This window comes from Lepus europaeus, chromosome 4 (genome assembly GCF_033115175.1).
Source record: "Lepus europaeus isolate LE1 chromosome 4, mLepTim1.pri, whole genome shotgun sequence".
Classification (NCBI taxonomy): Eukaryota; Metazoa; Chordata; class Mammalia; order Lagomorpha; family Leporidae; genus Lepus; species Lepus europaeus.
The window spans coordinates 47990202-48115380 of NC_084830.1; the positions used below are offsets into that span (position 1 = coordinate 47990202).

General features: G+C 45.1%; 1 protein-coding gene and 1 pseudogene across 3 annotated transcripts; both read left to right on the plus strand.

Moving 5' to 3' along the window:
* Positions 1-14175: 14175 nt before the first annotated feature.
* LOC133758168 (large ribosomal subunit protein eL6-like) lies at positions 14176-81265 on the plus strand (annotated as a pseudogene).
* A 15741-nt stretch (positions 81266-97006) lies between these two features.
* Positions 97007-115615, plus strand: TP53INP1 (tumor protein p53 inducible nuclear protein 1). Of its 3 annotated transcripts, XM_062188223.1 has the most exons (5): positions 97007-97248; positions 105847-106108; positions 106682-107042; positions 109252-109289; positions 110941-111031. In XM_062188223.1, the coding sequence occupies exons 2-4, from the start codon at positions 105997-105999 to the stop codon at positions 109268-109270; spliced, it is 492 nt and encodes a 163-aa protein (XP_062044207.1). In that variant the 5' UTR covers positions 97007-97248; positions 105847-105996; the 3' UTR covers positions 109271-109289; positions 110941-111031. The 3 variants fall into 3 exon arrangements, with proteins under 3 accessions (XP_062044207.1, XP_062044205.1, XP_062044206.1); XM_062188221.1 differs by lacking the exon at positions 109252-109289 and having other exon boundaries at positions 110941-115615; XM_062188222.1 differs by lacking the exons at positions 97007-97248; positions 109252-109289 and adding an exon at positions 98873-99033 and having other exon boundaries at positions 110941-115615.
* The last annotated feature ends 9564 nt before the right edge of the window (positions 115616-125179 follow it).

Here is a 125179-nt window from a genome sequence, read left to right on the forward strand (position 1 = left end):
TAAAAACTGTGCATGAATGAAAGATACCTATCTTTTAATTCAATTTTCCATAAACTTTCTGAAATGCCCTCATACATCTAATCATATTTGAAAATCTTTATGCTTTGGATACAGCCCCTCTGTGATGTTGCCTCTATTTACCTTTTATCCTCAACTCGCCATTCGCACTTGTGACTCCAGCTAAAAAATAAACCAAACCAACTCTCTTAGTTTTTTTATTCATTTGGATAGCCCTTCTCAAAACCAGCAGAAACACTTGGAGGTCATCTTTACTTCTCTTTCCTGTAGCTACTGTAAGCTCACTGGTTAGATTCTATTATGTTTCTTTTGCACGTATATATCCATATCCATGACAGCTAGCATGTGCAAAACTACCTGGATTTAGATCCTGGCTCCACCTCCTGGTTTTATCATTTTGTGATTTTGCATGAATTACCTACATTTTTCTGTGCCTCAGTTCTGTCACCTGTAAAATGGAAATTATAATAGAACCTACCTCATAAGGCTATTGTGAGAACTAAATGAATTAATACATTTAAGGTACCCGAGAAAGTACTTGGGCCCATAATAAACACTCAACACAAATTGGCTATGAAGGGAAAATATTATGAAAAGTTTCAAATGGACCAAGAGGATTGCGGAGTGCTAACCAGTTTTGTATCTATGAAGCAGATTTACTTGTGCCTATTTGTGTCTGATACTTTGTTTTTTGTTTTTATAAGATTTATTTATTTTACTTGAGTTACACAGGGCGGGGGGGGGGGGGTCTTCCATCCGCTGGTTCACTCCCCAGATGGCCACAACGGCCGGAGCTGAGCTGATCCGAAGCCAGGATCCAGGAGCTTCTTCCAGGTCTCCCACATGGGTGCAGAGGCCCAAGGACTTGGGCCATCTTCTGCTGCTTTCCCAGGCCATAGCAGAGAGCTGGATCAGGAGTGGAACAGCCAGGTCTCGAACTGGTGTCCGTACGGGATGCCAGCGCTGCAGGCGGCGGGCTTTACCTGTTATGCCACAGTGAAGGCCCCTGCGTCTAGTACTTTGAATACTCTTGAACTGATTGCAACTTCTGGTTGCCTCATTAATTGATTAGTTAAATACAGTGTTAAAACTATTCTTTTTTAAGTGGCAGAGAGACAGAGCTCTCATCCACTGGTTCACTTCCCAAATGCTCACAATGGCTAGGACTGGGCCATGCCAAGGTGGAGAGCTGGTAACTCAATCCAGATCTCCCATGTGAATGACAGGAACTCAGTTCTTTGAGCCATCATTGCTGTGTTCCAGAGTGTGCATTAGCAGGAAATTGGAGTCAGGAGTTGGAATCAGAAAGCTAACCCAGGTACTCTGTTGTGGAATGCAGGCATATTAACTGCTACACTACACACCCACCCCAAATGAAATTCTTGACATGTCCATTTTATATCTGTATAAAAGTCATTTATATAATTTATTTAAAAGTTCTTTTTTTTTTACAGCTACTATCAGCTATTATTAACCTTACTTCCTTTACCTCGCTTCATTTTTTATGATGATCCCTTTTCATTGTTTCCTTATTAGTCTTTAGGTCAGTGAATCTATACTGAAAATTAAGCCATTTCTAGTTATCACAAATGCATGTTAAAGGTATTATGAGCATGCAGATGTATAAGCCTACAGACAGAATTACAATTAATGTCACAGAGAAATTCAGAAGTTTTAAAACTATGCTATAGATGACATTGTCTGTAGCCAATATTATTTGAACATCTATGATTGCTAATTTTTAAATCAATTTTTGTGGGCCAACACCATGGTGCAGTAGGTTAATCATCCACTGGCAGCGCTGGCATCCCATATGGGCACCAGTGCAAGTCCCAGCTGGTCCACTTCCCATCCAGCTTCCTGATGATGGTCTGGGAAAGCAGTGGAAGATAACTCAAGTGCTTGGACCCCTGCACCCGCATAAGAGACCCTGAAGAAGCTCCTGGCTCCTGGCTTCAGATCGGCCCAGCTCTGGCCATTGCGGCCACTTGAGGAGTGAACAGCGGATGGAAGACCTGTCTCTCTGTCTTTCCCTCTCTCTGTCTGTAACTCTGCCTCTTGAGTAAATAAATAAATCTTTTTTTAAAATTTTAAAATAAAATTAATTTTTGTGTGCATGCTACTATAGCATTTTAAAAATGATTATAAGCACATGAGAATTTCTTAGTCTACTTTCCTTGTATCAAACCAATTTTTAAATTTTATTTATTTATTTTAAGATTTATTTATTTGTTTGAAAGGTAGAGAGAGAGAGATCTTCCATCTGTTGGTTCAGTTCCCATATTGGCTGCAGCACCTGAGGCTGGACCAGGTGGAAGCCAGAAGCCAAGAACTTCATCCAGGTCTCCCATGTCGGTGTAGGGGCCCAAGCACTTAGGTCATCTTCTGCTTCCTTCTCAGATGTATTAGCAGGGAGCTGGATCAGAACTGGAGCATCTGGGACTCGACCCAGAACTCATACGAGATGCAGGCATCACAGGCAGCACCTTAACCCACTATGCCACAACACCAGCACCTAAAAACAATTTTTTTCTTAAAGATTTTATCTATTTATTTGAGAGGTACAGACAGAGGGAAAGACAGAGAGAAAGGTCCACTGATTCATTCCCCAAATTGCCACAATGACCAGAGCTGAGCTCCGATCCAAAGCTAGGAGCCAGGAGCTTCTTCCAGGTCTCCCATGGGGCTGCAGGGGCCTAAACACTTGGGCCATCTGCTACTGCTTTCCCAGGCCATTGCAGAGAGCTGGATCAGAAGAGGAGCAGCCAGCACATGAACCATCGCCCATATGGGATGGCCACGCCACAGGTGGAAGCTTGCCTACTATGCCCCTGTGGCGGCCCCCACCAACTTTTTTTTAAAGATTTATCTATTGGGGCCGGCACTGTGGTGCAGCAGGTTAAAGCACCAGCTTGCAGTGCCTGCATTCCATGTGGGCATCAGTTCGAGTCCTGGCTGCTCCTCTTCAGATCCAGCTCCCTGCTAATATGCCTGGGAAAGCAGCAGAAGATGGCCCAGGTCCTTAAGACTCTGTACCCATCTTTAAAAAAAATTTATTTATTGTATTTGAAAGGCAGATGCAGAGAGAGAGAGAGAGACAGAGACAGATCTTCCATCTGCAGGCCCACTCCCCAAATGGCCACATGGCTGGAGCTGGTCTGATCCAAAGCCAGGAGCCAGGAACCTCCACTGGGTCTGCTACATGTGTGCGGGGCCCAAACACTTGGGCCATCTTCCACTGCCTTCCGAGGTGCATCAGCAGAGAGTTGGATCACGCATGGAACAGCCAGGACACGAACCAGCACCCATTTATGGGTTGTGGCACTGCAGATGGCAGCATAACCCACCACACCACAGTGTTGTCCTCACATGTCCGCTCTTATGTGACACCTTGTATATCTAAAGAGTCTAAAAGAATCTGTGAACTCTGGCTACTTCCTCCCTTTCCAAGTCCCTCAAGGATCAACTGACTTCTCCTCAGTCTATTTTATTTCCTTACTTGTTTTCTGTTATATATGCATATATACAAACACATATATACACACATGTATGCTCAATAAAAAAATCGAAAATGCACACAAAAGTATAAAAATCATGCAGAGATGTGTAACTCATGATTATTGTTCACTTTTGGAATTTGTTCCATCCATTTTTCTATGCATAGGCTATTTACTTATTTTTTGCCTATTGCTTAAACAATGTTATTTGATTCACCTAACATTGTCATAAACATTTTCTTATGCTATTATTCACTCATTTAAAAATATTTATGAGTCTCCTATGTGCCTACAGTGGGTCAGTTGCTAGGATGCTAGGATGAACAAATAGACATGCTCTGTGTTCTCAGAGCTTATTTTCTAGTGGTGGAGAAAGACATTAAACAAATAAAGATCATCACAGATAAATATACAATTACAAACTGTGATAACTAACATGTACTAATAAAGATATATGTTTAGTAAGAATAACAGATAGAAACAAGGTAGACATTTATTTCTGTCTCAAGTAGTGCCTTTTTTATACTATTGATATCATCCTCATTTTATAAAAAAGGAAAACAAGATATAAAAAGTTAATTTGCACCAGATTAACAGAGACAGGATTAGTACCTAGGGAGGATTTTCCAAAATCTACCTACTTCATCTCTATATTTTATTGCCAGGCAAAGAGTAAGAAGAATGTTCCACACAGGGAACTGTGTGTGCAAAAGCCCTAGATCAGTAAAGAGTAGAGAGAGCTGTGTAGCTGACACTTGAGGAAAGTGGATCACATTAAACTAGAAAGGTAAGTAGGAGCTAAATGATGTAGGGCTTTTTAGGCCAAGTTGAGATTGGGGATTTGATCTTAAATGCATTAGGAAACCACCGGAAGGATTAAAACAGGGGCTTGACATAATCTGACTTAGATTTGAAAAGACAGCACTAGTTTCCACTTTGATAATATCTTGGAATCAAGGAGATTGGTTAAGAGCTTACCGTTAGAGACCAGGTCCGACTTGGACAGATTTAACAGTGTAAATGAAAAACACTGGGTGGATTTCAGACATGTGGTAAAGGTAGCATCAGCAGAACTCACTGATGCACAGTATAGACCATGGAAAAGATGCACCTTTTGTTCATGTAGCCACTCTCTCCTTATCAAGAAGTCTGGCAATCTAGAGGTACATTAGGTCATGAACCTTATCATGGTATACCACTTCCGTCACCTGTGATTGCTCTGGTACAGTGCATATTTCCCTGATCCAGCCAGTGAGACTTGAGGAAAGGTCTTCTATAGGGCTCCTGAGAAAGTTGTTTCACTAATAAGACACAAAGTGTAATATGCCACAAAGGAAATATTCTTGCCAAAAAGGTTTAAGGTAAAGATAATTAAGGTTTCAATTATCTGATTTTAAAATTTCAAGAGGAACAAGATAAATGATACCATAAGGAAACAGATGAGAAAAATTCAAAAGAAAACCCAACATTATTGGCCGGCGCCGTGGCTTAACAGGCTAATCCTCTGCCTTGCGGCGCCGGCACACCGGGTTCTAGTCTCGGTTGGGGCGCTGGATTCTATCCTGGTTGCCCCTCTTCCAGGCCAGCTCTCTGCTATGGCCCGGGAAGGCAGTGGAGGATGGCCCAAATCCTTGGGCCCTGCACCTGCATGGGAGACCAGGAGAGGCACCTGGCTCCTGGCTTCGGACCAATGAGATGCGCTGGCCACAGCGGCCATTGGAGGGTGAACCAGCGGCAAAAAGGAAGACCTTTCTCTCTGTCTCTCTCTCTCACTATCCACTCTGCCTGTAAAAAAAAAAAATATATATATATATATATATATATATATATATACACACACACACACACAAATAAATATTTAAAAAAAAAAGAAAACCCAACATCACTTCTGAGATTAGATTATAAAAGCTCTGTACCTTCTGTCTTGTGTCTCTCTGAAGTCAGTTGCCAGATCATGTAAGAAAGATTAATTGAATGTGACATAAATCAGTTTTTTGTTTAGTTTTCTTTTGGTTTTATCTTTCCTTGTGGAGTCTTTCCCATGTAGAAATTTTGTACTATAGTTTTATATAGTCAGTCTCACCAATATTTACTTTTATGGCTTTGAGATATTGTATCTGTTACAAAGACCTTCCTTATTTTAAATTTACTGAAAAGAATTATTCTCCCTTATTTTCTGCTGGTGCTTTGGGTTTCTCCCATAGAATTTCTGTTGTTTCCTTTCTTAAAATATTTATCTTTTGGGTTTTTTTTTTTGGAGGGTAAATATTATAAAAGTGTGGATCCAGCTTTTTCTTTATATTTACTAGTTGTCTACTAATATTCTAGTATCACTTTTTCAATTATGGAGACTTTACAATATCTTTTCATGTCTATCTGGTCCTTCTTCATCACTCTTTTCCTTTCCTAGAATTTTCCTGGCAATTGTTGTTTATTTTTCCATTTGACTTTTAGGACCAATTTTTCCATTAAAAAGTTTCTAAAGATATTTTTAATTAGAATTATATTAAGTTTATACCTAACTTATGGAAAATTGGTATTTTTATTGAGCTTTCATAAACATTTTTTAAAAGCATCATAGTTTATCTTATTGATAGATGTAACATGTTAATTTAAATATGGCCTCATTCAAACCTTGTATTTTCATCAGTTAAATAATTCTCAGATGAATTATTGTACTCACACAGCACTTCTGACACCAAGTATAGAGGTCCCCCACACTAAGAAATTCTCAATGTCCAGAGTTAATACAGATGCCACAGGTGAAGGACTCAGTTCAGATCCCAATAGTAAGGGTCCTCAAGTTTCCCACACTTCTGTCTGACTTGGATACAAATCACAGATTCCAGGACCCTCCTCCTCAGGTTTGATTATTTGATATAAAGGCTCACAGAACTCAGGGCAACACTTACTACAATTGAGGGGCTATGAGGAAGGATGTAGACAAATAGGTGTTGTGTGAGGTTTGTGAAAAGGGGTGTGGAGCTTCCATGCACAACACTGTCCCTGCATGTGATGTGTTGACCAGCACCGCAGCTCTCCAAACCCCATAGTTTAGGGATTGTTGTGGAGGCTTGATCATATAGACATGATCTGTTATTAACTCTATCTCCAGCTCCTCTCCCCTCTCCCCTCTCCAGAGGATGGGGTACTGGTGGGAGAGGGGAGGCCATAAGACTGGAAATTCCAAGCTTCTAATCAAGGCTTGTAGTTATCAGTCCTCATCTTGAAGGTACCCAGGAACCCACCAAGAGTTACTCATAATAACAAAAGATTCCATCACCCAGGAATTCCAAGAGATTTGGGAGCTCTATGTCAGTAACCAAGGTCAAAGACCAAATACCATAACAAATATGTGATGAAAGATATCACTGTTTTCACTCAGGAAATTGGGAAGGTTTTAGGAGTTCTGTGTCAGGAACTGGGGGCAGAAACCAAGCATATATTTCTTATTATGCCACAAGTATGGTTGGATCTTCTTATTATGTCACAAGTATAGTTGAGTCTTCTTCCATATCTGTTATTATTACCTTACAGTTTACTCCTAAAAATAGAATCACTAGTCAAAGGCTGTAAATCTTTGAGAGCTGTTGCCAAATTTCCTATCAAATAAATTATGAACTCCCACAGATTGTGGATAAAAGTATTAGATTTGTTAAAATTTTAAGTCTTGCTACTGTAATAGACAAAAAGTGACAATTGTCACGTGATGATTAGTAAAATAAAACATTTTTAAATACTTGTTTATTTTATTTGAAAAAACAAAAAGGGAAAGATCTCTAGTTTGGTAGAAATTTATAGGGAAATGTTTCCCTAGTTTACTGCCCAAAAGCCCATAGCAGCCGGGGCTAGCCCAGGTCAAAACCAGGACCCAAAAACATAATCCAGGTCTCCTAGGAGTCAGTATTTGAGTACTTGGATCCCTGTCACCCATGTGGGAGATGCTAGTTGAATTCCTGGCTCCTAGTTTCAGCCTGGCGCAGCCCTGACTACTGAGGACATTTGGGAACTGAAACAGCAGATGAGAACATTCTCTGTCTCTGTCTCTCTCGCTCTCTCTCTGCCTTTCCAATAAACTAAAGTAAGTAAATACATAAATGTTTTTTAAAATAAAAAATACATTTTTAAAAAAGTTTTCAGCTTTTTGTGTTGTAAAATCTGTATGACTTTTCCTTCACAAGTTTGTGCACTTTGTGTTTAGAAAGAACCTCCCCATACAAAAGTCAAGGGTGGAGGGAAGCCAACAAGAATATGGAGAAAGCAGTAAGTGGGCTATTGAGGTTGACCCTCAAAACAGCCAGTTTGTTGCCTCATATGACTGCTCTGTCTTAATGACGAAGAGAAGATGTCTCTGACCTCCTGCTAAAGCTGAGAGGTTTTTGAGAGTGTTGGTGGCTTGTGGGAAGCTGTCCTGTGCCCATGCTCCCACCTGATCCTTCTGGCAACCAGCAGCACCTGCCAACAGGGGAAAGGCTCACCCGAGTTAGAAATGTAGTCTGTGGTCTTGGGACACTTTTTCTGAGTAAAACCAACTGATGCTGTTGTGGCTTGGACTGGGAGAGTGGCAGTGGAGATGAAAAGAGGTGGATAAATCAGTATGTAACTTGAAGGTTGATTGGGGAGGTAGTAAATAAAAGGGAAATAAGTGGTGGTTCCTGGAAGTTTGATGTACTCAGTGAGAGGCTGGGGATGTCTTTTCCTGAGCTGTGAATTGAGGATATTTTGGTGCCTGCTTTCTGGATGATGCTCACTGACATGTGACTCCCTCTGGCAGGATACTTTAACATCCCTGGCCCCTCTGCTGCTGCCCTGGGTCTTTAATTCGTTGACTTGCAGCATTCTAATGTGCCTGCCTACTTCCTAGGAATGTTCTTTCCATGTTTACAAAGTGTTCTTGAACTTGTATCTTGTTCCCTTTGATGACTCCTCCTAAGAACCACTGAGGGCCAGGTTTTTATTACCTGGTCGGTGGAGTACTTCAGAAGGAGTGTGTCAGGCACTGGAGGATCATAAACACTCCTCTGTGCTTTCTGCTTTATCAGATTGCTGTAGTGAGGGCCCTTGAGTGTTTCCTGAGGGCTGGTGCTGCCTAACTCCCCTGTAGCGTTCATTTCAACATAGGGGTCATCAAAGGAGAACCTGGTTTATGAGTTGTGGCCTGAAATAGCCAGTTTGGATCTAATCAGTAAAACCAGTCATTGAGATTTTTTTTTCAAATGTTGTTGATGTGGTTACTGTGCAGAACAGTGCCTAGTGAAGCTTCTGGTTCTCCTTGAACTCCACAAACAGGTTTAGGGAACACTATCATTTCAAAACATCAAAGCATTGTCAGCAGTCTACTACAGGGGAAGAAATAAAAACTATTACCTCCCCAGTACAACCAGTTTGTTACCTGCATATGACTGCTCCCTCTTAATGACCGAGATGTCTCTGACCTCCTGCCTAAAGCATACATACTGAGCTGGTTTTCTGATAGTGATGGTGGATTGTGTGCAGCTGTGCTATGCACACGCTCCCACCTGATCCTGGCAACCAGCAGCACCTGCCAACATGGGAAAGGCTCACTGGAGTTAAAAATGTAGTCTTGGTGTTGGAACAGATTTTCTGGGCAAAACCAACTGATCCTCTTAGGGAGATAAACAATCTGGGTCTTTCAAAAAATCACATTCTATCTGATCCACGATTCTATTGCATAACCAAAGGTCACACCTGTTTGTCACTAAGGATATTTCCATCTGACAAACAAAATACTGTTGGATTATGCTGTTCCTTCTTCCAGGAATGTCCTTGTGTGCTGTATCTTCATGGAGGCCATTTGGCAATGATCCGAAATCCCTGGCCTTTGGCCAGCCACCTATGGCCTCGTCAGACTCCCAAGGGAACTACATAGAGGAATAGTTCTGGCAAACAAACACACTGTTTTTTGCACTATTTTCATAAACTCCACTGCTGAGCTTGTCTGGATCACTTCAAAGGCAAACAAACACATACAATGACAACCGCAACAAAAATGACCTCAAAGTGACTAAGCCATAACTCAAAGTTTTCCTAAGACCTGAGTGTCCAGGAGGAGAGCCTCAAGTTTGCCCTAGTCACCGAAAGTTCTAAAGCCCTTTCCTCCCACATGAACTTCTGTTAATCTCATGATCCCCTGTTTCAATGCCTCTTCCTTTCTGAATATTCCTTGACTCCAGATCCAACCAGAAAAATGAGCTGTTCCTTCCTTGCTGGCCCTATAGCAATCTGTGTTTCTCTTTGATCATGTTATCGGCCTTTATTATGGCAATCTGTTCACATGGCCCTCTTCCCCGTCTGCCACAGATAGACCCTGTCTTATTTTTATCTCCAGCACCTGGTCAAGTGCCTGGTATTAGGAAGTGTTCAATAAATTATTCTGAGAGTCAAGTTTTTTGCCACTACAAACAAGGCACCTGGTGGTACATTTTGTGCATTGCACAAATATGACTGGCCACCAGAGAGGCTAGTGTGGGCTGATGCAGCCTGGGGTTTGGTTGTCTCTGCCCAGAGGAAGAGGAGCCTTCCTCTTCACACAGAGGCACGAACTTGCAAGGCTGCATCAGTCTAGGGAGTGCATCTCATTTACACCATGACACCGTTGATGTTTCCATTCTTACCAACTGGAGGAGCAAAGCAAACCCAGCAGCTTTAGGAATGGCAAACTGTTAAAAAAGTACAAAGTTGAAAAGAATATTTCCACTTGTGGAAAGTTTTCACTACTAATTCAATAGTTGAGTCTTAAAGTTATATGATTTGAGGAAGCGTGTTGTCGGTTATAGGTAAGAGGAACTTGAGTGTATTGTGCTGTTAATATACACTTATCTTGTCACTATTTTATAAAAATACAGAATTATGTAACTTTAGAAATGAAATAGTTAGTGACCTGTTGATTTAAAAATATTTTTTGAGCATTAAGTACTGGTTATATGCATAGTATGGACCAGGCACTAGAAAATGAAATAAAATTGGCTAACATCAAATACTTCTTCAGTGGCAAGTGTTTTATTTGCCAAAAGAGCACCTATCATACTATTCTGTCAGGAACCAGAAACAGCAAAGTGGTCACTCTATTAGTGTAATTACCATTTTATCTATTTTGCTATTTGGTTCCACATGTGATCTTATATTGCCAATTTTTCAATGCAGAAATTATCGCTTCTGTTCCCAGCTATCTACCACAAATAAACAATCACCATTCTGGGAAGTCACCACTAAATGTTCCATAGATTTAATGCACAAAATTATACATATGAATGAAAAAGATTGATAGTGACTCCTAAGCAAGACACAGACAAGACCTGTCATGATTGTCACATAGTTATGTTGGGTTGTTTCTAATCATAATTTAAAAACAGTTTGACATATTTGAGTGTGCACACATATATGCATATATGTATATATGCACAGGTTCTTCAACAAGTTCATGGAATATGTATATTATGAAAAATTGCATGAATTTCAAAAACTTTTGCAGCAAAAGAAACTTACCTTTAATTCCATTTTTCCATGAACTTTCTGAAGTGTACTGGTATGTGTGTGTATATGTATGTATATTTAATGTCATATCATATGCTAATGTCACATCCATATGATGCTGTGAGAAAGAAAAGTAGAGTTACAGCTATGTACCAGAAACTGCAAATACCTTGTCTATGCCATAGGCCCTAAGTTAAGTGCCCAGTGAGTATGGCCTATATGTGAACATCACCTCACCAACCAGTGGGTGTGTTCTAAAGAGGAATGGTTAGGAACTCCGAGCTTATTATGTCAATTCCCCTCCTCTTTTTTCTTGCCTTCTTTCTTCATCTCATGTTCCTTCTTTTCCTTGGTCTTCTTTCAGGGACCATCTTGTTTTGCCATCTTCATCTGTACCAAGAATCTGTACCAAGATCACTCCAGTAGAACCTGTATTTAATGGATATATCTATACTTGGATTTAAAAATGTTTTAAATTTATTTTATTTTATTTATTTGAAAAGCAGAGTGACAGAGAGAGAGAGAGAGAGAGAGAGAGATCGATCTTCCATCCACTGGTTCACTCCCCAAATGGCTGCCATGGCTAGGGCTGGGCCAGGCCAAAAGCATGAACCTGAAACTCCATATGGATCTCCCATGTGGGTGGCAAGGGCCTAAGCACTTGGGCATCTTCCACTGCTTTCAGAGGCACATTAGTAGGGAACTGGATAGGAAGGAGGGAGCTGGAACTTGAACCAGCGTCTATATGGGATGCTGGTGTCACAGGCAGTGGCTTTATCCATTGTGCCGCAACACCTGCCCCTATACTTGTATTTTTATCTCAGTGTCTGGGATATATGCCTCCCCTTTCTAACCCCCAGAGGCTGATTTTCAGGAGTTTTAATTTTTTTAATTTATTGCACTTAGTTGAAAGGCAAGGAAGAAGAGAGAAAGAGAGACAGACTCCTCCTATCCACTAGTTTCTTCCCTAGATGCCCATAACAACCCAGGCTGGGCCAGGCCAAAGTTGGAAGCCAGGAACTCAGTACAGATCTCCCACATTGGGTGGCCCAGACTCAACACTTGAACCATCACTGCTGCCTCCCAGAGTATGCATTATCAGGAAGATAGAAATAGAAGTGGAGTTGGGACTGAAACCCAGCACTCCAGTGTAGAATGTGGGCATCCCAAGCAGCATCTTAACCTTTGTTCCATATGCCTGCTCCTTACCACCTAGGTATTTTCTTATCAGTTCACACACTACAGATTGAGAGCACCTTGAGGAAAGGGAGCAAGTCTCAATGCTTATTGGTAGCAGGTGGAGCTGCCGCGTGCAGTGCTGGCATCCCATATGGGTGCCGGCTCTAGTCCCGGCTGCTCCACTTCCGATCCCACTCTCTGCTATGACCTGGGAAAGCAGTGGAAGATGGCCCACATCCTTGGGTCCCTGTACCCACGTGGCAGACCCGGAGGAAGTTCCTGGCTCCTGGCTTCAGATTGGCACAGCTCTGGCCATTGCGGCCATCTGGGGAGTGAACCAGTGGATGGAAGACCTCTCTCTCTGCCTCTCCTTTTCTCTGTGTGTAACTCTGACTTTCAAATAAATAAATCTTTTAAAAAAAGAATTTGATAGGGCTAGGCAGCAAACTATTGGCTTGCTAAATACCTGATGTTTGGTAGAAAGCCTTTACAGAATTGTAGAAAAACCTTATTTGCTTCTTCAGGTCATATTTACTCTCCTATTCTCCATCCTGTTTTCCACTTGGAAGGTTGACCTATATGGAACATGTGGATGGATGCTCATGACTTCTGGCTTCTAGTTGTGTTCACTGAGAAGTCAAATGGAGGAAGGAAAGAAGAGAGGGAAGTGAGGTTTCTAATTCCCTTGTTAGGTTCCTGTTTGTCTCTAGCTGGCCATGTGCCTCAACTGAATGTCATTGCTCCTCTCTCATACAGAGCGACAACTCTGTATGACTCTACATCACACAGTGAGTCTTCCCCTACACACTTTCTTTCTCTGTTTTCCCATTCCTTTGGGCTTAGAGCTCAGTAAGAAGTACCAGATACTTGTACACATTAACATTTTAAATAGTCCCTTTGTATATAAAGCTCTTCTGAGTGTTCCATTTGTTTCTGGGACTGTGATCAAGGCTTAGCCTGTGACATCCAAGTTTAAACTCCTCACTAGTTAGCACCCAAGTCCCTGTCCCTCACTTAGCAGAAACCAGAAGAGAACTTCAAAGAATTAACTTCAAATACTGAGTTTCTATCCATACCTGATGTCTTCAGCTTTTTCTAACTCATTCTCTTTTTCCTACCATGAACTTAGAAGAAACAGAATGGTTAAATAACTGTAAAACACTTGAAAACATAATTATAATAATTACAAGCATCCTTTAATAAATCCCACCATTTGAACACTTTTAGTCACTTTGTGATTTTTTTTGCATATGACACAGCTGACTTTATTGGATAACTGCACAGTTTTTTAATGTATAACAATTTATTTTTCTCATAAATACTTTAGGAATATAGTGATTCTTCCCACCCTCCCACCCCTCTTTATCCTCCCTCTTCTATTCCCATTCTTATTTTTTACTAAGATCTATTTTCAGTTAACTTTATACACATAGATTAACTCTGTACTAAGTAAAGAGCTCCACAAATTGTATGAAAAAAATACGGTTCCTCAACAGTCAAGACAAGGGCTGTTCAAAGTGATTGCATCTCAAAATGTTAATTTCACTTCTATAGATTACTTTTTAGGTGCTCTACTAGTTATCACAGATCAGGGAGAACATATGATATTTGTCCTTTTTGGGACTAGCTTATTTTACTAAGTATGATGTTGTCCAGTTTCATCCATTTTGTTGCAAATGACAGGATTTCATTTTTTCCTGCTGTGTAGTATTCCATGGTGTACATATCCCATACTTTCTTTATGCAGTCTTCAGTTGGCAGACATTTGGGTTGATTTTATTTATTAGTTATTGTGAATTAAGCTAACTGCACATTTTAACAAGCATAGTCCAGGCCCACAGACTCAAATATCCTTACCAAGGACAAGTCCAAGATTTCCCATCCCATCTAAGCTTCTCAAGGTCCTTTATTATGGATAGAGTGAAATTCAGTGAACCCAAAACAGTGAAGCAATTGGAAAGGGGAAACCAGAGAATCCTCAAGGGAAATGGTCCTGCTGGTGATCACAGCCACAGGGAGAAGGCCAGTATTTGGCTTCAGTCTTCAGAACATTGTTCTTGGTCAGGGGCTCACTGTGGACTTGCTGCAGCATCTCAAGACCTTTGGCCTGAAGGTCAGAATCATTGATCCTCAGGCAGCTCATCATATATGTCAGCCCTCACAGGTCCAGTGATGACTATGTGAGTGTAGCTTGAGGCTACGTAGTACCTGTCCCACTGAATGAGGGTGTTATTGTACACACCAATGCACTGAAAGCACTTGTCATCTTGGCCAAATATTTGCTCCACTTCTTCATCTTCAACAAGAAGATAAACTGGATCACCAAAGTTTGTAGGCACCATCTACCATAGCATCTTTTTTTTTTTTTTAATTTTTTTTTTTTTTTTTACAGGCAGAGTTAGAGAGAGACAGAGAGAAAAGTCTTCCTTTTTCTGTTGGTTCACCCCCAAGTGGCCGCTACAGCCGGCGTTTTGCGCTGATCCGAAGCCAGGAGCCAGGTGCTTCTTCCTGATCTTCCATGTAGGTGCAGGGCCCAAGCACTTAGGCCATCCTCCACTGCCTTCCCGGGCCACAGCAGAGAGCTGGCCTGGAAGAGGAACAACCGGGACAGGATCCGGCGCCCCGACCGGGACTAGAACCTGGGGTGCCAGCGCCGCAGGCGGAGGATTAGCCTAGTGAGCCGCGGCGCCGGCCTACCATAGCATCTTGAAGGGAGTGCTCCATCCCTTGTTCCCCATTGCTCCCACCTACTTAGAACAGAATAGATGTGGGCAATGGGTTGAAGCAAAACTTGGAAAAGTCCACTTTATGATTTTTATATATTCGTCTATATAAAGCATAATTAATTGGGGGAAGACCTAAACATTTGGTCCACTAGGCAATGAAATGAAGATGTGCATGATTTAGTTAATTTGAAATATTAGGGAAAGTGGTAAACAATAAAAATAGTGAGTACCTGGAATAACATTTGCGGGCCTGACCAGGAATGTCTAATGATTTCCTAAACTCTAAGGCCTGTGCACATGCCATCCTTCTGCCTGGAATATTGTGCCTCCACCCACTTTAGAATTGGGTAATTCCTATGTATCCCTCAGCATTCTGCTTACATGTCACACCTCAGGGTGTGGCCCCCAATTATGCCTTATATAGGTGAATATGTAAAAATTGATTCTCATTCTGTCTCTCTTACACACACACACACACACACTCTCTCTCTCCCTTTCACTCTCCCCTATCTGCCTTTCAAATAAATATAAATGAGTAAATAAATATAAAAAAAGAATTTTTAACATGAAAACAAATTTGGCCTGCTACAGATATTAGAAGTACCCCCTGTGGCATTTACTAAGAGGTTTTATCTGTGTGTAACATTATCAGATTCTTTTATCATCATCTGTCTTTCATCTTTCCATTGATACCTCAAGTGATACATGGACTAGGGAGCAGGGGAGAGTGTTTTGTTAGCCTATAGTCAGGCAAAAGACAAGTAATCAATTAAAAGAGAATCTTTTTTTCTCCTTGAGATTTATTTATTTATTTTGAAAGAGTTATAGAGAGAGGGAGAGAAAAAGAGAGATACTCCATCCTCTGGTTCACTCCCCAGATAGCTGCAAGGGCCAGCACTGGGCCAGGCCAAAGCCGGGAGCCAGGAGTTTCATCCGGGTCTCCAACATGGGTGGCAGAGGCCCAAGCACTTGGGCCATCTTCTGCTGCTTTTACCAGGTTAATTAGCAGGGAGCTGGATCATAAATGGAGCAGCCAGGACATGAACCAGTGTCCATATGGGATTCTGGCATTACAGGTAGCAGCTTTATCAGCTGCTATGCCACAATACTGGCCCCTAAAAGAGAATCTTTGCAGCATAACACACTAAAAAGCATTAAGAGCCCTTACTTACCTAAGGCTTTTATAAATCAGCAAGAAGACAAACACCCAAATGGATCAAAGGAAATGCAGAGGCCATATAAACATATGAAAAGTTGCTCAATTTTGCTAGTAGCCTGAGAAATGAAAATTAAAGCAGCAACAAAATTGAATTTTTGCCTCTCTGCTTGGTAAAAGTTAAAAAGATTGATGATTTCCAGACTGAGGAAGGTGTGGACAGTCAGATGCTCAGATTTTTCAGAGTAGGACAGTATATGTTCAAATTCAAAACAGACAGAAAAGACAGCTCTCATAGTAACAAATATTAATATGGCTCTAAAATTTTAATATAGGAAAGGCACAGAGATACCCATCTGTTTAAACAAAACCAAGAATTTGATATACCATTTTATTATTTAAAAAATTTTGAAGACTTATTTATTTTGAAAGTCAAAGTGACAGAGAGAGATCTCCCCAGAAGGCTGCAATGTCCAGCAGTGGACTAGGCAGAAGCCAGGAGCTCCATCTGGTCTCCTACATGGGTAGCAAGGGCCCAAACACTTGGGCCATCTTCCACTGCTTTTCCCTGGCCATTAGCAGGGAACTGGATCAGAAATGGAGTAGCCTGGACATGAACCTGTGCCCTTATGGGATGCCGGCAGCACAAGTGGCAGCTTTACCTGCTATGCAACAATGCTGGCCCCAGGAATTTGGTATTTCTTTTTTTAAAAAAAATTATTTATATAAGGTGAACAATTTCATGTATTTCATATATACAGATTTAGGAGCATAGTGAGACTTCCCACCCTACCCTACAATGAAATAAAATCAGCACATGAAAGAGTTATCTGTACCCCCATGTTTATTCCAGCTCAATTCACAATAGCTAAGATATGGAATCAACCCAGATGCCTATCAACTGATGACTGAATTAAGAATATGTATGTATGTATGTATGTATGTATGTATACACACACACACACACACACACTATGGGATACTACTCAGCCCTTAAAAAGAAAAAATTCTGTCTTTTGCAACAAAATGGATGCAACTAGAAACCATTATACTTAGTGAAATAAGCCAATCCCAAAAACTTAAATGTCATGTTTTCCTTGATCTGTGGTAACTAAGGGTACAAAAAAATGTAATGTATCTGAGTAAAATTGACATTTTGATATTTGATTATTGTTTATAGCCCTTGTCTCTAACTCTTGAGGACCAGTGTTTTTTTCTTCTTAGTATTTGTTGAATTCTTAGTGGAGAGTTGAGCTTATGATTATAAAATAATTTGAAAGTATAATATTCCTTATACTTATGAGTTTATAGAGTAAGATTCCTGCTCTCTGCAGAATTAGTTATTAATTAAACATCACAGTCAATATTTATCAGATGTCACCTAGAAGCAAGGGGCAGTGTCTGACTCACTAAAATTCTCTTTTTGGAGATATATCATGAATATTTAAGAAAATAACTTTCAACCTCTATAGCACTCCTGCCCTAAACAATTTCTAATCTCTGTAAAACTGTATGCCTCGGGGCCAGTGCTGTGGCATAGCGGGAAGAGCCGCTGCCTGCAATGCTGGCATCCCATATGGGCACTGGTTCGAGTCCTGGCTGCTCCACTTCCAATCCAGCTCTCTGCTATGGCCTGGGAAAACAGTAGAAGATGGCCCAAGCCCTCGGGCCCCTGCACCTGCATAGGAGACCCGGAAGAAGCTCCTGGCTCCTGGCTTCGGATCGGCGCAGCTCTGGCTGTTGCGGATAGAAGACCTCTCTCTCTCTCTCTCGCTCTCTCTCTCTGCCTCTCCTTCTCTCTCTGTGTAACTCTAACTTTCAAATACATAAATAAATCTTAAAAAAAAAAAAAAAAGTGGAGGCTTCATCCAACTGCCATATCTCAAAGTGGGCTTATGGGAAGCAATTCAGTTGAACTAGCTGAGGCCACCCCATGTTTCTAGGACAGTTAAATTTCACTCTCTGCTCTCACAAGTCCTAATTGTTTCTGTCTCTTGTAAGAAGGGGAAAGTGCTACTTTAAGCAGGGACTTCCCAAAGCCATTTTCTCTTATTAAGGGCGTGGCATCTTCCTTTCCAGGGAAAAGACCTGATGGGCCTCTTTGAAGATGACTCACCCCATCTGGAAGAAGAGTTCTTTCTACTGCACTGCATTGCTCTGCATAACACAGTGAGAAGTAGCTAAGCTTTTCCTTGGGAAAGGGAGGTGAAAGGCAGGATAACAGGTGAGATTTGAGAGTGAAAGGGGGTATCTCCCCAGAAAGGTCGTGAGCATGCCTCTGACACTTGCTGCTAGGACTCTGGGGGTCCTTAAATGCTACACTGGAGGTCTTCCGATGCATCACAACCCTTCACAGTCCAGCCTCCTGCTCCCTGAGGGCCGGCTTCAGTTATGGAGTTGAGATCCACTCTACAGGGCTGAGGCAGGTGATGGACAAGATGGTTCTTCCCCACAGAGGGCTCCTTTAACGCAGGATCTGAGTCTGCCCCCTCCCTTTGTCTTCACAGGGTCTACTCCCCCAGGAAGCCTTCCCCTTCCTCTCCCTTTCAGCATTTGCTGCATGGAGAACCCCACTACAGAGCTAGAGATGCCTCATTTGAAACTGCTGAAGTTTAACATACTGGGATTTTTTAAGACTCTGAAAGATCCCATTTCTCATTTTAATTTCAAGTTTGGGAATTAACACTAAATAATTGCCTGTTGTTCTCTGCCAGATGATCACTGTTTACCTTTAGATGATGACTGGTTTATCTTTTTTTTTTTCCTTCTTCTCAATTTTATTTAAAAGGCAGGGAGAGAGGGGCCAGCATTGTGGCGTAGATGGTAAAGCCACCACCTGCAACACTGGTATCCCACATGGGCAACAGTTCGTGTCCCAGCTGCTCCACTCCCATCCATCTCCTTGCTAATGCACCTAGGAAAGCAGCAAGAGATGGCCCAAGTGCTATGGCCCCTACACCCACTGGGAGACCCGGCTGAAACCCCCAGCTCCTGGCTTTGGCCAACAGGAATGGGCTTTGTTGTGGCCATTTGGAGCGTGAACCAACAGATGGAAGATTCTGTCTCTCTGTCTCTTCCTCTCTCTATGTAACTCTGACTTTCAAATAAATTAAAATAAACGTTTAAAGCAGGAAGAGACAAACATACAGATAAAAGATCTTGCAGTTGCTAGTACACTCCCCAGGTGCTTGCAACAGCCAGGGCTGGGCCACGCTGAAGCCAGGAGCCCAGAACTCGATCCCTGTCTTCTACATGGGCGGCAGAGACCTAAGCACTTGAGCCATACCTGGCTGCCTCCCAGGGTGCACATTAGCAGGAAGCTGGAATTGAAACAGAACCTTGACCCAGACACTCCTTTATTAGGTGCTGGGGTCCCAAGAGGTGTAACTTTGTCTTCAAAAACAATCACAGATTTCCTCAGGAAAGTACTTCTTTTTAGTTGTTGTTAAAGAAAAATGAAAGAAAAAAAAAAAAATCCCACAGCTGTTGCTATGGCACTTTCTAACTTCTGTGAGTGCCAGATTTCTAATTTAGAATTAGAAAGGATCTTGACATTTATTCTGATTACAGCCCCTCACGTGCATCATAGTGCATGCCCACAGAACCCTGAATATTGTGATCTGGGTCTGCAGTACAAACAATAAGCAAACAGCAAAAAGCAGCCCTGCCCTTAGTAAAAGCCATTAACATTCCAAATGATTGTAACTTGTGTTTGCATTATTTAGGATCACTTGAATACCAGGTGGTAACACCCTGCTAGATAACAGCATTTTAGTTGTTAGAATGGAAGATAAAGTTCAATTTGAGAAATCTAATTTTCTTAATCAGATGTAATTTTCTTTTCATGATTTTCTTTTTTCTTTAAGATTTATTTATTTATTTATTTATTTGAAGGCAGAATTACAGAGAGGCGGGGGGGGGGGGGCGGGGGGGTCTTTCACTCACCAGTTGGCTGCAATGGCCAGAGCTGCGCCAATCCGAAGCCAGGAGCCAAGAGCTTCTTCCAGGTCTCCGACACTGATGCAGGGACCCAAAGACTTGGGCCATCTTCCACTGCTTTCGTAGGCCATAGCAGAGAGCTGGATCAGGAGTAGAGCAGCTGGGTCCCGAACTGCCTGCCATATGGGATGCCAGCACTACAGGTGGCAGCTTTACCTGCTATGCCACAGTGCCGGCCCCCATGATTTTCAATCTAATTGTGCTTCTTAGAGGTACAGTTCAGTTTTTCAGAAAAGCAACATCCTCACACTGGTCTACTTGGCCCTCCCAATCTATGTACTGGGGCATTTTCAATCATGCTAATTTAATGAAGTATATGGCGGGTGGGGGGGGGGGCATCTATATTTTGTTAAGAAGAGAAAAGGTCGGCCGGTGCTGCAGCTCACTAGGCTAATCCGCCTGTGGCGCCGGCACCCCGGGTTCTAGTCCCGGTTGGGGCGCCAGATTCTGTCCCGGTTGCTCCTCTTCCAGGCCAGCTCTCTGCTGTGGCCTGGGAAGGCAGTGGAGGATGGCCCAAGTGCTTGGGCCCTGCACCTGCATGGGAGACCAGGAGGAAGCACCTGGCTCCTGGCTTCGGATCAACGCAGCACGCTGGCCATAGCGGCCATTTGAGGGGTGAACCAATGGAAGGAAGACCTGTCTCTCTCTCTCTCTCTAACTCTGCCTGTCAAAAAAAAAAAAACAAAAAACAAAGAAGAAGAAAAAAGGTCACTTTTTAAAAATGTGCCACATGTTAAAGAAACAAATAATTACTAGCTTAATAAGCTTTGAAATGTATTAAGGAAGAAGACATTCAAAGACTTTTTTTTAACAGGTGAATATATTTGTCAATTCTCTTTATTCTCTAAGCACTCCTTTCTCTGTCCTCTTTTGTGCTCTCTGCTGAAATTACATCTTCACTTGGCTGTTTCTCCTTTATAAAAGGAGAAGCTCAACTTCCCACCAAGGCTGCTTGATCTACTTTCTGTCCCAGTTGGCCTGGAGCAAATGAGATTTTAGTGAGATTCTTCAGCCTCTTGGAAGACCCCAGCCCTTTCTCTTCTATGATCCACTGACCCAGTAGTTCCCAGAACAAAATGGCTTATGATCTAAACCCAATTACCTGGTTTTCTCAACACCATGGAAGAGCCAATTCATCTACACAAAGGTCGGGTTCAACTATAAATTATGTACACATGGTTGAGCATCTCTTCTGTGCCACTAAAATGGATGCAGAATGTTTCCAAATCCAAGTGCTATTGATTTCTGTATGGATATATGCATGCATTATGTGTTGTCTGACAGTGATAGCGTCAGGGTCCACAAGCATGGAGTTCTGGATATTTCCACATGTATAAATATAAATGTCTGAATGTTAGGGTAGCACATATCATAAAAATGGAAATCTGTTTTCCAATTTAAATCTCAAAACAGTTTATATAGGTGTTAACCAGTAATGTTGTTTTTAGGACTAGCTCAGGATAAATGGAGTTACTTCTTGAGGAGCCTGTGATCTAGACAATATGCAGCAAAATTAACTAAGAAAAACCTAGGCTTCTCTCTGTAGGGGAGAAACCAACCTCAGAATCTGCCCTTTGTTGCGCCCACCCAAGCTAGGATTAGTCCAAGTTTTTTTTTTTTTTTTTTTTTTAAACAGAGTGGATAAGATTTAATGATGATCCTGTTGAATTTACTATGTATTATTAAATAATGTACTTTCCCAATATTAACTAAATATTCTTGACTGATGGTAAGGGAGAGAAGGAAAAGAAAACAGAGCTGGAAGGCCATCCAGCTCAGCCCCACGTTAATAAAGGTTTGTGAGCCTGGGCTTTTGACATTGCCTCCAAGGAGGTTACAAAGATTCTGTGGGATTGAAGGAAGATACCTCCCACCCAACTTAAAATTGAGATCTATGACTATACTACATTGTTAAAGTATGCCATGGGTTTTATTTATTTATTTTTAAAGATTTATTTTACTTGAAAGTCAGAGTTACACAGAGAGAGAAGGAGAGGTAAAGGTAGAGGCAGAGGCAGAGGCAGAGAGAAGTCTTCCATCCATTGGTTCACCCCCCAATTGGCTGCGATGGCAGAGCTGCACTGATCCAGCTTCCTCTGGGTCTCCCACATAGGTGCAGGGGCCCAGAGACTTGGACCATCATCTATTGCTTTCCCAGGCCATAGCAGAGAGCTGGATCGGAAGTGGAGCAGCCAATATGGGCGCCCATATGGGAGGCCAGCACTGCAGGCTGCGGCTTTACCCACTATGCCATAGTGCCAGCCCTGGTTTTGTTTTTAAAAAGAGTATTGATTTATTTGAAAGCCAGAGCTTTGGAGGGAAGGGGGAGTGGAGAAAAAGAAAAAGAGAGACAGAGATCGTCCATCCAGTGGTTCACTCCCCAAATGACTGCAACAACCAGGGCTGACCAAGAGCCAGGAACTCCATTCTGGTCTCTCACATAGGTAGAAGGGGCCCAAGCACTTGGGTTATTATCCACTGTCTTCCTAGGAGCAGTAAGCAAGAAGTTGGATGGAAAGCAAACAATGGCACTCTGATATAGGATGCTGATATCACAGGTAGCTTTACCTGCTGTCACAAGCAGTAGCTTAACCCGCTATGCCAAAATGTAGGCTCCATACTATGGATTTTAAAAATCAAAGTTTTGGGGCCAGTATTGTGGCATAGGAAGTTTAGCCGCCACCTGCAATGCCAGCATCCCATATAGGCACCTGTTTGATTCCCAGCTGCTCCCTGCTAATGGCCCAGAAAAAGCAGAGGAAGAAGTGCTTGGGCCCCTGCTACCCAAGTGGGAGACCTGGAAGAAGCTCTTGGTTCCTGGCTTCTGCCTGGCCTGGGCTGGGCTGTCGCAGCCATCTGGGGAGTGAACCAGTGGATGGAAGATGTGTGTGTGTGTGTGTGTGTCTTCCTCTCTCTCTGTAACTCTGCTTTTCAAATAAATAAATAAATAAATAAATAAATTCTTTTTTAAAAAAAATCAAATTTTTGACTATCCTCTGGCACCACTACTTCATGTTTAATTTTTTTTTGTATTAAAGGCATTAATTTTTTAAAATGTAAACATATCAATCACAATTTTCTAAACCTTACTTTAGCATTTTAAAAATGTTAATGTATGAGAAATCTCCAAAAAATGGATGCAGCTTGGGTCTCAGCCCTTGAGAAACCATGAAGTCATTTGGTCAGAGTGCAAATATTTCCATGAGATTACGGGAGCATTTTTATATAAGCCTAAGGAACTATGGTCTTTAAAAAAAATGGAAACAAGGAAATGGTAGACAAGAATGATTTGTATATTGCAAATAAACACTCAGTGCCTACTTTTTTGCCTCTCTATTAAATATTTTGGACTCTTAAAAGTTTTTCGGTCTTACTATTTTTACATGTTAATGCAAGTTAAAAACAGACAATATATGCACCTTAAATCATGATTTCTTAAGATTATTGTTTTTTTAAAGATTTATTTATTTATTTGAAAGGCAAAGAGGCAGAGAGACAGAGAAATCTCCGTCTGTTGGTTCACTCTCCAAATGGCCACAATAGCTGGGGTTGTGCCAAGCCAAAACCAGGAGCCAGGAGCTTCTTGGGGGTCTCACATGTAGGTGCAGGGTCCAAGCACTCAGACCATCCTCTGCTGCTTTCCCAGACACATTACCAGGGAGCTGGATTGGAAGAGGAGCAGCCAGGACTCAAACCGGCACTCATGTGGGATGCCGGCACTATAGGCGGCGGCTTTACCTGCTACGTCACAGCTCCAGCCCCAGGATTAGTCTTTCAAGTCACTAGTTTTCCTTGGTAAACTTTCAGAACATGTGTGTAAAGTTGAGAATGCTCAACTAGTGTACATTGCAGGATGATGAACACGTATTTATGGACACTGAGGCCTGGATTCCTAACCTAAAACCTGATATGTGGAGAATCTTTGAAAGATGAGTGTTACAGAGATGGCTCAAAGGGAAAAGAAGAGACAACTAAAACAATAGGGAGGTCAACTCTCTTGAGTCAGAAGGGGGAAGGTCAGTTCTGGGTAGCATGTCAACAGAGGTCAGTATTTGAATTATAAATATCTTGAAAGGGAACTTCTTCCTTTTGTTTGCCAGTTCCTGAAACTGCATTGTTCCCTGGGGAAGCATTCACAATTGCTTCAGCAAACCCAACAGATTGGTAGAGATAGTCATTCTGTACCCCTTAACAGGTTGAAATAGGAAGCCAGCTGTCCAACTGGAATAGGAATTGGTCCGACTAAAGCTGTTTGGAGAATGAAGAGGAGAAAGATACAAAGGGATCCAAAAGTAAAAGAAGGGCTTGAGGCCAAAGTCCATTTCTGCCACAGGGTTTTACTCAAGTGCTTAAATTAAAGGCACAATGAAAGGAGAAAGGTTCATACTATCAGACCTATCCTGAGGAGCCCAGTGTTCTAAAGGCTAAAATTCAGTCCATTGAGTAATGATGTCACAGTTGTAACTTTCCATGATTCTACAAATGGCAGGTGGGAGGAAGAAAAAAAAATCAACAGCAGTATTCTAAGCAGGGGTAAAACAGACATAGGTAAATAATGACTTACTTCATAGTCACAGAAATATACTTCAAAAGAAATCCTGTGAATGGTCCTTGATGTATTTCAATCTCTATGTCACATCTCAAGATGTCTAGCTTGGTGGGAAGCTCTCTTAGAATGAATACGTGGGGCCAGTGCTGTGGTGTGGTGGGTTAAACCTCTGCCTGTTGCATTGGCATCCCATATGGGCATCAGTTCAAGTCCGGGCTGCTCCACTTCTGATCCAGCTCTCTGCTATGGCTGGAAGGGCAGTGGAAGATGGCCCAAGTGCCCTGTGCTCGCATGGGAGATCTGAAAGAAGCTCCTAGCTTCAGATCAGCTCAGCTCCAGCCATTGCAGCCATTTGGGGAGTGAACCAACAGATGGACGACTTCTGTTTCTCTCTCTGCCTCTCTGTAACTCTTCCTTTCAAATAAATAAATAAATAAATCTTTTTTTTAAAAAGGATTGAATATGTACTCTGCATACAGAATCTCAACTATTCCCCCACACAAACACTGAAATGGGGATTATTACATTTGAAAAGAAAGCTGACTTCATGTAAAGTCATTGGCCCATAATGGACATGTGAGATCATTGGCCCAAAATTGGGTGGGTTGAGTGAGAAAGTTTAAATTTAGATCCATATGACTAAAATTCTTGCTGTTTCTACACTGTCATCCTGTGTCAATTTTAATGTGACTTTACTGCTTACAAATTAGCCTGATTCCCCCTTTCCTTAAGGATAACCACCCTTCAATCTTGGAATCATATTTGACCCTTGTAGTCAACCATTTTACCAACAATCGTTGAACATCTGCTGAGAGCTAGGCATTGGGGTTAAAGAAAGGCAATTCCTACCATCAGTTCATTCTTGGAAACAGCTGCAAAACGGTACTTTAAAAAAATATATTTATTTATTTATTTATTTGAAAGGCAGAATTACAGAGAGGCAGAGGCAGAGTGAGAGAAAGAGGTCTTCCATCCACTGTTCCACACCACAGATGGCCGCAATGGCCGGAGCTGTGCCGATCTAAAGCCAGGAGCCAGGAGCCTCCTCTGGGTCTCCCACACGGGTGCAGGGACCCAAGGACTTGGGCCATCTTCTACTGCTTTACCAGGCCACAGCATAGAGCTGGATTGGAAGTGGAGCAGCCAGAACTCGAACCGGCGCCCATATGGGATACTGACACTGCAGGCGGCAGCTTTGCCCGCTATGCCACAGTGCCGGCCCTGAAGGGTACATTTATCATGTATCTATTTTTTTTTTCTGTGTCCTCCTGGTATAGGCCCTCACTACCTATTGTTTGCCTTAAAACTGGTATCTGTATGGGTGCTGTGGCTCAGCGGATTAACACCCTGACCTGAAGCGTCGGCATCCCTTATGGGCGCCAGTTCTGGTCCTGGCTGCTCCTCTTCCAATCCAGCTCTCTCCTATGGCCTGGGAAAGCAGTGGAGGATGGCCCAAGTCCTTGGGCCCCTGCATCTGCATGGGAGACCTGGAAGAGGCTCCTGGCTCCTGGCTTTGGATCAGCGCAGTTCCTGCTGTTGCAGCCAATTGGGGAGTGAACCACTGGATGGAAGACCCCCCCCCCCCCCCGCCTCTCGTTCTCTGTGTAACTCTGACTTTCAAATAAATAAATAAATCGTCTTTAAGAAAAAAAAACTGGTATCTGTTATTGGTCAGGGGCACAAAATAACTACTTACAAAGTTACAGACAGGGTTAGAATTTTTAAAAGTAATAGTGGAACTCAGAATAGCAACAGTAGGAAGCCACGATCGTGCCTAGGGCCACAGTATCCTGGGAGTCCATAACAGGCAGGAGTCTTGCAGGAGCTGCCACCCCCTCAGAGCTGGAATTGTGGAGTGGGACAGCAGGAAACCGACTTCCCATTTATCCTGTCTTCTGATCTGCTAGAACCTCTGTTTAAGTCCCCATTGGAGGTTAGGGGGTTGTTGCCTCAGTGCCGGTGGGATAATGGAATCTCGTTTGCTCTCTGCCGTTGTACAGAGAGCGTTTTTGAGAAGCTCTGTAAATGGATAACCTTTTTAATGCTATGAGTGGGCTGAAGCTAAATGCCACTTTTTTTCACAGATGAATTATTGAGCACCCTGGACAAATCCAAAGCTTTTTGATGTATAAAACTTTATAAATGGTACTATTCCATCAGTAGGCAGTGTGTGACACACTCGTTGGGATGGGGGAGTGTGCTTTGTGCCCAGGTCTTTGGATTGAATCCGTCACAGTGTGCTGGTTAGGAATCATGCTCCAATAAAGGAACATCAAGATTTTTTTTTTTTTAAAGAACCTCTGTTTAATTCAGTTAGAAGTGAGAGAGCCGGGGCCAGTGCTGTGGCACAGTGAGTTAAACCACAGTCTGCAGTGCCAGCATTCCGTATGAGAGTCCCAGCTGCTCCACTTGTGATCCAGCTCCCTGCCAATGCACCTAGGAAAGCAGTGGAAGATGGTCCAAGTCCTTTGACCTCTGAACGTACGTGGGAGATCTGGAAAAAGTTCCTGGCTCCTGGCTTCAGAGTGGCCCAGCCCTGGCTGTTGAAGCCATTTGGGGAGTGAACCTGTGGATAGAAGATCTCTCTCTCTCTCTCTCTCTGTCTCTCTCTCTCTCTCTGTCTCTCTCTCTCTCACCTTCTCTCTCTGTGTAACTCTGCCTTTCCAATAAATAAATCTAAAAAAAAAAAAAAGAAGAAGAAGAAGAAGAAGAAGTAGCAACAGCCAGGGACCAGACCCAGATCTACAGGGTCCAGACTCCCTATGAAAGGAAGTGGGGATCAAGTAGGGGTAACAGGATCATCAGCTATCCCTCTGTATACACCCACTAAATGTGTAGTCCGCATCAGGTATGCTGTCTACAATGGTGAGCAGAGCGCATCTCCTTTCCTTCATGGAACTACATTTGGGTGGAGGCTGATGAAAGAAACCAAATAGAACACTACAAGTCCAACACAAACATATGATCCTAGTCAGTGCTGTGGAATTGTAAACTTAAAAATGGTTAAAAATCACAAATTCTATGATATGTCTGTTTTACAGCATTAAAAAAAAATCAGTGGCACACTTGGTTAATCCTCTGCCTGCGGTGCTGGCATCCCATATGGGCGCCAGTTCTAGTCCCGGCTGCTCTACTTCTGATCTAGCTCTCTGCTGTGGCCTGGGAAAGCAGAAGATGGCCCAGGTGCTTGGGCCCCTGCACCTGCATGGGAGACCAGGAGGAGGCACCTGGCTCCTGGCTTCAGATCGGCGCAGCTCCAGCTATTGCAGCCATTTGGGGAGTGAACCAGCGGAGGGAGGGTCTTTCTCTCTGTCTCTTTCTCTCACTGTCTTTAACACTACCTGTCAAATAAATAAATAAAATCTTTTAAGAAATCAATGGCTAGGGAATTTGGAAGAAAGCAAGAGAGTGTGGCATGATGGAAGCCAAGGAGAAAAAAATGTTTGCAGAGAGAGAAAGTAGTTCAGAATGGAAAGAAAGAAAGATAAATAATGACTTTCATAAGAACTGGCCAATGGAAAGAAGGTAGGAGATGCTAGACACAATGGTTGAAGACTAAGTGGCTGAGTTTGACCTTGAAGAGGAAGAATGAGATGAGGTAGGGCTGAAGGAGCCCACAAATTGCAATTTTTCTTTTGTAAGATGAGGCAGTTGAATATGTTTAATGTGAATGGAAAAGATTTTTTTAATGTGCTTTCTCTCTCTTTTTTTAAAGATTTATTTATTTATTTGAAAGTCAGAGTTACAGAGAGAGAGAAGGAGAGGCAGAAAGAGAGAGAGAGAGAGGTCTTCCATTCGCTGGTTCACTCCCCTGCTGGCTACAATGGCCGGAGCTGTGCCAATCTGAAGCCAGGAGCCAGGAGCTTCTTTCGGGTCTCCCATGCGGGTGCAGGGACCCAAGGACTTTGACCATCCCCTACTGCTTTCCAAGACCATAGCAGAGAGCTGGATTGGAAGTGAAGCAGCACCCATATGGGATGCTGGCACTGCAGGCAGCAGCCTTATCCACAGTGCCATAGTGCCAGCCCTGAAAGATTTTAATTTCAAAAGAGTGGTTGGGATGAGTATTTGGTGCAGCAGTTAAGACACTGATTGGGATGCTCATATCCCACATCTGAGCGTGTGGGTTCGAGTCTCCACTCCAGCTCCTGACGCCAGCTTCTTACTAACACGTACCCTGGGAAGCAGCAAGTGATGGCTCAAGTGGTTGACTCCCTGTCACTCACATGGGAGACCCATATTGAGTTCCCAGCTCCTGGCTTCAGCCTGGCCCAGGCTCAGCTGTTGCAGGCATTTAGGGAGTAAACCAGCTTACATAACATCCCTCTCCCTTACCCTCTCCCTCTTTCCCTCCTTCTGTCCCTCTTTCTCTCCCTCTCTCTTTTTCTATATCAAATTAAAAAGGGGGGCATTATAGATGAGTAAAGGGATGCTCAAGAGTAAGGTGTTGGAGGCAGGGAAGCAGAAGGCAGAAATTGGCCCAAGGCAGCAGGAGGAATCCACTACTAAAACAAGAGAGAGAGGAAAAGTGAGGGCAGTGGGAAGTGGAGGGGATTCATTTCTCTTTGTAGAGTGGGTGGTGAGGGGCTGCAGAGGGTGGGAGGGTAGGGTGAATGGGAAGGTTTGAAATCATCAGGTGGAAATGTGAACAGAAGAGCAGAGATGGTTTGTCAGCCAACTCAGAGCTCTTTGACTATGGACTAGCAGTTTGCTCTAGAGTGTGAATTTCTCCATCACCACTCAGTTACCAGAGTCGGACATGGAGAAAGCACAGAAGGAGACTCATCCAGGGTTAGGGTCCTCTTGGATGGAACAAAACAAAAGTGTAGGAGAGTTTAAGGTTGAAGAGGCAGAAGCCCTGGGGAGTGTTTCCTTACCGAGAAGCTGTTCCAGGGGACCTAGGTTCTGGAGGTGAGGGAAGAGTGACCATCTGAGTCAGGGTTTAGGAAGTGCAGAGCATTGCCATGTGTACACACAGATGCCAGGAAAGCCATGAGTCCAACCATGTCCCTCCCTCTGAATCTATTCTTTTAGTTAGTCTGAGCTTTCAGTTCAGAAACCTTCCCCAGTGGGTTCCTAGCTGAGTATAGCCTAAGCCTGCATTAAAAGCCTTCTCTAGTAGGGCCCTAAAACAGTGCTTACAGACATATCTCAATGACATACCTCAAAGTGTCCATCTCCTGCTCCTCTCAGTGTACCTACCCAGTACTGAGCGGAACTGGACCACAGATATATCAATTGCTTTCCACCTCTGGGACATTGCTTATGTAGTTAGCTCCCCCAGGGTTACCCTTTCCATGACATAACTTACTCCTTTATCAGTGATCTAATGATACTTAGTGCACATCTTCATTACAGCCCTTGTCACATTTTATTGTAATTTTTTGTGTAACATTTGGAGGGTATCTGTTGTGATCATCTGCCAGACATTCCTTCCTCCATGTTCTCTCCCTTTGTTTGGTAACAGTCTATCCTGCAGTTAGAGAATTGCCCCTCCTTCACTCACTGTAGATTTGTTGTGGCTCCCAAATATGGCTCCAGACTTCCATGGCTGTAATTATGGGCACCTAACTGAAGCTAGGTCAATCAGCATCTTTCCATGCACATGGAAATTGGGGAGAAAAAAAAAGAATCTCTTTGGGTTCACTAGCTAAGATGAATTAAGCCAGAAGTTGTATGGAGTGGGTATGTTTAGCCTAGTGGTTAACACTCCAGTTAAGATGTCCACACCCCACAGTGGAGTACTAGGGTTTTATTCCTGGCTCCTGATTCCAGACCCTAGGAGTAAGCAGTGATGGTTCAAGTGATTGAGCCCCAGCCACTCATATGAAAGACCTGAATTGAGTTCCTAGCTTCTGCCCCAGTCTAGACCTGGCTGTTGTAGGCATTTGGGAAGTCAACCAGGGTACAGGGACTTTCTCTGTCTCTCTAGCTCTCTCTCTCTCAGAAGTTTCCTATGGCCAATTTCAACACCATGACTTCTAACCACTACCACATTGTAATGGGGAAGAAAGAAGAGACCCAAGCAGGGATTATATTGTTTGAGTTCCCAGATCTACTTATGCCTGTGGCAGCCTCCTCTTGTCAGTTGTATGAACCAACCAAGTGCCTCTTTTGCTTAAGCCAGCATGAGAAGGTTTTGTTAACTTGACCCCAAAAGGCTTTGGATGAATACATGTATTGTATCCCTTATTGGTCTCTAAGACTTCTACTACATGCAGACTTTGCATCCCAGCAACTAGCATAATGGGTGCTGTATAACATTAAATAACCGTTGGAATACTAACAATCACTCCAGAGCAGATTTAAATTTCATAAAAAGATTTATTCAAATTTATCCCAATAGTTTATCCAAACTATTAGGATCGTTCCCAGCACCACAAAGTAAATGCTTGTGACTCCCAGTGGCGCTTTATAGACTCTGCTTCGTGTTTTAGTTATTTGTGCTGTTGTCCTTCTCTCCCTGCCAGATGAATAGTAAGCTGGATACAAGGCTTACGTCTGCATGACAGGTGCTCAATAAAAGTTAATTATTCTAAATTGGACTCCTGTGTGCCAGTTGTGCTGAGGAAAGAAAAAAGAGATGAGACTCCATTTCTAATCTTGAGGCACCCTCAGCATATGTTCAACAAATGATGTTGTGACTTGCCTTGGCCTGAACAGAAAATGAATAATAGAGAAGAAAGAAAGAAACATATATCCTTTATGGAGAAACGGAGCGGAACAGGATCAGGAACATTTTATTAATAGATTAGGAGCCAAATATCCTGGAAATAGAAAACCGCTCATAAACAAAGTCAGACACAATGTTTCACTGAACATAATTTAACAATCTTGGGGTCATTAAGTCCTTTTTTCAATCGTCTCGAAACTTCTTTCCAACTAAATAGGGGTAAATTAATCTGATCCTCTGTGTGTGTCCAACCCTGGTGGAACACAATGGCAGCTTCTCCAGAGAACACGTGATGAGGTCTACAGCATTCCAAAGTGGTTCCAGCTCTGAAATTTGGGATCTTCAGATGTTCTGGGGAATACCTGATTGATGGACAGTGAATGACTCAAAATTTTTCCCCTAGTGTGTGATTATATGCAGCTTCCTCACATTGTTTCCTCTTTAAGCATACCACAAAAACTTAGGAGTCCAAATTGAAGCAGAAATTTGTGCAAGAGACCAGGAATCTCAGTCTAATCTTTGGACAGCCTTGGGAGAATCAGGCAAGAGGCATTGGGGCAAATATGTCAGAAGTGATTATGTCTTCTCAGCAATGTTGGCCTTGTTCAGTGTCCTCAGTCACCTGATAGCTTTCCTGTTGCAGTTAAGATAGGCCATTGGTTGGCTTCTTGCTGAAACATGGCCTTACAAGGTGGTAGTGATGAAGCTCTGGGGAAACTGAGTCATATGCTCCTGAAAGCACTTCCCAGAGGGTCAGAAATTTAGTCCTTCTGGGACTGACACTGAAGTACAGCAGGTTAAACTGCTGCCTGCAACACCAGCATCACATACGGGTGCCAGTTCAACCATGGCAGCTCCACTTCTGATCCAGCTCCCTGATTATGTGCCTGGAAAAGCAGCAGAGGATGGTCCAAGTGCTTGGGTCCCTGCACCCACGTTTGATACGTGGGAGACCTGGATGAATCTCCTGGCTCCTGGCTTTGGCCTAGCCCAATCCCAGCCAATGCGGCCATTTGGGGAATGAAACAGTGGATGAAGATTCTATCTCTCTCTGACTCTCTCTCTCTCTGTGTGTCTTCCTCTCTATAAGTCTGACTTTCAAATGAAATGAATAAATCTTTTTTAAAAATTCAGTCCTTCTATCCTAAAGAAATAAGTCAAAAACTTTATGCACAAAAAGATAAGGATTTTTTTTTGTTATGTTATACTCTTTTACATAGCTTGAATTTTTCATAATACATATGTTTTATTTTTAGAGTAAAATACGCATTTTAAAATTATTGCAGCAAGTAATTCATCTGGGACACCAATTTTTGGTTCTGTGAAGGTAGAAGGCAATTTTTTTTTTCTTTTCCTTTGCCACTGTATCACTATCATAGAATTTAAGACATTGAAGATGCTGAATAAATATTTCTGAATGAACGTCCAAATAAACTTCTTGACTCTTGTCAATATATTCTAATTTAAAAAGTGGTCTTGATCATAAAATAAGAGAGAGATGGGTCTTTGGCACGGTGATTTAAACCACTGCTTTGGTTAACCACATCCTACATCAAAGTGCCTAGGTTAAAATTCCAGCTCTGATTCCAATCCAGCTTCCTGCAGATGCATACCCTGGGAGGCAGCAGGTGATGGCTTAAATACTTGGGGCCCTGACACCCAGGTGTGAGACCTGATGGAATTCCAGGCACCTAACTTTGGCCTGGCCCAGCCTTGGCTGTTATGGGCATTTGCAGATGGACAATATTTCTCTGTCACCCCCTCTCTCTGTTGCTATGCCATTCAAATAAATGAAACTTTTCAAAAATGTATATAAATCAGGGAAAGGCTAACTTATAGAATATCAGAGTCTTCAGAGACAAGGTAGTCTAGAGTTTTCCAACTCTCATATAGTGTTCATTAGTGATTTCTAAAATCAAAGTAGTGAGTCATGATGAACATTTTTTTTTTAAATAAGTAGAATGGAATTTGGAAGAAAAATACTGAAATACATGCCATGGCTTGAGTATGACTTAACTGTGTGCCCCAGAGGTTAGTGTGCCAGTGTGCAAGTATTGACATGGTGGAGCCTTCAGAGGTGGGGCCTACCAGAAGGTGGTCAGGTCATGGGATCCCTGCTGCTGGAATGGATTACTGCTGGTCTTAGAGAGTGGATTAGTTCTCCTGAGGATGGGCTGTTATAAAACAAATTTGATGTCTTGCTTCTGTTTGCTTCCTGTGTCACCCTATGCATGATCTCTTCTGTATCTGCTCCCACCATGATGATACCACCCTCCATAAGGCCCTAACCCAAGCCAGGTAGATGCTGGTGCCATGCTCTTGAAGTTCCAGAACTGTGAGCTGAATAAACTCCTTTGTGTAAAGCACCCAGCTTCTGGTGTTTTGTTATAGCAACACAAAACAGACCAAGACAGTACATTTAATAAGGGTACATATTTATACACCATGTGGTGATATAATGTGTGTCTTAACTGTGGGTTGTAGTCAGAAAGTTTGAGAGCCACTGATCTAGTCTCATTTACACACACACATACACACACACACACCTCTACCCTGCTCTCACCATAACAAACCACTTTCAGTTCCTCAGAACACCATACTGTTTTATAATCAACAGGACCAGCTAATTATTATCCCCTCTAATTAGAATGAACTTACTTTTTTCTCCCTGTAGCCTCCCAACTTACTCTTTTTTTTTATTAAACTTTTATTTAATGAATATAAATTTCCAAAGTATAGCTTATGGGTTACAATGGCTTTCCCCCTCCCATAACTTCCCTCCCGCCCGCAACCCTCCCCTTTCCCACTCCCTTTCCCCTTCCATTCATGTAAAGATTCATTTTCAATTCTCTTTATATACGGAAGATCAGTTTAGTATATATTAGGTAAAGATTTCAACATTTTGCCCATATAGCAACATAAAGTGAAAAAACTACCATTGGGTTACTAATTATAGCATTAAATAGCCAATGTACAGCACATTAAAGATAGAGATCCTACATAATTTTTTTCAAATTAATTAATTTTCTATGCCATTTCCTTTTTAACACCAGGTTGTTTTTTTTTTTTTCATTACCAATTCTGTTTATATACAGAAGATCAATTCAGTATATAATTAGTAAAGACCTCATCAGTTTGTGCCCACACAGAAACACAAAGTATAAAAATACTGTTTCAGTACTAGTTATAGCATCACTTCGCTTTAGACGACACATTAAGGACAGATCCCACATGGGGTGTAAGTACACAGTGACTCCTGTTGCTGATTTAACAATTTGACACTCTTGTTCATGGCGTCAGTAATCTCCCTAGGCTCTAGTCATGAGTTGCCAGGGCTATGGAAGCCTTTAGAGTTCGCTGACTTTGATCTTATTCCGATAGGGTCACAGTCAAAGTGGAAGTTCTCTCCTCCCTTCGGAGAAGGGTACCTCCTTCTTTGATGGCCCATTCTTTCCACTGGGATCTCACTCACAGAGATCTTTCATTTAGGTCTTTTTTTTTTTCCATGATATCTTGGCTTTCCATGCCTACTATACTCTCATGGGCTCTTCAGCCAGATCCGTATGCCTTGAGGGCTGATTCTGAGGCCAGAGTGTTGTTTAGGACATCTGCCGTTCTATGAGTCTGCTGTGTATCCCGCTTCCCATGTTGGATCTTTCTCTCCCTTTTTGATTCTATCAGTTGGTATTAGCAGATACTTGTCTTGTTTGTGTGATCCCTTTGACTCTTAGACCTATCAGAGCTATCAATTGTGAGCTGAAATTGATCACTTGGACTAGTGCGATGGCATTGGTACATGCCATCTTCCAACTTACTCTTAAAACTGATACTCAAGTATTTTGCCTGTGAACCCTCCCGTGACCCATCTAAGCAGAGCTAGACTCCCTCCTGTGTGCTTGTACCTCCCCTTGCACTTGACTGCACTGGATAGTGATCACTTCCAAAGGTGTCCATGTCTTCTGACATGGACTCCTCACAGCAGGAATTGTGTGGTCCTCACTTCAGTGTTACCCAAATAATGCTCATATTACTAATTTCATGACCACCACACAGTTACAGGAAAAAGCTTTTATAAAGAATGAAGCAGCCCTTTATGTAATGAAATAATCTAAAATCAAATTTCAACAGGAGGCTGGCGCCGTGGCTCACTAGGCTAATCCTTCGCCTAGAACCAGCACACCAGGTTCTAGTCCCGGTCTGGGTGCCAGATTCTGTCCTGGTTGCCCTTCTTCCAGTCCAGCTCTCTGCTGTGGCCCGGGAGTTCAGTGGAGGATGGCCCAAGTCCTTGGGCCCTGCACCCCATGGGAGACCAGGAAAAGCACCTGGCTCCTGGCTTCAGATCAGCGCGGTGCGCTGCAGCGGCCATTGAGGGGTGAACCAACGGCAAAGGAAGACCTTTCTCTCTGTCTCCCTCTCTCGCTGTCCACTCTGCCTGTCAAAAAATAAAAATAAATAAATAAATCTTAAAAAAAAATTTTCAACAGGAAGTGAAAAACAAAGTTCAGTGTGGTGTACATGATATGCTAGCATTATATGTGTGTGCATGCATGTGTGTGTTTGTGTGATTGCAGGAAAATATCTTTTGAAAAATACAAAGGAAACTGGTTACCATGGTTGCCACCTGGGGCCAAGAATAGAGGGGAGACTAATATATCAGTGGGTGCCTCTTGATGTTTGTGGCGTGGCAATGGCTTATGTATCACTAAAACTGATTAAGTAAATAGTCCTCTAAAATACATATTTTTAAAGATTTATTTATCTGAGAGGCAGAGATATATAGAGAGAGGGATAGACAGATCTTCCATCTGCTGATTCACTCCCCAAATGGCCACAATGGAGAGGGCTGGGCCAGGTCAAAGTCAGGAGCCTGAAGCTTCATCTAGGTCGCCCATATGGTTGGCAGGAGCCCAGGCACTTGGGCCATTTTCTGCTGCTTTCCGAGGTGTATGTAAAAGGCAGTATGGCAGGTGGTAGCTTAACCAATTGCATCACAACGCCTGCCACTCCAGAATATTTTTTACATGCAACAAAAATAAGAAAGAAAAAAATTGTGGCTTCCAGATCTCCCATAATATAGAAAGGTGTACTTGTTTTTGCTTGACAGATTAAATAGAAAAGAGAGCCTTTATTGTCTGTGAAACTTAAAGGTAAACCTAATGTCTCTCTGACTGCAAAAAGAAGTTACATCTCCCTCCAACTAGAGCAGCACAGGTGCAAGAGGGAGAGTGGGGTGGAAAGAATTTCCATTTCCAAAAAAGAAGCAAACCTTCAATCTGTGTGGAATACTGCAAGTCCTTAGGGAGCCTTGACTAATGAATAATCAGCAGTTGTCAAAGAAGGCAATTGTAACAAAGGACAATCTAGGCTAATTTTCTGTTTGGAGAACAAGGTTGTTCTTCTGCCAGACCTCTGGCTGGGCTCTTCAAATTCTCCATCTCATTAAAATATTCTTTAAATAAGCCTAATTGTCAGAATTAAAAGAACTGCTTATTACAAACCTGGGTTCCTATGGCAACAGTAAAATAAATGCCAAAGTGTCTGAAGCATTGAGAAAAATAAAATACACTAATAATAGGTAGTCCTGTGAATCCTTTTAACAAGACAACTAATTGAGAGCTGGGCATTTCTACATGTTGGAACTAGAATGGCTGCAGAGATCTTCAGACTTCTGAAAGCCCAACAAAACATACGTATTCTTGTTAAAGTCACTGAAATGATTTTGAGTTGAAAATACATTCATTTTAGGAATATCATTGTAATGTTCTAAGCATATCTGTTAGTGAACGAAAAGTTCATTTACCTTTACATTATGTACTCAAAATCTGTCCATTGTTCTCTCTTGCTCTTGCTGTCACTTTGCTTCAGTGCCCACCATAACCCTGGCAGGATGAGCTTGGCTCCAGGCCAGCACCTGCCCTGTGCCTGCCCCAACCAACCATTTTCGAAAACAGAGAACTTGCTCTCTTTTACTGTCTTTGTCATGTACTGCCTCAAAGTGACAGATGAACTACAAATAAGAGGCCCTGAGATAGGCCCTTTTTGATTCAGGTTTCCTGACCTCAAGTTCTTTTCCAAAGTCTTGATTTCTTGACTTACTATAAAGCACATGACATTGCCCTCTGTACTGTTTCCTGGGGCTGCCTTCACAAAGCCCCAGACTAGAGGCTTAAACAGAAACTTATTCTCACACAGACTTGGAAATCCAGGAACGAGGTGTCAGCAAGGTCGATGTCTCTGAAGCCTCTCCCCTTGGCTTACAGATCACCTTCTTCTGGTGTCTCCATATATTCTTCCCCGTGTACATCTGTGTCCTAATCTCAGCTTCTTATGACAATAGCAGTCACATTGGAGTAAGGCCCTCCCTAATGACTTCCTTTTAACTTAGTCACTCCTTTAAAGATCCTTTCTCCAAATACGAGGGTACTTCAAAAAGTTTGTGGAAATGGAATTAAAAGATAATTTATTTTGCCGGCGCCGTGGCTTAACAGGCTAATCCTCCGCCTTGTGGCACCGGCACACCAGGTTCTAGTCCCAGTTGGGGTGCCGAATTCTATCCCGGTTGCCCCTCTTCCAGGCCAGCTCTCTGCTATGGCCTGGGAAGGCAGTGGAGGATGGCCCAAGTGCTTGGGCCCTGCACCCGCATGGGAGACCAGGAGAAGCACCTGGCTCCTGGCTTCGGATCAGCTCGGTGCGCCGGCCGCAGCGGCCATTGGAGGGTGAACCAACAGCAAAAAGGAAGACCTTTCTCTCTGTCTCTCTCTCTCACTATCCACTCTGCCTGTAAAAAAATAAAAGAAAAAAAAAGAAAAAGAAAAATGGAAGGCACAGTTTAGATGTTCCCCAAGGCCCACCACCCATATTCATACAGCAACAACTTAAGCCATCTGATTTCCTTGAAACACGAGCTCTAATTGAAGCAACACACACACAAAACCCCCAAGTTTAAAAAAAAAAAAAAGATTTTTTTTGGCACAAAAAGTTTTTGAAATTCATGAGTAGTCTTTTCACAGTATGCATTTCCCATGAACTTTTTGAAGATTCCTCATATACTTACATCCCAGTTACTGGGGTAAGGACTTCAGCATAAGAATTTTGGGGAGATACAGTTTAGCCCCCTTAATGTTCTTTCTACTTCCTTTGCAGGGTAGCAACCCCACACATTGTATATAGCACCCCGGAGTCCAGGGGAACACAGGCTCCATTATCACAACTTCATTGAAAGAGCTGAATTAGATATACTCTTCAATGGTCTGATTCTAGTCAGTTAAGAGACAAGAAAGACTATCCCCAGATAAAGAAATGAAGAATTCCCATTCAAAGTTTCCATTTTAGTCAGTCTGGAGATTCCTCAGAAACCTGAACATAACCCTACCATTCAACCCAGCCATCCCACTCCTTGGAATTTACCCAAAGGAAATTAAATTGGCAAACAAAAAAGCCATCTGCACATTAATGTTTATTGCAGCTCAATTCACAATAGCTAAGACCTGGAACCAACCCAAATGCCCATCAACAGTAGACTGGATAAAGAAACTATGGGACATGTACTCTATGGAATACTATACAGCAGTCAAAAACAATGAAACCCAATCATTTGCAACAAGATGGAGCAATCTGGAAAGCATCATGCTAAGTGAATTAAGCCAGTCCCAAAGAAACAAATATCATTTGTTTCCCCTGATTGGCGACAACTAACTGAGCACCAAAGGGTAACCTGTGGAAGTGTAATGGACACTATGAGAAATAGTGACTTGATCAGCTATGGCGCTGACTGTTGATGTACAATGTAACACTTTATCCATTTTAGTATTTGTTTTGTAAACTCTGTAATTAACACACAACTATTCTGAGGTGTCTAAATCTTAACTGAAAAGTGATCCCGGTTAAATATAAGAATGAGAAAAGGAGAGGGAGGAGATGTATAATAGGGGACATGCTCAATTGGATTGCCCCAAATGATGGAGTTAGAAAAGTGCCAGGGGATTCCAATACATTCCCATCAAGGTGGCATGTACCAATGCCATCTCACCAGCCCAGGTGATCAATTTCAGTTCACACCTGATCACACTGATAGGCCTAAGAGTCAAAGGGATCACACAAGCAAGATTAATGTCTGCTAATACTAAAAAAAAAGGGAGAGAAGGATCCAACATGGGAAGGGGGAGACACAGCAGACTCATAGAATGACAGATGTCCTAAATAGCACTCTGGCCTCAGAATCAGCCCTTAAGGCAATTGGATCTGGCTGAAGAACCTATGAGAGTATTTTAGGCATGGAAAGCCAAGACACACTGGGGAAAAAAAAAATATGAAGAAGAAGACCTAAATGAAGGATCTCAGCGAGTGTGATCCCAGTGGAAAGAACGGGGCCATCAAAGTAGGAGGTGCCTTTCTCTGAAGGGAGGAGAGAACTTCCACTTTGACTATGGCCTTGTTGGAATGGGATAGAAGACGGCGAACCCTAAAGGCTTCCATAGCCTCGGCAACTCATGGCTAGAGCCTAGGGAGATTACTGACGCCATAAACAAGAGTGTTAAATTGTTAAAACAACATCAGGAGTCACTGTGTACTTACGTCCCATGTGGGATCTGTCCTTAATAGGTTGTTGAAGGTGAAGTAATGATACAGCTAGTACTGAAACAATATTCTTACACTTTGTGGTTATGTGTGGGTGCAAACTGATGAAATCTTTACTTAGTATATACTGAAGCAATCTTCTGTATATAAAGATAATTGAACATGAAAAAAAAAAACCTTGGTTTTTTTTTAAATTGGAAATTACATAGAAAAATAATCTTTTTTTTAAAAATTATTTTGCAGAATCTCGGTCATTAATGTGATATACACTGTTATTTAATGCTATAACTAGTACTCCAACAGTATTTTTTTCACTTTGTGTTGCTATGGGAGGGCAAACTGTTGAAATCTATATATATACTAAACTGATTTTCTATATATAAAGAGAATTGAAAATGAATCTTGATGGGAATGGAAGGGGAGAGCGAGTGGGAAAGGGGAGGGTTGCGGGGCGGGGGGGAGTTGTGGGGGGGAAGCCTTTGTAATCCATAAGCTGTACTTTGGAAATTTATATTCATTAAATAAAAAAATAAAAAAAGAAATTAAAAAAAAAGAAATTAAAAAAAAACAAAGTTTCCATTTTAATACATAAATCAGTTAAGTATGTGGAAATAAACAATAGCAATAAGAGACTCGGGTATAAGTTTTGGGGGGCATGATTAACTTGAGAGTATCAAGGAGAGTATGTTGGAGAAAGTGTGAGATTCTTGACTTGTTCCTGGGCACAGGAGGGGCAGATGGAGAGAAAAAGAGGGCAGCATTTATTTCATCTACCTTGTGGTGCCTAGTTCTCAGGTTTGTGTCAGGGGACCCTTGAGGTTTGGGATTGTATTGTTGAATCCACAGTGCCTGGCCCAACATCAGTTGAATTTAGTGTGATGCCCTATTTCGGCCATTTAGGAAGAAACAATTCAGAGGAAGTTATTAATGTAGCTTGGAACGTTGAAGGGAAGTCAGGGCCGGAGCTCCAGATGTGAGAGTAGCTGAAACTGAAGTGGTGGATGAGCTCAAAGGCAAAGGTGTACTGAGCAGATCACTGCCCTGTTTATGCATAAAACCCTTGAACAGTTTCCCAGTGCTTTTAAAATAAAATCTGGGTTCTCTTTTTTAAAGTTTCATTTCATTTTTTAAAGATTTATTTATTTATTTGAAAGGCAGAGTTACAGGCTGGCACTGCAGCTCACTTGGTTAATCCTCCGCCTGCGGCGCCGGCACACCGGGTTCTAGTCCCTGTCAGGGCACCAGATTCTGTCCCAGTTGTTCCTCTTCCAATCCAGCTCTCTGCTGTGGCCTGGGAAGGCAGTGGAGAATGGCCCAAATGCTTGGGCCCTGCACCCGCATGGAAGACCAGGAAGAAGCACCTGACTCCTGGCTTCGGATTGGCACAGCATGCCAGCTGTAGCAGCCATCTGGGGGGTGAACCAATAAAAGGAAGATCTTTCTCTGTGTCTCTCTCTTTAATTAAAAAAAGAAAGAAAGAAAGAAAAAGTTATAGAAAGATAGAAAGAGATCTTGCACCCCGGTTCACTCTCCAAATCTCTGCAACACTAGATCTGAGCCAGGCCAAAGTAGGAGCCTGGAACTCCATCTGGATCTCCCATGTGATTGTCAGGGGCTCAGGCACTTGAGCCATCTTCTGATGCTTTCCAGGCACATTAGCAGGGAGCTGGATCAGAAGCAGAGCAGCCAGGACTTGATTAGGTGCTCATATGGGAATCTGGCATCCTCAGGTGGCAACTTAACCTTCTGTGTTACAATGCCAGCCCCAAGTTTTATTTCATTTTTAATTGTGGTATAACACTAAATATACCCTCTTAACTATTGTTAAGTATATAATTCAGTAGTGTTAGGTATATTCATGTTGTTGTACAACAGATCTCTAGAACTTTTTCATTTTGTAAAACAGAAATTCTGTGTCTATTGACTACTGATTTCTCCTCCTCCTTCAGACCAGCCCTTAGCAAGCACCTTTCTCCTTCCTGTGTCTGATTTTGACTATTTCAGGTACCTCATATGAGTGGAATCACAGAATTTGTTGTTTATGAATGGTTTTTATCTCTTAGCATCATGTCTTCAAGGATCATTCATGTCGTAGCATGCGACAGTATCTCTTTCTTTTCTTTTTTTTAAGATTTATTTATTTATTTATTTGAAAGAGTTACAGAGAGGCAGAAGCAGAGAAAGAGAGAGAGAGGTCTTCCATCCACTGGTTCACTCCACATATGGCTGCAAGACCAGAGCTAGGCCAATCCAAAGCTAGGAGCCAGGAGCTTCCTCCGGGTCCCCCACATGGGTGCAGGGGCCCAAGGACTTGGGCCATCTTCTACTGCTTTCCCAGGCCATAGCAGAGAGCTGGATCGGAAGTGGAGCAGCCGGGACTGGAACTGGTGCCCAAATGGGATGCCGGCACTGCAGGAGGTGGCCCTACCCGCTGTGCCACAGTGCTGGCTCCAGGATCTCTTTCTTAAGGTGAACATAATATTCTACTATAGACATTTTCTTTATTAATTCATGTGTTGATGGGCATTTAGATCATTTCTACTTCTTGGCTATTGTAAATAATGCTGGACTGAACATGGGTGTGCAAATATCTCTGAGATCACACTTTGGATTCTTTGGATATATACCCTTAAGGGAGATTGTTAGATCATATGGTAGTGCTATTTTTAACTTTCTTGAGGAACTTTCATACTATCTTCCATAGCAACTACAGCATATTACCTAAAGCTCATTATCTTGTACATGGCCTATAAGACCTCTGATGACCTCTGGTCTCTGGTGAGCATCTCCCCACCACTCATTAGGTTTCTACCATACTGTTTAGTTTTGGTTCTTGAAATATATCAAGCCCTGTTGCCTTTGGGCTTTTATACTTAGCCTCCCCTCTGCCTAGAATGCTAGTGATCCTATTAGTCAGCTATTGCTGCAAAACAACCAACCATAAAACCCCAGAGGGCTGGCCGGCACTGTGGCTTAACAGGCTAATCCTCCGCCTTATGGCGCCGGCACACCGGGGTCTAGTCCCGGTTGGGGCGCCGGATTCTATCCCGGTTGCCCCTCTTCCAGGCCAGCTCTCTGCTATGGCCCGGGAGTGCAGTGGAGGATGGCCCAAGTCCTTGGGCCCTGCACCCGCATGGGAGACCAGGAAAAGCACCTTGCTCCTGGCTTCGGATCAGCGTGATGAGCCGGCCGCAGCGGCCATTGGAGGGTGAACCAATGGCAAAAAGGAAGACCTTTCTCTCTGTCTCTCTTTCTCACTATCCACTCTGTCTGTCCAAAAAAAAAAAAAAAACCAACCCAGAGAGCTATGACAGTGTTTACTTCCTGCTCCTGTTTCTGTGGGTCAGCTGGAATTTGACTGATCCAGGTGGTGCTCAGCTCCATTCTGTGGGTTACATGTGGCTCTTTCCTGTGTACCTGCTGTTCTACCAGGGCTATCTGGTGAATGTTTTCTGTCAGTAGAAGTTGGAAGCTCTAAGAGAAGCAAGTAGAACCACACACTGCTTCTTCTGGGCTAGGGTCAGTTTGCACAGTGCCTCTTCTACTCACCTGCCTTTGGCTGAAACAGATGACCAAGCCCAGTATCAGTGGGGCAGGGAAGCTTACCCCTCTTACGGAGGGCAGCAAGGGGGAAAGAGTGAGAGAGTGGATGATCACAGTGTGATCTCCATGTTCTCCTTCCAGGCCCCACTCCTCCAACTCTGCCTCCCTAGTCCTGTTCATTATAAATATCTCAATTCCAACATTCATCATAAATATCTCAGACATCACTTCCCCAAGAGGCTTTTGTGAACCCTCCCTTTCCCATGCTGGTATGACCCCCACTGTTTGCTTCAACTTTCATTTTTCCCTTTGTGAAACGCATCACACATGGAGTTGTTTAATTTCTCTATCTCTCCCAGTATCAATGAACTGTTGCTGTATAAAAATAGTGACTTTATTACAATATTCTGCAACTGTGTCTTTTTCCTCTGTATTCTGTGGGTTGGATGGGCATTACTGCTTTTCTTGCATGGGCTGATTCAAGCAATTGCAGTCAGATGATGTCAGGAACAGCTGTGTGAGCCAAGGAGACCTCACTCAAATGACTGGCACTTGGTACAGATTGATGGCTGGGTGTGTTGGTTTGCTTCCCTGTGCCCAGTTATGATCCAGGAGACTAAACCAACATCCCTACATGGTGATCTCAAGGCAACATTCCAAGGGAATATAAGTAGAAACTGCAAGGCTTCTTACAGCAGAGACTTGAGAATTATACAACATCACTTCTGCCACATTGTCTTGGTCCAATCAAATCACATGGGCAGTCTCAATTTAGTGAGTGAAGAAAAAGGTTGTGTCCCTTGATGGGAAGGGTAGCGAGTCACACTGTGAAGGGCATGCTTACAGCTACCAGCTCAACTGTGTCTTCTCCAGATCCATAGGTTGAGGTCCTAACACTCATGGCCTCAGAATGTGACTGTCTTTGGAGATGGGGCCTTTAAATCTTTTATTTATTTTTATTTTATTAGAAAATCAGAAAGACAAAACAGAGAAATCTTGCATCTGCAGGTTCACTCCCCAAATGCCTGCATCAGCCAGGGCTGGGCCAGGAGGCAGCCAGGAGCCTGGAACCCCATCCAGGTCTCCCACGTGGATGGCAGGGACCCAAGTGTCAGAGCTATTTTCTGATACCTCCAAGGATGCACACCAGCAGAAGCTGGGTAAGAAGCAGAGTAGCCAGGACTGGAACTAGATATTCTGAGGCAGCTCAGAGATAGGGTCTTTAAGAGATAATTCAATTAAAAAGGAGCTCATTGGGATAGACTGTAATTCAATGTGACTGGTGTCATTATAAGAAGAGATTAGACGTTGACATGGAGAGAAGAAGACAGCCATGGATAAGTCAAGGAAAGTGGCTTTAGAAGAAACAAACCCTGCAGACAACTTGATCTTGGACTTCTGGCCTCCAGAATTGTGGAAAAATGAGCTTCTGTTGCTTAACTCACCCTTTTTGTGGTCTTTTGTTATGACAACCTTAGAAAAGCAATGCACATACAGAAAAGGGAGGAATGGTTGTAGCCCACTTTGTAAACAATCTACCAACCCTCCACTCCAACCTTAATGGCTCCTGTGGCTTGGAGTTCTGTTGTTCTTGCACATCATCAGCCTTTAGTAAATATTGCCTTTATTGGGGCTGTTTTTCAAGGCAGGAGAAGAAAGAGAAGCCAGAGAAGATGGTGAAGGATCAGAGAATTATGAGCATTCAGAAGAATGTGTCACAGAAGCCAAAGGAAGAGAGACTCTTGGGAAGAGATCTTCAGAGATCTCAGGGGGGATGGGATTTGGAAACTGGTCATTGGATTTGACAGTTGTTAACTGAGAGGGGTGGTGCAGGATTGCTTGGAGAGGAGAAAAGAGTGCCGGCCAAGAAGAACTTCAGAGTCTTACCGTGTATTTCTACTACTTGAAGTATTTTACCATAAAAATACACCTACTTATAGATATTGTTAAACAGATAATATTTTTGAAAAAAGAATGTCGCCATCCTCTCAGAGCCCTCCAACCCTACCTCCTAAAAGTACTCACTTCTGAAAGTTCAGAGCACACCTGGCACAAACTCTTTGCAGGGTGTCTTAGTCTGTTTTCTGTTACTATAACACAACATCTGAAATTGGGTGATTTATAAAGAAAAAAGGTTTATTTTGGCTTGCAGTTCTGAAGGCTGGGAAGTCCAAGACTAGGCAGCTGTGAAAAGGCAACGGGATGTGTACAGAAGACAGAAAAGGGAGCTGACCTGTGATAGCTCACCCATTCTTGAGACAAGTATAAATCCATTCCTGAGCACTCTGCCCCCATGACCCCAACACCTCCCATGGGCCCTCCTCCCAACACTGCCACATCGAGGAGTTCAACCTCAACATCAAGGGACAAACCACATTCAAAATATATCAGAAGGAAATTTTATTTTAAAAATGCAATAAATTTTACATCAATAACAGTGTTTCTGAAAAACTGAAATGCATAAACCCCTCATGCTCACATGCATGCAAAAGGACAATATGTATAAGGATGTTTAATGAAGCTTTATTTTAGGAAAATTTGGAAATCATCTCAGTTCCTCTGATCAAGGATAGTTAAATAAACCGTGCTTACAATCACACAATGGAATCTCATGCTACTGCTTGGGGGAAAAAAAGAAGAAGAAGAAGAATGAGGAAGCTTTTCTTGTACTAATATGAAAGATTTCCAAGACAGATTAAGGGAAAACAGTGAGGTACAGAGCAATTGTATGGTCCTTTTATGTAAGCAAGGAAACAAAAGAACACACACACACTTGCCTCTATTTGCATAAAGAAATCAGAGAGATATGAAACAGACAGAGTTACTCAGAAAGAAGTTATTCACAAAGTTATTCAGAAGAAGAGTGTGGATTGGGACAGGGATGGGATTATTCTAGAGTTTGTTTTCATGTATATACACAATCGCGTTATATCCTTATGGCAAGTCTGATGAAGATTAGATTATATCACTTGCCTCTTTTACCAGGGTACCCAACTGATGAACATGAAGCTTTATTCTAGCCCAGCTCTGCCTAACTCCCTAGTCCTTGAGCAAACACAGGCCCTTGGTCTTAAATTTGTAACCTGAAATAAATGGCATCAAAGGCAGAATAATCCAAAGTCATAGCCAAACATTATTCCAGGTGTTCATTAAATACAAGTAACTAGAGACTGGGAGGTATTATTATTATTATTATTATTAAGTGAACTGGTTTTACTGCCAGTTTGTGTGTGTTTATTTGTTCCTTTGTTGACTTCCTGGATTTTCAGATGTCTGTTTTGGAAGAAATAAATAAAGAAGAGGATAGAAAAATGATCTGGTTTATGTGGTACACTTAATTCCCTTAGACAAGGAATTTTTTGTTGAGGCATTGGAGTTTTAGAGTTAACTGCTGTTTAGCTCCAGGACATGTTGTTCCAGTAAGTGACAGGAGGTATAGGGAGGGGAATAAAAGGTGAAGAAAAGTTCCTGCATGGATAAGACCTCTGCTGCCACTGCTGCCGAGTCTTCAGGATAGAAGGAGCAACCACCCACTGGAGCATGAACTGGGAAATTGGAAGTTACCCGTCTGTGAAAGGGCTTTGGCACCCAGCTAAGTTACACTGGTTCAGGCTTACTCTGCATATTCCACATCTTTTCTTCGCCACTTGTGACCCTTTTCCCCTGTCATGAGGAAATTTCTCTTAAGCCAGATTTATTTTCTAAATGGAAATTTCCAAGCCTTGAATGAAGTAGTGGTTGCTCTGATCAGACCAGATCCTAAAATTCTCCAACCTCATTTTCATGGCTGTTTCTTACACATAAGACCTGAGTTCCAGCTAGAGCTCCTAGGATAGTAAGGATTGCTGTGGTCTGAGAAAAGTTCTCAGCTGTGGTCTGAGAAAAATTCACATGGTGGGACTGTTTTGTTTTTTTTTTTTTTTAAGATTTATTTATTTATTTGTAAGTCAGTTACACAGAGAGAGAGAGAGAAAGAGAGAGAGGTCTTCTATCTGCTGGTTTACTACTCAGATGGATGCAATGGCCGGAACTGCCCTGATCCAAAGCCAGGAGCCAGTAGCTTTCTCCGGGTTTCCCACGAGAGTGCAGGGGCCCAAGTACTTGGGCCATCTTCTGCTGCTTTCCCAGGCCATAGCAGAGAGCTGGATCAGAAGTGGGGCAGCTGGGACTCGAACCAGCACCCATATGGGATGCTGGCACTGCAAGCGGCAGCTTTACCTGCTGCACCACAGCACTGGCCCCATCGTGGAACCTTAATTCCTCAGTGCTTCACTGTTGGGAGGCAGAGCCCAGTGTGGGGCTTGGGGGTGGGGATTGTGTTTGGATCGTGGAGGCAGATCCTCCTATATGGAGCAATGCCTTTATTTTATGAGAGAGTGCTTGCCCTGTGGGACTATTTTACCATGATAGCGGGTTGTTATAAGGTAAGGCTGCCCCTTGTGTTTTGCCTCTTTTGTGCACATTTGTGTCCCTCCTACTTTCTGCCATGAGTTGATGCAGCACAAGGCCCTCACCAGAAGCTGATGATGCCAGTGCCATTCTCTTGACTTCCCAGCCCCCAGAAACTATGAGCTAAATAAACTACTATTCCTTTTAAACTGCCCAGTCTTAGGTATTTTGTTATAGCAACATAAAATGGACTAAGGTAAGCATTTTTAAAAAAGAAAAAGTTTTAGTGAAATAAGGATAATTTTAAGAACCCACAGTGGGAAATGGAGCACCCTCCTCTTGGGCTATTCTATGTTGATTTCAGCTGTAAGTGGCACTGTTTGCTATGGTATCAACTTGACTCACAAGTCTCTTCAAGCTGGTAAAAATGGAGAAACAAAAAGTAGTCGTTTCTCCCCCAAACTGGACACTCCTGAGCCCATCACAGTGACTTAAAATGCCTGTACCACACAAAATCGCTGCCCGAATTTGAAACCAACTTACAAATGTTTTTCCATGTCCTTGTAGCGCCACGGTCTCTTGGTGTTGCTTGCATGGCTGGACCAGGCATTAGCCTCTTTTGTTTTTGTTTTGTTTGTTTTTAAAGATTATTTATTTGAAAGGCAGAGTTACACACAGAGACAGAGACAGAGACAAAAAGATCTTCGATCTGCTGGTTCACTCCCCAAATGGCCACAATGGCCAGAACTCAACCTATCTGAAGCCAGGAGCTAGGAGCTTCTTCTGGATCTCCCAAGTGGGTGTAGAGGCCCAAGCACTTGGGCCATCTTCCACTGCCTTAGCCACTACACCACAGCGCCAGCCCCATGCGTCTTTTGTTTCGGAGACCAGCCCTCTCCTGGGCCCCTCACAACTCATAGAATTTGAAGCTAATTTTAGCCAGGACATTGATGAAGTATTGCAAACTCACATTTTCCCTCTAAAGCCTTGAGGAGAAGTAAAGCCATAGTGATAGGCAGTACTCAAGAGAATTAGCCCTCCTGTGGCAGTGGAATAAGCATCCCAAATCTCCTAGTCACTGTTAGCATCAAAGCAAGAACCTGAATGTGTAAGCTGGTAGAAAAGCTCATGGGGTGGGTACAGGTGTCTCACCAAAGGACCTTCAACTTACTTGTTTGATTCATTCACATTTATTGAGCCAGATAATGGATGAGGCACTGGGATTACAAAAGGTAACAAGATAGTTAAAAAAAAAAAAAAAAAAAAAAAAACAACTCCAAGTTGCTTATAACCCAGCTATTTTTATCTCTGCCTTGCCACTCTTATCAACGTGAAACATCTCCCTCTTGTCTGATCTTCATTCACAGGGGGCAGTACTGTAAGCAGCTGAGCTTCTCTGCTCTATGAAAATGCCAGTAATCACCGGGAAAATCCACTACCATATCAGCCTCTGGCTGAAGGAATTAGTAAACTGTAAAAATAATTATCATTGTATGGCTAGAAATGATTTTCTTACCTGTAAAAACAACTCATTTGAGCCTTACACTACATCTGAGCTGAGTATTAAAAATTACTATTCCATTAATTTCTTTTTTATAACATTTTTATTGAGATATGATTCAATGTCATTCAACTCATTTAAAACATAGAGTGCAATGTTTTCTAGTATATTCACAAGAGTATTTTTAGTATAAATATCATCATAATCAATTTTAGGACACTTTTATCAACCCAGTAAGAAACCCTGTGATCTACCTTCTGTCTTGCTGGAGTTAGCCACTCTACATTTCATATAAATGTAATCATATAATACACAGTCTTTTGTGTCCGGTTTATTTCATTTAACATAATGTCTTTTTTTAAATTTTTTTATTTATTTTTTTATTTTTATTTTTTTTGACAGGCAGAGTGGACAGTGAGAGAGAGAGAGAGAAAGGTCTTCCTTTTGCCGTTGGTTCACCCTCCAATGGCTGCCGCGGTAGGCGCGCTGCAGCCGGTGCACCGCGCTGATCCGATGGCAGGAGCCAGGTGCTTCTCCTGGTCTCCCATGGGGTGCAGGGCCCAAGGACTTGGGCCATCCTCCACTGCACTCCCTGGCCACAGCAGAGAGCTGGCCTGGAAGAGGGGCAACCGGGACAGGATCGGTGCCCCGACCGGGACTAGACCCTGGTGTGCCGGCGCCGCTAGGCGGAGGATTAGCCTAGTGAGCCGCGGTGCCGGCCAACATAATGTCTTTAGGGCTCATCTATGCTGTAGTGTGTGCCAGTACTGCGTTCCTTCTATGACTGAATAATATTCCATTGTGGGGCTTATATTGGCATTTTGCTTATTCATTCATCAATAGCTGGTATATTGCACTTTACAAGTAAAGAAACTAAACCAAGAAATCGTTGGATTGGGACTATTTGAAGCCAGGTCTCCTGACTGTTGACCAGTGTTCTTTCCATTAAATCCTTTAGGTCCCGTAACTTACCAGTACATACTCATTTCTACTTTCAAAACACAATGGTTTTGCAATAGGGAATTGAACTAAGAAGTGCAAATGCAGTGCAGATGAGGCTGCCTTCTCATCCTTTGCTGTTGCTATGTGAGAGTTTTCTCCATTGCCAAGGAAAATAACAAGTTACAGGGTGAAAAAGAATTCCATAAAAATGATTTTTTGTAAGACATAACCCTCCCTGCTGCCCCTGACTCGTGGACTGATTCTGTGTCTCTCTTTTGTAATGTTTGCTATGTGAAAGTCATAGTTCATTAGAATGGGCCTCTGGAGTTGAGAGAAAGCTCCTGCTAATGGAAGTAGTACATCAGAGATCAACAGCCATCACAGTTCAGCTTCAGTTGCCCAAGCATAGGCTCCAGGATCCACAGGCCCTTTGAAAATGTTAGGAAATTAATCAAGATGAGGACCTTGGATGCAGGGAAGTGGGGTGAGGAGGTTACCAGTAAGGATAATACAGTTGAATAAATTAACTTGGAAGGATCAAAAATTACATGCTAACCTAGTGAACTGGGCTGAAGGAGGAGGCTAATGTACACAAGACATTGTCAGAGGTTGTGCAAAATGTTAGGATGAGGTTGCAACCTGAGTTTTTTGCAGTTCATCTCTTGCTTCCTTTTTTTGTCTCTAGTGTTCCTTTATTCATAGGAGGGAGTAGGGCTTCTTTTGAAATGCTACTTATTCCTTTTTATGTATTTGAAAGGCAGAATAAGAGAGGAGAGAGACAGACAGACAGACAGACAGACAGAGAGATCTTCCATCTGCTGGCTCACTCCCCAAATACCTACAACAGTTGAAGCCAGGAGCCAAGAACTCCATGCCGTGGCAGGGAGTTAAGTACTTGAGCTATCATCTCCTGCATCCCAGGTGCATTAGAAGGAAGCTGGATCAGAAGGTGGAGGAGGGACTAGATCCCAGGCTCTCTGATGTGGCATGCTGGAGTCCTAAACAGTGGTGTAACCCGCTGCACCACAACATCTGCACCAAGGAATGAAGCTTCTTATTCCAAGGCCTCAGTTACCTGACCAGCCTAAAACTGAGCAGCCCTCCATCCAGGACTGTGCCTGTCGATAATGGTTGCTTCTTATCCATATTTAAATGTATTAAGATGTCATTCTAAGCATGTTCTGATTCCACTGTATGTGAGCTCCTATTCTAATATAACACTCTCTTGTAGCTGGCCACATACAGAGTACCACAAATAAGTACTTGTATACAATGGGCCTCCTATAGGGGAGGGAACTTCAAAGGAAGAGAGAGGAGAAAGATACAGATACAGATGGAGACAGAGGGTGTGTGCGTGTGTGTGTGTGTATGTATGTGTTCCCACCATAATTTCTGAAAGGACTAGAAACAAGAGAAAACTGAACCCCAGATTTGGGAACAGGTGGGTGACCATGGGCACCTGTAAGAGGACAAACCAAGAAGTCAATAAAAGTCCCAGAATGCTGCGTTCAAGGGGCTGGCACTGTGGCATAGTAGGTTAAGCCTCCACCTCTGGTGCCAGCATCCCACATGGGCACTGGTTCAACTCCCAGCTGCTCCACTTCTGATCCAGCTCCCTGCTAATGCACCTAGAAAAGGCAACAGAGGATGACCCAAGTCCTTGGGCCCATGCATCCACATGAGAGACTGGGAAGAAGCTCCTGGCTCCTGGCTCCTGGCTTTGGATTGGCCCAGCTCTGGCCATTGTGGCCGTCTGGAGAGTGAACCAGTGGATGGAAGATATCTCTCTCTCTCTCTCTGTCTCTCTGTCTCTCTGTTTGTAACTCTGTCTCTCAAATAAATAAATAAACCTTAAAAAAAATACACTACATAGAACACAATAGTATGATTGCATTGGTTTAGAATTTTAGAAGTGTATATTTCCAGGAATATGTTCAAATTTAGAAAAGCCACTAAGAAAGATGCAGAATGATAATCATTAAATTCTGGGTAGTTGTTAACTTCTGGGTCACAGAGCAGTGCATTCAGAGAGAGCCAATGATGTTAAGAGGTTTACTTCTGGATGGGGCCGGCGCCGTGGCTCACTTGGTTAGTCCTCCACCTGTGGCACTGGCATCCCATATGGGCTCTGGGTTCTAGTCCCAGCTGCTCCTCTTCTAGTCCAGCTCTGCCGTGGCTCGGGAGGGCAGTGGAGGATGGCCCAAGTGCTTGGGCCCCTGGACCCACGTGGCAGACCAGGAAGAAGCACCTGGCTCCTGGCTTCAGATCAGCGCAGCGCCAGCCATGGCAGCCATTTGGGGAGTAAACCAACGGAAGGAAGACCTTTCTCTCTGTCTCTCTCTCACTGTCTATAACTCTACCTGTCAAATAAAAAAAAAAAAAGAGTTTTGCTTCTGGATCCAGCATTCTGGCATAATGGGTAAAGCTGCAACCTGCAGTGCCAGCATCCCATATAGGCACTGATTCGAGTCCTGGCAGCTCCACTGCTGATCCAGCTCTCTGCTATGGCCTAGGAAAGCAGTAGAAGAAGGCCCAAGTGCTTGGGCCTCTGCACCCAGGTGGGGGACCCAGAAGAAGCTCCTGGTTCCTGGCTTCCAGTTGACTTAGCTGTGGCCGTTGCAGCCATCTGGGGAGTGAACCAGTGGATGGAAGACCTCTCTCTCGACCTCTCTCTCTCTCTACCTCTGCCTCTCTGTAACTTTGCCTTTCAAAAATGAATATATAAATCTTTTAAAAAAAAGTTTCACTTCTGAAGCTGGGTATGGCTTCAGCAGTGTTAGCACCCTCTGTTCATAACAATGATCTTTTTTCATGTCTCAAATTAATGAGGTATAAAGTAAATATTGATAGATATAACCCCGCCACACACGCAAGAATTCTTGTAGGTCCTCAATTTTTTTAACTATAAGAGTACTTCAAAAAGTTCATGGAAATGGAATTAAAAGAGAAGTTAAGTTTGATGCAAAATAATTTGAAATCCACTTCAAAAAAGTTCATAGGAATGTGTATTATGAAAAGACTATACATGGATTTCAAAAAATGTTATCACCAAAATAAATTTATCTTTTAATTTCATTTTCCATGGACCTTTTGAAGTATTTTTAATATTGTAATCATATATACATATTGTAAAAATTACATTAATTAATTTTTTTAAAAAATTAATTTATATTTATTTGAAAGATAGTGTTACAGAGAAGCAGAGGCAGAGAGAGGTCTTCCATCTGTTGGTTCACTCCTCAAATGGCCTCAACGGCCAGAGCTGTGCCAATCTGAAACCAGGAGCCAAGAGCCTCCTCCAGGTCTCCCACATGGGTGCAGGGGCCCAAGGACTTGAGCCATTTTCTACAGCTTGCCCAGGCCATAGCAGAGAGCTGAATCAGAAGTGGAGCAGCCAGGACTCAAGCTGGTGCCCATATGGGATGCTGGCACTGCAGATGGCAGCTTTACCTGCTATGCCACAGTTAAAATTGTCATTTTAGCCATTATTCTTTCAATGCTAACTGGCTCATATGTTGGCTCACATATGACAGGTGAAAGGAATCAGCATACTGTGAAAACCAAGTTGACTCCCATGCAGTTTTTTCCAGTGTGTTTATGTATTAACGTGAGCAGGGCGAGCTTTCTCTCAAAGAAAAAGCCTTCATCATCTTTGAGGATCCCAAAGAAAATACTGAAAACCCTGCAGAAGTGCCTTCTTTTAGTGCACACAGTAGCTGATTTAGTAGCTTCAAAAACCCCTGCATTTTTCACTATGTTAAGCTATCTGGGGAAATTGAGAGTTCAGATGAGAAATCATGAAGACATTTTCCTTGTATTTAAATAAAATAATTTAAGGAAGCTACTTTTAGATTGTGTTTTCAATTTAGATGAAATCTCTAAGGAGGAAACAAGTGCACCAAGATATAAGGCTACAGACGGAGGCCTGGCTGTGTGGTAGGCTGAACCAACAGTGGAGAGAGAACTGTGTCAGAATATTTATCAAGATTCAGCTTACAAATTTCTTAAGATTATGAGTGGTCTGCCCCAGCTCTATTTTTCCCATAAGTCCTGTTATGCATGACTTCTGAACATGAAGTTTTATAAAGATAGAGAATTTGGGGCCAGAGTTGTGGCGTAGCCAGTAAAACCACCACCTGAGAAGCTGACATCCCATATGGGCACCAGTTCATGTCCTGGCTGTTCCACTTCTGATCCAGCTCCCTGCTAATGGCCTGGAAAAAGCAACAGACGATGATGGCCCAAGTACTTGGGCCCATGCTACCCATATGAGAGACCCCAGTGAAGCTGTTGGCTTCAGCATGGTTCAGTGCTAGCCGTTGTAACCATCTAGGGATTGAACCAGTGTATGGAAAATCTCTCTCTCTGTCTTTCCCTCCCACTCTGTAACTCTGAGTTTCAAATAAATAAATCTTTTAAAAATAATTTTAAAAAACTGTATTAAAATACATTTTATATTCATTACTGAATGTTCTACATATTTAATCAGCTTATGAAGAGCCCTGGCAGCTCTGCCAAGAGTTGGATCACTGGAAATGGACCTGCCCTGGAATCGAAGGATGCCCAGGTCAGAGCCACAGATCTTATTGGCTCCAAGCTGAAAAGCCCTTCACTCAGCCCAACTTCCAAAGTGACCACTGCAGCTGAGGGGATGGTCAAGTAGGGTCAGCAACATTGCAGGCAGAACTGTAAATTTCTTGTTAGAGATGCCACCTGCCTTTACCTGGCCAGCTCTCCTCCCAGGCCAGCCAAGTAATGAAAGTCAACAGAGTGCCTTCCCCTAGGAGGTTCACACATCCCTTAGGATATACCCCATGTGAAGAGATAGATAGGTCTGGGCCTCTTAACTTACAAGGCCTAAAACCCAACAGATTATTATCAAGCCCCTTCTATCAGGTTCTATTTGCCTCTCAATCAGAAAAATTACTTGTAGCTTAGACAGCACCTTTCTTAGCTCCTCTAATAATGACTCTGTCCTTTGTTCTAGACCCTGTCTAGTGCACTTGAGCCTCATTCCTTTGTAATCATAACCTCTACTCTACCACCAATGGCTCTACTCCCAACCTGTGTGTACTGATGGTCCTCTTCCCCACTTAATGCTGTATAATTGTTCAGACCTGGTTAAGGCCACTCTTAGGATCATTGGTTACTATCCTCACCCTGTCTTTTATGACCTTGTCTAAATATGATCAGAGTCGGGGAACTTGGAAGGCTTCCATAGCCTTGGCAACTCATGACGACAGCCTAGGGTGGTTACTGGCGCCATAAACTAGAGTGTCAATTTGTTGGGTCAACAACAGGAGCCACTGTGCGCTTGCTCCTGATGTGGGATCTCTGTCCTTGATGTACTGTACATTTTGATTTAATGCTATAACTAGTACTCAAATAGTATGTTTCACTTTGTGTTTCTATGTGGGTGCAAACTGTTGAAGTATTTATACTAAATTGATCTTCTGTATATAAATAGAATTGAAAATGAATCTTGATGTGAATGGAAGGGGAGAGGGAGCGGGAGAGGGGAGGGTTGCCGGTGGGAGGGAAGTTATGGGAAGGGGAAGCCATTGTAATCCATAAGCTGTATACTGGAAATTTATATTCATTAAATAAAAGTTAAAAAAAACTGTATTAAAATACATTTTATATTCATTACTGAATGTTCTACATATTTAATCTTTAAAACATTTTACGGCCGGTGCCGCAGCTCAATAGGCTAATCCTCCGTTTGTGGCACCAGATTCTAGTCCCGGTCGGGGCGCCGGATTCTGTCCCGGTTGCTCCTCTTCCAGTCCAGCTCTCTGCTGTGGTCCCGGAGTGCAGTGGAGGATGGCCCAAGTCCTTGGGCCCTGCACCCGCATGGGAGACCAGGAGAAGCACCTGGCTCCTGGCTTCGGATCAGTGCGGTGTGCCAGCCACAGCGGCCATTGGAGGGTGAACCAACGGCAAAAAGGAAGACCTTTCTCTCTGTCTCTCTCTCTCACTGTCTAACTCTGCCTGTCAAAAAAAAATTTTTTTAAAGGTTGCAAAAGAGAAATATTATAAGTAAGAGAATTATATATTATTTTCTTCTCTACTTTCTGGACTTGTGTTAACCTGGGGTTAGGTAAATCAAAATGGCTTAAACTATGAGGAAAATATATCATCTTATACAACATAGATTTCAGACATAGAATAGCATAGCTAGAGTGGCATAATCATATCATCAAGGACTAAAGCACTTTCTATCTTTTCTGCCATTTCTCAGGACCTTGGCTTGTGTCCTCATGGTCACAGGATGGTGGACATAACACTAAAGATGACATTGTCATACAACTCTGTTCAAAGGCAAAAATAAGTTTTAGCTTTACTCTCTTTTTTGTTAGTAAGTAAAGCTTTTCTAGAAGTCACCCTGCACATTTCTCTTCAGCTTGCTTTGGCTAGGGATGTTTCACTTGGCTACACCCTATCTGCAAGAGAGGTTGGGTAAATGAATGTCTAGCATTTTCAACCTTTCCAGAGAGAAGCAGCTCTACCAATAATAAAAACACAATGGGAATAGCTCCCGGGTTAGCAACCAGCACCATCGCCTGAGGTAATAGGTAACCAGACAGGTCTGTCTGCTGGCAGAACCTGTGACTTTAACCTCTGCTCCATGATGTCACCTTTAAGATTCATCTAGCACTTAAATTACTTTTCCATCACAAACACTGTCATATGACCACACTCCCGAACTCACCCTGTACCTTCTGACCTCCCATCTTTGCACATGCAGTTCCCTCAGCTTGGAATTCTGTCCCCTCCACCACTGCTTTTAGACATAGCATCCGCTCTTACAGATGCCGCTCAGACACTGTTTTCCTGATAAAGCCTTCCACAGAACTCTTCTCTCTGGTCTGCCCACACAAGGGAGTTCAGGAACTCAGGAAGCCTGCTGAATTGTGTTAAACTGTTTTGCCTTCTGAGCTGCCCAAGGAAATGTAATAGAAATCAAATTGCTCTTCATGTAGAGTTGTATTGAGAATTTAAGTGAAATAATATTACAAAAAAATAGGTACCGAAAAGCTTTACATTTTTTTCCTGTTTTACATTGTGCTTTCACTATGAGAAATGTTCTTGCCCAAACCATGTAGGTAATTTACTTAAAAGCAGTAATTTTCCTTTCCCAAATTGAATAACTGTTTCAACACCCTCAGATTCTTTAACTGTTAATCATTTGTCTCCATGGATTTTTAAACTGCCTCTCAAAATCATCAAAACGTTAATAATTGTTGAATCTAGGTGATGGGTACATGAGGATTCAGTATACTACTCTATTTTTAGCTGTATTTAATAAAATTAAAAATGAATTAGGATAGGACCTTCAGTTTCCAATTCCACACATAAGGAGTTAGGAATTCACCATTCTGTTCTAATAACAGGTAAAAATGTTGAAATATCAGCAACTCTTGCATCTGGAAGAAAGATGGGGACATAGAGCAAACTGCTGTCCCCGTGGTTGGAGAGGCAGACAAGTGAGTTCAGGGAGTCATGCCTTACCAGAGCAGACTCATGACCAGAAACCACTGCAGGAAGCAGTGTCAGAATAGAAAAATCTGAACCAGAGTTGGTGAATCGCTGGCGGCTCAGTGTTGAGAGTTAAAAATTCTAGAGTCCTTGGAAGGGAAAGGGGGGGGAGGGGCAGTGGTACCGTATGCATCTGTGAGTTTTGCTTCCAGAAACTCAGCCAAGAAATTCTCACAGTAACTACTGGAGAAAAGTCCCCTCGTGTTTGCATGGGGGTAGGGGTAAGGGGACAGGGTGCAAAATGAGCCTCTTTTTGAGATACAGCAAAGTACCCTGATCTCTGTAACACCTCTGCCCTCCAGAAAAACTGGTCCACCAGAATCCAGTCCTCTGGGATGCTATCACAGTGTAGCTGACCTGGGGAAGGGAAATACCCAGTTCCAAGCCACTCTATCTGTTCTGTCCCAACTAGGGAGTGAGAGGGGAAACCAAGAAATACTTGTGAACACCTTACCACCACATTGCTAAAGGCCTGTTTATGGCAGTTTCTTTTGCCTGATGCATCACATCTAGCCACTGAGAAAAAATTACAAGGCATACCAAAAGGAAAAATCCACAATAGATAGAAAAAGCATCAATTCCAGACATGGCAGATGTTAGAATTATCATACTGGGAATTTAAAACAATTAATATTGGACTCCAGGGATTCTAACAGATAGTGTGCAATAACAGGTGGGCTAGAGCCGCCACTTGAAGCGCCAGCATCCCATAGGGGTACCAGTTCAAGTCCTGGCTACTCCACTTCCCAATCCAGCTCTCTGCTATGGCCTGGGAAACAGTGGAAGATCACCCAAGTTCTTGGGCCTTTGCACCTGCATGGGAGACCTGGAGGAAGCTCCTGGCTCCTGGCTTCTGTTTGGTGCAGCTCCAGCCTTTGTGGCCATCTGGGGAGTGAGCCAGCAGATGGAAGACCTCTCTCTGTCTGTCTCTCTCTCTCTCTCTGCCTCTCTGCAACTCCGCCCTTCAAGCAAATAATAAATCATAAGGAAGCATCAAAACAGAAATGCTACTGATCAAAAACACTGTTACAGAAATGAAAAATGCCTTTGATGAACTTCGTAGGCTGGCCATTGGCTGAGTAAGAAATCTCTGAGTTTGAGGATATCTCAGTGGAAACCTCCAAAACTAAAAAGCAAAAAAAAAAAAAAAAATTCAAGGACTGTGGGACAGATTCCAAAGGTACAATAGGAATACCAGAGGAGAAGAAAAAAAAAGAACAGAAGAAATATTTGAAACAATACTGACTCAAAATTTCCCCCAAATTAATGTCAGACAGCAAACAATACACTAGGAAGATCAAAGAACACCAAGCAGGAAATGCACCAAAAATAAGGGGCCAGCATTGTGACACAGCAGGTGGAGCTGCTGCTTGTGACTCCAGCATCAGTTCAAATCCCAGCTGCTCCATTTCTGATGCAACTTCCTGCTAATACTCCTGGGAAGGCAGTGGAAGACGGCCCAAATATTTTGGCCCCTGGTCATCTATGTAAGAAACTGGAATGGAGTTCCTAGCTCCTGACTTTGGCCTGGCCCAGCCCTGGCTGTTTGAAGTTATTTGGGGAGTGAACCAGCAGATATAAATGATGTGGGATAAATAGGCAGATAGTTTAGATAAGCTGGAATTCTTGAACCCTGCAATGTAATGCTTTCTATTTAACTGTCAGTTTGATATACCCACTTCCCAAGGATGCACCTTTTGCATCCTGGACCAGGGTACATGCTAAGACCCCACTCCATTTGCATATCCAATTGGGGTATCACCCTCTTCCTTAGACAAAGAGGTGGAAGGTAGGGGAGAGCTGTCTTCTGCCACAGACTGCCTAGAGGTACTGCTTCCGATTTCTTTCTACACTATGGAACGCACTTAGACGTACCACTCTCATGTGCACTCTTCCACCCTGGAGCACAGACAGACCTTCCCCTCTCTCAGACAGACCTTGCCAATGATAGGAAACATTCTCTGATTTTCTTTTCTCTATAGTTTATGGGCAATTCTTTGGTCCACAAATGTTGGGTATTTCTCAGCATGAGGCAGCCCGAATTCATGCACAAATGTATGTTTAGTCCCTAACTGCCAAATAAACTCCGTTCCTATTTGCATGCAATACCAGTCTCTGCTTAGCATTTCCATGTCTTTGGAAGACAAGAATCTGAATCAAAAATTGATATATTCGGCCGGCGCCGTGACTTAACAGGCTAATCCTCCGCCTTGTGGTGCCGGCACACCAGGTTCTAGTCACGGTTGGGGCGCCGGATTCTATCCCTGTTGCCCCTCTTCCAGGCCAGCTCTCTGCTATGGCCCGGGAAGGCAGTGGAGGATGGCCCAAGTGCTTGGGCCCTGCACCCGCATGGGAGACCAGGAGAAGCACCTGGCTCCTGGCTTCGGATCAGCGCGGTGCGCCTGCTGCAGTGGCCATTGGAGGGTGAACCAACGGCAAAAAGGAAGACCTTTCTCTCTGTCTCTCTCTCTCACTATCCATTCTGCCTGTCAAAAAAAAAATTGATATATTCATTACCCTCAACATAAAGCCTGTCTGCCTTTGTGTGTGTGTGTCTGTGTCTGTGTGTGTCTGTCTCTCTGTGTGTGTATGTGTGTTTCTCCCTCTCTCTGTCAATCTACCTTCCAAATAAATAAATAGTTTTTGAAAAGAACTGAATAATAAAGAATCAAAATATTATTTTGGGGGTGAGTGTTTGGCACAGCGGTTAAGATCACTTGGGATGCCCACATCTCTTATCAAAAGTGTCTGGTTTCAGTCCTGACTCCGTTCCTTATTCCAGCTTCCTGCCCGAGTGCACTCAAAAACTTTGGTCCCTGCCACCCATGTGGGAGACCTGGATTCAATTCCAGGCTCCTGGCTTCAGCCTGGCCCAGCCTCACGGCCAGGCTCATTCACGGGGGAATGAACCAATAAATAGAAGATCTCTATCTGTCTCTCTCTCTGCCTTCCCAATACATTTTTAAATGGTTAATTTTTAAAAGACATTCCCAGACTAAAAAGACTGAGAGAATTTATCACCACCAGACTTGACTTGCAAGAAAAATTAGAGTGAGTTCTTCAAACTGAAAGAAAGAGATACTAATGAATAAGAAGAAAATGTTGGAAGGTTGAAAACTCACTGATAAAGGTAATTATACAAATTCAGAAGGCTCTAGTGTTGTATACATGATGCATAAACCATTATTTTTTAAAGACTTATTTAATTGCAAGTCAGAGTTACACAGAGAGAGGAGAGGCGGCGGCGGGGTGGGGGGTCCTCCATCCGATGGCTTACTCCCCAATTGGCCTCAACGGCCAGAGCTGCACCCACCTAAAGCCAGGAGTCAGGAGCCTCTTTCAGGTCTCCCATGCGGGTACAGGGGCCAAGGACTCGGGCCTCTACTGCTTTCCCAGGCTATAATAGAAAGCTAGATTGGAAGTGGAACAGCCAGGACTCAAACTGGTGCCCATATAGGATGCTGGCACTGCAGGCGGTGGCTTTACCTGCTACACCACAGCACAGGCCCCCATTTCTCTATTTAAAAAGAGAGAGAGAGAGTGACTTGGCCCCAGGATGCCCACATCCCGTATCTTAATACCTGAATTCAAGGCCTGGCTGTTGCTGATTCCAGCTTCCTCCTAATGTGCACTCTTGGAAACAGCAAGTGATGGCTCAAGTACTTAGGTCTCTGCCATCCACTTGGGAGACCTAGATTGAGTTCTGGGCTCCTGGTTTTGGCCTAGCCCAGCCCAACTGTTTAAGGGTATTTGGGGAGTAAAACAGTAGATGGAAGACAATTTAAAGTTCATAATAAATACAATTAAATAAGTATATATACATATGTCTGCCTTTCAAATAAATACTTTTTTAAGTTTTTTGGTTTTTTGTTTTTTGGGTTTTTTTTTTTTTTTTACCAGAAGAGGGGTAGTTGTTGTGGCAAACTGGTTAAGCCACTGCTTGGGATGATCACATTCCATATCAGAGTGCCAGTTTGAGCCCTGGCTTCTCCATTTCCTATCCAGCTTCCTGCTAATTACCTGGGAAAGCAGTTGATGATGATGACCTAAGTACATGGGTTCCTGCCAGCCATGTGGAAGACCCAGATGGAGTTCCTAGCTCTAGCTTTGGCCTGGTCCAGCCTGGGCTTTTGCAGCCACTGGGGAGTGAACCAGTGCATGGAAGATATTTCTCTATGTGTATGTATCTCTCTCTCTCTCTCTCTCTCTCTCTCTCTCTCTCTCTCTCATGCTGCCTTTCAAATTTAAAAAAAAAAATGTGGGGCTAGCATTGTGGTGTAGCTGGTAAAGCCACTACCTGCAATTCTGGCATCCCATATGGGTGCCAGTTTGTGTCCCAGCTGCTCTATTTCCAATCCAGCTCTCTGCTAATGACCTGGGGAAAGAAGATGACCCAAGAGTTGGGCCCCTGCTACCCGTGTGGGAGACCTGAAAGAAGCTCCTGGCTTCTGGCTTTGGCCTTGCCCAGGCCTGGCTTTTGCAACCATCCGGGGAGTGAACCAGTGAATGGGAACTCTCTCTCTGTCTCTCCCCTCTCTCTCTGTAACTCTGACTTTCAAATAAATTTTTTTAAATGTGAAATGTTTGAGGAGGTAAATATACTTACCGATTGGAATTTATACAATGTATACATATATCAAAATATTACATAGTATCCTATAAATTAAATAGTTTTAAAGACTATAGCAAGGCTTTGGCTATATATTTTGGGAAAAAGTATAGCAAACATTCATGTGTTACACAGAATTCAGGGTATCAGTCATAAAATTGGCAGGTCCTTTGACAAGGTTTTCTTCTGTGTTTTCCATCCATTCAGTGAGTCATAGGAGACTATGTTCCTTTTAGCAGTGTAGTGTATGAACACTTACCAGCTCATTCCTGAGGAGTTCTTAATTGTTGGTGTGCACATATTTCCTTCCCATTGGGCACTTCTGAAGCTGTGTTTGCTGTTCCCCCAGTAGGCTCCACATGGAACAGTTTTACATTTGGTCAAATAAGATAGAGAACTTTCATTAAAAATAATAACTTTGGCTCAACTAACACCATATTTTGGCAGCAACAGTTAACCAGGAGCAAAACTAACCAAAACTACTTGAGATAACAGTGTTACTGTTTTTTGTTTTTGTTTTTGTTCTTAATTTGTATGTATTGGAAAGGCAGGAAGATAGAGGGAGACAGACCCAGAGAAACCATCCTCTTCTGGCTTACTCCCCAAATGCCTATAATAGCCAGGGCTAGACCAGGCCAAAAGCAGGAACTCAATTCAGGTCAGCTACTTAAGTGACTGAGACCCGAGCACTTGAGCCATCCCATGCTCCCTCCAAAGGTGTGCATTAGCAAGAAGGTAGAGTCAGAAGTGGAGCCAGGACTGAAACCCTGACTGTCTGACATGGAGTGCGAGCACCCCGAACGGCTTCTTACCCAGTACGCCAAATGTCCACCCCCACTTTTGCTGTTTTAGGTGATCTCTTTCTTTCTTTTTTGCCAAATTCTCTTTGTTTTTTAAAGCTCAATTTAATTTCTGCCTCTTCTGTGAACCTTCAAGATTAAAGTTTGTGTTACAATGAAAGGATCCTTGTCACAATCTTAGCCAGTCTTTATGAAACTCCCACTATATGGAGGCAACAGACTGAAGAGCAATTAGCTGCCTGCTCATCAAATTCATCTGGGAGGAATATTAAAAGCAGATTCCCAGGGCTGGCGCCACGGCTCACTAGGCTAATCCTCCACCTTGCGGTGCCGGCACACCGGGTTCTAGTCCCGGTCGGGGCACCGGATTCTGTCCCGGTTGCCCCTCTTCCAGGCCAGCTCTCTGCTGTGGCCAGGGAGTGCAGTGGAGGATGGCCCAAGTGCTTGGACCCTGCACCCCGTGGGAGACCAGGATAAAGCACCTGGCTCCTGCCATCGGATCAGCGCGGTGCGCTGGCCGCAGCGCACCAGCCGCGGCGGCCATTGGAGGGTGAACCAACGGCAAAAAGGAAGATCTTTCTCTCTGTCTCTCTCTCTCACTGTCCACTCTGCCCTGTCAAAAAAAAAAAAAAAAAAAAAACAGATTCCCAGGCTCCTCCCCTAGAGATCGTGATGTGGTAAGTCTGAGGTGGGCCCTTGAACAGGTACTGAAGTGATCCGTGGGGGCCAGCGCTGTGACATAGCAGGTAAAGCTGCCACCTGCAGTGCCGGCATCCCACATGGATGCCAGTTCAAGTCCCAGCTACCCCACTTCCAGTCCAGCTCTCTGCTATGCCCTGGGAAAGCAGTGGAAGGTAGCCCAAGTCCTTGGCCCTGTGCACCCATGTAAGAGATCTGGAAGAAATTCCTGGCTCCTAGCTTTGGATCGGCTTGGCTCCAACCATTGTGGCCATTTAGGGAGTGAAACAGCAAATGGAAGACACCTCTCTCTCTCTTTCTCTCTCTCTCTCTCTCTCTTTCTCTCTCTCTCTCTGCCTCTGCTTCTCTGTAACTCTTCCTTTCTTTTTCTTTCTTTCTTTTTTTTTTTTTTTTTTTTTGACAGAGAGAGAGAGACAGACAGAGAGAAAGGTCTTCCTTTTTCCGTTGGTTCACCCCCAAAATGGTTGACATGGCCGGCGCGCTGCGCCGATCTGAAGCCAGGAGCCAGGTGCTTCTTCCTGGTCTCCCATGTGGGTGCAGGGCCCAAGCACTTGGGCCATCCTCCACTGCACTCCCGGGCCACAGCAGAGAGCTGGACTGGAAGAGGAGCAACCGGGACAGAATCTGGTGCCCCAACCGGGACTAGAACCCGGGGTGCTGGTGCTGCAGGCATAGGATTAACCAAGTGAGCCGCAGCACCGGCCAACTCTTCCTTTCAAATAAATAAATAAATAAATCTTTAAAACAAAACAAAGCGCTCCCTGGTGGTTCTCCCACCTAGACAAGTTTGGGAAACCAAGCAAAATGAGTAAAAACATGATCTCTGAATACCCCTTGCCACCCGGATGTAGACTGCATATATTTGAATCCTGATTTCCTGTGCAATCTTATAAAAGTTACCTAATATCCATAAACCTCAGGTTTCTCATTTATAAATAACAACCATACCAACTTCATAGTATTATTGTAAGGTTTAAATGAGATAATACCAGTGCAAGATTTGGGGGACCTGAAAATAAAGACAAAAAAATCTTAAATTTGCAAATTCAATGAAAATATAAGATCATGGGAACACATGCACTGTCGAGGTCCTGAAATGTCTTAGCTTTGTGGAAAAATCCTCCTCTGGCTAGCTGTTGTTTTATCATTGATTTATTATTAGGCATCATGTATTTTGTTCCAGTTAGCTCTTGCAACAAACCAGTGCAAAAAGTGTTATGAATACCACTTTACAGTAAAAGAATCAAAACAAAGGCTTAGGGAGATGGATGTCTGCCCAGGACTACCACAAACCATGGTGATACAAACCCAGGTCTACCACATTCCAGAGCCGACTAGTGTCATCAGGACCACGTGCTACACATGCGTTCTCTGCTTTTATTAATCTTCTTTTTAGGGAAATGATATTGTTGAAATTAGAGATATAAAGAGTCATAAATTGGTTAGCTCTTTTGTTTTATGATGAGTCACCATGGAGCTAGTTTGCAGCCAGAATCTCCAAGGTCTCTGCTTCATGCAGACACTAGCAATGAATTGCTTAACAAAAGTCACCAAGAGATTGAGCAAATGTGATGCCAGTGTGTTTGTGGATAATGGAAGGGTGCCTGACTGATCATCAGCCCAGTCAGGGAGCCAAACCACAGGTCAGAAGACAGCTCAGTAAGCCTGGGATCAGAAATAGGAGTTGCCATGATGAGATTTTTTGTCAAGCTAGGCTAACCAAGCAAATGACTGTTTCTTCATGGGACATACATCTGCCCACCCAACAGGGGTGGAGTGGGGAATCAGAACATCGGGTCTCTCAAGAAAGTACTAGATAGGAGCAGGCATCATGGCACGGCAGGTTAAACTGCTGCTTGGGACGCCCACATCAGAGTCCCTGGGATTGAGTCCCACCTCCCTTCCCATACAGATTCCTGCCAATGTGCCTGAGAGGTGGTAGATGATGGCCCAAGTGCTTGGGTTTATACCACCCACACGGGAGACCTGGATGGGGTTCCTGGTTTCTGGCTTCAACTTTGCACAGCCATGGCTATTACAGGCATCTGGGAAGTGAATCAAACATCTCTCTCTCTCTCTCTCTCTCTCTCTCTCTCTCTCTCACCTTTGCACAGCCGTGGCTATTACAGGCATCTGGGAAGTGAATCAAACATCTCTCTCTCTCTCTCTCTCTCTCTCTCTCTCTCTCTCTCTGTTTCTCCCTCTGTAAGTGTGTGTGTCTCTTTCTCTGACACTCTACCTTTCAAATAAGTAAATATATAAGTAAATAAACCTTAAAAAAATAGAAAGAACTGGTTTAAAGGCAACAAATTTCTCTCTCTCCAGTCCTCATTTTAAAACAAATCTCCAAAATATAGTTGGTAGAAGTATTTTGCTTATCATACCTAAAAATTCAGCCAGGTTTAGGAAATATATTGACTCATATAACTAAAAAAAAATCTAAGGGTATACATACTTTACTGCGGCCAAATTGAGGCTCAAATTATTTGCTTCCTTTGTTGTGTTGCTTAAGTCTCAGGCCCACATGGAGGTTACATGGCAATAGTTAACTGCCACCATCAAGTCTCAAGTTCAAGTACAATATGAAATTTTAAAAACTAGAGCCTCTTTGAGGTGGCTTCAGTTTAACTGGCTTTGATTACTTACTCGGCTTCCAGTGAATCATGAGGCAAGAGGAATGGTGTACACTGATGAGCATCGGCCTGGGTCATGTGCCGGGCCTCTTGAGCACAAGTGGAGCCTGAGACACTTCATGGGTTGTTGAGAGGTAGATGCCCAGACAAGTAAAAGGCACTCTTGCTGGGGCGGGGGGGTGGAAGTAAATGTCCACCAAACAATGGCTTCATGCCTGATTTAAAGTACAGTGACAGTGTTATGTTTCTTCCAGTGCCACAGTCTAGTCACACCTTCCTCAGGTATGAGGGTTTAGATAATAATTTGGGTGTCCCTCAAAGACCCCCATGTTGATCCCCAGGCTTCTATTTAATGGGTTAAGGATAGAACTTGATCAATGATGGTATCTGAAAGTGGAGCCGCGGGAAGTGATTGTGTTGGATTAGGTTGCTTGGGTGGCGCCCTGTGATCGAATCTTGATGGCTTTATAAGGAGAGATCACATGAAAGAGTAGTGCTTGCCATCTGTCTCTGCCCCTGGCCCCCATGTGCTCATTCCTCCACACACCCACCAGCATTGCTGGCTTTCACTGCATCAGACACCAGACTGATGAGGCCCCTGCCCGTGGACTGTGAACCTCCAAAACTGTAAGCCAGAGTAAGTCTTCTTGTGCAAGTTGCTTCTCTCAGGTGTGTTAGTTATAGTAATGAAAAACTGACTAATACATCAGGATGCACCCTGGTCAGCTCCTTTGAGCTTGGGTGTCCCCCACAAACCACGTCATACAGTGGGTAACTCCTGCAGCGGACTAAACTCATTCAATATGGGTGGTTCAATTCCTCCACCCATCATAAAAGAATATGCTCTTTTAATATTACATGTAAGTATAGATATATGAAGGAAAAATATTTATCCACAGTCTCATCATGTAAGCATAGCTACTGTTTCTGAGCATTTCATTCTACTTTGTCCTCTGTGAATAAAGTTTGGATTTTTGTCACAGTCTTGTTTTATGCTGTGGCACTTCTGCACAGATTTCTTCCATGGTTTTCCTTACAATTCTATCACAAATGTTTTTCCATATTATTACATAGACTTTATGGATATCATTTCTTTTCATAAATATATTTTAAAAGATGACAAATACACATTTATGGCAAAAAATGAAAGTAATAGAAGTTTGCAAAACTAAAATATGAAAGTGCTGAAATATCTGTCTTTTATAATACCCTGAGAAGAGATTTTTAAAGATACAAACAAAGAAAAGAAAGAGATAAAGAGAGAAGGGAGGGAGGGAGCACAGGAAGGAGGGAGAGAAGGAAGAAAAGGAAGAAGAATTTTAAAGATAGATGGGAGGGTATGAAAGACAACACAACCATCCTTGAAAATAAGGAAGGAAATGAGCATTGTAGTACAGCAGGTTAAGCCACCAACTCTTGTGACACTAGGGACACTGGTATCTCATTACAGAATGCCACTTTGATTCCCCTCTGCTAATGTGCCCAGGGAAGGCATCAGAGGATGGTCCAAGTATGTGGGCCCCTGCCACCCATGTAGGAGGCCCAGATGAAGTTCCTGGCTCCTGGCTTCAGTCTGGTCCAGCCCTAGCTGTTGTGGCCATATTGGGAGTGAACCAGCACTTGGAAGATTTGCTCTCTCTCTTTCTTTCTCTCTCTCTTTCTGTGTGTGTGTGTGACCCCTCCCTCTTCCTTCTCTCTGTGTCACTCTGCCTTTCAAATAAATAAATCTTTAAAAAGAAAGAAAAAGAAAATAAGGAAGGGCTCTCTCCACAGAGGTAGAGCAGCTTCCCCGAGGAAGTGAGGAAATAGAGGAGACCACAAGGTGAGTAGGAGGCCCCTTCTCACAACCTCCGTGTGGGTCCCAGTGCAGCAGGGCCATATGGGGAGCCCAGGGTGCAGGCAGAGGTGTAACCCAGGCGGCAGAAGCTGGGGTCAGCCAGCCTCTGAGAAAGGACAACACTGTCAAAGAGACAAAGATCTCAACAAAAGGAGGAACTTGGACCTTTTATCCACTGGTTCACTCCCCATGTGGCCACCACGGCCAGGGCTGGGCCAGGCCATAGCCAGGTTCCCGGAATTCAGGGGTCCAGGTGCTTATATCATCTTCTGCTGCTTTCCCAGGCACATTATCAGTGCACTAGATCAGAGGTGGAGCACTAGCACTAGAATCAGCACCCATATGGAATGCCAGCCTCACAGGCAGTGGCTTAACCAGCTGCCTGCACGCCAGCCCCCAACATAAGAATTTTGGAGGAACATTAACATTCAGTCTATAATAACCCTTAAAATAAACCTCCTATTGAAACATGGATTTATAGGTAATAAATCAAGGTCTATAATGTCTATTGTGGAAAAGTATCACTGTCTTGGTAAATTTTCTGCTGTATAACAGAATATCTGAGGCTGGGTAATTTATAATTAAAGGAGATTTATTTGGCTCACAGTTCTGGAGGCTGGGAAGTTCAAGAGCATAGCACCAGCATCCAGCCAGGGCCTCCTTGCTGTGTACTGATGATGGAAGGGCAAGGGAATGTTTGAGAGACAGAAAAATTGGGCCAAACTCATCTCCTTATCTGGAGCCCGTAGTAATTAACCCACTCTTAAGATAACAGCTTTAATCCATTCATGAGAGCACTGCCCTCATTACCTGATCACCTCTTAAAAGTCCCACCTCTTAATGCTATTACAGAGGCAATCAAATTTGAACAATCAATTTCACAGAAGACAAGACATAGCAGTTATCTTCTTTATTCCCTTTAGTTCAACCTAATTGTGATCCTCCCTCTCCTAATCCCACCTCCCCCCAACACACACACACACACACACACACACACTGGGCTGAGAGGATATCCCTGCACAAGCATTGCTTGTCATTCTGGTTATTTACTGTCTGTCTTCCCACTCTACCCCATCACATAAACATGACCAAGGCAGAAGCTTGGTCCATTTGTTACCTGCTGTGCTTAAATGAGCAACTAATATGGCAGTTCCCAAACATTCTCAGCGCCCTTGCAGTTTTACTGAATGTTTTAGTGCCCCTAGGCCAGAAGAAATATTTTGTTTTACTAAGTATGTAGGCCTAAACAATAACTTTTTAAAACTTAACAATTTAGTAACTGCGAAATGAAGCACACAAATTAAAAAACTTTTTTTTTTGTATTTCATTAATAACAACCACGGTTACTCATCACTGAGATGTGTTCCTGTTGGGCACTGTAAACAACTCACATCTTCGAATTAGATTATATTAGGCATTACCACCTTGTTTCCTGGTCCACACTGATTTTTCCGCTGTTTGCTTTTCTATCACAGCAGCTGTTGGAAGGCCAGCTTTGTTGGGCAACATCTAAGGAGAAATGAGGTGTGGTGTAATGTCAAAACTATGACCCACTTGGAGCCAGGAGCTCATGTTGTGTCCAAAGATGTTTTCCTTGAAAATGTACAATATCCTTGGAAGTCCCTATGAGTTGGCTACAGACTGCTAGGTGCAGATTTGGGGAACCTAGCACATGGCAGGTCCTGTAGAAATGCAGATTATGTGAACAATTGGAGGTTCCCTATTCCTGTCATTCTGGAATGCAGGAAGCTTGTGTAGAACCAGGAAAGCAAGAGAAGAGCCTCTAACCCTGGGCTGTCCAATACAGTAGCCCCTGGCCACCTGTGGCTTTTTCACAATGGAAATATGACCCAAATGAATGGAGATGTGCTGTAACACTTATGGGGCCATAACAATTCCATCTGTTAGATGAGGCTGGCACGGTGGCATAGTGGGTAAAGCCACCTCCTGCAGTGCTGGCATCCCATATGGGTGCTGGTTTGAGTCCCAACTGCTCTACTTCTGATCCAGCTCCCTGCTATGGCCTGGGAAATCAATAGAAGATGGCCCAAGTCCTTGAACCCCTGCACCAACATAGGAAGCTCAGAAGAAGCTCCTGGCTCCTGGCTTCAGATCTGCCCAGCTCTAGCCATTGTGGTCATTTGGGGAGTGAACCAGCAGATGGAAGACCTCTCTTGCTTTCTCTTCATCTGTGTCCGCCTCTGCCTCTCTGTCACTCTGCATTTCAAATAAATAAATAAATAAATAAATCTTTAAAGAAATAATAGTATGGGGGTGCCAGTGCTGTGGCGCAGCAGGTTAACACCCTGGCCTGAAGTGCTGGCATCCCATATGGCCACTGGTTTGAAAGCCAGCGGCTCCACTTCTGATCCAGCTCTCTGCTGTGGCCTGGGAAAGCAGTGGAAGATGGCACAAGTCCTCAGGCCCCTGCACCCGCATGGGAGACCTGGAAGAAGCTCTTGGCTCCTGGCTTCAGATCGGCACAGCTCTGGCCGTTGCAGCCAACTGGGGAGTGAACCATCAGATGGAAGACCTCTCTTTCTCTCTCTGCTTCTCCTCTCTCTGTGTAACTCTGACTTTTGAATAAATGAATAAATCATTTTTAAAAAAAGAAAGACATAATAGCATAAAAAAGTAAACTATCTCAATAGCATCTTTTTTTAATATTGATTTATTTACTTATTTGAAATTCAGAGTGACAGAGAGGAGAGAGATGGAGAGACAAAGAGATACCTTCCTTCTACTAGTTCACTACCCAAATGGTGGCAACAGATGGGCTGGTCCAGGCCAAAGCCAGGAGCCAGGAGCTTCATCTTAGTCTCCCATGTGGATGGCAGGGACCCAAGTCCTAGGGGATCATCTACTGCTTTCCCAGGCACATTAGTAGGAAGCCATATCAGAAGCAGAGCAGCCAAAACTTGATATAGGATGCCGACATCCCAGCCTGCAGCCTAACCCACTAAATCACAATTCTTGCCCCATCAATAATATCTTTGATTGCATTTCAAAATATCATTTTTAAAAATATTTATTTGAAAGGCAGAGTTACATAAAAAGAGGGGGAGAGAGGAAAAGAGAAAGAGATCTTCCATCTGCTGATTATTCCCTAAATAGCTACAACATCTCGCCTGAGCCAGGCTGAAGCCAGGAACCTAGAATTCCATCCAGGTCTCCCACATGGGTGTCAGGGGCTCAAGTACTTGAGCCACCTTCTGCTTCTTTCCCAGGCACATCAGCAGGGAGCTGGATTGGAAGCAGAGCAGTTGTTTCTCCAACCGGCACTCCAATATGAGATGCCAGCTTCATGCACTGTACCACAATGCCAGTCCCAAAAATAATATTTTAGACAGAAATAAAATATATTATTATTTTTTTAAAATGTATTTCTTTATTTGAAAGGCAGAATTACAGAGAGAGATCAAGAGAAATCTTCCATCTGTTGGTTCACTCCCTAAATGGCCATAATAGTGGGAGCTGTGCCAGGCTGAAGCCAGGAGTCAGGAGCTTCTTGGGGATCTCCCATGTGGGTGCTGGAACCCAAGCACTTGGGCCATCCTTTGCTGCTTTCCCAGACACATTAACAAGGAGCTGGATTGGAAGAGGAGTAGCCAGGACTGAATCCAGTGCCCATATGGGATGCTGGTACTGCAGGTGCCAGCCTCACAAAATATATTATTACAACTAGTTCCACTTGTGTTCTTTGATAATTTTTAATGTGGCTACTAGATTCTAATTTTAATAGGGTAATCCTTAAAACGTTTATTTATTTGTTTTGAAATGCAGAGAGAAAGATCTTCTGTCTGCTGGTTCACTCCCCAAATGACCCCAAAAACCAAGGAGGCTGAGCCAGGAGACTGAAACTCAAACCTGCTATCCTGCATGGGTGGCAGGGACCCAACTGCTTGAGTCATCACCTGATATCTCTCAGGATTCACTTTAGCAGGAAGCTGCATCAGAAGCAGAGCCAATACTCAAACCAGGCAGTCCAGTGCATCCCAAGCCACTGTGCCAAACACCTTCTCCTTAAAAGTATATATATTTAAATTCAGAGGGGGCAGAGAGAGAGAGAAAGTGAGAGAGAGAGCGGTCTCCCATCTGCTGGTTCACTCTCCAAATGCTTGCAACAGTCAGGGCTAGGCCAGGCTGAAGCTAGGAGCCAGGCACTCAATCCATGTCTCCCACCTGGGTGGCAGAGACCCAACCTCTTGAGTCATCACCCCTGCCCAGGTCCCACAGTTCCTGGCCTCTTCTGCTCTCTGCCTTTCTCAGAGAGACTCTGCCCCTTGCTGCACCCACAGGCTCACCCACCTCCACCTATCCTGGGACACACAATATTATCTGTTACTTTAATGGTTTCAGGCTTTTATAAAACACTAGAAGAGCCACTGGCTTCAGGCACCTCTGCTCCTGTGGGCTCCCAATCCTAAATGTACCCCTCAGGCCACAGACACAAGAAAGCCGTGGCTCAACAGGCTAATCCACCACCTAGCGGCGCTGGCACACCGGGTTCTAGTCCCGGTCGGGGAGCTGGATTCTGTCCCGGTTGCCCCTCTTCCAGGCCAGCTCTCTGTTGTGGCCAGGGAGTGCAGTGGAGGATGGCCTGAGTCCTTGGGCCCTGCACCCCATGGGAGACCAGGAGAAGCACCTGGCTCCTGGCTTCGGATCAGCGCGGTGTGCCGGCCGCAGCACACCGGCCGCGGCAGCCATTAGAGGGTGAACCAACAGCAAAGGAAGATCTTTCTCTCTGTCTCTCTCTCACTGTCCACTCTGCCTGTCAAAAAAAAAAAAAAGAAAAAGAAAAGAAAAGAAAGCAGAGCCACCTGCTTGAAATGGCAGAGGAAAAGGGAAGACATTATAGAAAAGAACATAAACAGGTATTTATTTCATGATGTTGTCACAGAACAACTTGGCGAGTGTATTAGCAACGGAGATCAAGAAAAGACTAAACTTTAACATATTTTCCTTTTTTAAAAATTTTATTTAAGATATACAAATTTCATATACAGATTCAGGGACACAGTGATACTTCCCACTCCACCCTCTCTCCTGCCCGCCCCCACATCCTCTTCCCTCTCCTATTCCCACTGTTAGTTTTTACAAAGATCTATTTTTAATTTACTTTATTATTTTCTTAAATATTTATTTATTTGAGAGTCAAGGTTAGAGACAGAGAGAGAGGTCCTCCAGCCGCTGGCTCACTCCCCAAATGGCTGCAATGCCTGGAGCTGGACAGATCCGAAACCAGGAGCCAGGATCCTCTCCTGGGTCTCCCAGGTGGGTGCAGGGGCCTAAACACTTGGGCAATCCTCCACTACTTTCCCAGGCACATCAACAGAAAACTAGAACGGAAGCAGAATAGGCAGTACACGAACCAGCATCCATATGGGATGCCAGCAGGCAGAGGCCCAACCTACTATGCCACAGCACCACCCCCCTCAGTTCACTTTATACTTAGAAGATTAACCCTATACTAGATAAAGAGTTCAACAAATAGTATGAAGAAAAAAATTAAAAAAAAAAAACATTATTCCGCAACAGTTGAGACAAGGGCTATAAACAGTCATCAAATCTCAAAATGTCAATTTTACTCCTATACATTACCTTTTAGGTACTCTGTTAGTTACCACAGATTAGGAAAAACAAATGATATCTGTCTTTTGGGGACTGGCTTATTTCACTAAGTATAATGGTTTCCAGTTGCATCCATTTTGTTGCAAAAGATAGGATTTCATTTTTTTTTTTTACCACTGAGTAATATTCCATAGTGTATATATACTATAATTTTTTTATCCAGTCATCCATTGATGGATTCTGGGTTGATTCCATATCTTAGCTATTGTGAATTGAGCTGCAATAAAAATGGGGGGTTAGCTCACTCTTTCATATGCTGATTTCATTTCATTTGGGTTAATTCTCAGGTGTGGGATGGCTAGGTTGTATGATAGATCTATATTCAGATTTCTGAAGCCTCTCCATACTGTATTCCACAGTGGCTGTACCAGTTTACTTTCCCACCAACAGTGGATTAGCATGCCTTTTCCCCCACATCCTTATCAGCATTTATTGTTTGTTGACTTCTGTATGAGAGCCATTCTAACTGGGATGACATGAAACCTCTTATGGTTTTGATTTACATTTTCCTGATGGCTAGTGATCCTGAGCATTTTTTCATGTGTCTGTTGGCCATTTGAAATTTCCTCTTTTGAAAAATGCCTGTTCAAGTCCTTTACCCATTGCTTAACAAAATTGTTTGTTTTATTGTTGTAGAGTTTCTTGAGCTTTCTATAGATTCTGGGTATTAATCCTTAATCAGTTTCATAGTTTGCAAATATTTTCTCCCATTCTGTTGGTTGCCTCTTGACTTTGCTGAGTGTTTCTTTTGTAGTGCAAAAGTTTCTCAACTTGATATAATCTCATTTTTCAATTTTGACTTTGATTGCCTGTGTTTCTGGGGTCTTTTCCAAGAACTCTTTGCATATGCCAATGTCTTACAGAGTTTCCCCAATGTTCTCTAGCAATTTGATGGTACTGGGTCATAGACTTAGAGCCTTGATCCATTTTGAGTGGATTTTTGTGTAAAGTGTAATATAGGGGTCTTGTTTCATACTTCTGCATGTGGAGATCTAGTTTTCGCAGCACCATTTGTTGAAGAGACTGTCCTTGTTCCAGGGATTGCTTTTAGTTCCTTTGTCAAAGATAAATTGTTTGTTGATATGTGGATTGATTTCTTTCTTTTTTTTTTTAAAGATTTATTTTATTTATTCAAACGTTTCAGAAAGAGGTAGAGACAGAGAGAGAGGTCCTACATTCGCTGGTTCACTCCCCAGATAGCCACAGTGGCTGGGTTTCCCACGTGGGTTTTTGCAGGGGCCCAAGGATTTAGGCCATCTTCTACTGCTTTCCCAGGCCACAGCAGAGAGCTGGATTGGAAGGGGAGCAGCCGGAACTAGAACCGGCACTCATATTGGATGCTGGCGCTTCAGGCCAGGGCTTTAACCCAATGCGCCACAGCACCGGCCCTACGTGGATGGATTTCTAGAGTTTCTAATCTGTTCCATTGGTCTAAATGTCTATTTTTTTGCTAGTACTAGGCTGTTTTGAATATAACTGCCCTGTAGTATGTCTTGAAGTCTGGTATTATGATGCCTCCAGCTTTCTATTTGTTGTATAAGATTGCTTTAGCTATTTAGGGTCTCTCGTGTTTCCATATTTTTTAACAAGCACTTAAATAGCAAGTATTGGGACCAGGTACTATTCAAAGCTGTTTACAAATATTAACTCATTTACTTCTCATAACAACCTTATAAATTAGGCCCTATCGGCCGGCGCCGTGGCTCAACAGGCTAATCCTCCGCCTTGCGGCGCCGGCACACCGGGTTCTAGTCCCGGTCGGGGCACCGATCCTGTCCCGGTTGCCCCTCTTCCAGGCCAGCTCTCTGCTGTGGCCAGGGAGTGCAGTGGAGGATGGCCCAAGTGCTTGGGTCCTGCACCCCATGGGAGACCAGGAGAAGCACCTGGCTCCTGCCATCGGAACAGCGCGGTGCGCCGGCCGCAGCGCGCTACCGCGGCGGCCATTAGAGGGTGAACCAACGGCAAAAGGAAGACCTTTCTCTCTGTCTCTCTCTCTCTCTCACTGTCCACTCTGCCTGTCAAAAATAAAAAAAAAAATAAATAAAAATAAAAAAAAAAAATAAAATAAATTAGGCCCTATCATTATCCCCATTATTCAGACAAGGGGAAAAAAACTGAGACAACAAGGAATTAAGTAATTTGCTCAAGGTCACACAGCCAGCAAGTGCCAGGCTAGAGAGTTGAACCCAGACAGTTTGTTTTTAGACATTATAGTCCTAATTACATGGTAATTACTGAGGACTCTTCTTACGAATTTTTGGGGCTAGCATTGTGGCTCAGTGTGACACCAGCACCCCTATGGGTACAAGTTCAGATCCTGGCTGCTCCATTTGGGATAACTTCAGGGGCAAGCACTGTGGCATGGCCTGTTAAGCCACCACCTATGACACTTATACAGGCAGGCAGATAGGATAAAACTGATAGATTTGTAAGCTGGAGACCATGCCCTCCACCACACCCCCTGCGTGATCTCATGCCTCTACCTGATCTCACCTGAATGCCCACCTGCCCATCAGACTGTGTAACCACTCCCCTTTGGAAAGCATATAAAAGGCGAGGAGCACCCAAAAGTCGTTCTCTGCCTTCACTTTGCTATCTGTGCTAAGCTACCTAAGGCTGCTCATAACCATACAGTTGATCCACGTGGCTTACTCCTTGCCTGCTCTCTGCTTACTATGGACCCAATTTAGCTTCTAGATCTCTCTTTCTAAATAAATAAAGCCCTCACTTCCCTGTGCATTTCTCTCACTGAGTAAAATCCTTAAAACTTACCATGTTGTCTGGTCTGTTTGAGCCAGTATTCAGAATCCTTCTCCAAATAAATGGTAAGAACCCACAGGCTTATTAATATTGAAAATTATTATTAATAAGCTGGTCAATATCAACACTAGCATCCCATATGAGCACTGGTCCAAGTCCTAGTCACTCCACTTCTAACCCAGCTCTCTGCTAACACACCTGGAAAAGCAATGGAGGATGACACAAGTACTTGGACCCCTGCACTCATATGAGAGACCCAGATGAAGACTCCTGGCTACAGCCTAGCCCAACCCTGGCCATTGTGGCCATTTGAGGAGTGAGACAGTGGATGTAAGAGTGCTCTCTCCATCTCTCCTTCTCTCTCTCTCTGTAACTCTGCCTTTCAAAACAAATAACTCTTTAAAACAAATTCTTACCAAAAAATAAATTTACATTATATATTAAAAAAAAAACCTCTTTGAACTTTTCAGAAAGCAGTTTTGTAGGAGGGCTTTGTCCCTGCCTCTATCAGAACTACTGTTTTCTTTATTTAGCATTTTTCAAGTGGCTGCAATTTGATAGGTAAAAGAAGCAAGGTGGAGGTGACACTGCCAGAAAATAAATAATGCAGCTGGTTGGTTTCACAATCAACCACACTATTCTTCAATTTGTAACTGAGTCAGAATTTTTAAAAATAGAGTTATGCAAGTTCTATTTCCCATCTTACAAGAAGACTGATGAAAAAGCTCCAAAAGTAGACACTAAGAAGAAACTTCAGGGCCAGCTAATGCACTGGGGAAAACAGTGGAAGATGACCCACGTACCTGGGCCCCTGCCACCTATGTGGGAGACCCAGATGGAGTTCCAGGCTCCAGGATATAACCTGGCCCAGCCTTGAATGTTGTGGCCGTTGAGGAGTGAATCAGTGGGCAGGAGGTCTCTTTTCTCTGTCCCTCCATCTCTCTCTGTAACTCTGCCTTTCAAATAAATAAATAAATCTTAGAAGAAAGAGGAGGAGGAGGAGAAAAAAGAGGAGGAGAGGAGCAGGAGAAGGAGAGGGAGAAAGAGAGGAAGAAACCTCAAGTCAAGAAGTTTAATGCCAGCAGCAAGGTTCAAAAGAGTAAACTTAAGGCTGAAAATACCACGAAGGGGACGCCCCAGTTCAGCCGAAACCCCGTCCTCACGAGAGGACTGGGCAGATTTTCCCAAGCTACTGTGTATTCCTGAAAAGCCACGTACACAAGGAGGTACTCAGCTGCTAACCCCAGGACTGAAAAGAAGGAGAAGCTTCTTGCAGCAGTCACAAAACCAGCTGGTGGTGACAAGAATGGTGGCACCAGGGTGGGTAAGCTTTGCAAAATGCCTAGCTGTTATCCCTTGAAGATGTGCCCCAAAAGCCCCTCAGTCAACACATGAGCAAACTGGGGGCCAGCGTCACTGCTGGGACCATGCTGAGCATCCCTGCTGCTCACTACAGGGACAAGAGGGTGGTTTTCCTGGAGCAGCTGAGCAGTGGGCTTGCTACTTGTGACTGGACCCTAAACCCGATATTTGTCACCTCCACAAAAACTGATACCAGCAGTGTGAAAATCCCAAAACATCTCACTGATGCTTATTTCAGGAAGTATCAGGGTGGTGTTGTGGCATACCAGGTTAAGCCTCCACCTGCAACACTGGCATCCCATATGGGCTGTGGTTCGAGTCCCAGCTGCTCCACTTGTGATACAGCTCCCTACTAATACACCTGGGAGAGCAGCAGAAGATGACTCAAGTGCTTGGGCCCCTGCACGTATGTCGGAGACCTGGAAGAAGCTTCTGACTCCTGGTTTTGGAAGATTTATTTATTTGAAAGGCAGAGTTATAGAGAAAGGAGAGACAGAGAGAGACAGCTCTTTCATCCACTGATCACTCCCCAAATGGCCGCAATGGTCAGAGCTAGGGCCAGGCCAAAGCCAGGAGCTAGGAGCATCTTCAGGGTCCCCAAAGTGGGCGCAGAGCCCCAAGTACTAGGGCCATCTTCCATTGCTTACCCACGCACATTAGCAGGGAGCTGAATTGGAAGTGGAGCAGCCAAAACTCAAACCAGTGCCCATATGGGATGCCAGGGCTGCAGACGGACGGCAGCTTTACCACTACACAGTGCTGGCTGCAATAAATAAATATTTAAATAAATAAGCAAGCAGCAGCATCTGTGAAAGCCCAGTTAGCAGGAAGTTGAGAGCTTCTGCATGGAGAAAGAAAAATATGAGATTCTGTGGACTCAAATTTTACCAAACATCAAAGCTATCCCTCAGCTCCAGGGCTACCTGAAATCTGGTTTTGCTCTAACAAATGGATAATTTTTTTTAGATTTATTTGAAAGGCAGAGTTACAGAGAGGCAGAGGCAGAGGTAGAGAGATCTTCCATCCACTGAATCACTCCCCAAATGGCCGCAACAGCTGGAGCTGCGCTGATCCGAAGCCAGGAGCCAGGAGCTTCTTCCAAACCTCCCATGTGGTTGCAGGAGCCTAAGCACTTGGGCCATCTTCTACTGCTTTCCCAGGCTACAGCAGAGAGCCAGATTGGAAGTGGAGCATTTGGGACTTGAACCGGCGCCCATATGGGATGCCAGCACTGCAGGTGACAGCTTTACCCACTATGCCACAGTGCCGGCCACAACCACTACATTTAAAAAAAAAAAAAAAAAACAGTCATGTATCACCTGACAATAGAACGCTCTGAGAGATGCTCCATTAGATGAGCTCATTACTGTGTGAACTTCACAGAGTGTGCTTAGGCTGAGAGAGGCTGGTTCAGTTACTTGCTGTGGCCTTTAGATGAAACAGAGAGGCTGGGCCACACAAGGTGTTGAGGTTGCTGCCAGTGTGGCATGGCACGTTGTTTTACAGTAAGTTTTTCTATTTGTAAGTAGAAGTATGTTCTAAAATACCAATAAAGGGGAGCCCAGAAGAGGTTAATATTCTGTATTCTGCTGGCTTTGAGTCCCAGCTCCAGCTCTTGACTCCAACTTCCTGCTAATGCTGGGAAGCAGCAGCAATGGCCCAAGTCACTGGGTCCTTGCCACCCACTTGGGAGACCTGGATCAGGTTCCTGGCCCCAGGCTTTGGCCATGGCTCAGCCTTGGCCTTTGTAGGCATTTAGGAAGCAGCAGATGAAAGTGCTCTCCCCTTCCCTTTATCCCCTTCCCTCTCAAATAAAGTTTAAAGTAAAATAATGATAAAAATTATAGTAAATGCATAAGTCAGTAACATTCATTATTATTCTCAAGTATTATGTACTGTACATAAGTGATGTGCTGTATTTTATACAACTGGCAATGTAGTAGTTTGTTTATACCAGCATCATCACAAATATGTGAATAATGCATTATGTTGCTAGGTGATAGGGGTTTTTCATCTCCATTATAATCTTATGGGACCCCCATTGTATATATAGTCCATCAGAGAAGGAAACATTGTTATGCAGCATATAACTATGAATGTGAACTGTACATACAGAAGACCCTGGAAACATAAGGTATGGTTCTCTGTCGTCTGCATTCCTGAGAAGCCTCCAAACAGAGGCATTCCTACCAGGCTGACCCTGACACCACAGTAAGAGCCTCCAAGCTAGGCTTTGCCAAAGAGGTGGCTGGTGGAGTAACCCAAGATGGAAGGAGAACTCTGATCCATCGCAGGTGCTCTAAGCAAAGGCTGGGAGAGGCACAGTTGTACAAAGCCATTCACAGCAGTAGGTTACATAACAAATGTTGTTTGGAACTATCAGCTTCCTCCTATCAATTCCATTAGCTACTTCTTGACTTTCATTCCTTTAGGGTCAGGGCCATCTTAACTCCAGCACTGGGTTCTCCAAAAACTTGGCTAACAGCTAAGTCCACCTTGGAATTCCTTATCAGCCTTTTGACCAGGGAGGGGCCACCAAAGGCCCAGCTGCATGGCCAGCCTTCACCTTGTGGCTGGGGCTCATTTTTGCTGTGAAACTTTTGGATTCCAATCTGTCAAGACTTTATTATTTAATCTTACAAAACAGTTTTTTCAGATTTTAGTCAGACACAGAAACTCTTCAAGGGTAGAACTTTCTGAAATATCTTTTGTTCTCCCAGGACTTGGCATAGAGTGCCTGGCACTGAACTCTGCAGGGGTGTTTTGCAGGAAGGGAGTGTGGCCCATCTTCCTGGGGTGGGGGTGGGGGGCTCCAGGGACATTTTGCCGTGTTTCCCTCCCACTAAGAATATATGGTATACACAATTTAAAGTTCTGCCTTTTTTCCAGAGCCATTTTCCTCTATTACCATAAATTCTCCTTTTGTTAAATGTGGGTGTGGTTGATTAATAGAATATAACATCAATAATCCTACTTATATGGATTTGCCAAAATTCTCTAAGCCAGTCTCTTGATATTCGATATTTGGCTCATTTTTCTAGTATTGACCCTTGTAAACAAAACTGTGGTGAGCTCAGCACTTTCAGTTGCATTTTGGCATTATCTCCTAGGATTCCCTGAACTGGAATTACTGGGTTAAAGGGCATGAATAGCTTTTTTGCTAATTTGAGAACACGTCATCTTGTGGTTTTAATCTGTATTGCTTTCCTTGTTAATGGTGCCAAACATTTTTCTTTATCTTTGTTTACTAGTCGTAGTTCCTCCTTTGTGAGCCGTCTGTTCATGTTCTTTGTCCATTTCCTATTAGGGTCTTAGTAATTTTTTTTTTTTTTTTTTTTTTTTTTTTGGACAGGCAGATTGGATAGTGAGAGAGAGACAGAGAGGAAGGTCTTCCTTTTTGCCATTGGTTCACCCTCCAATGGGCACTGCAGCAGGCGCACCGCGCTGATCCGAAGCCAGGAGCCAGGTGCTTCTCCTGGTCTCCCATGCGGGTGCAGGGCCCAAGCACTTGGGCCATCCTCCACTGCCTTCCCGGGCCATAGCAGAGAGCTGGCCTGGAAGAGGGGCAACCGGGATAGAATCTGGTGCCCCAACCGGGACTAGAACCCAGTGTGCTGGCGCCGCAAGACGGAGGATTAGCCTGTTAAGCCACGGCGCCGGCTGGGTCTTAGTAATTTTATTATCAGTTTGTGTGAGTTTCTTGGTGATGTGATTTTCTTTTCCACTCTAACCCTTGTCATATTTACTGAAAACAAGTTCCCTCTCTCTGTGGCCTGGGTTTAAATGTTAAAGTGTTTATTACTGTATATTTTTTCTAATTTTTCATAACTTAATAATTATTTTCCTTTGTATTTTTATTCTTTAGACATTTTGAAAAAGAGACCACACCTTCCAGTTCTTTTTCACTCCATTTCCTCCAAAATCCACCATGGTCTAGCTGCTGATCCTATGAAACTGCAAGTTGCTGTCCCTAAAATAATCAATATGCTTGTACCACTTTGCTTTTTTTTTTTTTTTTTTTTTTTTTTGACAGGCAGAGTTAGAGAGAGAGAGAGAGAGAGAGAGAGAGAGAGAGAAAGATCTTCCTTTTCCGTTGGTTCACCCCTCAAATGGCCACTTACAGCTGGTGCGCTGTGCTGATCCGAAGCCACGAGCCAGGTGCTTCCTCCTGGTCTCCCACTCGGGTGCAAGGCCCAAACACTTGGGCCACCCTCCACTGCCCTCCCGGGCCACAGCAGAGAGCTGGCCTGGAAGAGGAGCAACCAGGACAGAATCCGGTGCCCCAACCAGGACTAGAACCTGGGATGCTGGTGCTGCAGACGGAGGATTAGCCTAGTGAGCCTCGGCGCCAGCACCACTTTTCCAACCCAGCAGCCCAGCCTGACCCTTGGAAACAGGTGAAAGGCATAGAGTGCCTCTCTGCTTGCTCAGCATGGAAGTGAATAGAACTTGAAGTGAGTCTGTTTCTGATGGAAGCAGTGCGAGAAGGAGGGATTTCCCCCACACCAAGAGGAGATGCCCGGGCCTGGGGAGAGGAAGGGGAAGTCTCTCTGGGTCCCACCAGCCCCAGGAGCCTGTACCCCACTTTCTATATCACATTAGGGAGACAGGGTCCTGCAGCTGGGGTCCCTGGGTCACAGAACAGCACAAGGGACTGAAGGGCCCTGCAAAGACACCAGAATTTTAGCACAGCCTAGGGTACTTAGTCCCAAGAAGAACTTAGCTTGAATATCCTACAAGCCTAACAAGTGAAAATGGGTGCATGGTAAGATGATGAAATGGAGTATTTACTGAACTGCTGGGCTTGCCCAGCGTGTCTCCTACCTGTCTGGGAAGCAGGTCGCCACCAAGCTCCCCAGGCCACTGCCCTGCCCTCCCAGGCGTCCTCTGCTCTCTTGCTGTTGCCTTTCAGCTCCCCTGACCTGCTGCTGGCTTCTTTGTTTCTGTTTTGCTTTGTTCTTTTCATCAACCCCCATATCGTCCCTCCTGGTTCTTTGGACTTTGCGTTTCCTGCACCTGGCTCTGCTGGCAACTTGGGTTTTGAAATCCTCCATTGTCTAGTTAGAAATTCTGCTACAGCCCTGGTCCCAGTACACCCCTCCCATGCTGGGCCCGTCCTTTGGGGAGGAAAGGAACACAAGCACAGAAGGCATCGTTCTCTCTTCTCTGCCTGGCAAAACTACTCATCCTTCAGGACTCTGCTCATTTATTATTTGTGTGTTTACATGATACTCTTTCACCTTGATTAAGAACACCTTAGGGGCAGGAATCCTGTCTCATTCACTCGACACAATGTCCCCTGTAGAACAGGGCCTCTAACTAGCTGTTAAATGCCATTTCCCAGGCTGTCAGGCACCATGCTAGCCATCTTTTTCTATCAGTTACTTGCATTTGACTGCAAGTAACAGAGAACCTTTCAACAGTGGCTTGAGTAGAGATTCCTTTTCCTTACAGAAAAAAGAAGGCTGGAGGAAAGGAAACCCAGGCCATCAAAGAACTAGCCTCTTCCTTTCCCTCCCTTCAGTGTTGATGAGTTGGTTATCAGGTGGCTCTTGTCACTTTCAGCACTGCATACATGTTCTAGGCAGCAAGAAGGAAGAAAGGCAAAGGACCGACTCTGTCCCTTTTCAGCAGGAAAGCACAGGTTTCCCCAGAAGACTTCTGCTGACATTTCATTGGCCAGAATTAGGTCACATGACCACTCCTAGCTGCAAGGGAAGCAGAGAAGGGGAAGAAGAGGGAGAAACAGGAGGAACATACATATGAATAAGAAGATTCCTGAGCTCCATGGCAAACATACTAAATCAGAAATGCTTGGGGGGCCGGCATTGTGGCCTAGTGGGTAAAGCCACCTGCTGCAGTGCTGGCATCCCATGTGGGCACCGGTTCAAGTCCCAGCTGCTCCACTTCCAATCCAGCTCTCTGCCATGGCCTGGGAAAGCAGTAGAAGACAGCCCAAGTCCTTGGGCCCCTGCACCTGCGTGGGAGACCCAGAAGAAGCTCCTGGCTCCTGGCTTCGGATTGGTACAGCTCCAGCTGTTGCGGCCAATTGGGGAGTGAACCAGCGGATGGAAAACCTCTTTTTCTCTATCTGCCTCTCCTTCTCTCTGTGTGTGTAACTCTGACTTTCAAATAAATAAATCTTTAAAAAAAAAAATGCTTGGGACCGGTGCTGTGGCATAGAGGGTAGAGCCACTGCCTGCAGTGCCAGCATCCCATATGGATGCCAGATTGATTCCCAGCTGCTCCACTTCCAGTCCAGCTCTCTGCTATGGCCTGGGAAAGCAGTGGAAGATGGCCCAAGTCTTGGGCCCCTGCATCCGCATGGGAGACCTGGAAGAGGATCAGCTCAGCTCTGGCCGTTGCGGCCAATTAGGGAGTGAACCAGCGGATGGAAAACCTCTCTCTCTCTCTCTCTCTCTCTCTCTCTCTCTCTGCCTCTCCTTTTCTCTGTGTGTAACTCTTTCAAATAAATGAATAAATCTTTTAAAAAAAAAAAAAAGAACAGACAGAAGTAATATTGTATTAAAAAAAAAAAGTTCTTGTTGAATGAATGGGAAACTGGATGGAACTAACGAAGGAGGGAATCTGTATGAGGTAGGCCTAGAGTTCAGAGACTAAATGAAACTTGAGGGAGTATGATGGGAACTTTATGTGTCAGTGGAAAATCCTGACTGTTACAGACAGGACACCCCCTAACTGGGACTGGGGGGTTATGCCATTATGTTCCTCTACATGATAGGTGAAAATTTCACAAGAGGCAGATTTTCTTGGCACCATATCCAGTGTCTGGGGATGATTGCAGAAAATCAATATAAGGCCAAAATATCTGTGTGCTGGCCTCTCAGAGTTTTGGTCTTTCACAAGACATTTTCGGGGAGGGGGGAGGTAATAATGACAGGAATTTTGCAATAGTCTTGTCACAGTTTATATAGCTGACATGTCGAGCAAAGTACAAATGCCTGGGAAAAGCAAAGTTACCCGTAAAAGGTATGAAAAGATCGAAAAAGTTACGACTGTAAGGGACAAAAATAGAAATTGAAACCACAGACGTTCAAAACGCAGTGTTATCAGAAGCAATGTTTGCAGCGGCTCCAGCAGTGGCAGCTACAGGTGGTTTCCATGAGAGGAAAGAGGACATCTGTGGTTTCAAAACAAACATTTGGGAGGATAATGAACTGCAGCATTTAGCAGAGAGGTTGGTACGGAGATGTGGAACAAATGTGAGGGATTTAGTGTTCTGACATTTGAATTAAAAATATTGAGACGCCATTGTGTGAGCACCAACTAAGGCGTGCCATCCATCACTGTGCAAAAACCTGCTCACTCAGTTCCTTGTTTATTCATTCCACAGCAGCCCTCAGCAGCCACCCATAGGACGGACATGGAGTGAGTTACACTGGGTGAACCTGGATAACACAGCTACTAAGTAGGCACCACGGAAGTTGCAGTCATATCTACAACTGCCAAGGTTGTCTGAAGAAATTGCTACGACAGCCAGCACTGCGGCTCACTAGGCTAATCCTCCACCTGCGGCGCCGGGACCCCGGGTTCTAGTCCCGGTCGGGGCGCTGGATTCTGTCCTGGTTGCTCCTCTTCCAGTCCAGCTCTCTGCTGTGGCCCGGGAGGGCAGTGGAGGATGGCCCAAGTGCTTGGGCCCTGCACCCCATGAGAGACCAGGAGAAGCACCTGGCTCCTGCCTTCAGATAGGCACAGTGCGCCAGCCATAGCGGCCATTTGGGGGGTGAACCAACGAAAGGAAGACCTTTCTCTCTCTCTCTCTCTAACTCTGCCTGTCAAAAAAAAAAAAAAGGAAATTGCTATGACAAAAGTAACAGAGATGGACTGAGGTTGGGAGTTTGACCTGTCCATTCAGGTGACCATCGCAGTGCCAAGAAGTGTTGGCAGAGGTCTGATGACACAGAGGCTGTGCGGTAGCTAAGAGACTTTGTTTGTGTATGGGTCAATTACGTCTGTTTGTACAAAATGTGAAGCCAAGGTTTATTGATTGATTGATTTGTTTAACATCTGGGCTGCAACCTGCAAGTACTGTGATAAGAGGATTTATAGAAGCAAAATCACAAAACCACGTGTTTCTTGGCCCTGGTGACAGAGCATACAATCTGCATATGGAAAGTTCATTATGTAACCTCCTGAAACAGCTGGTGGTGTCCTGCTAAGTTCACCACCAAGTTGACCAAGCTCTTAGTTCAAACAAACAGGCCAATGCTGGGTCACGGATGCAAAATGTTCAACTACCTTTGGAACTTGACCTGCTGACGGTGTTTCAGCTCATCCGTCAGGCAAATAGAGCCTGATCTGTTTGTCCTCTTCCCCTCCCTTGATCCCACTGACCTACTTCAGCTCCCCATGAGCCTCGAATATCTAGCATGCAGGCAACTGGGAGGGCTGTAATGTTATATGTGAATGCCTCTCCTCCTGGACATTCTGGGGGGTTGTTGTTAAGTTTCTTGCTGCTCCCAACTGTAAATTTCTTGTTAGAGATGCCCCCTGCCTTTACCTGGCCAGCTCTCCTCCCAGGCCAGCCAAGTAATGAAAGTCAACAGAGTGCCTTCCCCTAGGAGGTTCACACCTCCCTTAGGATATACCCCATGTGAAGAGATAGATAGGTCTGGGCCTCTTAACTTACAAGGCCTAAAGCCCAACAGATTATTATCAAGCCCCTTCTATCAGGTTCTATTTGCCTCTCAATCAGAAAAATTACTTGTAGCTTAGACAGCACCTTTCTTAGCTCCTCTAATGATGACTCTGTCCTTTGTTCTGGACCCTGTCTGGTCCACTTGGGCCTCATTCCTTTGTAATCATGACCTCTACTCTACCACCAATGGCTCTACTCCCAACCTGTGTGTACTGATGGTCCTCTTCCCCACTTAATGCTGTATAATTGTTCAGACCTGGTTAAGGCCACTCTTGGGATCATTGGTTACTATCCTCAACCTGTCTTTTATGACCTTGTCTAAATATGATCGGAGTCGGGGAACTTGGAGGGCTTCCATGGCCTTGGCAACTCATGACGACAGCCTAGGGTGGTTACTGGCACCATAAACTGGAGTGTCAATTTGTTGGGTCAACAACAGGAGCCACTGTGCGCTTGCTCCTGATGTGGGATCTCTGTCCTTAATGTACTGTACCTTTTGATTTGATGCTATAACTAGTACTCCAACAGTATGTTTCACTTTGTGTTTCTATGTGGGTGCAAACTGTTGAAGTATTTATACTGAATTGATCTTCTGTGTATAAATAGAATTGAAAATGAATCTTGATGTGAATGGAAAGGGAGAGGGGGCGGGAGAGGGGAGGGTTGCGGGTGGGAGGGAAATTATGGGAAGGGGAAGCCATTGTAATCCATAAGCTGTATACTGGAAATTTATATTCATTAAATAAAAGTTAAAAAAAAAAAAGTTTCTTGCTGCTCCCAAGGACAGGAATTGAAATGCAGTTTGGTGTTACTGGAGAATCTCAGAGTTCAAATTCCTGGGGTCACAGCCTCACCCCCCCATAGGTTATGTGACACAGTTAAGTCATCCTATCCTCTCAGGTGCTAGAGGGCTTTACTACCATAGCCAACCCCTCTGTTCTGCAGCTACAGTTTCAGCTTCTCCACCGTAACATTCTCACCAGCAATACCAGAGGTTGTCATTTCTCCCATAGTAAAAAATCCAAAATAAGTGTCCATCAACCAATGCCTGGATAAAGAAAATGTGGTGTATATGCACTGTGGAATACTACTCAGCCATAAGAAAGAATGACATCCTGTCTTTTGCAACAAAATGGATGCAGCAGGAAACCATTAAACTTAGTGAAATAAGCCAGTTCCAAGAGAAATATCATGTTTTCCCTGATCTGTGGTAGCTAATAGAATACAAAAAAATGCAATGTGTATGAGTAAAATTGGCATTTTGAGATTTGATTATTGGTTACAGCCCTTGTCTTTACTGTTGGGGAACAGAGTTTTGTTTCTTCTCACTGTTTGTTGAATTCTTTACTTAGTGGAGAGTTAAGCTTATGATTATAAAGTAAGCTGAAAGTATGTCATTGTAAAAATTAAAAGAAAGAATAAGAAAGGAAGGAGGAGGGAGGGTGGGAGTTGGGGGGAGGGGAGGGTGGGAAGTATCACTGTGCCTCTAAATATGTATATATGAAATACACGAAATTTGTTCACCTTATATAAATTTTTTTAAATTATATTAAAAATCCAAAATAAGGACACAACCCCCCAGTCTCCCTATTTCCTTCCAGTTCCACCTCAATCCTTTGTTCTTCTCTACAGAAAAGCACTTTAGATAGGATTGCTTAGTGGTGTGAGCTGAATCATGTCCCATCAGATTCCTATGTTGAAGCCCCAACCCCAGCACTGCAGAATGTGACTGCTTATGGACAAGGCCCAGTAAAGAGGCAGTGGGGTTACAATGAAGCCATTTGGGTGGGCTCTAATCCAATGTGGCTGGTGTCCTTATAGGAAAGGAAGATTAGATATAGACAATACAGAATGTGTGTGAACACATGGGGAGAAAATAGTTGTCTCCAAGCTGCACCTGATTCTTGGACTTCCAGCCTCCAAAACTTGAGAAGACACACTTTTGTTGTTTAAGTCACCTGGTCCATGCTTCTTGCTTATGACAGTTCCAGCAAATGCATGCATTCCCCTGCCTCACCTTCCAGTCTTTCTCTTTTGTGGCCTTTCCTCTCTCTTTTTAACCCACTCCACTCGTCACTCCACCAATGCCCTGGAACAGCGGTGGGAAGTCATCACTGACCACCATCTTTGTAAGATCCAGAGACCACTGTGCTGTCCTCATTGTTTTCAGTATTTGGCTTCTCAGCAGTTGGTCATCTCTTCTTTTTTAAAAATTGTTAATTATTTTTATTTATTTTATTAAGAGACAGATCTATCTTCTGGTTCATTCTGCAAATGATTGAATCAGCCAGGGCTGATCCAGGCCAAATCCAGGAGCCATGAACTCCATCTAGGTCTCTCATGTGGGTGGCAGGGACCCAATTACTTGATCCATCACCACTGCATCCAGGGTGTGGATTAGCAGGAAACTGGATTGGAAGTGGAGAAGCCAGGACTAGAGCCAGGCACTCTGACATGGGATGCAGACATCCCAAGCAGCAGCTTAGCAACTGCGCCACCCACCTACCCCACGTTTTCCTTCTGAAGGCATTATCAGTGCTTGGATTCCAGACCGCCAGACCCATTCTTCACTTGTGCCATGCACTGCTCCTTCCTGAGCTTCTTCGTGGATGTCCCTTATTCTTCTTTGTTCTAAAAGTCAGAGCCCAGGCCTAGCTCTCAGCCCTCTTCTCTGTGCATAATCTCTTCCTGGCTCATCCCACCCAGTTGTATGGCTTTAAGTATTATTTAAAAGCTGATGAATTGAACATTTACCCCCACTATCCTTACCTTGAGCTCCAGACCCAAATATTCAACTGCCCTGGACATTTGCACTCAGCATCTGAAGAGCCTCCCACCGGCTCCCCCACCCCCACCCCACAGTCCTCTCTCTCCACTGTCAGCCAGGTCAGGAGGCGGAGCATCTTCCTCAAGTCTCTCTCACACCTCGCATCAGTCCACCAGGCAGCCTCATTGTCCCTCCCTTCCAAATCTGCATTTCAACTACCTGTCTCTACCTCTACGCTGCCTGCCATCCTGTCCTGCACTCCTGTCCCCTTCCCTGAATTACTGCCTCATATTTCCCTGTACACAGTTGTTTTCTAAATAGCAGCCTGGGTGATTGTTTGGAAATTCTTGCACCCCCATGATATTTTGAATGAAATCTGAACATCTCATTCCTCCTGACCCAGGGCTTGCCCACCTTTCTGGCCTGTGTCCTTCCACAGTCCCTTTCAGCCTCACTGCCCTGGTGGTGTTGGGGGAGGGCCTACATTCACTGTTCTTTCCACTGCTGCCGCTGGTCACTACTAAGAGGGTCCCGGAGCCTGCTGGCTCCCTTCATCATTCAGGGCTTGGTTCAGAACTCACCTGCTGGAGAGGGCTGCCTTGAGCCCCTCTCACCTAGCACTTGCCCAAAGTTCAGAGAACTCAGGACACTCAGATTACACCTAGGACATTTTAACAGACTCTTACTCTCGTGCCAAGTATTGTATTGAGTGCTTTTATGGGTTATCTCATTTGATCTTCAGAACCACCTAAGAAAACATTCTTATCATCCCCCTATATGAATCAAGAAACTGAGGCTAAGAGAGGTCAAACTCAAGGTCGTGCAGCTTGCACCAAGACCTGATTCCAGAACTAGTGCTCTAAACCACTACTAGAGTCAGGTGCTTCACACTTTAAATTCTACCCTGAGTCATGGGTGATATGAATTCTGGGAGTTGACTTTCCAGGACTGATTGGTTTCAATTGCGCTTGTATATGAGCAAGTAAAGTAACGCAGGTGTATCAGTATGTGCTAGGGAGGGGCTTATTTTCTAAACTGTGCCTTTAAACATTCAGATCATGCAAAATGCATGTTGGGAGGCACAAATGCAAGCATGGGTCTAGACTACCTCTGTGATTCCTGCTTGTAGACTTAGTAAAGAAGAGGAGGGTATTTTCTCATTAACTTTGGTGTTGGGGTGGGGGGACTCAAGTTATTAGAAGTTATTAAAGCTTTTGGCCGGCACCACGGCTCACTACTAATCCTCTGCCTGCGGCGCCGGCACCCTGAGTTCTAGTCCCAGTTGGGGCGCCGGATTCTGTCCCGGTTGCTCCTCTTCCAGGCCAGCTCTCTGCTGTGGCCCGGGAGGGCAGTGGAGGATGGCCCAAGTGCTTGGGCCCTGCACCCGCGTGGGAGACCAGGAGGAAGCACCTGGCTCCTGGCTTCCGATTGGCGCAGCGCGCCGGCCATAGTGACCATTTGGGGGGTGAACCAACAGAAAAGGAAGACCTTTCTCTCTGTCTTTCTCTCTTTCCCTGTCTAACTCTGCCTGTCAAAAAAAAAAAAAAAAAGTTATTAGAGCTTTTAAGTTTTTTTTTTTAACCTGACTTCCACATGCTGATTAGAAGTAAAAGTCCTGAAAAATAAGAAATGACTGTGCAGTGATGAAAACAGCTGGGATTATGTTCCCTTTTTTATAGGTGAGGAAACTGAGGCACTGTCCCCATTCCGTACTTACCTGTTCCTTCCTTTCCAGCCAGCCCAGAGTGTTTTTCCCTTCCCAATGTGCAGCAAAACTGTGTACCTTAGATCCATTCTGGCAGACCTGCCCTCAAGGCTCTGAAATTTACCTTCCATGTTATAATGATAAACACGAAAAGTTACTTCTTATATGACTTTCTGGAAGTGTTGCAAAAACCAAAAAGACTACAAAGGAATTTCAAGTTCTATGGCCAGTCCCCTTCATTGTGTAGACCTGGTCAGATATGGTCAGGTAACCATCAGCTACAGATGGCGCCGAATGTTCAGCTACACCGTTTAGACCCAGAACCAGTGCTGTTCCTTGGGCAAGGACTCCTGTTTGTTTAATGCCACTGGAGAGGCAGAGTCACACAGAGAGAGTTCCTAACTGCTGGTTCACTCCCCAAATAACTGGGAGCCAGGAATTCAATTCAGATCTCTCACATGGGTGGCAGGGACCCACCTGAGACATCACCTGCTGCCTCCCAGGGTGTCCATCAGCAGGAAACTGGAATCAGGGGCAGAGCCGGGCCCCAACCCCAGCAGTCTGCTGATAGGGGATGCAGGTGTCACAGCAGGTGTCTTGACCACTGCACCACAAGCCTGCCCCACACAAGGGCTCCTCTCTTGGGGCCTTGTACTTGTTCTTCCTGCCGCCTGGGCCACACTTCCTTCCTGCGTTCAGTTCTTACTGCTCTACTGCCACCTCCTCAGAGAGGCCTGCTGGCCTTCCCCCACCAGCCTTTCAGGAACCCTTTCCCCAGGCCTGGTTTGCGTCATGGCACCTATTACATTATGTATCTCCTTGCTTATTGTATCTCCTGCTCTACAGAGATGGAAGGTTCCTGAGGGAAGACCTCATTGCTACATTCACTGCTGTATCTCCAGGGCCTGGCATAGAGCAAGTGCTTATTAAGTAACTGTTGAGTCAGTGACTGAATGCTCTGAACACAGTGGACACTTAGGACACACGGCGGCCCAAATGGATGAGTGGATCACATTTAACCCTTATGGGAATATACTCATGTCCTCCTTGTGTGAGCCACGAAGGGAAAGAAGTGACCACTCCTGCTAAAGAGGAATAAAGCAAGAAAGGCCCCAGAAGAACAGAAATCAGGAACGCTGACTCCGATGACTCAATGTTTAGGCCTAGCTTTGCCATAGACTTGAAAAACCTGGACATTTAAGAAAACAAATTAATCTTGCAAAATGTAATAGATATTTAAGGTGCTTAATTCAAGCAAAAAAAGAATAACCCGATAAGCAAGTTTTCCTTAAACAGGTGGGTTATTGAGGCCGTATGTAGCTTATGCAAGCAGCAGGCCTATTGTCTGTATTATCCTTTGGAGAAGGGCAGAGAGACACATTGTGCTCAAGCTGTCGCCGCAACAGAGTGAGTCAGGGTTCCAGACCCCACCTCGGTTGCCGTGGCACACGCAGATTGCTGGGCAGTGGCCCAGAAGCAGCAGCGGGAGTGAGGAGATAGCTTTTACAGCAGGAATCATAAAAAACCAATGCTCATGCATTTCAGCTAACTCTGACAACTGCCTCAGGACCAAGCCGGGTCTGCCCCAGCCAGCAGATCCACCCAGCTGCAGAGGTGGAGAGAGGGACATTCCATATCAAGTATCTAGACCACATCCATTAAGGAATGACTTTGCTTTCTGCCCTGTTATAAGGATGTTTCAGTATAATTCTACGTAGTTGGGTTTTTATCTGTGCGTTCACCCAGAAACTTAAAAAGGCCTTAAAGTTAAGACTTTGTAGGGACTAGACAATGTACCCAAGGCCTGGGGTGGGGAGGGCTGTGCTCCCCCAGCCCTGGCTGCTGCATGAAGAGGCCCACCTTCCTCTCCTTTTTGGAGCCCCAGCCAGTACACAGACCCTTTTCATTTTAAGGAGTTTATTTCTACTCACCATGAGGAACTAAGATTGAAAAATGAACCAAACTATGGATGTCAGAAAGGCCACAGCATATTGAAAAGCTTTAACTTATTTGAAGCCTTCAACTTAGAGTAGGCATAATTCTTGACTGCTTCCCAAGATGGTCATGCAGCCCAATTAGATTTCTGAGTTTTTTTTTTGTTTGTTTGTTTGTTTGTTTGCTTGCTTTTTATTTCAGAAAAAGGAGCTAACTGAATCTCTCGCTTCCTTGCCCCCAGGCTTTCTGAAGACAGGCTTTTCTTCCCTTTGGTAGGACAGTAGATTTCACTGGAATTCCAAGTGATTGTTCTAAATGAAATGCAGTGAAAAACTTCTTGTCTTTCCCAGACATTTGTGTGGTCAGAGCCCAGCAGAAAATGACCTAAGTGGGCCTCACTTTGGGATTCCCCTCAGAACAGACTGGATAACTTGTTGCTTTCTGTTCCCAGGTTGCATCCTACGGGTTCCTCCATCCGTGGCTTGGTAGGAAGCATTATTCTGTAGCAGCCTCCATGCAACTGGCAGGGTGACGGCCCCAGCCTGCTTTGGTAAGCAGGAGGCAGGAGCATGAGTTGCATTGTATCGGGTGTTGGCATAAATGTGGTTCTGCCTTGAGATCCTTCAGAACAAAACACGAGACTGAATCCCTTTTGTTAGGGTAGATAAGGGAGTGCATTGAGCTCCCTGGAAAACAGACAGGAGGGCTCTGGCAGATGGAGAAAGAGGGCACCCTCACAGCAGGGGGCCAGTCTGGACGTGGGTACTATAGCAACACGCCGAGAATTATCCTGTGAATTAAAGGACGACTGGACGCACTGGGTCCGCCTGGGCAGGGAACATGTCTGGGTCTTTGTCAGCCTGCAGATGAGAGGCTGGTTCGCGGTTGTGTGGTTTCACAGTGTGGTTGCGCTGGGATAGCTCTGCTGTGGGATGACATTACTCCCGAGTCTCACCGTATATCACCACAGACACCAGTGGCACGTCCAGGAGGGAGGCAGTGGGAGGGAGCCACCCCAGGTTCAGGCACTAGGCAGTAAATGTTTGTTTTGTCTGTCTGCAGAGAATTTAAAAACAATAGTAAAACTGCCTAAGAGTCAGTTTGCTTTTTATTTTTATCGTGCCCCAACAGTTCCAAGTAATGTCAGTGATAAAATACTCCTCCCTCATGGGAGTAGACTTCTCCCACGCTTCCCCGCCCCCTCCTTGGTAGCCACTGGGATAAACAAGCCCTGGGGTGGGAGAGTAAAAATCAGCTGGAGAGTAATCAGAGGCAGATGACTCCTGAGATAAGATCATTGTTTTCAGTCATAAGAACTCTACTTTGTGGAGTGTAGGGATGTTTGATCTGTTATGGGCATTTCTATATATATATTTATTTATTTATTTATTTACTTGAGAGCAGAAACAGAGGGAGATCTTCCATATACCGGTTCACTCTGAAAAACGCTTCCATTGCAGGGGCTGAGCCAGGCTGAAGCCAGAAACTCAACCTGGGTCCCCCACATGGGTGGCAGTGACCCGAGGACTTGAGCCATCACCAGTTGCCTTCCAGATCAGAAAGCCGGAATTAGGTGCAGAAGTTGAGACTCAAACCCAAGCATTCTGGCATCTCAACTAGGGCCTTAACTGCTGTGCCAAATGCCTGAGGTTAGGAGCATTTCTGTTAGCTTTGTGTTTTGGTTACCCATGACTGCTTTAAAGTACTCCAACATTTAACGCCTGAAAATAAGTTTTTGGGATAGGTGTTTGGCATAGTGGTTAAGATGCTGCAGCTCACATCACAGTACTTGGGTTCAATACCTGGCTCCGGCTCCCAACGCTAGCTTCAAGCTAATGTGGACCCTGGGTGACAGCAGTGATGGCTCTTTTAGGTTCCTGCCACTCACATAGGAGACTAGGGTTGCATTCCCAGCTCCTGGCTTTGGCCCTGCCATGCCGGCATTTGGGGTGTACTCTCTCGAAATAAATAACTACATAAATAAAAACAAAATTAGTTGTTCGTGATTCTGCAGTGCTGGCAGGACTCAGTGCGGATGCCTTATCTCCTATATGAATTGTCTGCTGGGTCAGGAACTTCTGAGTGGGCTTCTGCCCTCGTGTCTGATACCTTAGCTGAGATAGGCTGAACAGGGGCTCCCTAGCACGGAGCCTCTCCACACGGCCAATGTGGGCCTGCTCACAGCATGCTGGCATTTCTGTGGTGGCTGGCTTTAGCCAGAGTGTAGTGCAAAAGCTATCAGGCTTCCTTCAGGGCTGGGCTTGGAGATCCTAGAACCTTATTTCCACCACATCCTATTGATCAAAGCAGTCACAGAGCCAGCCAAGATTCCAGGGGAGGAAAAACAGACTCCACTTCCCGATGAAGGAAATTTTGTGGTGGCCATCTTTGGGAGCGTCATCGACCTCACGTTGTTTTCTCTATCATGAAAAAGTATTGTGTGCTTGCATTTGTTGCCTATAGCTGTGATAAACATTATCAAGCGGGCAACAGATGTCTTTTTGACTTTTAAGAAAATTAGACCTTTATAATTGATATTATACTTGGGTTCTGAATGGGAAGATGGTCTCTTCAAGATTCCAGAGGAGACATCCGAGATTGTGGGGCTCCTAACACATCAGTGACATTTGAAAGAATATATTGGGATGAGCCTGATTTGCTGTAATTTAAAATCCAACTCGCGTTCAATCCTGTGAGACTCTCTAGTGTGTAAGTTAGTCTTGTGACTCAAAGTGAAATGACCACCATATTTTGATCATTACTCTTGAATGTCAGACAATCCCCTAAACTATGGTTTATATTCTTTAAAAAACCAGTATTGTTGGAAGTAGCGTGACCACCAGATTCTTGTGTCAGAATGAGAAGCCTCTCAGATACGGTCATGTGTGGTAGCTATGCCCTTCGAGGGTTGTTGCACACTTCCCTCTGGGTCACAGAATGACCCCTCACTCCAAACAGGATCCACGGAGCGCTGACAAACATACTCCTTTGCCTTCTCCAGATGTGGACAGAGCTCGGGTTTGGAAAGTGTTTTCTAGAGCGCTCATCTCCCCCTCTCGCTGAAAACAGCTGCGTGAGCAGGTAGGTGCGGTGAGACGGCCCAGCTCGCCCGCAGGTAACCAGCACAGAAGTGCTAACTTCCTGGGGCCCTGAGCGCTTAGATGCAGAGCCGGCAGAGGAAGCAGGCTGCCACCTCTCCTGTCTGCTGAGGGACGGAGCTCCCCGCCCCCAGGCCTGGTCTGCTGGCCCTGCGCACAGGCGGAACCCTACGGGCAGGTTCCCTCAGCCCCCAGTGCTGGTTACTACAACAGGTGGGGCCCGGTCCTTGTCTGAAAAGGAGAATTTGAGTGGGCCGGCAACCCCCCCGACGCGGCCCAGCCTTTCCCTCCCGGGAGGGCCTAGAAGTGGCCTTCAAGTTCCAAGTCCACGGTTCTAGCTGGGATTGGGACTCTGGGAGTCTGAAGCCGCTGACACTGTGTCTTTGCTGTCCTCTCCGCAAAAGCGTTCTGTGTTCCCCGGGCCCCAACCCCTCGACCACGGGCCGCTGAAGCTGGGTTCTTCCCCGCACCGCAAGCGCACCCCGCGGGCCCCCCCGCCCCCTCCGGCCTCCTCGGCTCCCGGCTTTTGTTGCCCGGGCTTGTTTCTGACTCGCGAACGCCGCCCGGCTCGGCGCCAGGTCACATGCGTTAGTGACAACCTCTCGCAGGGCGGCCCCGGGGCCTCCGCGCCGCCGATTGGCTGGAGCCCGGGCTGGCGCGGCCCTGGGGCGGGGCGGCCGGCGGGCGGGCCCGACGCGGGCGGAGCGGCCGATCAGCTGTTGCGAGCGCTGCACAACAACAAAAGGACCCGAACTGCCGGCGGCGGCTGGGGCGCAGCGACAGGAGGGCTGGAGCCGGCCCGCGCCCCGAACCCGCCACCCGAGGACCGAGCGAGGTGCAGCCTGGCCGGACCGCAGCTACCTCAGCAGCCCCGTGCAGCCCTGCGCCCGAGCGAGCCGGTCCCGAGCCGTCCCCGCCGAGCCGGCAGCCGCTTCGTTCGCCCGCGCATCCCGGCTGTGGCTCGGGCCCACGTAAGTGCTGGCGGGGCGGGCGTCCAGGGCCCCTAGCTGCCCGCGGTCGTGACGGCGCAGCCCGCTCCCGGAACCCGACGGTCTGACCCCGCGCCCTGCCCTCTGGCTGTGCCCTCTCCCAGCCTCTCGCTTCTTCCCTGCCGCTGTCGCCGCCCACGCCCTCAGCCGACCCTCGGCGGTCCCCGCGGCCCGGGTGCGAGCGGAGGCGGCGGCGGGGACCTGGGCCGGGCCGAGCCCCAGCGCCGGGCGGCGGTTGGGTGTTCGGTTTCTGCCTCCTCCCCCGGGCCTGGCCTGCTTTCTTGGCCGCGGAGGACCCTCCTCCTCCTCCTCCTCTTCCTCCTCCTCCTCCTTCTCCTCCTCCTCCTCCTGCACTCGGCCGTGGGATGGGGCTGCCGGCTCGGGACGCGGCGTCCGGGCTCTTCGCCCCTTCGCCCGCGGAGGCACGGGAGGCCCTGGGGCCACGCGGACCCGCTCCGCTAGCCGAGCCCTGCCCGGCTCGAGTGTCCGGGGGACCAGTGCCTGTTGCTTGATCTACTTGATCTCACGCAACACTAGTTGAGATTGCACCTGTGGAAGGAGTGAGTTGCGTTTTGTTTTGTTTGGGATCTGCCGATATTTGATCCTGATCGCTTATTGAGCACTTATTATGTGCCGTGTATTATGCTGAAGACTTTGCCTACATGATCCCGGTCGATGCTCGCAGTAACCCCACGAAGCCGGTCCAGTTATTTTATAGGAAGGAGATCCGGGGCCCAGAGATGAAATAATGTACTCAAGGCCACACAGCCAATTAAAAAATTTAAAAACTAAAGTTGCAGATGGGGACTCAGGTTTAGTTGTAGTCCCTGATTACTTCTCACTAATTCTTGTGTAGGGTGGATTAAGGATGAGCCCCTTTGCATCTGCAGCTCCCAAGGCCTTAGCCGTGCTTTGCTAGTTATGAGAAAAAAGGGGGGTGGGACTGTGACCCTTAGGGTCATAGTGAGTGCCCTAAGGTCCTGAAGTCACTTGCTTGGTACTTGAACTACATTCTTCATTTGCAGGTGTGAAAAGCACTGGGAAGCTTTTGGCCGTTAGGTCACAGCCATTGTAATTCTGAACTGGCAGCAGTATTTTTCAAAAGTCCCTGCTTGGAACCGGTCCCTACTAATTTATGTGACCAAGGTCTCTCTCGTTTTCTCATCCTATCTTTTGTTCTTTTCTGCTCCTTCATGTTTCTCTCTGGAATGGCCCTGCTCTTCAGATGCAAGGGTAGCAGACCACGAATTACTGCTGGGCCACTTCTCTCAGCTTCAGGCCAGGCAGCGGAGGGCTTGGGGGAACAGTCTCACTTGCAAACTAGTTGAACAGACTGGGCAGTGTAAAACGAGCAGAGGTGACTTTTCCTGGTTCTGCAGTTCAGAATGGGGTAAATTACTTGAATCAGAGTCTTCATCTTTCTGTGCTAGTGGGGGAGGGTGGATGTCAATAGGACGGGAATTCTGAGGCTGCTTTTCAGTATAAACACTGGATGTGTGAAAACTGCCACAGCCGTACACATCTTTAGAAGTTAAAGCCTGAGTTGTGCTTTTTTTTTTTTTTTTTAATTATTACTATAACATTGTTTTTGGAGCCTCCTACTGGCAGCAAAACCAACTGAAAAGAACTGTTCTTCAAAGTTCATAGAACTGGAGCTGAGGCTGGTAGGAGCCTGAGAACTCTTGGGCGGGGAAAGACAGCAGTCAGAGGGAGTTTATGCTCCAGTGCCGCCTCCGCCCCTGGCCTGCTCTGCCGCTTTCAAGCAAGGTGCTTAATTTCTTTTCTTTTCTTTTTTTTTTTGTAAAGATTTATTTATTTATTTTAAAGAGTTACACAGAGAGAGGAGAGGCAGAGAGAGAGAGAGAGACGGAGAGAAAGAGGTCTTTCATCCGCTGGTTCACTCCCCAGATGGCCACAACGGCTGGAGCTGCATTGATCCAAAGCCAGGAGCCAGGAGGTTCTTCCAGGTCTCCCACGCAGGTGCAGGGGCCCATGGAGTTGGGCCATCCTCTACTGCTTTCCCAGGCCATAGCAGAGAGCTGGATTGGAAGTGGAGCAGCCGGGTTTCAACCGGCACCCACATGGGATGCTGGTGCTTCAGGCCAGACATTAGCCCGCTGTGCCACAGCGCTTAGTTCCTAAGCCTCAGTTTTCTTATCAGTAAAATGGGATGAGTACCTCAATTGAAGCTTTAATTATTGCATACATTTTACAGGTAAAGAAACTCAGACCCAAAGATGGTAAATGACTTGCTGAGTCTCACAACTGGCTTGGAATGAACTAGTGCACCCCATGGGAGACCAGGAGAAGCACCTGGCTCCTGCCATCGGATCAGCGCGGTGTGCCGGCCGCAGCGCGCCTACCGCGGCGGCCATTGGAGGGTGAACCAACGGAAAAAGGAAGACCTTTCTCTCTGTCTCTCTCTCACTGTCCACTCTGCCTGTCCAAAAAAAAAAAAAAAAAAAATTTCCCGAGTGCTCTTAAGTGTCAGGCAGAATTCTAAGTGATGTACACCAAGTTTTCCTGGTGGTCTCATAAAGCAGATATTGTAGCTGTGGCGCTCTTGTTAAGGTTGAGACTACAGGCACCCACGTGTTTTATCAGATATCCTGAGTACATAGGGGTTACAAGCAGCAGAGCTGGATTTGAACTGGGCGGATTAACCAGAGCAACCTTTAGGTACCACACCCCACTGCTTTTGGTGGGTTACTTATCTAAAAAATAACATTTACAGTATCTTCCAAATAGTTCCCTTTATAAGTTACAAACTAGAATGTTCTTACCCATAGGTATCAAACTTGGCCACCTTTTTCTGCCTGCTGAACATTTTCCACACATGTACTAACAGCAGAAACATTGGTGATAAAGTGTTAAGTAAAGCAAGATACATAATTGTGCATGCTCTAGACTACAACTAGGTAAAAAGAAACCTACGTTAGAAGAAAGAGGACTAACAGATTGCAACAAGGCCGTGGAAGAATAAAGGTTCTATAATGTGTTTTGGTTTTATAATGAAACATTTCTTTTTAAGAGGGAGGATGGAGGTACTTTAAGGAGCAGGGACAAAGCTGGCTTCTTGCAATGCTTGGGCTCAGACACTTTGTATCCTTTTCCACTGGGAGCTGCTGGGCTGGGGTTGGCTGCAACTGAAGGCTTACAGGTGCCTCCAGAAACTCCAGCCACGCCCCGCCCCCCCCTTGCTTCTGCCCCTTAGTTCAGTTGCAGAGCTTTTTTTTTTTTTTTACAGGCAGAGTGGACAGTGAGAGAGACAGAGAGAAAGGTCTTCCTTTGCCATTGGTTCACCCTCCAATAGCCGCTGCGGCTGGCGCACCATGCTGATCCGAAGCCAGGAGCTAGGTGCTTTTCCTGGTCTCCCATGGGGTGCAGGGCCCAAGCACTTGGGCCATCCTCCACTGCACTCCCGGGCCACAGCAGAGAGCTGGACTGGAAGAGGGGCACCCCGACCGGGACTAGAACCCAGTGTGCCAGTGCCGCAAGGCAGAGGATCAGCCTATCTAGCCGCGGCACCGGCGCAGAGCTGTTTTTGTAAACTTGTCCTTAGTACATGGGCTCTCTCTGGAATTTCTATTTTAGTTTTAACATTGCCCCAGAGTTGCAGAGATCAGAAAGGCAGTGACCATGTGAGGAGGAGAGGAATGTGAATCTCTGCTTTGCCTTTCAGCTCCACGTAAAGCCCACCCCGTGGCGAGCCTTCTTTACGGGGCAGGAGCCAAGGTCAGGAGCAGCAGTGACTGGGCCTGGACAGTCTCTGGGCCATTAGCAGGAGGAGAGGCCATTAAGATTTTAGGGAGGTGTTTGTTTGTTTGTTTTTTAAGGTTTATTTATTTGTTTGAAAGGCGGAGTTGACAGGAGAGACAGAGATCTTCTATCTGCTAGTTCACTCCCCAGATGGCCTCAAAGGCTGGACCTGGGTGATCCTGAGCCAAGAGTTTCTTCTGGGTCTCCCATGTGGGTGCAGGGACCCAAAGAGTTGAGCCATCTTCGTTGCTTTCCTAAGCTGTTAGCATGGAGCTGGATCAGAAATGGAACAGTTGAGACTCAGACTGGTGCCCATATGGGATACTAGCATTGCAGGTGGCAGCTTAACCCGCTGCAAACAGCCCCAGCCCTGGGAGATTTTTCAAGACTAACACTGGCCAGAAGAAATAACAGATTGGAAACCACATGTGTGTTTAACTGTTCTAGTAGCCACTTTCAAAAGGAAAAAGAAATGAGAAATTAATTTTATTAGTGTATGTAATCAATATACAATTTTTACTGAGATAGTTTGCATTCTTTTTTGTTGGGTGGACTGAGATACTGAGTCTTTCAAATGCAGCCCAGTATTTATTTTACACTTATAGCACATTTCAGTTCAGCTGCAAAATTGTCATTGGAAATACTTGATCTGTATTTGGACACAAAATTTACAGTTGACAAAGTAGATTCACATACCCTAATTATTCCTAACATACTTGAAAGTTTTCCCAAAATTGACTCCATAATTAGGTTTCAAAATTATTTTATTGTTTAGTTTTTTTAAGATTTATTTATTTATTTGAAAGAATTACAGAGAGAGAGAGAGGGAGAAACAGATCTTTCATCTGCTGACTCCCTAGATGGCTGCAATGGCCAGGGCTAGGCCAGGCCAAAGGAGCCTCTTTTAGGTCTCCCACATGGGTAGCAGGGGCCATCCCTCACTGTTTTTCCCAGGCCATCCAGTAGGGAGCTGGATTGGAAGTAGAGCAGCTGGGACCAGTGTCCATATGGAATGCCAGCATCACAGGTGGCAGCTTTACCCACTATGCCACAGCACTGGCCCTCCAGATGTCAAATTCAAATGGATAAAAGAAGATCTAGTTTCTCAGCCACACCAGTCACATTTCACATGTTTGTTCACCTAATGCACCTGGTGGATGGGGTCCTCAAACAGCTCCTGTGCCTTAGTGACACCCACGTAGTGAGACCAACCTTGGTTCTTCATTATGTTCGAAGTTTGTGGAGAAAGGGAGGGTGCGAGTAAACCTCATATCCCCATTTTTCTAATGGTGAGACTGAGGCTTAGAAGGGCCAAACTGTTTAGCTGCAGGCACCTGTGGTAGGACCAGCACCAGAACTTCTGGTGCCCAGGCCAGCGCACCTCCCACTGCTTCCCAAGGTCTCCACTTTCCCAGCAGGCCTCAGCAGGCGCTTGGTGTACATGCCAGCAGAGAGCAGCAGTGAACTGCAGGATGAGCGTGCTATCCCTGGACTTCTGTACCCACACTCTGCCAACCTGGTTCTCGTTGTCCCTACATGGTCATGGCACATCTGGAGGTAGCCTTTGACCAGGAAGCCCAAAGGGCGTTTTCATGCACTGCTCCTTAGCGGCTCTGGGAGAGCCTGGGCCCTGCACAGTTGTGTGCTGTCCAGGTGTATGCACTGTGTACTCCGTGGGTTTGCAGCTGTAGCCAGAGGGGCCCCAGCAATGCTTTCTGCTTTGTGCCTGACCTGGGCCCCAGTGTCTTACCCTCAAACAGCAATAGGGGAAGAAAGACAGGATGAGCAGGGGCTTCTCCCCTCCCAAACCAAAAAGTCCAGCTGTAGCTGATGCTGGGCTGGCGTCCAGCCCTGCGCTATGGAGATTGGGATGGTTCTCCCAGGTGGATCAGCAGACACAGCATTGTACTTTGGGCTACTCTCTGCTCCTGAAATTGCAGAGAAGTAGGGAAAAGGTTTTGAAAATAGTTTTTCCTCCCTAGCTTGTATGCTCAGAAACTTTGATTTGCGTTAGAGCTGTGATTGCTCATCTCTGGGGATTCTGACAACGCTGTAGCTCAGGGAAGCCAACTCCGCAGCCCACTCTCCTCGTTCCTCTCACCTGGAACAAAAAGCCGAGTCTGAATCCTCGTCCTAGAGCCCCAGCCTTCATGATTTGGCCATGTTTCTTTCCAGAAGGTTTCAGGAAGACTGGTTATGCAAGTGACACTTCCTGTTTACCCGATTTTAATAATTACTGGCTGAGGATGGCGAATTGTGAGCACAGAAGTGTTCTAATGTCATTTATTTGAGATGGTTTACTCTCATGGCAGTGCACCAAAAGCTGTAGCAGTTTACACACGAGGAATCGAACCAGGGCGGCTCAGACCCCAACAGATGCCTGTTGTGCATGTGAAGTGTCAGGAGCCTGAAGTTTGGGCTCAAGGCAATGCTTATGATTTTAACAAAGTGTCAACTACTGAGGTGCCTTTCACCAGTCCTGGGGGTGTCATCCACTGATGGTTTCTGTCATCCGCTTTGGGTTGGAAACTCCCGGATCTACCGCCAGCTGAGATCACTCCCTACACTCCAAAACCCTACATTCAGATGTCCACTCAGTGTCTCCTGCTCTGCCACTTTGCAGGTTGCCTGAAGTGAGCATGTCAGAAATGCTCAACCTGTGTGTTCTGCAGTGTTCTTATTCCCCTAGTGATCTCTCCATCCCTCCGTTGGGCAGGCCAGGAACCTGGGTTGTCTTTTGACTTTGCCCTCCCCTTAACCTCTGGCATATGAGACCCTGCAAGATCTGGTTTGTGCTTAGCCCCGCAGCCTGCTCTCTCGGCCCTCTGTCTGGATCCTGAGCCATGCAAAAGGTGCCACATTTCTACTAACCTGCAGCTTTCTGCTGTGCTCTTAAATATTTATCAGTCCAGCCAAAGCCAGGAGTCTGGAACTCCATCCAGGTCTTCAGTGCTTATGCCATCACCCACTGCTTTCCCAGGTGTATTAACAGGGAGCTGGAGCAGATAGGGAACAGCCAGGACTCAAACAGGCGCCCAGATGGGATGCCTGCATCTCAGTAGGGAGTTTAACCTACTGTGCCACAATGCTGGCCCCGCCACTGTGTTCTTGTTCCCCCTCCCTCATCTTCTCAACCACTGAAGATTCGTGGCATGCATTGCCAGAGTCTACGCAGCTGGCTGTACTTCTCTGATGACATTCATCATACTCAGTTGTCACACTTGCTGTGGGATGGCCTTGTTCACTGTTCTCTCCCTGTACTGATAGGTGCCCAGTAAATATTTGTAGACTAATGGTTGACCTGGATGGAGAACTGTGTGCCAAGTACCTTGCTAGGTAAATGGCCTACGTTATCTCATTTAACAAGAGGAGAACCAGGGAGACTGTTTAGGAAGTGGATTTGGCAAAATGTTGGGAGAGACAGCAGGTTGGCTGAAACTGGATGAGAGTGATGAGGGAGTAGGTGGATGTGAGCCACAGTCCACAGGACTTGCTGAGGGCTTGAATGGGGGAACAGGGGAGTCGGTGGGAAGGAACAAGAGGTGGCAAAGGGAACTGCTGAGTTTTTGGCCTGAGTAACTCCTGAGAAGGGAGTGGAGGGTAATCAGTGTATATGGATAAGTTTGTCAGGAGGAAATTAAGAGCTCTTTCTGATAGGTGTGCCAGGTGGACATGGATATATCAATTTATAACCCTGTAATAAGATCAAGCAAGGCTAGAATTCCTCATTTAGAACCCCCTAAAAGTCCCTAGGCAGGAACTCTGCCCACTGAAGTCTTCTAGCTTCCTGACTCGCACAGCACGTGGCCGCAGAGGCAGGATTGGAACCCATGCCCACCAACTCCAGCACTGCCTTCTGAGCCATGACACAGGAGTGGTGGTTCCAGTCCCCGCTGCTGCCCAGCTCGGCCACCTGTGGTGCACACGTCTCCATGCCAGCTGTAGGAATTGTTCTGAATTTGAAGTATGCTGTTCTTACAGATTTGGAGCATACGTAGGTATGATTAGAGTCGTATACAAGAAGTACAGCACAGAGGGAAAGATGAGGGCCTGGTCTAGTAGTGGTCACTAGGCACCAAAGCTGGCTTCCTCTGAGGACTCCTGCACAGTTGAGTGTCATGCAGCAAGGACGGACAAGAGGTAGATTTTGTGCCTCTGCTTACAGAAAAGGAGGGTCGTTGCTGGAAATATGTTGTTCACTTTCATCCCTGATTATAAAAGCATAGGTATGGAAAAGAACCAACTCCTGCCCCTCTTATTTCATATTTAAAGATATATACAGGTGGCCGGCGCCGTGGCTTAACAGGCTAATCCTCCGCCTAGCGGCGCCGGCACACCGGGTTCTAGTCCCGGTTGGGGCGCCGGATTCTATCCCGGTTGCCCCTCTTCCAGGCCAGCTCTCTGCTATGGCCCGGGAAGGCAGTGGAGGATGGCCCAAGTGCTTGGGCCCTGCACCCGCATGGGAGACCGGAAGAAACGCCTGGCTCCTGGCTTCGGATCAGCGAGATGCGCCGGCTGCAGCAGCCATTGGAGGGTGAACCAACGGCAAAAAGGAAGACCTTTCTCTCTGTCTCTCTCTCTTTCTCACTATCCACTCTGCCTGTCAAAAAAAAAAAAAAAAAAAGATATATACAGGTTACATTTGAACACTTGATTCATAATGTTTCATAAGGAAGGATGTTGCATTCTTGTGTTTGACTCCATAGGAGGAAGTGGCTATAGAGTATAGGCTAAGGTATATACTAGTAAGGGGAGTGTGTGTGCATTTATTAAATTCATGTATGCTGATATGGAGTAACCCCTTTTTCTGTTTTATTTTAGGGATAATGACTCTTGTTGTTTCTCACCTAAGTTGAATAAGCACCCTGCGCACTTTAATTTCCTGGTGGTACCATCGGGCTGACTGAAGACAGGAGTTTTGAAATTGCAGCTATAAAGACATCCAGCCAAAGTCTCAGTCTTGCCTTAACAATGTTACAGAGGCTGAATAAAATGTTTATGGGTGAAGTCAATACTTCTTCCAGCCAAGAGCCAGAATTCAGTGAGAAAGAAGATGATGAATGGATTCTCGTTGACTTCATAGGTAAGGTTTACCCCCATGGTTAGTCTTCACAGTGAAAGTGGCAATGCCTGCCCCTCTGTTTTTGCATAAGTGAGCCAGTAACTCTGAAGTAAATAAACAGGAATTTGTATAAAAATAAATTGCAGGAAACATTTTGGTGCCAGGTGACCCATCAGTGAAATTGATTGACGCCAGACTTTGTAGTCTTGAAGCTCTTAGAGCCTGATCCATTCAGACCCTTGAAGGGGAACCCCTCCCGTCAGACAGGCAGTAATCCACAGGGCTCAGCGTTCTGCCAGCAGACCAGAGACAGTCCTGAGACCATTCCAACAAAACTGAACTACTCCTTCCCACATACTGACCACACACACACACACACACACACTGCTAGGAAATTATTTTATAGTCAGGTTGAGTGAGTACAAGAGGTTTTAATTCTGCCCTAAATCAAGGGAGGGATGCGAGCGAGCATCAGCTAACGATATCATCTCCTCTTTTTTGTGCTGTGTCTGGGATGGGTGGCTCCATGATGACTGCGTAACGTGCTAATCACCTTCCCGTGGGACGTGGACTGTGCCGTGGACCGCCGTCTAGACACTTGCGCTGACCTCTCAGCAGAGGAAGAGGAAGAGGAAGAGGACCTCAGTGAGGAGTCCCCTGCTGAGCACGCTTCTGTCTTCTCCTGTTTGCCTGCGTCTCTTGAGTGCTTGGCTGACACCAGTGATTCCTGCTTCCTCCAGTTTGAGTCCTGTCCAATGGAAGAGAGCTGGTTTATCACCCCTCCCCCCTGTTTTACCGCAGGTGGATTGACCACTATCAAAGTGGAAACAAGTCCAATGGAAAACCTTCTCATCGAACATCCCAGCATGTCTGTCTATGCTGTGCATGACTCCTGCCCTGGGCTCGGCGAGGCCAGCTGCGGCACCGAGGAATTTCATGATCCCACTAGTCCCAGGTGTGTTCCCACGACTTTACTGTCTCCATGGGCAGTCTGCTGAGAGTGCATTTTATTTCTGTTTCAAGTCAAAGCTAAGTTTTTAGAAGACAGAAAAGTAATTTGTTAAGCAGTTTATGAAAGCATATGCACAAGTGTACACAGCGGTATTTTTTTTAAAATGACACTTTTTTAAAAAGCTTGTACATTTTAGATTTCTTAAAAAGTTAGTTATGGCATGACCCCAGTTATATAATAGAGAAGAGAACTATCTTATATGTAACAATCTCTACTGAATGGAAATAAAAGCCTGACATTTCTCCTAAGCATCTTAATATGATTCTGGCACATTACAGCCTGGATTATTTACGGGATCCAATTCAACCAGAATAGTGTGAATTAAAATAAACTCTTACTTTCTTCCATGTATTATTAAAGTCACATCAAATGGTGCTTACATTTGAAAACCTAAGTAAGACATCTGAAATATAAACCAAAATGGCAGTTTTAACAAAACTTTTTGCTCAAAGAGTTGTTTTCTGCCTCTCGAAGGAAAGATTGCACACCAGAATGAGGTCTTGTTTTAGGGGCCCCAAGTGCTGTGAAGTGCTCTGTTTGAATGGCAGGTGGATGTAGGCCCTGGTTAGTTTAGAGAGGTGCCTGGTCAAGACAGTATGTTCCAGAACAAAGAGACATCTCTGGCCTTTATCCAGAAATCATATCCAGGGAATATATCTTAAGCCCATCACCAAATAACTTGACATCATAAATAACTTGTCAGTCGATCACGCACAGAAGTGGAATATTCCCAAGGTGTTAGCATCTGGGCGATGTTGGCACTGACTGCATTCCCTCTCTTAGGTTAGGGGTCCAGGTGAATTTGGATCCTTTGGAGCAGTTCAGAATATTGCAGTGGTTAGTGCTGTCATCCATGGAGCCTCCTTCCATTAACTAGGCCACAGTGTATACCCTCTATTTCCTGTTTGCTAAATATAAACAAAGCTCAGGCAGCCCACTAATTTAACTTAGCCAGAGTTTGCTGCACTCGCAAGTCAACATTGTAGATGATCTTTTAGGAGGTCAAACATCCTTACTTTTGCTTGTACCGAAATGACAAACAGTTTGCTCACATAGTTACATGATGCCAGACTACAGACTGAGTAAGGTTTTTAACTGGCAGTTTATTTGGCCCTTTAAGTTTATCAAGAGGTGTCTTAGGCATTCCAACAAACAATTTAAATACAACGTTTGTATATTTACTTTTCAGTGGTGAAAGTGTGTATGTGAGTGTCAGCAACTCTGCAAAACACCTTTGTATCACAGAAGCAGTCCCTGTGCATTGTAGAAAATGCAAGCATGCAGAACTGTCGGATTTTAGAGTGACAGTCCTGTGCCTCCGGAGATGAATACTGTCACCATCCTAGGGCATCGCCTTCTAGATTTTTTTTTCTGCATATGCCGTGTGTGCACAACCACTCGCCTGTTCCTCCTCCCCTCACACTCTTCTAACCAAAACGGGATTATGCTGCAAATACTGTTTTATTACTTGCTTCCTTAGGCAATGATCTCCACCTTTTTGTGGCAGTAAATGCTTTTGTGCTACTCCAAACCAATACTGTGGTTTCCCTGATAGCGCCTACAGTATTTCATCAAGTTTATCCAAACTGCCTCCAATCGTTTGTTTTTGCATTCATAAAATATAGATTTAATATAGGATAAATATCATTTTCCATGTGCAAATGATGAAAAGAACACACTGAACTTTATATGGATTCTTTCTTTCTGCACACAAAGGCCTGCAGTTATTACAGTTTTGTGACAGTAACTAAAATAGTTAGCATCCTTGTTTTGGGATTCTTATCAGGCAGGACCACTAAATCAAGAGAGAAATCAGGTAAGCGACTAGCTATGTAGTAAACAGCTATGTCTTTCGGAAGTTAAATCGCTTCCATCCCATCTGTCCTCAGGGATAGTTGAGTAAAGCACATGAAAGTACGCTGCTTCGTAACTACCGTGGGCTCTGGCATATGTGTTCTATTGCATTTCAGCCTTTATAAATACTGCTTGTGAAGGGTTATGAACTATCATAATCTTAAGTAATACTTGTGTATGCCTTCGATGACCCATAGGAAGGCAGTTCTAATAAAGTTGACCACGTCCTAATAGTAAAATTAAAGTAGCATTTTAAATCTTACTAGTGATTTAATAGTTCACCATTTAACATTTGTAGGGCCAGGAAAAGCTGCTAATAAGACTCACGGACACAGAGTAAGTATCTTCCCTGTGAGACTGTGTGATAGATGCTATCTGCATAGGAAGAAGAAGGACTCAAATGCCCCCCCTTTAAAAAATCTCCTTAGATTAACTTATTTTAGTTTCTTGATGTGACCTGTTTTAATTGTGCTTTAGAAATATGTATATATGTACATGTTAAAAGAGACCAGTGTTTTCCTCAAGTGATGTTAAGGCAGAACAGATAACTGCCCTTCCTTGCAAAATAAACCTTAAGAATCTTAAAACTCTTTGTGCTATGTGTTAACATGGTTTAGATCAATCCTGTTATTAGCTTTAATATAGAAAACAATATTATATAGAAAACTGGCTGTAGCCATTTTTTTTTTTTTTTTTAATCTGAGAGGTAGAGTTACAGACAGTGAGAGGGAGAGACAGAAAGAAAGGTCTTCCATCTGCTGGCTCACTCCCCAAATGGCCTCAATGGCTGGAGCTGGGCCAGTGTGAAGACAGGATCCAGGAGCTGCTTCTGGGTCTCCCACAAGGGTGAAGGGGCCCAAACACTTGGGCCATCTTCTACTTTTCCAGGCCATCAGCAGAGAGCTAGATTAGAAGAGTAGCAGCCAGGACTTGAATCGGCGCTCATGTAGGATGCCTGTATTGTAGGCAGAGGCTTAGCCCACTACACCATAGCCATATTAAAAAAAAAAAAAAAAGATTTATTTATTTGAGAGGCAGAGAGAGACAGAGAGAGGTCTTCTACCTGCTGGTTCACTTCCCAAATGGCCACCGATGGCCAGAGCTGGGCCAATCCAAATCCAGGAGCCAGGAGCTTCTTCTCAGTCTCCCACATGACTGCAAGGGCCTAAGGACTTGGGCCATCTTCTACTGCTTTCCCAGGCCATAGCAAAGAGCAGAATAGGAAGTGGAGCAGCTAGAACTCAAACCCATGCCTATATGGGTACTGGCACTGTAGGCAACAGCTTTACCCGCTATGCCACAGTGCTGGTGGCCATATTTTAAGATTATGTGGTATTCAAGAGTCTTTATAACCTTGCCGTAAGTGCATTTCCAAAATGTGCCCTGGTGTGCTGTGAATAAAAATGGAGACTCGTCTTCTATAAGGAATAGATTCTTACCTGGAAAAATGCTCAATGAGTAGAATTTCTTTATGCATATTGCTATTAAAGATAGATGCGATGCTTCTTTCCTACATCATTACATTTCCACACAGAAAACATCAGAAGGTGCTCCAGCATAATGCTCTCCAAGCAGTAAAAACTGGGAATTCAAATATTTCCCTTTAAAAATGTTGATGAGAATTAAAAGATGTAATATTTGCAAAATAGTTGGCAAATGCAGATATTGAGTGAATGTCAGTTCCCCTCCCAGAAAAGCTTATATACATGTGTGTCACTGAAATTCACTCAAAGTACACAGTGCAGTTTTGGAACTCAGGCTCCTTCGCCATCTGGGTTAGATGGCATATTTCCACTAAAAGTTGGCCTCTCCTTTCCCCACTATCAGTCAGTGTGCCTGCAAAACAGAAAACTTGTCTGTCAGCCTCAGTGAGACACCAGGCTCTCATTCAACCTAAAGCAAATGAGCTTGTCAAATTGAATTGCTACATAACTTTTTCGGTTTCATTTCAATACATTTAATACATGGCCACTTTTTTCTGTTTCAGAGCGGAAGCTCAGAGTGAGGTGGAGCAGCACATCCACTGCTATGTGGCAGCTCTTGCTGCTCACACAACGTTTCTGGAACAATCCAAGAGCTTTCGCCCTTCCCAGTGGATAAAAGAGCACAGTGAAAAACAGTCTCTGAACAGAAATAGCCTTCGTCGCCAAAATCTTACCAGGGATTGCCACTCTCGGCAAGGCAAGCACAACGGCTGGGTTGTTCACCAGCCCTGCCCGCGTCAGTACAATTACTAAGAATGTCAGGTGTCGTTGCTTGGTCTCTCTCGGTTTGTGCTTGTGTGTGTGGATGTGCGAATCCGTGCAGTGGGCACGCTGTCTCCACAGCCAGTGAGGACCGAACACGTCGTTGTATCGGTGTGTTTGGACACTCTGGAAAACCTGATTTATTTGTTGGGTACCACATAATGCCTTGCTGTTAACATTTACTTTTTTGTAAATTTCTCAGAATATTTTTGGAAACATATCAATACAGTGTTTGTTGTTTGGGGATGTCTTTAAATCTGTTGAGGTGTACATGAGTTAGCATTTTAAAGACATTTCCTCCAAGTATAAGAATAGGCATCTTTTGGTTTCATTTACTTTTTATTACTTAATCAATCTTTTGAGTAAGCAAAAATCTATTCTCAGGGTCAGCCATACACTTTATTGACCAGTACTTGATAATCTCTTGTGTATATAATGAACACATTTTTACACTAACATGAGCATTAACAGGTGATAGTTGCCATGGATATAGTGGAATTGTGGCTGGACTTTGTTTTGAAAGAAAACTTGATATATTCCGTGTGTGTGGTTTTCGTTTTGTTTTCCCGATTGGTCATGCCGTTCATTTTGGGATTCAGGTACATTAGCTTTAGCGAACAGTCCTTTGGGTCCTTGCTGTGTGACTAGTGCCGTGGCACAGGCATCGCAGGGGCACGTGCAGAGGGGTTACAAAAGCCCTGTGAAAGAATACGCGGAAAACTCGTGGCCCCCACGGACCCCTCGGCTAGCGTGCAAGTTGCTTCTGTTCTTCCCTGCCGGCTCTGCCATGCCCGCCTCGTGTGAGCTCTGAATCCGGAAGGCGCTGTGTGGGCACCTGTGACGCCATTTCTGGGGGGGAGGGGGTGCGCACAAGACAAGCAGGAGGCTTTATTTTTGCAGACACGAGGGCCAGCCCCCTGCCAAGCGGCAGGCGAGGGCGGCGGCGGCAGGTGTCTGGGGATGGCTCTCACAGCACCGAGGCCGGAACCACAGGCTGGCTTCCGTGAGTGTTCCTGTTTGCCCGCACTTCAGCAAAATCTCCAACCATTCTGGCCCCCGCACCCGGCGCCGCCTCGGGCCCTCACGCGGCTGCAGTGGGGCCGTGCGGACCGAGCCTGTGCGAACTTCCAAGGCCTTTCTACTGACTCCAGTGATGGCGGGGCGCTGCCACTACTGTTCCCCACAGCGTTGGTGCTACTGTGGCCAGAGTGTAGGGGTCCCCTCGCGCGCAGGCGCAGGCCACTTAACTTGACGCAGAAAAATCGACTTCCTTACCTCTAGCCACTCTCTTCACGTTGTAGCGGTGGTGGGGGTCTTGCTGAGCCATCCACACCCTCGCTGGTGCCCTCTGCGGCTCACCAGACACGTGCCCAGCCCGCTCTGCGGAAGGCTATCCCAGTCCCGCAGCTTGTGTGTCCGCGTCCTGGGCTAGAAAATGTCTGCAAGGAAAAAGCAACACGGCCTCGGGCAGGACTGTGTGCCTGGCAGCCGTGTAGCCGCCTGCTGCAGGCAGCCGGGGCGCGCAGGCCGGAGCTGTGCCCCTGCCGCTGCCGCCGCTGTGTGTGCGGACACGCTGGTTCTAGACTCTTCCACTGGCCATGACCGAGTGCCAGGATGCCTCTTTAGAACAAGAGGCTGGGTCCCCCACCCCTTTCTCTGTTGACTTCCCCTTTATTTATTTGTTTTCTAATTGGGGGCCAAGATTGTAAAGTTTTGTTAAACTGAGTTAGAAGTTAGTTTGTTACTATGTGCGTTTACCGGAGGTGGGAGATGAGGTCAAGTTTTCCTGCTGGTGTGTGTTTCACACCCGCTGTTCTGGGGCCATAGGCTGGTGACTTGGAAACGGAAGGTGTGTGTGTCGCACCCGCTGTTCTGGGGCTGTAGGCTGGTGACTTGGAAACGGGCCGCTCACCGTCTTCTGTGGGGAGCCCGAGTGCTTAGCGTCTCTGTGTGCGTGTGTGCTTAGTGCCTCACCAGCTACAGAAGTTCAGCCGTGAGAATTTGTTTGGCAGCGTGAACAGATTTGTATATAAACATGCAGTGGTCTTTTTTTTAATATAATGTTTTTGAAATTTCCTGATACCTTAAATATATTTACATCTGTTACTCACTGACTTTTTGTTGGGCTAAGGGCCCCACTTTTCTATTATGCTTTATTCCTAGAAAACAAAAAACATTACAAAAAACATTTAGACATTGGGATTTTCCTTTCAGGATTAGGATTACCAGGCCCCCTGTGATATCCTCCCGTGGTTTCTGTGTCAGTGTGTAAGGTTTCTGTCAGGTGTAGGAATGGAAGAAAATGGTTACATCATTCAGTTGAAGTTCTCAAAGTTCAAGAGATGTTTGTTAGGCATCTATTGCATTGAAAGACATAAGGCCAATAATAATACAAAGTGATGTTGACTTGTTAACTATTCTTTGAACGATGGCCAAAATATACTTTGTTATGGGTTTATTATTTTTGCTGTTGTAAATACTAGTGGTTTACAGTGCGCTTTAATGCATAGTCCTTAAAAATGGGAGCAGTGAGCAATGAGAGCCCTCTGAATTCAATAGCGCTCTTTCTAAACTGGTAATGGAGAATGGTATTTGGAAAAAGCCTGGAATATGTGGGCACATAAGCAGTGCTTAGTGGATGAGTTTCTTAGCTTTTACAGGACACTTTGCTTCTGAGTTTGTGGTTTCGTTAATGAAACATTTTCTGCGGATCCTATGTTTATTTTTCTTTCTCAGCTGACTGAATTACGTACCGCATATTATCGCACAGAAAGCTGAAGACAGCCATCCGTTCGTCTTCCGTGGCAGTGCACTTATATGCTTGGCTGGGTGGAGGATTTTTCTGCAGAAGATGCAAAGTGATAGGATTTTTTTCTCATTGCAGGGAGCTTTTTACCCGGTTAGTTTCCTGTCCCTGTTGTCAGCTCCCCAGCAGTCTGCTGTGTTTACACGCTTCCTTTGCTGTCCCAGTGCTGTGACTCCTCCTTGGCAGGGCTGTTCAGCATTGCTTCATTGCTTGTTTTTGCTTCTCGCACCTGTGTAGTACACTGGTTTGGCATCTGCATCCTCGTGGAGATCTTGAGTTTCTATGCTGTTTCTCAACCTTCTCGAGGAAATGTATTATCTTTAGATCCTCTCAAGAAAAAAACAAGGAAAGGACCTTCTTATCCTTATTTTCCTTAGTTGGAAAAAAAAAAAAATGCAGGACTCCCACTGGAAGGTACACATGTACATTTAAATAGGTTGGTGGGAAAAGTTGGGGGTGTTTCCAGGGTTATTTTTTGCTTTTAGAATCAGCTAAGAGACTGCTCCTTGTACTGGGAGATACTAGTACGTGTTTGTGATGTTACCTTAAAATTACCTGCTTATTTTACAAAGCCCACGGATGCTAGGTAAACACTTTGAAAAGCTGGGCTTCTATCATGATGGTTTCACTGCCGTCCGCCTTGCTGATTATAAATGGCATCTCTCTTTATTTTAATGCTTACAATTTTGTATAAAATGCTTTATTTAGGAAACCTACACAGTACTCATACAGTGGGGTTAGCCTTGCCACGCTCTGGTATCACTTGAAAGTTGACACCAGTGGAGGTGGCCTCAGGTTGAGGGAAGCAAACAGACCAGGAGATCTGTTGTTAGTAGCGGTGCCCTTCCTGTGGGAGGAGTTACCGTTCGAGGAAGGCAGCTTCAATGGATAATGTTTTGTATACCATTGAGAATTTTCCTTAGGACATTTCTAAAAATTGTTACATGTTCAGTGCTCAGTTCTCTGCATCTGCCTGAAGTTTTAGAATTTGTTTTCTAGGTGAACTTATAATAACCAAACCAGTACTTGGGGAGGTGAGATGTGTGTGTTTAGGCTGGGAGTGTATGAGTGGTTTTGTTTGCCTTCTGTTTGTGTTTTCCTCCAGAGGTTTTGAACTTCAATCCATAATTGTGTTATTTTTTAAGTGGTTTATTTTGTTGTTGTTGTTGGTCAAGCAAAACTGTGGACACATTTGCTTTTCAAGGGTGGGGCCAGAGTTACAGAGACGGAAGAGTATTGGAGATGTACTATGTGCCTTCTCAAGGTGTTTCTGGACACAGATTTTTTTTTTATCAACTTGAAAACTAAAAAGGGACATTTGGTTAAGTTATATACTGTACATCAATCTATGCATAAATGGCAGCTTGTTTTCTTGAGCCACTGTCTTAAATTTTTTTCTGTTTTTATAGAAATGTTTTAATACTAATTGGTTCATTGATGGTCGATTTTATACAGACTGAACAATACAGCACTTTGCCAAAACTAAGTGTAGCATTGCTTCAATACTGTGTATTAACACCAGTTCTCTGTACTGGGTTCAGCAGTGCACTTTGCACAACCTGGAGTTACGGTTTGCAATCTGTCAGTTAATAAAATGTCCTTTAACTTCACACTCTCCAGATTCTTTTATTTTGTGGTTCTTAGTCTTAAAAGCAGGCACAACTTACTTAAAATATTTGCTCTTGAGTTTTGCTTATCTAAAATATGTTTAACATGCATTTTAAATATTTTTTCAAAAATTATTTATTTTGAAAGGCAAAGTAACAGAAAAAAAGAAAGATAGTTCACTCCCCAAAGGCTGTAATGGCTGGAGCTGGGCCAGGCCAAAGCCAGGAGCCTGGAACTCCATCCAGGCCTCCCATGTGAGTAGCAAAGGCCCAAGGACTTGGGCCATCTTCTGCTGCTTTCCCAGGTGCATTAGCGGGGAGCTGGATTGGAAATAGAACAGTCAGAACTGGAACCAGCTCCCATCTGGATGCCAGCATCACAGGTGGCAGCTTAACCTGCCATGTCACAACTCGGCCCCAACATCTTTTTAAGTAGGGTTAAAACAATTTTTTTAGAGGTGAGTGTTGTGGCCCAGTGAGCTATTTTGCCACATTCCATATTGGAGTGATCGGCTGCTCTGGCTTCTGATCCATCTTCCTGCTAAGATCCCGTGCTTGGGGCCCTGCTACCTACGTGAAAGACTCAGAAAGAGTTCTTGGCTCCTGGCTTTGGTCTGGCCCAGCTCTGGGCGTCGCAGGCATTTGGGGAGTGAGCAGCAGGTAGAAGATCTCTGTCTATTGCTCTGCCTTTCTAGTAGGTGAAAATAAACATTTTAAAACAAAATCTTTTAAAAAATGTTTTGAGAGAGAAAGGAGCGCCCATCTGCTGGGTCACACACACATACACCCCAATGCCCACATTGGCCAGGGAGCCAGATTCAATCGCGATCTCCCATTGGGTGATAGGAACTCAACTACTTGAGACATTATCGCTGCCTTACATCATCTGGATTTCCAGCACAAAGCTGGAATCAGAAGCAGAAGCCACGAGTTGACCCCATGCATGCACTTCAGTGTGGAATGCTGGTGCCCTAACTGGTATCAACCATTCGGCCTAACACTTGTCCCAGCTTCCTTAAAAAAAAAAAAAAAAAAAAAAAAATTATTTATTTGAAAGGCAGAGTTACAGAGAGGCAGAGGCAGAGAGGGAGAGAGAGAGGTCTTCTATCCACTGGTTCACTCCTCAGATGGCGGCAATGGCTGGAGCTATGCTGATCCAGAGCCAGGAGCTTCTTCTACTGCTTTTCCCAGGCCATGGCAGAGAGCTGGATTGGAAGTGGAGCAGCCGGGTCTCCAGCCTCCAGCCATTGCCCATATGGGATGCCGGCACTGCAGGCGGCAGCTTTACCCAATACACCACAGCACCAGTACCCCCCCCCCCAGCTTACTTTTTAATTGAACTTTTGAGATACCCTCAGCTAAAATGAGTAACAATGTAAGAGAACAGGAATTTGAGGGTGACCCTCAACCAGTAACTTTCCCTCCAATCAATGCATGTTAAATAACAAATACAAAATTGAATATACTAGTTCTTAATTCTTTTTAAAGCTAGTTTGGTGAATTCTCAGTGGGTCTTCTCCCTGCTAAGTGGAGACACAATCTTACAGAAACTTTGTAGTTCAGGATGGTCTTCCCTGCTGCTCGGCATCGTGGAGCTCCGGCTCCAGTAAGCATTGAGAACAGTGCAGCAGGGGCGGGCATCGTGGCACAGCGGGTAAAGCCACTGCCTGCGACTCCGGCTGCTCACTTCTGATCCAGCTCCCTGCTAATGGCCTAGGTAAAGCAGCCAAACATGGCCCAAGTGTTTGGGGGCCTTGCTACACACATGGGAGACCTAGAAGAAGATCCTGGCTTTGGCCTGATCCAGCATGGGCCATGGCAGCCATCTGAGAGTGAACCAGTAAATGGAAGTTCTCGCAATCTCTCTCCAACTTTTTCAAGTAAATAAGTCAATCTTAAAAATAAGCAGAGTAGGGGCCGGCGCCGTGGCTCATTTGGTTAATCCTCCACCTGTGGCGCCGGCATCCCATATGGGTGCCAGGTGCTAGTCCCGGTTGCCCCTCTTCCAGTCCAGCTCTCTGCTGTGGCCCGGGAGGGCAGTGGAGGATGGCCCAAGTGCTTGGGCCCCTGCACCTGCATGGGAGACCAGGGGGAGGCACCTGGCTCCTGGCTTCAGATTGACGCAGTGCAATGTGTGTGTAACTCTACCTGTCGAATAAATAAATAAAAATCTTTAAAAAAAAAAAAAAAAGCAGAGCAGCAGGAAGCCCTAAGGAGTGACTCTACTGAGGCAGATGAGAGTTCTAGAATTGCGGCCTTTATTGCAGCAGGCTTCTCTCTCTCTCTCTCTCTCTCTCTCTCTCTTTTTTTTTTTTTTAAGATGTCTCTCTTTTTTTTTCTTTTTTGAAAGAGGAGTTACAGAGAGAGAGAGAGGTCTTCCATTCTGCTGGCTCACTCCCCAAATGACCACAATGTCCAGAGCTGAGCTGATTTGAAGCCAGGAACCAGGAGCTTTTTCCAGGTCTCCCACTCGGGTGCAGAGGCCCAAGGACTTGGGCCATCTTCTACTGCTTTCCCAGGCCATAGCAGAGCACCAGATCAGAAGAGGAGCAGCCGGGTCTCAAACTGGTGCCCATACAGGATGCCAGCACTGCAGGCTGGGGCTTTAACCTGCTGTGCCACAGCACCAGTCTAGACAGCTTTCTCTTACCCCCAGTCTCTCTGCGGGGATGAAAGGATTGGGAGCAAGGGGAAGGAGTCACCCAAGGAAGAAAATACCTCAAGAAAGTTGACTTGGGACAGAGCCAGTGGAAATGGAAATTCCTACCCTGGAATGAACGGCAGGTGAGTGGCTGCCGCTAAGTGTTTACCACTCCCTCTTACAAGGCAACCAGATTGTCCAGGGAATCTTGCAGCTTGACCAGGGGCAGTGACTGCATGGAGTCTAAAGCTGAGGAGTCAAAAGTGAAGGTGGGGCAGGCGGCAGCCTAGCAGTTAAGAAGCCCACGTCCACGTTCAAGTACCCCAACTCGATTTTCAGCCTAAGCGCCTGATCTGGCTAATATGTACCCTAGAGACAACAGGTGATGGCTCCAGTTGTTGGGTCCCTGCCATCCACAAGGGAGACCTGGGTTGAGTTCCCAACTTCCAACTCCTGCCCTGGCTTTTGTGAATATTCATGGCAGGCATGGGGCCAGGGGGTGGGGGTGGGGAGTGAACTAGCAAATGGGACCTTGCTCCTTCTCTGTCTCTCAAATTAAACAAGTGAAGATGGCGTGTGGAGTCTGGCACATGAGGCTTTCACAGTTGATGTACAGCCTTGATTACCCAGCTCCCTGGCTCTGAATCTGTACAGACCACTGCAGCCTGTCTGCTGTATGTGCGAACGCTGGAAACAACCTAAATGCTTACACATGGAGAAGAGTTGAGACTGTGAGACATGTGTGCGTACAATGGGGACAAGCTCTATGAATTGACATAAAGTAATTTCCAAAACATACTCTTTAAAGCAAAACGCAGGGGCCTGTGCTGTGGCGTAGTAGGTTAAGCCTCGGCCTGTGGCGCCAACATCCCATTATGGGTGCAGGTTTGAATCCTGGCTGCTTCCCTTCCCACCCAGTTCCCTGCTAATGGCCTGGGAAAGCAGTAGAAGATGGCCCAAGTGCTTGGGCCGCTGTACCCATGTGGGAGACCCGGAAGAAGCTCTTGGCTTCGGATCAGCCAGCTCCAGCTGTTGCGGCCATTTGGGGAGTGAGCCAGCAGATAGAAGACCTGTCTCTCCCTCAAGGCCTCTGTCTATAAATAAATAAATCTTTAAAAAAACAACAATAGTGAAGTGCAAATTGTGTCTATAGTAAGCTACCCTTCACGTAAGAAGGAATATTAGGAAACAAATCTATCAGCTCACTGTGCCAAAGGCATACAGGAAGAATCCACAGGAATTCCCTACCAAAGGTGAGAGAGAGTTGGAGAGAAGTTTGGAACCGGTCGGTGGGGACAGGGAGGGAGCAGCACTTCTCGGATAGCCCCGTTACGCTGGCCACACTGCAGTGCTGGGCAGCCCTGTGTGGCCCAGAGGCTTCTCCTGCACGGCACAGACAAGGAGCATCACCATGACCCAGAAAGTTCTAGTGGTTTTCTCTGAAAATCTCTCCAGCTGTCTCCAGCTACTATGCTGCTGTCCCGATGTGTCTCCCACTACCTGCCTCAAGTTACTTGAAAACTCCGGTCACGTGTCTTCATAGCCACCCTTGGCCCTGTGTAGCCGAGGCCAGACACTGTGTTGCACACTCAACTCTTGAGTCTTTATTTCTCAACCTCAGGTCAACCTGGAGGCAGGATTTGTTTCTCCACTGAGCTAAGAGCTAGCGGAGGAAATCACACGTGTGTGGGGACCATGGGGGTGCCCACTGTGGGGCCGTTCTCTGTGTGCAAATGGTCGCCTCTGCACATTCCCCCCTCTACTCTCTTCAAGACCCCAATCCAGTGCTTAGCAAATGCAAACAACAGCTGAGGGATCCGATTACAAGGGCAGATTCCAGTCCAGGAGGGCCGGTGTGGAGCCCCAGGTGCTGCCCCTGCTGCTAGGTCACGAGCAGCACGCCCTAACCAAGTGGTTCTCCAACCTCAGTGTGCATCAGTTACCCAGAGGCCTTGTTAAAACAGACTGCTGGGCCCTACCTCCCAAGGTGCTAATTCAGTAAATCTGGGTTAGGCCTGGGAATGTGTATTTCTTTTTTTTTTTTTTTTTTTTTTTTTTTTACAGGCAGAGTTAGAGAGAAAGGTCTTCCTTCCGTTGGTTCACCCCCTAAATGGCCGCTACAGCCAGCGCGCTGCGGCCGGTGCTGTGCCGATCCGAAGCCAGGTGCTTCCCCCTGGTCTCCCATGTGCCCCCCTGGTTTCCCATGTGCGTGCAGGGCCCAAGCACTTGGGGCATCCTCCACTGCCTTCTCGGGCCACAGCAGAAAGCTGGACTGGAAGAGGAGCAACCGGGACAGAATAGGCACCACAACCAGGACTAGAACCCGGTGTGCCGGCGCCACATGCAGAGGATTAGCCTAGTGAGCCGTGGCACTGGCCGAGAATGTGTATTTCTAACAAGTGCCCAGAGCTGCTGCCATTACTAGTCTAGAAAACAGCCTTTGAGGGGCTGGCTGGCGCTGTGGCACAGCGGATTAAAGTCCTGGCCTGAAGCGCCGGCATCCCATATGGGTGCTGGTTCAAGACCCGGCTGCTCCACTTCCAATCCAGCTCTCTGCTATGGCCTGGGAAAGCAGTAGAAGATGGCCCAAGTCCTTGGGAACCTGCACCCATGTGGGAGACCCGGAAGAAGCTCCTGGATCCTGGCTTTGGATCAGCTCAGCTCCGGCCGTTGCGGCCATCTGGGGATTGAACCAGCGGATGGAAGACCTCTCTCTCTCTCTGCCTCTCTCTCTGTGTAACTCTGACTTTTGAATAAATAAATAAATAAATCTTTAAAAAAGAAAACAGCCTTTGAAGCCCCGCCCCACCCCACTGCTTCTCATTCTCCTATTTCAGAGGTAAGGGAGGCTAGCAGGTAAGAAGTCACGTGCGGACGCCTCTGAGCTGTGAGCCTGCTCTATGCCTGTGACAGTGACCGTCACATCTCTGGAGGGTGTCACTAAAACCAATGCATTGTAATGAACAACATCGGGGAAAGCAGAGACGTGCCAGCTCGTGGCTCGTGGTTCTGCATCCATTTCTGCTAATAGCACCCCAGGTGTCTCTTTGCCCCCCCCCGACATTAGTTTCAGGTGGTATTAACTGTTCGCAGCTCCAGGAGAGAGCATATATGAATTAGGGCCTGGCTAATTAGATAATGCGCTCCCCCTGGCCAGGGGTCGCTCAGCGCTGAGACTGCATCCCAGAGGAGGCTGGTGAGAGCTCATGCTGTTCCGGGGCCGCGGGGCGAGGCTGAGACTCATTTCCACTTGACTTCAGTCAAGGAACAGGTGAACTTGGAAGCACAGTAGCTATCTCGCTACACGAGGGAGGAAGTGTCAGAGGCAGGCGAGCAGCGAAGGCCAGAAGGAGAGATGGCTCCCCCTAGGACCCAATTCAATGCCTTGGTGAAGCTCTTCCGTTGGGCTGACGTGGGTGGCAGTGTCTCTGCTGAAGCTGGGTTTCTGCTGCTTGTGACGGGACTGTCCACGCATCCTCTTGGCTTCCAGGAGGGCAGTTAGGAGCCGCTTCCCTAGCTGCCCTGAGGGGAGTCAGCGCTTGGCGGTGAGTGTGGAGGACGGACGGAGGGTGGGGGTCGGGCAGGACAGGCATGGGAGCCTCAGCTGAGTGTGGGTGCCACATGGGCTGGCAGGCAGCGTGCAGCTCTCCAGGGGCCAGCGGGGTGGGGCGGTGCAGGGCCAGGTCCAGAGGGGCTCTGCCGTGGATCCTCAAGCACCCATGGCAGCCCCCCCACCCCCGCCCTACCCCTGTTCTCAAGAACCAGGGACTGGGATTCTTGTGACTGGGGGAGGGGCTCTGCCCCCAATGAGGGGGTCATGTCCTTCTACAAGAGGCCTCAGAAACCCACCTGGTCCTCCTCTCCGTGGGCCACATGAGGACAGGCTCTGCCTCGACATTGGAGGGCCAGACCTCTGCAGACACCAGATCTGTATCCCCTAACCCTGGACTTCACAGACTCCAGAACTGCGAAACATTTCTTTGTAAACTACCCAGGATAAGGGATTCTGTGACTGCAGCAGGAGCGACCAAGGTACCTGGGGAAGATCTTAGGATCTGTGATCCAAGACCGTCCTGAGTTCTATATAGATGACTCTTTAAAAAAAAAAAAATTAAATGTATTTATTTGAAAGGCAGAGTGACGGAGAGAGGGATCTTATATCTGCTGTTTCACTCCCCAGATGGCCGCAATGGCCAGAGCTGGACCAGCCCAAAGCCAGAAGCTTCTTCTGGGTCTTTCACACAGGTGCAGGGGCCCAAGGACTTAAGCCATCTTCCACTGCTTTCCCAAGCCATTAGCAGGGAACTGGATTGGAAGTGGAGCAGCTGGGACTTGTCTGGGTGCCCATATGGGATGCCGGCAACTCAGGTGGCAGCCTTACCCTCTGCCACAACACTGGGCCCTGGGTCCAAATATTTTGGTTCAAATGCAGATTTCTTAAGTTTTCCCTGCAGAGTCTCGGGCTCTGTTGCTAACTTGGTTGGTTAGCAGTGGTGAGCGTGGAGACGGATTCAGAGGACACAAAGCACCTGGGGTCCTCCCTTTCCTGGTGGGCACTGAGGCTACCAGGTCTCCTGCTGGCCTGTGGGGCAGGACAGTCCTGGTCAGTGCCACCAGGGGGCTCCAGTGTGCCCTGGGGCCAGAGGCCATCACTTGGGAGCCTTGCCGGATGCTCTCAAAGCCCTGAGATGGACCAAGTGTAGCCAGAAGCAAGTGGGCAAACACAAGGCTATGAATTTCCCGATCTATGAAAATGACAGCACATTGGGGACCTACACAGAGGGAATGACATTCCCAAGTGTGTGACTCCTTGATAATGAACAACCACCAGTAATTACAGAGTGCACTCCATTCAGGAGTGGAGTAACAGCCTTTTTAAAAGTTTTGAACTTTTTATTTAGTGAGAGGAATGCATAGGAGAGCGAGGGCCCTATCTAAAGGAGAGAGGGAAATCTAGATTCATATCGAAGCCAGGAAGCATGGGGCATGGGGCAGGTGCCCGAAGGCCACGTGCCCTGGAGGCGCAGGGCAGCAACGAGCCCACAATGGCAAAAGGCCAAAGGAAACCCACTTCCAAAGGGGAGTGGTTAATTAGTCTGATTGGCTGGTGGGTGCCCAGGTGTGGCCAGGTAGGGGCATGAGGTCACACAGGGGCGTGATGAAGGAGTAGTCTTCCAGCTCACAAACCTGGTATATTTTATCCTGTATGCCTGCCTACATCATTCCCCACTCAGAGACTCCATCCCCTTAATCCTAAGGGATGCTGAAGGGCGTAGAATCATGTCTTCTACAGCTGCTTCCTGCTTATGAGGGGCGTAGTGCAGGCCTGCCTAGCCTGGGTCTGGAAGTCTCTGCCTATCTCATCTCACGAATTTGCTCCATGAGCTGGAGCAGTCTTGGTCACCGCCAATGTCTGTGTCCCTCTGCATGGGCAGTTATTGCCAGAGTTCTGAAACATGTAAGTGTGTTAATTTGCATAAGCAAAACTGGAGCAAGACCAACTGCGAATAGCATGCCCCGTAAGAGGAAAAGATTACCCCTACGTAGATTATAAACCCAGTTAGCCTGAGCATAGGGAATTATAATAGAAGAAGCCATTAGGAGTTTTATCATCAATAACAGTTCCCAGGAGAGAATCAAGGGGCAGGTACGGCATGTCTGCCTGAGGTGCAGCAGCCTTGATGTGATGAAGGCAAAAGGCTGTACTTATCCTTTTGCTTTTGAAGAGATACTTAAGGTCTCTGGCTTACAGGAATGATCAGGTGTGTCTTTTGAGTTCACCTGTGAAGACTTAAGAGGTAGACGTTTAATCCTAATTTTACTAAGGTAGTCCTCTGCGGTGGCACCTGCTAAGGTCCCTTTCATTTAAGCTGCAGCTGATCTGAAGAGGATCTTCCTATGAATGGCTTGCTCAGGAATTCCTATTGTTGGAGTTTTTGTCAAAAGCTCCTTAATTCCTTGGAACACCTTCTGTAGCTCCCCTGTCCAGCACAATGTGTCTGTGTTAGGGACTTTTTAAGCAAATACAGGGCTTAGAATCGAAATCCTGGAATCCATATTCCATAGAATATTGTCATCAGCAATTTTCGATGTCAGAACTTCTGTTAGAAGCTCCTTAGTTCTTTGCAATAACTTTTGTAGCTACCCTTTTCAGTACAGCGTCTGTACAAGGGTATTTTAAGGCTATATACAAAAGCTTGGGATCCAAATCTTGGAATCCAAATTTCACAGAATCTTGCCATTCCCAGAAGTATTCTTAGCTGCCTTTTAAATATCTGACCTTATGTTAAAACATACAAGATAGGAATTTCACAGAGAGACATGAACCTAAGCGTTCATATTTGAGGCACTTAGCCTTTAAAGAAATACCTAGGAATACAGGCAATGAAGTTTGACACTTAGACAACTAGAACTTATGATACATACGAATATCACACGCTGGAACAAAGTAAATCTTTGGGATCAAGTTTTTTTTTTTTTTTTTTTTTTAACTTATTTGACAGGTAGAGTTAGGTAGTTAGGTAGAGAGAGAGAAAGGATTTCCTTCTGGTCGTTCACTCCCCAAATGGCTGCAACGGCTGCGCCGATCCAGAGCGACCCAAAGCCAGGAGCCAGGTGCTTCCTCCTGGTCTCCCACACGGGTGCAGGGGCCCAAGAACCTGGGCCATCCTCCACTGCCTTCCCAGGCCACAGCAGAGAGCTGTCCTATTGACATGAAGAACAACCGGGACTAGAACCAGCACCCATATGGGATGCCGGCGCCACAGGTGGAAGATTAAGCAAGTGAGCCACGGTGCCAGCCCTGGGATCAAGTTTTACCATTAATGCTAATACTATAGCTCTTTGAGAACAGAGGTCCTGCATGGGAAGTTAGTACACAGTGACTTGTTGCTAATTTAACAACACTCTTATGTGTGACATCAGTG

What these genes read in the sequence shown, in the direction of transcription:
- TP53INP1 (XM_062188221.1), top strand. Translation starts at nt 105,997, where the DNA reads ATGTTACAGAGGCTGAATAAAATGTTTATGGGTGAAGTCAATACTTCT. An exon ending in GATTCTCGTTGACTTCATAG is followed by an intron (nt 106,109 to 106,681) that starts GTAAGGTTTACC and finishes ACCGCCGTCTAG; the next exon opens with ACACTTGCGCTGACCTCTCA. An exon ending in CATGATCCCACTAGTCCCAG is followed by an intron (nt 107,043 to 110,940) that starts GTGTGTTCCCAC and finishes TTTCTGTTTCAG; the next exon opens with AGCGGAAGCTCAGAGTGAGG.